General features: G+C 39.2%; 2 protein-coding genes across 5 annotated transcripts in view; both read right to left on the bottom strand.

Annotated features, from left to right (window-relative positions):
• Positions 1-9,889: 9,889 nt before the first annotated feature.
• Positions 9,890-74,190, bottom strand: LOC105932114 (NMDA receptor synaptonuclear signaling and neuronal migration factor). Of its 4 annotated transcripts, none has more exons than XM_012871110.3 (15): positions 73,772-74,190; positions 51,186-51,247; positions 50,009-50,887; positions 47,537-47,603; positions 46,601-46,606; positions 36,621-36,673; positions 31,512-31,601; positions 24,805-24,935; positions 22,335-22,418; positions 22,157-22,190; positions 18,954-19,024; positions 18,768-18,847; positions 18,443-18,545; positions 14,206-14,281; positions 9,890-13,221 (listed from the first exon to the last, which is right to left on the bottom strand). In XM_012871110.3, the coding sequence occupies exons 1-15, from the start codon at positions 73,840-73,842 to the stop codon at positions 13,124-13,126; spliced, it is 1,905 nt and encodes a 634-aa protein (XP_012726564.2). In that variant the 5' UTR covers positions 73,843-74,190; the 3' UTR covers positions 9,890-13,123. The 4 variants fall into 4 exon arrangements, with proteins under 4 accessions (XP_012726564.2, XP_021176431.2, XP_035995707.1 ...); XM_021320756.2 differs by having other exon boundaries at positions 50,072-50,887; positions 73,772-74,188; XM_036139814.1 differs by lacking the exon at positions 51,186-51,247.
• A 32,888-nt stretch (positions 74,191-107,078) lies between these two features.
• LOC118564004 (patatin-like phospholipase domain-containing protein 7) overlaps positions 107,079-108,149 on the bottom strand; it is a 10,462-nt gene continuing 9,391 nt past the window's right edge. The window contains exon 12 of the mRNA XM_036140686.1: positions 107,079-107,849. Coding sequence (XP_035996579.1) covers positions 107,736-107,849 — 114 coding nt within the window. The 3' untranslated portion in view covers positions 107,079-107,735. The remainder of the gene's footprint in view (positions 107,850-108,149) is intronic.

The raw sequence follows: 108,149 nt of genomic DNA, 5'->3' as shown, positions 1-108,149 counted from the left end.
TCTTTTATGGATGCATTTGAAATGAGCTCTTTTCAGGGTGAAATACTCATACAAACAGGTTTATTAACACTGAATTGTACAAACAGGCTTTTTTGTATAGATGTCCCTCTGGATCTGCACCTCAACCACATGCTTCTTCTGTAGCCATCAACAACCTTCTGGAGTAATCGCATTCAATATTTGATTCATCTGCCTAACAGAAAAAGTTTATTGCAGTTGGTTGGTTTCCTGCCGCTTATTCAGCTTTTAAATATAGTCAACAGATTTTCAGCAGGCTTGAGTTTGAGACCTTTCCAGAAACAAAGTTTTAACTACTTAAATGTAGGGCTGCAGCTATTGAATATTCTAGTGATTTTTTTTTTTTTTTTTTTTTTTTGGGATTAATCTAAAAAGAGTTCATCTTAGTAAGAATCAAGAATCTTGTCACCTTTTATTTATTCATATATATATATATATATATATATATATATATATATATATATATATATATATATATATATATATATATATATATATATATATATATATATATATATTAACCACTTGAAATAGTGGGCAATATAACTGGGGCTGTGACAAACACATATTTTGCTAATCAGTTCATTGATTTTCGATTAATAGATTAATAATCAGTTAGCAAAAGATACTTAGAAGATTTTTTAAATTTATTTATTTTTTTAACACAATTTCAACCAGGGGAAACTGAATTTATGCCACTTGAGGAGTTCTGGATAAAGCAAATTTACAGACAAAGAAGGATTTTTATTTTAAATTTCAATATTTTTGTACGGTTTTGACTGAGTTTTTGCTCTGAGTGGGCCGTTCTTTCAGCAAATGGAATGTTTAGGAGTCTGTATACTCCAGGTTTTGATTTTGCAGTTACTAAATTAGTTGACTATTATTTCAATAATCAATTAATACAATTTGTTGTTTCAGCCCTATCTAGGTGTTGATTTGAGACAGATTTTGAGTTACGTCTAATTTAGCTTGCACAATGCATCAGCACCACTGGCTGCTCAACAAACCCACAGAATGATGCGGCTACTGACCTACTACCACGCTGGTCAGTTAAGATAATTTTCTTTAAAAGCTTCACCCAGACTCTACCAAGCAGGTTCTTGTCAATGTGCCCAAACATCTCTACTGGCCATAAAACGTCTCTCCAGAATCCGGAAGGGTTTGGCTTGTTCACGGGAGCTGCTCCAAACATCCATCTGGCTTTAAGGTGTTGATTTTGGAGCAGGAGGCTCACGGATCTCTTTGTCCGTGGTGATCTTCAAGCTGTCCTCAGTGTGGACAGTGACACCAGTCACCAGTTGTGATGTATTTCCTGCTCTCTCTGAGCTAAAGCTTTGGATGGAGTTGGGTCTTCCAACAGGAAGGTGTTCAAAGCTAGTTTTGAAATAGGCAGAGCAGTCAAACTGAAAGCACATGGAAGAACCTTTCTGGAAAACCTATATTCAAATTTGGCCTGGAGGAGTGGTCAAATATCCATTCAGAATAATTTTACAAGCTTTGTTCGATGGCAACAACAAGCATGTGGTCATAGTGCAATGTGCTGGGGTAATTTTACCCCAAGCTATGGGTGTGTGTGTGTGTTCATTGACCCTTTTATGTTTATTTTTCTTTTAGTGCTAATGAAAAAAAAACACAATAAATTTAAACTTGTGCACCCATTTCTTGTTTCTGTTATGCGTTGTGGTTTTGCTGTATCATCACTATATCCTGGTGGGGAAAACAAAAACAGTTCAAATACATCATTAAAGGCAGGCATTTAAAATTCATGCGTAATACGATTGCAAGTCACCTTCTCACCAGAACAGGATGTTCAGAGTGTTTTTATGTGCTTTGTTGATGACATTTCAGCGATACTTTCGTTATTCTCTCAAAGTTTGGATAACATTAAAGATAAAGTCTCAATTTTAAAATTTCTAAAAAAGAAAAATGAAACACTTTAGAAATGTTCTAGCAACAACTTCATTGAAGTTGATACTTTCTAAAGATTCCATTACTTGTTTTGTGATGTTAAATTGTGGCAGTGTTTTGGTTGTATGATACACCAATGATTGACTGCTGCAGGTTGATGCTAGCTCTGATGAGTGACAATCAACAATCTAATGGTGGGTACAGAGCGGTGAATGGCTTGTACTTGTATAGTGCTCTAACCCCAAAGCGCTTTACACTACAGTCAGTCATTCACACTCTGATGGTGGTGAGCCATGTTAGTGGTGCAGACTGACAGAGGCGAGGCCGCCAAACGTCGGTGCCACCGGACTCTCTGACCAAGGACACAACGACTGAGACGGGGATTGAACCGGCAACCTGCCAATTGCAGGACGAACTCTCTAACTCCTGCACCACTGTTATAACCGAGTAACAGTACTAGCCTAAAAAAAAAATGGAGGATTCATATTTTATAGTTCCAAAATTTAAACTTATAGTTTGTTTCAGGATACTTTGTTGTCAAATTGCCAGTTTTTTTTGTTTTTTTTTATTCCATTGGATGGATTTTTGTAATTTTTGTAAGAGTTGTTGGAGCTCTGTTACATAAAAAAAGAATGCATGCTAATATGTTTAACACACACAACTGTATTTTCATCACACAAGAGCACCTTCACCACAAAAGAACCCAACAAAGACAAAAAAAAAAACTGTACCCTGTTCATGATATAAAATAAACATTGCCTTTCTGTAACATTCTTGGTCATTTGCTTGGTTTGAATAGTCCCACAGTAGGGTTACAGTTCCACTAGTTGGCCACAAGTGTGCGCTGTTTACTGTGATATTTCTGAACCTGGAAGACTTCACTGATGCAAGATTTAAGTCAAGAGAAATCATCTAAGTTTCTCCAAATCCAATGCACACAATTGTCTCCTACTTCTAATATGAGATGTAATTTAAGATGAGATTTTAATCTTTAAAATTTTGTTTACTGTTAACTTGTCAGACAATATTGCATTGCTCAGCTCCTATTAAATCTTCATGTTTGTTTTAAGGCAGCATTTAGGTGTAAATGTTAAAGAGGCATTATTAGTTGCTCTTGTCAAGGGAGTCTGGCATCATGTGGCAGCATGCTAAAAAAAAAAAAAAAAAAAAAAAACGCTCCTGGGAACATTTGGCAGAAACAGACTTCTCATTCCAGGAGATGTTGAACTCTCATCTCCGGCAGAGCTCTCCGCTTGGAGACAGGAGGCGGTGAGGTCATAGAGTCCGAACTGGTCATGTTATCTTGTTGATAACGTGGTGGTTATTGCTACACTTATCAGAGACTCAAAGTAAATTCAGTGTATTTTAACCATTTTAAAGCAGGATACAATAAATAATACATGGTTACACTATTTTCTATTGTTTGGATGATTTTAAAAGACCACAAACATGACAGAGAAATGCAGGTGGTGCTATAAAGTCCTCATAAATGATCATTGACAGATTTGGTATTCATGTGATTTCTTTTTTCAATCCAAAAAATACCATGTGTATAACTTAAAGCAGAGTTAAACAGCATTTCCCAAAGGTGGTCATCAAATCGGATTGTTTAGGAAAACACTGACTTCTTGATGTCCCTGAAAAACGGGCATCAAAAATGATGTATTTGGTGTTAGAGGGCTAAGCTGGTGCAGTTCTTTTTTTAACCTTTATTCTGCTGCATACTGATACATTTGGTTTCTGCAACAAAAGATACAGTACATTCCAACTTTCAAAACAAATTTTTACAGATTTTACATTCATTTATGTTCTCCATGCACCTTGGAAGTCCGAAAGCAGAGAAAGTAAAACATTTTCTTATTATAGTCACATATTCTTATATGCATGTGGGAGCCATTTATGAAGAAATGTTGGTAGAAATTAGAGAAATCACAGCTTCCTAGTCGTAATGGAAACATCTGGACATAAAAACTCCGGGAAGCACCTCCTTTGAAAACACCCAAATTTTAACTTTGAAAAATGAGTTAAGGATTTTATCACATGGATTTCATCAGTAAAATTCACATGGAAAATAATGTGGAAGGTTTTAAAAGGTTGAGTTCAAACAGGAGGAGAGTCCACAGAGTGAAATAAATGGGGGAAAAAATGGAAGTGGAAGAGCCTCTATATACTTTCCTTAATGGAGAAGACTTGTGATCAGACCTACTTCATGCTTATACTTTGTGGTAAATAAGATTGCATAAGCCCCAACGCAAGTTGGGTCACTGAAGTGACTGCGCTAACATTTTGGTATTTGTTTGCTTTTCTTCTATACTCAACAAATTCAGGACCCAAGAAATTGGAACGAAGAATAACACATTTGGTTTAACAGTTAATGCAAATAAAACCATGTGGACTGATTAGGCGAAACATAGTGATGGACTGAATGCTTATATCTTCATCGTGCCGCTCGTTAGTGGAGGCTAATGTGGTAGAAACAGGAAAAATGGGAGGGCATAGGGATTAGTTTCAGCTTAGCAACGACTTGGCCAGAGCATCTTGGAAATGCTCTGCCACAGTCAGGCTGCCCATTCTTAGCCTGGAAACCCCAACAATGGACATGTGAGCTGTCACATTTTTGTGTGCATCACCTACCCAGAGAACACATGGCGCCGAGATGCGTCATAGGAAGAAGTCCAGCCACCAGAGGCAGTACATGGTGGGGCATTGTTCTACTGGAAAACCTTAGCTCTTACCCTTCATGTATATGTTATTGTGACCTATACCACTTACCTAAGCATTGTTGGAGGTCCGAAGTACCCTTTCATGGCAAAAATATTCCCTGGTGGCTCTCAGTTGGGTGATACTCCTTGCCACAAAGCAAAATGGGTTCAGTAATCATTTTGCGAGTACACTTACAAGTCTGCCTGTGGTCTAGGCCTCAGTTCAATCAAAATTGTCAGATATTTGGTTGGAAAAACAAGTCTAAGCAATGGAGGTCCCACTTCACGGCTTAAATGGACTGAAAGGAGCTGCTAACATCTTGGTGCCTAGCAGAGTTCATGCCTTAAGGCTTAATGGATTAGGGCTGTTTTGGCTGCAAAAGAGATACTGACACACCATGAGGTAGGTGGTATTAAATGTACAGATTTCACAGTTTGACATGGAAAAATGTGAACCTATTAAAAGAGTGGGCTGAAGCATAATTAAAAAAAAAAATTTGTCACTGACACCTGTTGTCTATTGCTGACTTCAGCACAATGTGTGCTAATGCTCACCATATAAGGTAAGGCGGTGTTCAAAATCAGTACGGAGGCAGCTTCAGGTCCTGAACTGCACTGTGCGTAGCGCTCCCCCGCTGGGACACGCGAGGAAGCCGGAAACTGCTGCTCATCAGCAACTGAGAAACGCTGATCTTAACAGAATCAGACCTTTTACTCTACTTATTCAGTTAATTGTTTTCCAGTTGGGAAGGAAGAAGAAAAGGAGAAAAATAAATAATTAGGCTGCCAACATAAGCCTTAATCATCCTGTAACAATCCAGGTAGAGCTTCAAACCCTGTTTATGTCTTCTTTTGTTTATTGCGCTGAAATGACCAGTTTTTCTCCAGTTTTTTTTTTTTGCTTTAGCCTTAGTCAGACCACCCTTAGACTCTATTATAAACTTCTGTTTCTAAACACACAACTCCAGTAATGTGCAGGATTATCCCTTTTTATACAATCTAAATTCCTTATGCTGTCCTACAATTGCCGATGCATCTCCTAAACCTACTTCGGGATACTTGAAGAAGTTAAGAGGTAATAATGCGATGCAGAACTGCAGCACATGATACATCTTTTAATTGTAACCTTGTTTTACGTCTGGAATGAGGAAGAGCATTAAGGGTGCAGCATTTTTCCCCTTTTAGCTACCTAGTAGACAATAGTGATGAGACAATGATGGCTGAGTTTCCTTTTTAGATTTTGCAGATTAGATTTTGCTCGTTGCTAATGTTGAAGGGTTAAGAAAAGATTTCCCTTTCATTTTCACGTTTCTACTTTCTGTTTGATATTTTAAATACACTTCCCTCCACACTTGTAGGCTCCTCTGGTAAAGATGTTTAAAACACTTAAAATTACTGTTTTTTTTTAATTGCAGTGGTTATATCACACTGAAATAACTGGAAACAAACATTTAGTTTTCATTTAGATAAATTTATCCTGTGGGGAACTCTCCCACAGTGAGAAAGAAGTGGTTTTACCTAAATCACCAGTGTCAAAATTTCTCCTCTGTGAATACTTTGAACAACCCCCTTTGCCAATTTGACGAGCATTTGTATAGCTATTATTTTATTCAAAAGCTTTTTTTTCTTTTAAATGACCGACCTACATACAGTATAGGCTATATCCTTGACAGCAATCATCTGTCCTCTAAATCAGACATCATGGCTCCATCCGAATACCTAGATTGAGTAAGGACTCTTTAGTCAAAGCAGAAATGCGGCTTGATAAGTGCTGTCCGAAGAGTGCAGTCAGTAAGGAATGAGGTAGGAAAAGGAGCCTGTATGCTTCCTCTCACAGCTAATTTAACATAGGAACCTGGCAATGTCCCTTACTGGCACTAAGGGGCTATGAGGAATCCCATAATCCTTTGCGTGACATGACATATAAGCACCGCCCACCTCATGGAAATGAATGAAAATAGCTGGACAGAAGAGAGCACGCACTTTTTAGTTCATTCTTGGATGGCTGTAGGCCTGGCTTCGACTCACATCATCCATGTGCGTTTCCGTCACGTAATGACGTCAGAGTTAAAGGCTTTCCGAAATCGGCACTGCAGTCCGAAGCTCCTTTCCTCCCCACTAAGAGTTCTGACTGTTGACCTCATGAAGGGTTAAGGAGCGGGAGCTATAATTAAGGGTATTTGGAGGGAACCCATGGATCTCTGGCTATGTTTTATCATTCATGAAAACACATCCACAACTGTAACATTTTCTACATTGGAAAGTTATTTGTGTTGTCTATGCAGCAAGGTACGGTTTCAGTTAGCAATAAAAAGCTCCTCTCCTTGAGGGCAGATGTGCTAAAACTTTTAGATTTGTCTCCGCTCCGACACACCTGACTCCGATATGAGCTCATTAGCAGAGCTTGACTGCGTGCCAGTTAGCCATTATTTCAGTGTGAAGAGCAACGGACACATCTAAAAGTTGCAGGACCCCAGGCCTCAAGGGATTTGCATCTGACATCGCTGTGTTAGACCCTGATGCTTTCTTCCAGGTCCATGGATGGCGTCCAGAACGACACTGAAGAAGAGAGTTGTTACTGAAAGAAGTTCTGTTTGGTAATAAAGGAGGAGGAGGAGGTTGATGATGGTGGTGGTGGTGGTAGCTCTTACCGTTTCAGAGATGGTGGAGTTCCCAGGAGGGAGGTGAGCATAAGCACAGAGGTTGAGGTTGGCAGGTTGCGCTGAGCGGTGCAGGTTGGTTATGATCCTTCGTTCTTTCCTCCAGGGAAATACGGAGGTGAAGTTGGAGCGTTGGATGGTGGACAGGCAGGTCAGAGGAGGCGGACCATAAGAGTCCAAAGAGTGAATTTAGGAGGGCAACCAGAGGAGCGGTGAGGAGCAGAAGGGATCTTGAGGTTAGTTTTAAACGCTGAGGATTTTCCACCTGACAGAGTTCCAGGATAAAGAGAAGCATAAGCATAAACATAACCTGTTTTGTAGGTTCCATTGTATGTTTTTTTAGAACATACTTCTGGACAGAGCTTTTGTGTATGTTTACAATAACAACACCACATAACCAGAAGTACAGTATTGCACATGTGTGCAATGTGCGCATACTAATATAATATCAAGGAGAAGGAACAGAGCCTATAGACACATTTACCACGTTATAATGAAAAGATTCAATCATAATTATACGTTCATTCTTACCCGTGAAAGGTAATGCCAGTAGATCTGGTTTGTACTCTGAAGTGGTTGGTTCAAATCCACGCAGGATGAGGCATCTTTTCCGAATCGGCTCACCATGCTACCTCCAATATGGCGGTGACGACAACGTGCGAGTCAGCGTCTATGTATGTATGTCTGTGATGGAGCTGAGCGAGTCAGCAGCGCCCAGTCGAGGTGCAAAAAGAAAGAGTAACGCTGTAGATCAGGTTGGTCTTCGGCCACGCTGAGCGGTCGCTTTACTGCGAGGCATCACAGGATTCTGGAGTGGCTCTTACAGAAGCTGTAAATTGTCACCATCTCGTTTTCTGATAGTTCCACGGTACCGCCGGCAGATAACTCAACAATGTTTATGTCAGCCGATCACTGCCTCCTCCAAAGTTCTCTTCAGGTTCAAAGAAGACTAAGTAGTAGTAGTGATGGACTCAGACCTGAACCTCCGAAAGCATCTAAAGACAAATACAAGGTCGGCTTTCTATCACCTGAAGAACATTTCCAGGATTAAAGGACTGATGCCTCAGCAGGATCTGGAAAAGCTAATCCATGCGTTTATTTTTAGTCAAACTGATTACTGCAACGGTGTTTTCACATGTCTGCCTAAAAAGTGGATCAGACAGCTGCAGCTGATCCATAACGCTGCTTCCCGCGTCCTCACTAAGACTAAGAAAGTAGAGAACATCACCCCAGTTCTAAAGTCCTTACACTGGCTCCCTGTATCTCAGAGAATAGACTTTAAAATACTTCTGTTAGTCTATAAATCCCTGAATGGCTTAGCACCTAAATACATCACAGACTTGTTATCAGTGTATCAACCATCCAGACCACTCAGGTCTTCTGGCTCCAGCCTGCTCTGCATACCTAGAACCAGAACTAAACAAGGAGAAGCAGCATTTAGTTCCTATGCTCCACTGATCTGGAACAAACTTCCAGAAAACTGTAAAAGTGCGGAAAGCCTGAGTTCCTTTAAATCAACATTAAAGACACATTTGTTTAGGATGGCCTTCGACTGTTCTAGTTAAACTGTTCTACTGAAACATCACTAGTTCATCTTTGTAGTCCAACTGTTTTTAATGTTTGCCTTAAGTTTCTATTTTTCTATTTTTTCAAGTTCTATTTTATTACATTTTATTCCTACTTGCTTTTATTCTGTTTTTTTCCCTGTATTTAAATCATGTAAAGTACTTTGCATTGTCTCTGTACTGAAATGTGCTATACAAATAATTTTGCCTTGCCTTAAGTAAAGACTATCAGGAAGAATGCTTGGTGTGTATGATTTTGTTTGAAGTTGAATATACGTTTTTCTTGTGTTTTCTTTCTGGTCAAAATATGTGACTAGGCCCCATTTAAGATGTTTTATTTATTACTCTGACTGAAGATAAAGGCCGGTTTAGACAACCAGCTATTTTGTAGTCCCTACTATTCTATAGATAGCATAGAATTGCCTTACTTGAATGGCATGTTTTTATGTATGTCCTGTTTTGTAGACTAGCAAATGAAAATGAGCCTCTGTGTACTCATGTTTATGCTTCAGGTGAACAAGAGTTATGGATTAATAATTAGAGGTTCCTTTACAAAAGTATAAAATATGGAAATGCTTCTCTTATGTTTGCCTTATAAGAACTGTTAGAGGTGTCAGTAATTGTGGCACTGGTTAATCAAAAATAAACCCTTTACATGTTACTTTTCCACTCAGTGAATAAGCGTGCTCACATTAAAGGTTGGGGTTGTCTAAAATGTTCAGTGTGAGATTATAAAGGTTTATCTTGAGAGTTTTTACACATCCTCTACCAAGGGTGCCAATAAGTGTGGGTTGCTCTGCTTGACCAATGAAAAAGCAAACAACAGGGAAATTAACTCATTAGAATCTTTAATTAGATTTCCAGTGAATCGCCTTCATTTTTTTTTCTTGATAATGATATAAAAAAAAGAAATCTCTCTGAAGGTCCTGAGTCACGATGCCCCCTCAACCTTATCCCCCGAAATTAGTTTAACAAAATCCTAAATGAGTAAGAGATTTCCCACAGAACAGATAATAGATTATTTTCATCCTGTGCCTTTTTTTTTTTTTTTTGACTAAAATAACCCGTGGCTGCCGTGTTTCTGATGCGGAAAATTATGCTGAGGTGAAAGCTCTGAAAAAAATAATCCCATTAAAACCCAGCAGCTGTTTAGGGCGACTTCTTTGAGAATTTGGCAGCTCGGTGCTTTTGCTGGAATTAAAATGGCTCTGTGAGATGACAGGTTGTGTAACTGCTGAATTTTAAATCTGTAGTGAAAACATATTACGTGACTCAGGCGGTGAGAGAGAGAGAGAGAGAAGAGAGGAGAGGAGAAGAGAGCACTTGGCTGTTCTAGAGAAACAGGCCAGGACTGCAATGTCAGACACAGCAAACACATAGGAAATTATAATAAAAATAATCATTTAGAGAGATTCCAACTCAGAAATGGTTTCAGCACAGTATGAAATTCTAACAAATCCACATATATTGACAAAAGAAAGCATATGAAAAACTTAGACTAAGCTGACATAGACACTTTGTCTCGTGTGTGTTATTCAAAGCTATGACCACTTAAGTCATTTCTCTGCTAACTCTTAACTACACTGATTTAACTTTCGCAGATTTCCGGGACTCGGTGGTCATTGTGCAACTGCTCTGATTGGCTGAGCTCTGCACCGTGGCCTCTTGAAGATCTTGAATTGAACATTACTTTAAACATTTTGACAGCGACTGTTTGCTCTGACGTATAACAAAAAAACAAGACTCCAGAAGCCAGATTTAGCTTTGTCAATATCCAACATCCACTTTTTTAAAAAAAATCAAGGCCGCTGACGGTTATTTTAGGGATTTGATTTGTCTGTTCCTGTCCCCCATATATAACATTTTATTATGTATACATTGCAATCTACTAGAGTTTGAAGAATAACAGGCATATAGGGATTTAGCCCGGTGTCTGTTAATATATACTGATAGCCAAGCTTTCCCACCTGCACAGCAGTTCATTTAAAACTTGCAATGGAAATTATCTATATTTTTCTATCTAACGCTAACATTTACTTAGAAATCAATTATGGCACTTGCCACTGTTATTTGCTCTTGGGATGAAGTTGTATAAAAAGCCTTATGATAAATCCATCTTTCATTACAGCAGCATAATCTCAAAGTTTGAATTCGGAATATGCTCTGTATGCATCGGTATTATGATTTTTTTTTAAAGAGATTACTTACAGCATGAGTACCACTATGTGTAGCACCTAGGATTGTTAAAAAAAATAAAAAATATATTTCTTAAACGGAAAGGTAGGATGTTTCTAAAGATTATGTAACTGCAATAAAAGCTGGATTCATTTTAAGGATTTCTGCCAGAGGTGCCAAGAGCAGTACTGTAAATATATGGCCCTCTCAAAGATAAGAGTTCATTTCTTTACTATTTTCCTTGGTTAAAAAAAAAAAGACAGATTTCTTATCAGCTTCCTTTGGAGACTGTCAGGTGATATATATATATATATATATATATATAAACTTGAGGGCTGTAAAGGTAACAGCATCTACACTTTCACAAAGAGGTGAGGTGTCAAGTGTAACTGGGTTTTAATTGGTTTCACTCTAGCCTAATTAACCAATTACTGATTCTACCTCTATCCTTCACTTTCTGCTTCACATGCCACCACTGTCATCTGTCCTTCTCTGCCTACGGTCGATAAGCTCTCACACATGTCCTCAAAACCAGCGTTGTCACAAATAAATCGGAATGAATATGGAGTCTAAAGCCGGCGCTGAAATGACATCTGCGTTATTTCCTTCAGAAACCCCCCCGAGCCGCAGCGGCTATCAGGACCATGTTTCCACTAGCAGCCGTGCTCATAACAAGCACACCAGCTGAATTATGTATAGGCTGTGGTACCTGTGCCCTTCTAACTTTGTCTCTAAATGTATTTTTGGTCCCAGCCCTAACATGCATGTGTGCGTCTTACGGGCACCAGGCCTTGTTTAGTCTGTCTGAAACAGCTGGAGCTGCTGAATTTGCCAAAGAGTGCATCTGTCTGACGGATGTTACCTCATCGAAAGACCAGGCATGTATCTGCTCACAGCCTCATATTCTGGCAGACGCCTTCGTTGCTAAAAAAACTCTGGTCCTCACTCTAGAATGAAGCCCGGGTAAAGTTAGAGGCGCTGGAGGCTCGTTTGGCTCCTACTCCGAGAAAACCGAGAGTATTTTCAGCAGAAGCAGAGTAGCCGGTACTATTGTTAGGACTGATCCCTCTGCAAAAGAACAGGGTTTGATCATTAGGGAAACTCCTTCTCTGCCGTTGTAGGAGCCCTTGGATGGCTGTTACATCCTTTGACATCATGAATCACACTAGACTGTCATCCTTTTTTTTGGATAGACATGACCAAGGGATATTTATGGCAATGCTGGCGATTATTCTTTTTGCTTAAAGGTGTTTTTAAGAGAAAACGCACACTTTTTTTTTCTTCAATGGAAAACACACTCAACACTTTTTTTTTTTTTATATCCTCACAAAACATTCATATTCCCATAGATCTCCAGAGAGACGATACATTCATTCAAAGCAATGGCGCTGAATATTATAATATCATAGAATAGACGGATTCTTTAAATTCATGGCAAAAAACCTGAGTTATTTCAAAGTATTTTCATATGAAACTGCACAACGATGCACATCAAAAATAAACGATGATCCAATATAGAGTATTATTTGCATGACTAAGGCTATACTAATATATTCATGTGAACTATACACACGTTAACATTACCTATGTATATGTATGTCTCAGGGGTCAGTCTGGGAGTTTTAAAACACAGAACCACATTGGGACAGGATGAGTTACAGCAATTTATCTGAAGCACGAGGCCCCCAGAAAGTATGTCATTGCAACAACAGTGGGACAAAAAGTGTATATGTATATACTTTTAATCGTCAGTTTATATTTTTGAAACTCAAAAGGTAAAGAAAACGAAAACTTTGACAACTTTGATATGGAGAGTTCAGCTTTGTTGGGGTTTATCTTTTTTTTTGTATAGAAAGTTTTTTTCCCCACATTTCCTTCATTGTTCTACAACTCATCATCGTCATTGTCCTGCTGCTGCTCTTCCTCCTCTTCCAGCCCTCTCCAGCATGAAAGCAGGTAATTTTTTTCATTTTATTTTTTTTAAGCTGACAGCCCAAACTTGATAGTTAGGATATGTTTAGTCACTGGATCAGTTTTAGCAGTGTCCTCTTGGCACTGTTGGGCTACCGCTGCGCTCTTTGTCTGCGTGTCTTTGTCACAAAAGGTCCTCGTAGTCCAAGAGTTTAGAGTGTTGGCGTGTCTTCCAAAGGCGGTAGAGGCGAAAATCGAAGTACATCTCGATCATCTCTTTGCCTTAATTGGTGATTGGGAAACAGAAAAAAAGGTTTACATAAAGTAAACTACTTTAATAGGCCAAAAACATTACAAAACACAAAGATTACATAACGCTGGATCCTGGATTAGACTAAAACAGCAAAATTGGTGTTTTGTCTGTGTGTATGCATTTTAAAACTGTTCTATGCTGATAATTGATGCACAAAGATTAGTAAAATCGCCAATTAAACTGCACCTTTTTTTTGAGGATGGTAAAAATGGAACAGAAAGTAGTTCTTGGAAACTTACATCAAACACATTTTGACTTTCGGGCAGAGGCTAAATTTCTGGGTGTGTTTTAGCTTTTACCAGCTATTAAATACTTGCCAAGGTATTTAAATTATCTTTAGACAATGCAACTTAGAGAATTATTCAGGTTAAGCTTCCAACGTGCATTACTCTTTATTCACTATGAAAACAGAGAGCAGAAATTCAGCAGTCCTACAGGGTTAGAAGATGTTCTTTTAAAAAGCGCAATATTATTGTACTGAGCTGGACAGAAACTTCTTCTGTTAGAACTATGGTAAGTACTGCATTAAAAGTTTTTAATAGGTCTTTATGGACTGGCATTAGACTGAGATTCAGTTAATGTTTTTTGTAAAAACATTTATTTACTTTAGAATAGAGGGTGACTATAATATTAAAGCTGCTGTCTGCATCATAGCAAGGAGAAATCAAACCTTTCTAGAAACTATACCAAAAGAAAAACCTGAGCCCCACTAAGAAAAACATGGACAGTCCACAATAAATAGATATTCATTAAGAAAATGAGGGGTTATGAAATGAAATCTGACAATGTGAATAGAAGAGGTAACATCTGTTTTGTACATTCCTCCTCCTTATCTGCCAGTGCTGGACAGATGGCATGTGTGTGCATGTTACTGTAAGTATTGGATGTAGCATGTGAATGTGTATAAAATCATGTGTTGTAGTCGCCTCGTCTAAGAGTGCTCCGGGGCCTACCCTGTGCAGACAGCTCCAGCGGTGACTCAAACTCAACAGAATATGGCCTCATCAGATTCTTCAGTTTCTGGAACAGCTGTTGGGCAGAGATAAGAAAGCATGCAGCAATTAATCCTGCTTCTCTTTTAACGAGGGAGCTAGCGTGTTCAGCGGCACGCGCCAAACATTAACTCATAAATTCAGCTTGTTACTGTCTAACAGGCAAAACTGTTCCTGTGCAGGTCATAAGAGAGATGGAAAGTACAGGGGCGTTGGTCTGTACTCCTGGCTTTCATATTGCCACCTCTTATAAGGACTGTTATATACTGTAAAAGGCATTACACAATAATAAAAAACAATAAGGAAACCCTTATTTTTTGTGGGGAACCTCTGGGCGACATTGAGATCAACGTTCATCATGACAAATAATACTAGTATACTTCTGTTTCTAACAAGAACACGTTGCTTCTTTAGCCTTTCTTAGTCTTGCCATACTCTAAGTGTGGCAACATAAAGTTGTTAGAAACCCAAAATTTAGAAAACTAAGAAGCTGAAAATGCAAAATAACCTGGCAAGTTTGTCCAAGTGGTCTATAACATAAATTCACAGTATGTTCAAACGACCAGGTCACAATGCAAAGCAAACTGAAAAATGAAAACCGTATTTAAAAAGTATTTTTTTTTCATTGGCTACAATGAGAATCAATATCTTTTTGAACAGTTGATTTTTAATTATTAACTAGCCATCACAGTGGGTGCTGGACTACCAAGATTGTGGTGAAAAAAAATTTCTGCCTATCAAGTTGGCAAACAAATGGACAAATGGCGATATGATGTCAAATCCTGAATTAGTGTCTCAGTTAACAACGGCAACAACAAAAACTTTGACTTTGCTGCTGTTTAGCAACCCTTCTAAGTCTCACATGTCCGTTAAAGTACCATTAATACAAATATTAATGTGTGTATAAGTACTAGCGGTGAGCTAAAGCCAATTGCAGTTTAACGGAGCAATCTGTGTAGTAAACACAGTAGTAACTAATGGTTACTGCTGTCTTAGCATTAGCAGAGCTTTAGCCTTAGCGTTGGGAGCTGGAAAAATGGCGACATCATTTATTATGTTCAAAGAGAGTCCGCAGACACATCTTATGCAGCTTACTGAGAAGAGAGTAAGGGAAAGCACAGATAAAAAGGAACAAGCTCACGTTACAGGAGTATCAGCTCTTAAACCAGTTATTTAGGTGAAATTTGTATCAGTGGGCGTCTGGTCGGACTGATCTACTTGTCATGTGCAAAGCTGTGGTTTCAAATGTTGTCTTATTCAGATCTGTGCTAGGAAAAATACTTCTTAATTAGACAAAATCTGTCTCTTCTTGCAGTATCTTTGGCTCAGATTATTTTTCTGTAGATGCTGAGACAGCCAGATCTAGGAGGATAGCAGACCAAACATTATTTTAGGTCCAAGGTTTTATTAAAAAATGCAGCCTTTTAGTTGGCCAGAGAGATCAGGACATTCATGTGTGCGTCTTCCCAAATGCAGTGTGTGGAGAACTGCTTGTGAGTAGCGAGAACTCTGCTAAAGAGTCTTGCTATTTGCTATATATGACATCACGTGGATTCCAGCTGTGAAACCTCCTACCTGGGAGCTGCCATTACAGTGGGTTAATAGTGTGCATTTTAGGATTCAGTTGTTACCAGTATCCTTTGTTCTCTACGTATGTGCAGATGTTCTCCATCCGTGACTGGGTCTAATATCATATACGTGATGATAGGTCATCATGCAAATGTTTAGTTTGACATATACAGCACACGTTTGAATGAATACAAATTTTTTTGACACATTTGGAACCCCATAGAGAAGTTGGGGGTACTCAGCAATAGTTCAACACAACATTTGTGTTTGTTTAGTTGCAGAATGATACCTTTTCATGTATGTCACAGTGTTCAACTACTCTGAACGGTCTTTAAATGTAATTTCTCAAGCAGTAGATTTTGGGCAGGAGTTTTATCTTTATTAAGGTGATTTTGCACATAGTCTCTACAAAAAAAATAAATAAATAAATCCTGGCCCGACATGTGGTCGATTTCAAAGGGACTAAGCAGATTGCTTGTAACCTGGTACAAATGATGAAACATATGTCACACAGGTGAAACGGCAAGTGAACTATGAGTCATGGGACTGAACTCCGAATCATTTTAAAACCAGCACAGTATTTGAGACACAGTGATTTTCAGTCAATCCTCAGAAGTAAATTTCAATTCTCTGGAGAAAGTGTAAAAGTAAAAATCACTTTTGAGGCTCAACCTTTGGCTTTTAAAGAAACTACAGTGCACCTATACAGGTGGTTCAGCCAAAATGGTTGACTGAATAAAATCGAGTTCCTGAAAAAAAGAAAAAAAAAATCCAACACCTGCTTTGTTGTTTTTTTTTTTTCATTCTGGCTTCATACAGTTCTAAAACAAAAGTATGCAGCTGTGTTTGTCTGTCTAGGTGCAGAGAAGCACTTTATGTAACAAAGCATTGTTTGGCAGACATGACGGGAACAGACAGATGGGTCAGACAAACACCGCTGGCGATGGTCTGGGACTGATTATGTGCTTGCCAGCTTGTGTGTTCATGTGCTTTGTTTATCCTTATTTTTGGCATGTTTGTGTGTTACTGTGTGTGTCTGACTACTTGTGCAGAGAGGTGTAGCATTTTTTTTTTTTTTTTTGGTGTATGTGCTACTCGAATATGCTCAGTATCATCCCTCCGAAATTCGAGAGAACACTTATACAGGTGGAGATGGACACATCTCATTGAAGGGCATGCTAATTATCAGACATAGGGTGACCAAAAAACACACGTACTACAAACATAGAACAATGCAGAAACAAGAAGCAAGACAGAGAAGACTTCTAGAGGCAAAATTTTATGAATGGATTATTAGGTAAGCAATATTAGCGACAGCAAAATCATGCTTAATCAAATACTGCCTCATTGGCAAGATTTAACCTGTATTATGTAACGCCCGAAATTCAGCCAAACACAGAGTTACGTTAAAAAGGGTTTATTAAAAATGTTCTATGCTGACAGACCAGAACCAGACTTAACCAGATGCAGATAATAAAATAATAATAAACTGAAAACACCACGCCGGTAGTGAGTGGGTGAGTATATGTGAGTCAGGTATATGAAGGCTGGGGAACAGGTGAGCCGAGTAGGAACTGATTAGTGGCAGCAGGTGGAACTGATGACTGGTTACTGAGCTAATTGGAGGGATTCGGTGGCTGAGAGGTGACAGAACTGATTATGGACAAGTCAGGAAAAGTCCAAAACAAACAAACAAAAATCCTAAATCATGACATATTAGGCACCTTTAACACGTTGTTAAAGAGCGTTAGTGTAGTTGGGTCCTTGTGTAGGGATTTCTTTAGCTAATAAACACCTAAAAAGTATTAAATAGTGATAATCCAAGAAGTAAAGATCACTATTTTACCTACAATCTTATTTTTATTTAAATATGATTTTGGAAAAGCAGTCAGATTTGAAATAGACCCGATAGTGATTTTTAAATGATCAATCCATATTTGAAATAATGTGCTGATGATAATGGTGCTGTTAATCAGTTTCAAAATGTAGCATCTACTGAAAGGCAAAAACACAATTACGGCAAACCTTTTTGTATACAATGTTAAATACATTTGTAAACTGTGCTCATTAACAACTCTGACCATGATCCTACATCTGTGTAAATAATAATAATCTGTCAAGAACATTTTCTGTGCTCATGAAAAACAATTTTACTAAAGCAAAAATCTTTTTCATGATCTTTTTGTCACAACTGAACCTCACCACTGACAATGTTGATCATAATTAGATCGGAATAAATGTTAATTTTAACGTACTTTTCTTTGTTAGGATCTGGTGTTGAGTACTGCTGAAATATAATTTTTATTTCTGTATGATTAAATAAGGCACCTATTTGCAGACTGAGGCAAAGACTTTAAATACAACTCAGTTAAATTATCAACCATAAAATGTATATGTATAATCTGATTGAATTTGACTTTGGCAAGTGCCATGAGATGACATGTTTTATGAATCGGCGCTATATAAATAAAATTTAATTGAATTGTTTGAGATGTATTGATATTTTCATTTTAACTGTGTGGTTCTTGTGTAATCTGTCTGAAACTCCTCCCAGTTTAATAAAAACTGCTTTAAAAAAGTGAAACATTATGTAAAATTTCTTTTGAGCGCCTTTGATGTGTCTGAATACCTTTTCTCCATTGGGGTTTCCCAGAACATAGCATCCCATGATGTGGATCACGTTTGGCTCCGGGTTGATTTTACTCATGAAGCGACTCAATCGCCTCCAGAATCTGAACAAACACAGAAAGCAAAAGCTACCTGAGTTTTTTTTCTTCAACCTGCAGATTGTGAAAATCTCCAGGACAATAAATGGAAAATAGACTAAAGTTAAGACTAAACACAAGACATGCGAAGACAAATCACTAAAAAGACGTTGGGCATTAAACATGAATGCAAATTGTCACATGTGACAACAGGAACAAATAGAAGTGAAGGGAAAAAAAGCAGCTTACTGGCTCATGTCTTCTTCTTTTTCCACCTTAGCAAAGGTTGCCACTTTGTTCTTGAGCAGATAAAGATGACCAGGGCCTCCCTGTTGAACAAATACAACATCAAAATTCAAAAAAAGGAGCATAAAACCCACAACAGATCAAAGGATTTGAGGTAAAAATCCAAGATGAAATTGTGATTTTACTCACTTGACAGAAGATAAGCATCCTCCAGAATTTGCTTCCTCTCCTATATGCTGTAAGCTTCTTGTCTATTTCCTCTGCATGCCAGAAATAAAGTGGGATGAATGTCAGTGGCCAAGGACCATGAACAAGTAAAAACATTAAAAGACCACGCTCAGAGACAGGGTCAGACATCAAAGAGGTGGACGGTGCGTTGATGTAAATGTGCAAGAACAGCAGGAGATTTAGATTTCCTTGATCCCTGGAAGAGATTCAGGTGTAATTCTGTAATATGTATGTTTAAGTATAGATTTAAAATGATCTTTTAAACTGCTCTCTGTGAGTTTTGTTTCACGTAGAGGTGCTGATGCTCCGGGGAACTTTTAGTTTAAATGCTCCCATTATAAGCAACGCTTTGCGAATGCAGACAGTGATTTCAAATAATAGTAGGTAAGTCTATTTGGAAGGATTAAACATGATTTAAACCCACGTTATGAGCCAAACCTAAGCCATTTTTTGGAGATTTAATTGCTTGTCAGGTTTATCCCTGAACCGTTTCCTTGATTTTTATTGTCGCTCTGCAACAGGAGTCAGAGTTCAGATTTTATTCCTCTGGCAAACATCTGCACAGCTGAGACTTAAGACTAGAGGGAGTTTGTCCATTTTTGGAGGAATGGAGATATTTTTTTTTTATTCTCTTGCACTGCTTTGATTTCATGTCTATCCCAGCTGTAATTGGAGGAGTGGCCATGAAATAATCCATTGCAGGAAAAACACAATGACTCGCTTGATTTAATTTTCTTGCAATCACACATCTGTTTGATTTAGTTCTGGATTTGTCTCAACCAGGGGTGCCCAAATCTGGTCCTCGGAGCACACGGTCCTGCATGTTTTACATGTCAAGTGATTGCATAAGCTCCTCAGCATGCCATCCAGTGCTGCAGAAGCCTGTTCAGTCATTTAAGTCTGCTGGTCAGCAGCAGGGAAGCACCTAAAACATGCAGGACAGTGGGCCCTGAGGGCCAAGGTTGGGAACTGTTGGTCCAGGCCATTTGAAAACGTAACTTTTTGAGGTGACTACAAGTAGACTTGGACTCACAGTGATGCTTTAGCTTAGATCTTATACAACTCGAAAGCCTGTTTATCTCTGCTAAAATTCTGCCACATTTGTAAGGAAAATGCATTTGCGTGTTGAGCAGCAGAGTTGAGTGTGTATAGTAGTATAGAACTTGCTAGATCCTCTCTGCCAATGCTGTTGTTTATTCTGCTGTTGAGCCTTGTTTGGTGTCATTAATTGGATTGCAACGTACAAAAGAGAAGATATATAATAATTCATTGATTAACAAACAGGGGCTTCAGTAGTGCTTGTGAGAACAAACCTGGCACCTTTTGTTTGGTCACACACTGCTGTGGGAGATAGGTCAACCAGCATTTGTCCCAGGTCAGCCATAGTGGTTGTGTGGGTCAGTCTGGCATGAACAACACTAACTAGCAGATCCAGGACTGCAGGCAGGCACCTGAACCCTTTCCACTCCCAAATTCTGTGAGTGTGTATTATTTTCGAGCGGGACAGATGCCACCCCATACCATTACACTGCTACCACAAAAGCGATTTTGGCATCAGAGGACTCTGCAAGTTTTTCATGGGCACATCCCCCAGACTGTGTTCTGCAGCTTAAACCACAAATGCTCTTAAAAAAGAGACCATTTAAGAAAAATTAAACAGACCTGCAGAGAAGCACTGCTATACACAAAGAAATGCTCAACTAAATACACGTGTCCTTGCTTTTTGTGCTTAGTTTATATATAAAAGGCTTTTGTTTTTTTGTCTGCTTTTCCTGACTGATACCTTTGGCTTCATCCTAATTATTTAAGCATCCAAATGTCAAGAACATCTTATTTGGCCTGCAAATCTTTATTTCAGTTGAATCAGCCTCCATATGCCTCTAATGCCAGATGTGTACCCAAGAAGACTTAATGCTGACAATGAATCAAGAGATGGTTAAACAAAGTTTTAGTTATCCAATAAGGGTGTTTTTTGCTGTATTACCTCTAATTTTTCTTCGATTGAATAAAAATAAATCCTAAGTAATACTTTTTGGACCAATAGAGGAGCAATCAAGTGTTAGCACACAGTTTAGTTGCTTCAACTAGAAATCACTGATCAGGCTCAAAATCTGGGTGTAGTGATGGACTCAGACCTGAACCTCCAAAATCATCTAAACACAATCAGCCTTCTGTCACCTGAAGAACATTTCCAGGATTAAAGAACAAATTTCTCAGCAGGATCTGAACACCCCCCCGAAGCCATGTGTTTATCTTTTGTCAAATTGATTACTGCTACGGTGTTTTCACAGGTCTGCCTAAAAGTGGATCAGACAGCTTCAGCTGATCCAGAATGCTGCTGCCTGCGTCCTCACTAAGACTAAGAAAGTAGAGAACATAACCCCAGTTCTAAAGTCCTTACACTGGCTCCCTGTATCTCAGAGAACAGACTTTAAAATACTTCTGTTAGTCTATAAATCCCTGAATGGCTTAGCACCTAAATACATCACAGACTTGTTATCAGTGTATCAACTTTCCAGACCACTGAGGTCTTCTGGCTCCAGCCTGCTCTGCAGAACCAGAACCAGAACCAAACACAGTGAAGCAGCATTTAGTTCCTATGCTCCACCTATCTGGAATAAACTTCCAGAAAACTGTAAAAGTGCAAAAAAAAAAAAAAAACACACACACATTTGTTTACGATTGCCTTCGACTGTTCTAGTTAAGCTGTTTTACTGAAACATCATTAGTTCACATTCAAGAGAAAAAAAAGTTCGGAAATTATTTATCATATCTAAGTTTTTTACACTGCAAAAAGTTTAATTTTAACAGGCCTGTGTAGACTTTGTATACTCACTGGTTAGGAAAATGCAGTTTAGTAATCTTAGTTTACACAAAAATACAGTTTTCGATAGCAATGTCATTCTTGCATTTAAGACCAATTGCATTAAAATAATTTTGTCTCTTTTAATGTTATTTAACAGACTTGATGGGATTTTAAAATTATTACTTACTCTATAAGCAAATAAGTAAATTAATAACTGTGACATAAAGTGTCCCTGTATGTTTACTGCTAATATTAAATAAACATGATTAGAAATATTATTTCTGCTTTAGAAGAAATGCAACAAAGTGTTTAAAAGAGGCAAGAAACACAATTTAGCAACAAAAAAAAAAAAACTCACCCAAAATGTCATCAAAAGTTGCATGTTCGTGATCCTATGAGAAGAGACACAATTAAGCACTGATTACCAAGCAAAAAACATTGAATTCATTGAAATAAAAACCCTTTTAAATGTCAATTACAAGCTGTAAGTGTCCTTGTTTTCTGCAGCGTACACAGCATATCAATGTTGGACTCACATAGAGGATGGGGATGATCGACGGATCATCCCGGCGGATTATGGTGGGAATGTACTCTGCTTTAGGGACCTTAGAGGAGATCAGCTGGAGATGAAGGAGGAAGAAAGGATGGAGAGGATAGATTTTATTTATTAAATGAGATTCACAATTCATTACCTTATTTTATCCTAGCTGTCATAATAAGGTACAGAATTTGGTAACCCTCCATATTAGCCCATTTTAATTCATAACTATTTGCTCGTTAAAAATTGCAGTTTCACATAACAAAAGGAATGTATAGGGATTCAAAGCAGCTAAAACACGTACAATGAACCCAATGAGAATGAGGAGCTTAAACATAGATCATGAACACATTAGCCAGTCCAGACATGAACTATTTGTCCTTTTCTATCAGGTTTCTGTGAGCCTTCATAAATTAAATATCAGTTTAATTCTGTCAGAGACACGGGAGTTATTCTTGACAGCACTTTAAACTTTAGCATACAGATTAATGCTGTCCACGGTGCTAGTTTCTTTTCTTTCTTTTTTTTTGAAGTTAAGAGTGATTGTAGACGTGACGCCAATTCTTTAGTGCTCTTAAAGAGGTCGTCCATTATTTCATTTTGTCCCAACTGGAATATTGCAATAATCTTTATGATGGTGCTGAAGAGGCACAGATCAGGTCAGGTGTAGAGGGTACAAAAGGCTGCAGCTTAACTTTTAACAGGCACACCCAAGTGAGACCATATTACTCCCATATTTGCTACTTTGCACTGACAGACTGTGCTTTTTAGAACTGATTTGAAGATTTTGTTTGTTTTCAAATGTTTAAGTAGGTTGCTAACTTGTAAAGTCTGTAAAAACAGTTATAGGAAGCTGACGGAAATCTTATTTGTTGTCAAAATACCTATTTCTATTGTGATTTATTCATCATTTGTCGTTTGTCTTGATCCAATATATTTTGCATATGTAAATTACCTTTTTTTTTTTTTTTTTAAAGTACTTTATGACAAATTGCAAAAACAGGCATTTCATAATAGGAAAGTTGTTAATGAACTCCTAATAATGAAACTTCACTTTGAGTTGGAAAAAGATATATATTTCCTGACTGGCTGAGCTGTATCATCTTTTTCTAGTTACTGTGTAATAATTGCTTATATTATTTTGTTGTCAAACCATCTTTAGCCCCAACATTCAGCTATATTTATTAAAGATGAACCTCATAGCTTACCATCAGCTGCTTTGTTTAATGTGATAATTTATTCAATCTTACATTAAACCGAATGTTATGTCAAAATTCTTTGGGAAATTGTGTTTGTTTTAGTTGACATTTCTAATGCAGTTCAGAATGAGATTGAGATGTCAGATGTTTCTCCAGGTATCTGTTGGTGCCACTTATCCAGAGTGGGGGTTACTGCCCCGAGTGCTCCGATGATAACGGACACTACTTCCAGGATCTTTCTAGTTCTTCCCTGAGCCCTTGGTATTTCTCCAGTTTCTCGTGCTCTTTATTCCTGATGTTCCCATCACTCGGGATGGCCCCAACCCTCTCTGGCCCTTGGTAGGATTTGATCATATCGGCCACTTCAGTGATCTGTCGGTGGTACATCCCATGCAGTTTTTTTTTGAAGGGTTCCTTCAGTTCCTCCTCTTCCAGGTTCCATTGACTGAGACATTCACTGAGTGCTTCATCCCCTGGGGGATATTTTATATAAAAATTTTATATAAAAAAAATTTAAAATATATTTCTTAAACGGAAGGGTTGGATGTTTCTAAAGATTATGTAACTGCAATAAAACTGGATTCATTTTAAGGATTTCTGCCAGAGATGCCAAGAGCAGTACTGTAAATATATGGCCCTCTCAAAGATAAGAGTTCATTTCTTTACTATTTTCCTTGGTTAAAAAAAAAAAGAGATTTCTTATCAGCTTCCTTTGGAGACTGTCAAGTGATATATATATATATATATATATATATATATATATATATATATATATATATATATATATATAGATGTTATTGTCATTTTTTTTATGTACTCTGCATCTGTCTTACATAAATCTCCCTGCAGAATTGAGGGATTTGCTCTCAAACTGGATATAAATATTTATCTTCATTTTCATTTTGCCAACTTAAAGATTGTAGCATAAATTGAGGATTGCGGTTTAGTTTTGTAAGTTTGAGTTGGTCATTTTGTTGGTTTGTGGCCTGTTTGGTGTTTAGTTTGGATTTCATGGGTCATGTATCCCTTCTGTGTTGTCTTTCCCTCCAATTTCAGGAAAGTCTGTCAGCCAATGACCGCTAATGTTGGAGGAATAAAAACAAGACAAAGGAAGGACAATATTTTCTGAAGAATATCCTTTTGTTTCATCTTCAGTTTGGTACTGTTTACTAATGAGTTCATAATCATCTCAGTGCAGCTCCATTTTTGTATTAACGACACATTACTAACTTTTCTTCCAGACAAATCTGTCCAACACTGTAATCTTACCATGATTTTGGGAGGAACAAAGTCATCCCCTTCACAGGCCAGCCTCTCCATCTCTTTCTCCTCCTCCCAGTCTAGGGCATCTTCAAGGGCCCCGTCCTCCAGGGCGTTAGTGGAGGTCTGCAGGTCTCCACCTGGAAGACAATACAGCACAGCGCTGAGCATCAAGATCTGAGGTAACAGGATGCATGTGGAGATGCTGCCGAAGCGGTGGGAGGCAGGCAAGGTGGCAGGGAAATAATTAGGGAGTAGAGTTCAGATCAGAGAAGGTGAATGAGAGGGGACAGGATGGAGCAGGTAATGGTGAAAAAAGCGAAGAAGTTAGCTGACTATATTTTAGGATCCTATTTATGTCATTTGTAGGACTTAGAACATGAGGTGAGAATATAACTCAGGGAGAGGTGAGACCTTTTGTTAAATATTACTTAGATGACTTAAAGAAAAAAAATCTATGTCAAAATGAACTATAAAGCAGTGACATGTACTGTCAATTTAAATCCTAATGTTTTCAATATCTTTGCTCTCGTTTACAGTCAAACAAGGGCCTATCATTAGTGAGTAAGGGGTCTCAAAACATACAAACTTTTAAAAGTTACATAGTTTCTTCGCCTTTTTAATGCCTTTAAATTAATGTTAGAAAAACTACCAGAGTTTTCTCAGGCTGTTTGGAGCATAACTTGTCTTTTCCTCCAGGTGTTGCTGCACACTGCCAGTCTGCAGGCTGAAATAACCTTCCAACATATCCCCTGCTTACAAGGGAGGCAAATTTGTTTGCTTGGAAATATTTCCAAGTGCTAAAACAGTCCAACTAAGGGAGCAACATCTATCACTCTTATTTAAGTAAATTTGCCAACATGTCTTTTAAGCAGCAAACTACAGACTACAAGAGCAGACAGCCTGACTAATTACCTGGCTATAATAATGCAATGTTGTACTTGTGAAACTACTTAAAAAGCAGAACTATGAATGCCGTTATAATCTAAACAAATCGCACTGAAATGTTTATACTGTATTTAAGCTTTAGTTGATGCATAAAAGTTAAAATAATCAAGAGTATGTGGTTTTAATGCATAGTTATTCTAACTGTAATAAGGGACATAACAACTACCATGATTCTGTGATGTGTGATGTTTCGACAAAAGGCTACATCAGATGCAGTCATTTGTTAGGTTCATTACTGCATCTAACCGGACTGGAGCATTTTTTATTAAAAGGTTTCGCTGCATGACTTATGATGCAATCAGAGCTGCAGACTTCCTTCAAGGGCTTCTGAGAGTAATTTGTGATCCGTACAATGGTCTTGAGAGACTTGTTTTTTTGGAAGTAAGTGGAGGGGTGGCGTGATGAAAGCCTCCTTAAACAGGTTGCTCTGTGAGGGTCTTTTCAGTGTGTGGATTACTGCATAAAATAGATAATAGGCCTATTTTTCACAAATGGAAAGCTGCAGTGTTGTCAGCATCTGTGTCATACTAAACCAAATGTTTCAGTGGCCCTGCTAGTCAGAAGCAGAAGATAAAATGTTGACGGCGAGCTATGATCCAAAGATCGTTCTTGGATTTCTGACAGTGGTCAATGTTTCCACTTTGGTTATTTTTTTTTTTACACCCTGCGGAGTAGCTTAAAAGTTTAATACCAAAAATCCCTGTTGCAGTGGATCATGCAATACAAATTATGAATTATGATTTCACAGTTGAGCACAAATACCTGGTTTTAAAACCTCAAAAAGAAGAATACTTTGTTTTTGTCACTCTTGTATATTTTGTGAGAGGATGGTACAGATAAAGCCTCTCATCCGGTGGCACCAGAGCCGGCCAAGGCCATAAACCAACCAGGCAGCTGCTTTTGGCCTCCAGGCCAGCAGGGGGCCCCTAATACCAATTAAATTAAAACAGATCAGTGATATATAAACACATGATTCATAGTTATGTTTGTCTATAAGGAGCCTGTTTTACTTCTTTTTTTTTAAATGTACAATTATTTTAGTTCCATTTCCAAAAAACAAACACTTTGATTCATTTTGGATATACAATAATTCCCCCAAACACCAGGTGCAGTTATGCAGAGGAAAATCTTCATCACATTGATGCAAATGGTTTAATTTTCTCTGCTGCTGGTGGTTCTGTTAGAGTTTTGTTTTATGCACTTCAACTACTAATGAATCTCCATAAGTGACAGTTTTCTGTGGTTTCCCGACACTTTATTTATTGCCAACTCTACCGGGTCTGTGTTACAAAGCCAAACATGACTGCTAGTCTAAACGAGTCAGAGAAACCACTTTGGCTCCACAAATATGCTGCTATTTATTTATTCAACAAACCTAAGTGAGTAATGTGAGGTTGTTTGATGTTGTTTGAAATGACTGGTGTTAAAGGCCTAATAAAACTACTTTAATGGCGCTTCAATGACGGGTTGCTAATGCTCTTAAATGGAAGTAGACCATCAAATTCTGCCTAGGAAACCATACAATCTTGGGCTCACTTGTCATGGCCTTGCAGGTTTTACAGGTTTCAGCATCTTAAGGGTTATATTTACATACTGCTTGGAGTTGGGCTCTGGATTTTCCTTCATTGAACTACATAAAATCTGACATGACTCTTGGAAAAATCAAGACCTCTCTATCTGGAAATGATTTCTTGATTAACGGCTCAAACTTAAAGCAAGAGCTTTCAAACAAATTATTGTAATTAGCTTGTGGAAGGATACCAAACATGTCTGACCCAAGTCATGCAGTTTAAAAGGCAGTCCTGCTGAATAACAGATAATTGTATTGAGACTTTAGATTTTTTTCATTATTCCTAATTAGTAAAATGTTTTCAGAGGCAAAAGCTTACAAGGCATCTAAGCTGTGTGGACAGATTTTTTTGGCCCCTGTTAATTAAATACATCAAAACAAAGAACTCAAGCTATTTTCTGTCAGTAAATACATTAACTAATATCTTGCTCTTTGATGCCCTTTATAAGTTCAATAAAAATCCAATATAGGTTAGAGACATGTACTCATCGCTGGAAATAGTCTATTTCCTTGATTTTCTGCTGGATTCAAAGCTGCTATCTTTATGAAACAACCTGCAGCACATTTTCTTTAAAGCTTTAAAAAAATTGGATTGGCAGGTCAGATCTTAAAGCAAATCGGGTATTGGTATCGTCCGGGAAAACCCTAATCAGCACGGCTCCACTAAATGCACATTTTTGTACACTCCTTGGTTTTAGTACTTGTTGTTTTCTTTGGTTTTGAATTTACATTTGTGTGCCTGTCTTTCCCATTGTATTCAGATCATCTTACCTTAGCCCTGGTTCCAATTTTCTAGTCATCACATTGATTTTCTATCATTTAATTTACTCCATAAGGGTTTTTATGGGTTATCTCAAATCCCCGCTGTCATCAGTTGTGCTCTAGCTTTCACTATTATTTTGTTTGCCCACTTGGGTTTTTGATATTTTATTTTCAATCTCCTCACTGCAGTGGTCCTTAAGATTATTTTTGTATTTTGGAGGGGGTTGATTTTGAACAACATTTATTACATTCATTGTCAAACACATAATGATGACACATTAATTTACATCTTAAGATACAAACTGCAGCGCAGATGAAGAAAAAGAGCACATAGGGAGAAAGAAATGACAAAATGGGATCAGATCTAATGCCAACAAATATATATCGGAGGTTAATACATAAACATCGACCGCCACGTTAGTCTGTCATCAATTCATTGATTTTATTACGTTTTCCACTGGAACACTGATGGAGGTGGGTAAAAAAATAAATAAAAACACAAACTCGGACGTTAGTGCACACAAAGGACATGCAAACACTTTGAGCTGACACACACCCGGAGCCCTGCAAAGGCACAACAGACACACAAGTCCATACGGTAACATTTCTACTGGCCAAAACACTCGGACTTGGACACACACTCCGTTGTTTGGAGGACATACTCACAGAACGAGAGAGCACCACAAATTTGAAGAAAGACCCACGATCAGAGAGGAGACAGATGGACGGGGTCAGAATCAACAGCAGAGACAGTCAGTTTGTACGTGTGACAGTGTCGTGAATGCGTGACTCTGATTTTTTTTTCTTCGTCTTCTTTTTTTGTGTGTGCAGTGTTAGTTGGTCTTAGTCAGGATCTGAGTTGCAATGCCAAATGCTGCTTCATTATAAAGAGGATCTACAGAACAGACTGTGTTCCATGCAGTCGCTATAACACGGCCAGCTTGTAATGAGCTTGTTGAATATGTAGGCAGAATAGTGAGCGCCCTCTGAGCGCTAAAGTCCTTTAACAGATAAATGAGAAGGGGCTGACCGGAGCCCGCTCTAGCTGTTAGAAATCGCACAGCCCAAATGCAGGTTCAAACAAATGTGTTAGTTTTTAATTTTGGAAATATAATTTGCAAAACAAACACAACTTTATTTGACTTTAACTTTCTAATTTAAAATAATGTAGTTGTGAGTCAGAACTTGAAAATATTTCTGATGTAATGATTAGGGTTAAAAAAAAATAATAGAGGGGGTAAAAAGGGTTTGTCCCATTTTAAATTATTAGGGTTCTATTTAAATTTTATAAATCTATACACATGCATATTTTATTCAAATATGTTGTTTCAGTCGAACATTTAGAGCCATTTGAAGCATTTTACAGTATTTAAAGTGCTGTGATAATAGCTAGACATATAATGTAAAATGTGATAATGTTGGCACAGGATTAGTTTTTGTAGATTTTTACAATTTTGTCTTTACCTTTATTTATTAATATGCAATGTGATTACATAATATATCATAGAACCATTATAACTATGATGGAAAATTTGATGAGTACTTGGTTTTACACACTTTTGTTTATATTTAAATAATTGCATAACTTTTTAAAAGCCAGATCATGTGTATGTTAATACATTAGAAAGGACGGAGGGTGCACTTTCTTTGTACATTGGTTGTATATGATTAATCAAATAAGCATGTTTTCAACTGAGACAGACTGTGACATTATGAAAAATCGAACTATATAAAATTCTGTTATAAAGGTTTGCATGACGCCCTATTGTAAATACAAATTTATTGACTAAGCACAGCTGATTTAAAAAACATAGGCACCATGTATGTTAAGGTCATCTGAATAAGTGAGCATTCTTAAATTGTACTAGTGCAATGAAATATAGATTCAACTTAAAGCTTGTAAACATATTTACAATAGGTGCCAATGTTTATTGGCAACAATAAATATTTTAAAAAATTGTCTTTATAGGTATTTTATGTGACAGACTCACACAAAGTAGTATGAGGGTATAGCACCTTTCACAGATAAGAGTATAAACATTAAAACACAATTAAATTAAAACATAGTTAAAAAGACAAAGAGCTCATTTTAAAGATACAAGTAATTAAAAATTAATACAATATATATTTTTAAAAAGATCTTAAGGAAATAGAAGTCTGAGTGGGAATGTCTTCAGCATGTGGTGCACAATTTTCAAGTAGGGGAAAAAGGTATTTGGTTTTCAAAATCGGAAAAGTTTGACACTGGCCTGTATTTATACCCCATTTTCCCTGCAGTTAACACGTCTTTTCAGGTATATTTTTTAAACCTGTTTCACACATATATACACACAGACATTTCTGACCAGAGCTCAAGCTCAGTCAGACTGTCTGGAGAGCATCTGTTAACTTTAATTTTCCAACTCTTGCCTCTTGATTGTTTAATTTATGGACTTTGGTTCATTCCAGTACATTAGATCCTTTGATGTAAACCATCCCATTCTGGCTCTGGCTGTGTGTTTACTGTTATCCTGCTGGTTGATGCATTTTCACCACCATATTTGTGACATCTAAGATGATTATTTTCAGTGTTGCCGTATCTTGAGCTCTACCCATTTTCACATTAACTCTGACTTTTTTCAGTATACCTGCTGAAGAAAAGCATTCCCACAGCAGGATACCACCATCACTCTTTCATCATAGGGAGAAAGTGAATTCAGGAATATTAACAATCCTGGTTTTGTACTAGAAATAGCATTTTGCATGTAGAATTTTTTTTCTCTTGTGTATGTCCCACTTGGTCTGTGGCAACCTTGGACTTATGGCTTGTTTTAAACAATTTCTTTCTTGAGTGAGCTCCATAAAACACATTTTAAGTGCACACAATTGGAAGAGCTGCTGACCAATTCTCCCACCAGAGTTGTGGATTTATAGTGAAAGTAAATTGCACATAAGGACACACTTATTGTTTCCTTTTTGTTTTGACTTCACTTTGTATCATGTACAATCCCAATGAAAAACACTGAAGTTTTGTGGTCTTTATGTGACAAAATGTAAAAGGGTTCAGGAAGAATAAACTCTTCTGTAACACACTAACCCTTACTGCTCAAAGTCATATCAGTATCAAACCTAAAGACATTTAGAGACATTTAGACATTTAAATAGACCCAATAAGGCAGTTTTAAAACTCTAAAAGTTAAAGTGAGTTTTTACTCAAAGGGAATTTGCTAACAGGACTCCTTACCATGCAAACTGTGACGTTTGGGTATTCACACAAGCACAAATATGCGTCTTAAAATCCATATTTGTAAGCAGGCCTTAATTATCTCACAGTTATTTCCACATTTTTCACCATGTCGTCTATCCCCCTGTTGCTTTTAGAAACCGTGTTAGCATGTCAAGCTCTGCTTTGGTGTGTCACATGAGCGTGGGTGTGTGTTAGTCCTTGTTAACTCACTGTCTTTTGCCTCATGAGGAGAGTCAGTCTTGACTGGGGTGGGGTCACTCCAGGACCGGCTGAAACTCTTCGATCTACGTTCAGCGAATGCTAGTGCAGGCGAGGAGAGAGAGTCACACACGCACGTTCGCTCTCACACTGTGTCGCACGCATACATACATACACATACGCACGCCGGGGAGCCTGCAGAATGGCTTTTTCCTCAACACACACGCCACCAAGAACAAACGAGAGTGCAAAGACTGCTGCAGCTACCAGGGGACAGATATAGAAAGCACACAGAGCAATAAGTCTTCTCCACGAACACAAAAAAACTGCTTACAGACAAAACCAACAAACAAATGTGCACGCAAACAGCCCGCCGTCAACCTGTTGCTTATTACGGTTTATATGTTCATCAATGTGCATTTAAAGACACAGACAAGGGAAAGTTGGCAAAGCGACTCGGAGATTCTATTTGTGTGCAAACCTGAGTATTGATCATCCTTCTAATTTTATAAGCTGCCGGGCAAAAATAGTCTCCGTGCTGTCTTTTACGATCTGCACTGACGCATTAAAACAGCCACTGCATTTATTTATACTGAAACACTATTTTTAAACGTGATTCCTCACCGATACAGTTTCGATGCTGCTCATCAGACCTGGAGCTTTCTGTGGGAAAATACGGTTCTCTCGCTTTCGTCATTTTCACGCCACGCGCTTGTAAAGTATACTAAAATTATTATTTGCCTGGAATGGCTTGAGGTCATTTTGATTTTTCATTAAAAAAAACCCTGTCCCTTACGTTCTGCGCCCACAGATAACGTGTCTGTCAAGAAACCGTCATTTCAACTGAGGCTTTGCTGGTATATGAAGGAAAATAAACATTTAAAAGTAATTTTAGCTTTAGTCAGGGATAGAGGTCTTCTTTAATTTTAGGCTGTAGTATAATTTGAGACTATAGATAAATAAAAATAAGAACATATTAGCATCAGATGGAAATAAATAAATAACAAAAATGGAGCAACAATGAACAAATCAGGTGCAACCACAAGCAACCACTGGAACATGGGGGTGTGTTCATATTAGCAGTGGTCTAAGATTGGCTAAAAAAATCATGGTATAAATGGTATAAATAATATTCCTACTTGGTAAATAATCTACTTGGAGCTGAAGTACAGTAATGGAAACCAATAGATACAACAGGCATGGCATGCATGCTGCTGGATCTGTGTAGCAGAATCTGTAATTGAATGGGTCCACAACATTAACAGTATTGAGCTCAATCAATTTTTTAAGGATGGAGGCAGCAGATGTTGTACGTGCTGGTTACAGTGCATTTATAATAACTATTATTCCAGACAGTTGACTCGGCCATAGATCACTGGGTGACCAGTGAAGGCCTAATGTTAACTGTGAGCGCTCTAATAGTCAGAAAATACCTAATGTGGAGCCAAGCTATCGACAAGAAGCTCCCAAAAATGTTAATATCTGAAAGCAAAAGAAAGAAGAGTATGTGGTGAAGAGGTTACAATTTTCCAAAGAAAATACTACCTGCTCTAAAAAGGAATGGATAACATTCTATGAATTCACAAAAACAACTTTTTTCTAATTGGGTTTAGGAGCCGCAGACCTCAAATGCTGAATTCAAAGCCACAGAGCACCGTGAAGCCTGTTTCTCAAATGATGGTAATGGATCTGTTTGAATACAGTGTATTAATAGCACAGAGGAAATATCCTTGAAATGGGTGTTTCAACAAGATGTCTCCAAACTCATCATATCGTCCAGCTCAGTCCTCAGACCTTAATGAATTAAAAACCTGTGGGGGGAAATGAAACCTGCAGTTTCAGGTGTGAAAAAATGAAGAACTGTGTTGTGTAGACCAATGGTCCAGGGCTGGAATACCAGAAGCTGGTCGACTCCATGCAACACAGATGTGATACAGTTTTCAGAAATGGTAGTTATACAAATAAATATCTGTTCAACAATTAACAGGAAAGCTAACTCCTCAGGCAGTTTTTGTTTTATGCAACAAAGGTTTGAGTTCATAAAGAAAAAGGCTGACAGTGACAGCTATTTTTTTCTGTGGACTGATTTTAAACAGGGCTGCGGCTTTAACGCATAGATTTTTATTAACTACAGAAAAAAGAACGCGTTAAAACTATTAACACATTTAATTGCACTTTGGAAAGTAAACCCATATGCCATGTGAACTAGTGTTCACATCTGTAACTGTCAGATGTCCCAGTGTAAGTGAATGCAGCACATAATAATCTGCGAGCTACTTAGCATTCTCTCTGCTCAGCACAGCGCAAAGCTGCTGTTGCGTGGCGCAGGCAACACAAAAGAAAAACACAAAATTTGGATTTCAGAGCGCAGCGGAGATGGTGCTACATTAGGCGTGCAAGCGCCATGACAATCAACGGCCGGGGTCTCATTTATAAAACGTTGTATAGAATCCACACTAATGGTGTATGTACAGTAAAAAAAATTAAAAAATTAAAAATAAGATTTAGAAAATCATGCGCACTCACACAAGCACACAATTTTCCTTCATAGATCCCATCTGTACCTGAACGTTTGCGTACCAGGTTCCGCCTCGTGTTCTGCCCTCTACACGCCCAGATTCAACCAAAAGGACCTCATATGTGCTCTGGGGTTCTGGTTAGGCCCAGAATTTGGGGTGAGGGGTTTTAGCCACCGTCCGCTGTAAATTATAGAAGCATGCGATGCTCGGAGTCTAAAACGGTATCTTGGCCAGTCATCATTGGCCAAGAAATCTTTGATCAACCATATTCCCTTCTAGTTCCCCCATCTGCAAGGTCTTCCAGCTGTGCTAATGCATCCACCGCACAGCAATATGCAAGAGTGTATTTGACTGTTTACGTTAATTAAAGTAATTGCCGCACATGTTGTCACAGTTTATCTATTAATCTGTGGGAGAGGAATGTGATGGTAGAAATCCCTCACAAAGTTTTTTGCTGACTTTCATTTAAGATTTAAGCTTGCTTATGGGTTTTTCTTTTATTTATTGAGAAATCCTTATGTGTAGTTATGTGTCACCAGTGCAAGCATGAATAACGCTGCGGTTTTGAATGCTTATGATAAAGTCGCTCTATGATTAAAGTCTGATGTGGAGTTAAATTGAACATCTGAGAGGAATCATTGTGTAGTTTGGCTTTGATTCATCACTTTACCATCTGCATCGCCAGTTTCCCCTGTCTCCAAAATGAGTGTACACATGGGTCAGAGTTACCGTGAGTACGACACATTTTCCCGTCAAGTTTTTCTTAATAGATTCCAACTTTTGCATGGAAAGTGAAGGATGCAAAATTCACGCCGTTTTGTGCATAAGCAAGCTTTATGAAAGAGGCCTCACAGGGTATTTCATTAAACAGAGCTGTATAACAACAATAGAGGTTCTTTGCACAGCTTTTGAGAGTAAACTTTGGGGGGGGGGGGGGGGGGATTGCTACTGCGGAGGCCCAACATTTAAGATCTAAAGCTAGAAAAAAAGCTGTGGTGGAATAGGACATCCCTGTGAAGTAAGACGGAAAATTTAATGACAATATTTTTTATTTCTGCTATGCCATCATGCTTTAAATCCAGAATGATTATCTGCTTTTACATTAATGTCTTTTTGACTGAAGAGTGAGGTGTTGAGAAAAATACTCTACGTTAAAATAATTTTAAAAAATCAAGTTTCCATGAAAATGCTGTGATTGTAAAGAGTAACACAGAGAGGGGTTGAACACTTCTGAAAAGAAATGGCAGAAACCCTGTTATAACGTAGAAGCATTGAACTTATGTTTCAACAGCTGCGTGATTTAGAGGACTATAAAATATGGCACTGATGGTTTTCTTGCGTTAAGCCATCTTGGAGCTGTATGGTTGGATGAACCACTGCATGAAAGCAAGACCACAACCTGTGGCACTTCTAGACCAAATTTACCCGGGGAGTCAGGGTGGGCAAAGTTTTTTTCGTAGGGACACAGAACAAAAGAAAGAAACAAAACAAAATAAATGAATAAATAACAGGGCAATATTTCATTGTGTAATATATTAAATGAGCCAAAGAGCTTCTGGTGGCTCTGGAACTGCAGGCCCTGATCTAGCAGATGAAAAATGGGATCTTATCTAAAACAGCTGAAGCTAAAAGGGCAACACCTTCATTTTTAAATCATTGTTAAAGTAAAACTGTAAAGGTAAAAAAATGAAATTGGTCCAAGGAAGCAATAAGTTATGGTTTCGGTGCCAACGCATATCAACATAAGACATTTATTTTGTATTCTGTCTTCAGTACCGGAGCCAGGACCAGTTTTACAAAACGCACTGGTCCCTGTTGGCCCCTGTCTAGAACCGCCCAGGGCACAACATTACAGTTTCCAATAATCTGGGGTAGAAAGTGTATAATCTGATCCAATTTATTTATTTATTTATTTATTCATTCATTAACTCACATTTATTGGAATAATAAAAAGCTTTGCCTATTTTGTCAAATAATTAAGCATCTAACTGATTTGAATATTTAATTGTTCCACCATTAATAATACGTTTTGACGCAAAAACCTCCACATCTTTTGCTTTGTGATAGAATGTGCTATGTTCACAGAGCGCAGTCTGTATAATTGTATGGAAAAAAAGCAATTATAAGATTTTTTTTAATTTATATTCTTTTTTAACCACACTAGGATTTCTTTGAATGCACCTGGCACAAAGAAAAAACCCAAACAATGCAACAGATGTTAACAAGTGTAATTCTATTTTTCACCACTAATGAACAGCTGTTTTTCTCAGACCTATACAAGAACTCCAACCTTGTCTTTTCTGAATTCTCCAAGTTTGTTCAACACATTTACTTTGCAGTTTGCCACCAACCGAGGAAAAGACATTCATCGAACACACATAACATGCACACAAGTCCAACCATGCAGAGTCTTGCCTCGTCTAATATATACGCCGTTTGGATACATAACCTCGGAAAAGTAGAGCAAACGAGCAACGATTTGGTGCCACACACATGCAAAATAACAGTTGAGAAAAAGAAATGATGATGATGGTGGGGTGAGTAACATCGCAGTCAACGTGACCAAACCTCTCAACCGTTTACATACACACGTATGACTCACTCTGCGCTTTAAGCCTTCTGCTGCCCACCATCCGAAGATGCTTCCGGAAGTTCCTGTGGGTAGCCAGATCATGGTGGAGGAGGGACGTCGGAAGAGAAGGGGATGGAGGACCACGACGTGAAGAGGAGAAGCAGGAAGGGGTAGGCGGGTGGGAGAGCCGGGCAAATCAGAAAGAGAGGAGTTTACTGTCGAGACTTTCTCAAAGGCTGAAAAGGGATTATTAGGTAAATAAAGCGTGCACATTTTGTTGTCAGCGTGAGGAGAAAATAGGATTCACAGGCAGAACGTTGGTTTAACATAACTCTCTTATTACTCTGTCGGGTAAAATGCGCCGTATAGATAATTTTGACAGTAACATCTATTCTTGTGTACACATCTGAAAGCTAGGAGTGTCTTCATGCATCAGCCAGGAGGAAAACCCACAAAAGCACACTCCAACATCAGATATGTTTTTATTTCTCAGACACAGACGCAGAGCAAATAAAGAAATTACATAATGAAATGTGTTTCATTCCCCTTAAGTAACAGTCAACATGTTAAAGCAACCAATGGGCTCGCAAACCAAATATCTAGTTTGCGTATCTCGTGCAATGAAAGTTCAAGTGACAAGTGGTTTTATTCTGTACTTCTGCTCCTTTACATACATCTGAATAATGCCGTGTTGTTGGAGATGCCACACAAATAAATAAAAGAAGCTTTTGTGGTGTAAATATTTCATTATTTCTATCAGACCTTGAGTCTCTAAATATAACCGATCATTTGATCATATTTCTCTTTGAATATGTATTGATGACCAATGCTGTGCAACAATTTATGACAATGTACTTATAGTGTGCTTCAGTTGACCATGAGTAGACTATTACTGTAGTGAGACAAATTAAGTGACTAATGAAACACAGAGATGATGTGTTGGTGTGATGGAGAATCGGTAGAAAGTAACTACATCCTATGCTTCCACTTGTAATTCACAATTAGTGCAGCATTGCAAGACAGTACTCTTTTTACCTTTATTTAACAAGTTAATATCCTACTGAGACTTAAATTTATTTTTCTAGTGAGAGCTGGCCTAGACAGGCAGTATAACATCACCTCACAATTAACAAGAGTGCATAATTAAGACAGAAGATTCAGCCAATTACAGTCAAACAAACACATTTACAAATCGGTTACTAAAAACAGGTACATGAAATTGAATAAGAGTTAAGCACTTAATCTGGATTCAAGAGTTCTGGTGGTTACCTGGTGGTTAGAGAGATATGTTTCAATTTCATTTAAAGGGGACATATCATGCTTTTCAGTTCTTGCTTTTCACATTTACTGCCTTCCGTTGAGGTCTATATAAAGTGGAACTGCAATGCTTTGATCTGAATTCCTTGTTGCTGTTGCCTCACAGCACTTCTTTTACCCCTGTTCTGAGGTGCAGCTCTGAACAGCTCGTTTTGGTGCTGTCTCTTTAAATCTAAAGGAGCGGTCCCCTCCTCCCTGTTAGGACGGTGTAATGAATTGCCTTGGTTAATACCCCCGACAACCGAACATTTTGACGTATCCACTTATAGCTTCAGCATCCCCCAGGTTAGACTACAAAACTGCAGCTAAAAATAAAAACTGTGGATTTGTGGAATTAATAAGCCAGGAGTCCATGACTTTGTTTAGCAGGTCTGCAGCAAATATTGTGACACAATTGTTCAAAAAGCGTAATGTAGAACATAGAAAAACTGAACGTAATGAAAAACATGATCCAAACGGAATATAAAGATATCTACGCAGCACCTGAAAAGAGTACATTAAACTTTTCTGCATTCCTAGAGTGCACAACAACATGTATTTAAGGGCTAAAAAAGTGGGTTTTGCACAATATGTCCCCTTTAAAAGTGTAAAATGGTAATGGTAAGGGATACATTATATACAACACACACTATCCCTAAATATGGCTGTAACACCTGATTTGAGAATTATTGTAGAAGAGCAACACAATGTATCAAACCGAAGTCGTCGTTGCAATATTAGTCCTTGCACGATTGTGTTCATCCTGAAGACCAGCAACAGCCTTGAACAGAAAACTACCACTGAAAACCCTCCAAATATACAGCTAATGTGGTCCCAGTGATTTAAAAGCACATCAAATGCAAGATCCAAAAGAAACTGAATAAGATTTGAAGTCAACTGTCTTGCAGCTACTTGTGATTGCTAGGCATGGAGGGCTGTACTTTAACAGAAGCCCAGAAGGTTTGCTTATAATATTTTACATTTACATTTCAAATTATGTCTTAGTGTTTATGGTATTATTGTGACAATTGCACAATAAATGTTTTCTGTTGCAGCTCAGTTCTCAGTCTGTAAGTTTTACAAGTGGTAAGAACGACACATTCAGTAATAATTGCACTTGGCTGAGCCATACAATGGTGATATAATAATTACAGCAATCATTTCTTGCGGTTTAAACTGTATTTTAGTCAACAGCGGCCCAAAAATGACAGTGGGTTACTGTTATTTTAACAATAAGCAATATAAAATGTATGACGTTACTGGTTGCTGCATTGTCTTATATAGTTACGCCATTTAATTAGATTCAGGTTACAACGTTTCTTTGCTAAGTTTCTAAAACCAAATTCCTTTATAACTTTTATGATAGGATTATGGTTATTTTATAAAGCTGAAACCTAAAACTCCAGGCCTTGCTTTTTTTTTAATCGCCACAAAACATCAACTGAGTCAAGTAAAAAAAAATGGAGTCAAAACATTTCATCAATACAGAGAAATACAATTAAAATTACTTTGATTATAATCTTTTTTTTGCTTTTTTTCTAACTTTATTTTATTCTACTTCTTTGCTAACTGAAACAGCTGGCAGCAAACTAAACTCTAGTCTTGGAAAGGACTATGTATTCAGCTTGATAAATAAGAAGCTTCATGTCTGTCTCCTGAGGACAGAACAGAAATGCTGACCTTAAAAGCAAACTACATGCACTGTTATTCATTATCCATCATAACATTGTCTCTGTAACAATGTTACAAATCTATAGTTATTCACACATGCTCATCTCTTATCAGCATCCACGGTTTTCCTTGTATCAGTCAGATGCCTGCAAGTTTGTTTTTTTCGGACAAAACTGTTATATTTACAGAGTTTTGCGTTAGTATTTGCCACTTGAGGTGACTATTAGTACCTTTAAAATCAACAAAGGTATTCGTTGTTTTTCGCCCTATGACTTGCTGTCAGTTTTTGACATGATGTTCTATGCAAAAGCTCCAGATAAACACCCTTTCATCTTTCTGAGCCCCTCCCATGTCGCCTCGACACGCAGTATCCGTGCTCCAAGCAACCAGCCAACACTCATTATTAATGGCCTCCGCATGTGGCTGTGTGAGAGTGGGGAGTGTGTTTATCTGATGGTGGGGAAGCACATAAACCTGGAGGGTGTGGGGTGAGGGGGGGGGGGGGGCGTGTTGAAGAGGAGAGGACATTTTTATTCAGTTTCTTTGTCGTCAGTTTGCCTCCAGTGATCTGAAACCTTAACCTTCAGCGAATGTTCATCATGACTGAACTAAAAGGATACAAATACACTGAAGCTACCTGCTGTGTATCCTTGTTAAAACATTCTTAATTTATTTATGAACCAATAAAAGGGTTAGGAGAGATAAAGAGACTTCAAATACAACGACAATAAAATCCTGCAATAAACGAAGGCTGATCGAGATTCTTCTGAGATCGTTGTTGCGACTCTGTTGCACAAAATAAAATGTATTATTTACTATAACTAAATTGGATAAAACAATATTAGCTGTAATATCTTCACCTTTAGTTTAAAGGAAGAGGTGAGACTGTGCCTGCAGGGCTGGGTTTACAGCAGCAGGTCTGGCTGCTGTGTCGAATATTAAGTGTGACTATCTGTCCCAAACAGGCAGTCTGCTTTTGGCTTCTTGTTAGCCATTTTTTTGAGGCCCCGACGGATAAGTGTATTTTTTTTTCTTCTTCTTCTTCCTAAAGGTGCAAGATTTAGTTAAATTATGTAATGTGTGAACAAACATGTCTGCTTTAGGTATGGGCATCCTAGGTATGTTTTGTTAAGTTAGAAATACTTTACTTTAACCCCTTAAGACCTGAGACCTTTAGTCCAAACGTGTTGTTAGACACTTGAAAAAAGGCTGAAATAGATCAGTTTGATTAATTGCCAACATCATTAACAGATAGATGTTCATCAAAAAGCCTCTGTTAAGACCACAAATATCAGGTCTTGCAAAAGGATTGCAATTCCTCTCTGTCTGTGGGAAAAACCTTGTACCTCCATTTTTATTTCCCTGCCTTCCTTTGATCAATAAGTAAGAACATTTAGAAGCAATGTTTTTCTTTTATTTCCTAAAAAGTCCCTTGTCTTCTGCTGAAATTCCTGCGACTCTTTTAATAATGTCCCATTTTGCCATCTAGAATACATATAATGCCACATTCCTTCAGTGCTGGCAGAGGAGCATGGCAGCATCTCAGAGAAAGACGCAAAGGAACTCACACTGGAAAACAAGTTGTTCTGTAATTTATTCACTTGGAACTGTTATCGTTGTTTGATCTGGTTTTTGGGTGCTCTGAAATTCAGCTCAGCGTGGATAAGTATTTCCTGCAGGGCAGAAATGAACGAGCTTTTTGAATTACGAGTGCCTAAATAAGACAATGGAGAATTATAGTTGCTAAATATTTTTCAGGACTTTGTGCATGCAGATGAACCGTCCATAATCCTTTAAATCAGTGAGAATGTGGCAGGTTTTTGCAAGGTAATGGCAAGGCCTTCTGGGGGCGCACATGATTCGCCACTGAGCCTGCCAGCTCCCCGACTGTTTTTCCAGGGGGAGGTTGGAGTGGTTTATTAGCATGTTGGTAGCATATCGAGGTCCTGGGTTGAAGGGGGCTGCACATCTAATCCCGTGCACACATGCATGGCTAGTTTATCAGGTGGAGTTTACCTGCAACATATGCCCACACCTGAGATAGATTACAGTGGCCAAGATGCTAAAGATCACAAAGAGAGCTGGACATAGGGATGAGGCACGCATGCAAAATGTGGATTTATCTCGAGCAATGTCCAATATTCATCAGTAACATCCCAATCACATGACTTCATAATGTCATGGAGCCTTTAGGCTTCATACAAACTATTTGGATCTAAGTTACTCACACATGAGCCTCCTTTTAAGATTGAGAAAATATTAAACACAATTCCTTCCCATAATTTTCCAGCAGAAGGAAACATGGTGAATAATTTGGCAACATTTACCTCTGACGGTTACTAATATTTGCAATCTGCGCAAGACATTGCTGAATTCGACGAAGCGACTTGCAGGATTTCTGACTGTGACGCCGCAGATGGATGACACCGAGATGTCAAAGGAACCGCGATGTACCGCCTGGTGTCACACGGTGTCACCATCTGGCCCTTTTGTGACAGAGCATCTGGGTCTGAGTGGGATGGTTTCTGAACTTGCTAGCGAAGTAACCACCCTTCCGAGCGCTACAGAATAATCTCACGCCGTTTATCCAAAGGCTTTAACGTTGTCATTTCTTGCCTTTTGAATTGTAACAGAACTTCACGGAAAGAAGGAAATCCAAAGATTTTGGATCGATGAACCCCCTTCACCGACATCCTCACACCTTCATGTCGCAGATTTTGATCCCAAAGTTTACTCAGAGGTTAGACACCAACCATAACCAGTGTGACAAGAAACTTTCATTTAAAGATAGCGTCGCCTTTCAGGGGGGACGCGTCGTACCTCAGAATGACTTCTGCCGTATCCTGCTCCCTCTCTCTTCTTTTTCTTTGCACAAATCCCCGGAAAGCCCTGCCAGGACGTGGCAGAGTATTAAAGGGATAAGAGAGGGAGACTGCTGGCATAGGGAGGGGAAGGGCCGTGCAGGGAGGCTGATGCCATGGCTTCTAGCTGCAAGGTTTGTTAGGCTATGAATGAGACTCAGTAGTGGGGATAGCAGCGGATACGTTTGACCACAAAAAAACAAAAAAAAAAAAACAGCTTAAACCAGCTCAAAACAAAACTGCAGTCTATCTTTGTAGCACACAGTCAAGCCAGGATGGGGTATAAAGTTAATATTAATTAGAAAAGCTGAATCAATGACCTATTGCGATATGTTAGTTTGACATGTTCAAAATGAGAAGAATAACAGCATGGGGTAGTTTGTGGCAGTTTTCAACTTTTTCTACTTTACCAGAGTCATGGATGCTTTTATCCAGCGCATTCTCTCTCTCTTCTGAACTCTCTTCAATAAAGCAGTTCACTCTCTGCTGCATGTTTAATATCTCTGGCATTCATTATTTATTTATTTTTACAGAGCAAATCCTTCTCGTTGCAGATTTAAAACCCTGAAAATGATCTGATCCAAAGGCAGAAAAGTTTTTCTTTAAAGCCCCATGTTCTGACGCTTAGACTGTGTTTGGTCTGCTGGACGTCGAGAACAAGCTTGGTGTGAAAATCGTCGCTTTCAAAGTGTGTCTTGATCGGCGTTAATAGTTGTCGGCGATCCTGTGAAGTTGTCCAACATTTGCTCAAACTGGATCCAACACTGTTCTCGGCTAAAGATAATAGATCATGTGTTCACTAAGAGCTAATTGTGGGTGTGTGCATTCTGTGCAGAAAACGCTATAATTTTTAGAACAAAAAATAAAAAGTGCTCAAAACTCTCACCATAGTTTAATGCATACGACTGATAGGTCACATTGGACTCAATTTATCTGCAGATTTAGCATTTTTTCCTAACGCTGGAAGCTTTTACATCAACACAAATTACAATGCATTGCAAAAGTATTCATCTCCATTGAAGTATATCACTTTTTGTCGCATTACAATCTAACACATAACTTAAATGTGCTTTATTGGAGTTTTAATGAGACTCATAGTTGGACATAATTTTTAAATGGACGAAAAAAGATGCATAAACATCAAAACCCTTTACAAATAAAAAATTTAAAAGTGTGGTGTGCATTTGCATCCAGCCCCTTTTCCTCTGATAATCCTAAATAAAATCAAACACAACTAACTGAGGCCAATTGTAACTGTGGAGGAGCTTCATATATCCAGGTGCTCAAGTGGGAAAATCTGCCGACACAACAATTACAACTTGTGCACTTCTCAAAGATGGCCTTTATGGAAGAGTGGCAAGAAGAAACACGTAATATGTAGGTGGTCCTAGCACACATGTTGCCAAAATATTTTACTTTTTGGCTCACATATAAAGTGCAGAGAAATAGGCAGAGCTAGGCAGAGCTACAATGGACCTTTTAACATAAAAGCAGGGTTGGAATGGCCCAGTCAAAGACCAGGCCTAAATCCCAATGTAAAATTATGCCAACACCCAAAAGCGACATTCACCAGTGCTATTTTGTAAATAATTACTGGACGGTATTTTTGGTCTCTAAATGTACAAGGCTAGAAGTAAAATGTTCCAAAGGGCTTGCAGGTGTAGCTGTAGTTAGCTACAGCTACAAAGTGTTGATTCGAGAAGGCTGAACACAAACGCATGCATCTCTGTGTATACTATAAGCTATTTCAATATGACAAGACGTTAATAGGAATGAATGCTCTAAAATGTGTCCATTTACTGTAATAAAATTACACATCAAGAAAAAAGAGACTAGTTTATTTTATGTTTGAAAACTGACGTCTGTAGCAACAGATTTTCTAACGCAGTGCTTCGGATCTTGTAACAAACTTGACAACAATTGTCAGAGCAAACCCCAGATTTCTACTTGAAACTAGTGTCGTGACATGAAACAACTCACATGAAAATGTGCAACCACCATTGTCCACAGTTCAAAGCATGTTTATTTCACCTCAACAGCTCTCCGAGGCCTGTGTATTGTTCTCCCGAGAGCTCGTTTCTTAACACCTGCACCATTAGTCCCCATCAGATGAATCCCAAGTCGTTTTTCCTCTTTGTAGTTGGAACAAAACGGGAATCAAACACAATGATGGCGCAGCACAGTGCATGCACTAGCAGCCAGCTGTCTTTTTCTCCTTTTTGTGTGGATGCAAAATGTGACTCTCCCGCAGAGATTTTGGAAAGCATCATAGGAAAAAAAAAAAGTATTTATCAGTTTTACTATAGCAGTGGAAAAAGTCTGCATCAAAAGGCTTGAAAGTGCCATTGTTCAAGAATATGAATTTAAATATATATATTTTTTGTTTTTGTTTCCTATTCAAATGACTGGTTGTTTTATTTTAGAAAACTAAACGGTTTGGTCTAAAAAATGGAAATAAAAAAAAACAACATTCAAAACTGCTACATAGCTTATATAAAGCCAGACTGAAAAAGTGAACAAAGGTCAAAATGATCACTTCTATAGGACTGAATTTTATAACTGTCTCACAGTTTAAGAAAGACTTAAGGCAGCACTGGTTTAAGACAGACTTTACTTTAATAAATCCCATCCTAAATATATGCTCAACAAAATAATTTGTATTCATCCCCTAATCGCACGACCAGACGAATAGGTTTTGTGCTGTGGACCACAGTAGCAATTACACATTTTTATGTTTGATAGCAGCAAATGTTAGCTGGGTTAGTGAGGTACGTTGTGCTGTTGCAGAGAGCCGGAGAAATGGGAGGTTAAAGTTTTATCTTGAAGAAACCATCAGCGTTAATCATAGTAGCAGTTACCACAGGAACCAGTTGATCCATGTTAGTGATACACTAAAGCATGACAGCATGCAGCGATGACTCGTCTCTGCAGAAACCTCATTTATGGCAGCCATTTATTGACGTTTTAAGGTTTTTCAATGCTGAAAACTACTGAACGCACTTATTACTGTAACAATCTGTATATATGGTTGCCACAGGACAAGAAACTTCATTTCTCATGGTGGTTGTAAGCTGCTTTCTTAACTTCCTGTTAGCTATGCTGCAGTAGTAATGCTGGTCTTTGTTGCAGGTTGTAGGAAGGTAGTTCTGGCTTAGATAACCCCATTGCTAAGGGATGGACCACTTTCGGTTTAATTTGCATGTTATCTAAGCCATAACAAGGCATTTCTGGGCAATGATATAAAGCTTGGTACTTCACACTACTCTAGACATTTGAAATGAGAAAGCTTTCTGGATGTAAAGCGAAACATCTACAAACTTTGGCAAAAAGTCCAATTGTTTTGTTTTTTAACTTTTTTTGGAATGATCATGACCTGGATGACTGAGAATCCTCACCAGTACGTAGGAAGGTCGTGTTGCGTTTAGGTGCTTTATCTTACCATGATCGAATTTGTTTGATTGTTTGAGGATTTATTGAACTTCTTAGCTCCTAAACTATTTAAAATGACAGCTAACCTTCTGTTGAAGTGTAACTAAAAGACTTAACAAAAAAACAAATAAGGATTTGAACTATGTCTCCCAATCTGACAAAGTCAGTTTCCACGCTCATTTTCAAATTCAGCTGAAGTCAGCCTGCTCAGATTCAGTGATAATTAGGACAGCTCCGAAGCGGGATTACTGCACTATTTCGTGACTACCACAGAGATATTGAATGGCTTGAGTAAAGCTATCTGTCTGTGTGTGTTTGTGCCCAGTTTGCAGAGCTTAGGTCATCCAGCAGAGTCGTTTTCTCGACTTCAGCCTGGCACATCAACTCGGATGCAGTGGATTATGCTGGACTTTATCCCTTCTATTGCATGAAAATCCTGTAACTTTCTGCTTTTTTGGCTCTTTTTGTAACAGCTCTTATTAGTGCTGATGGTGCTCATAGCTGACACGCTTTAACTGACAAACAGAAGCTTCAAAAACGGTTTTATGTAAATTTGGTCAAAAGAAAGCGACTGCAACAGTAGCCTTCAACCACACTGTCTGATTGTTTAGTTTTCCTGGGCAATCACTTGTTTTCTTCGATTTAACATATGGATGAAGGTTAATTGCACACACTAGTTGTTAAGGAGCAGGAGGTAAGGTCAAGATGTCAGTGATTAACAATAAAGAAAACACGAGACGGAGGAATACTTACGATATCCTGTTTGACGTTCCCAAAATACATCCGAAAGCATAAACAGAGGGAAGCGAAACAGAGAATTGTGTCAGTGTTTGGCCACCATGAATAAATCATTACAGTAGCTAATAACTCCATATGATAACCATCCTTTAGTCAACATTTAAATATTGCTATGTTGACAACAGTGGTTCCACATTACACATTACATTAAGAGTGACCTGCAAGAATCTGTATTGGGATGCCCCTTATATAATAATTTCAATATAATTTTACTTATTTACATAAACTCTGGTTATGTGTGCTCCAGTCGCTGATCATCAATCACAACTATTCTTCTTATAATTAGCTAAGGTTAACACATTATATAGAATAATTACTCACAGACTGTTTTAAAGCCCCTATTTCTGTTAATAAAGATAGTTTTTGCTGAAATCTAATGAAAACGCCACATTTAAGATCAAAATATAACATCAAACTGATAAAAAATACTTCTGAACCCCTTTTGGAACCCCTCTTCTAATTTACGAATATGACATTAGTTCAGTTTTTTTTTATGTGGGGCTCATTAGTGGGCAATATTAAAGCTAAAGCTGTATTTTATCAATAGCTATACTGGCAAACTTAATCTGAAAAATACATTTTGAATATTTGTGTAAATCTCCTTTGTACTTACATATCAACTGTCTATTTGCACCAAATTCTGCCTGTCAAAAGTACAGTGTTATTACTAAAAACCAACTAACAATTAACAAGATATTCAATGTTAAATAGGTTTGGAAGAAGCTTTTTCCAAGTCAATCACATAGAAATCATTTTGAGACCACTCTTATTTAGTCCATTCTGTTGATCCTAAGTCCAATTTTTGTGTATTTACTTCAAACATCTAGTCAGTAGACATGTTCTGGTCTTGACAAAGTTTACATTTGCATGCCTAAAGTGTGGGAAACTTACGCCTGTATTGTTGTTGTGGCTGTTTGGAAGGAGAACATGTTTTCTTTGGGGAACCAGTTGGTCTCCTCTGCAATTTGAGAGAAAAGTGGGAATTCCAAATTAAGTGGACAAAAAAAAAAAACAGGTTAGTGCACTGTACTGATCAGGTATTGCAATGAATGTAGAATAAAAGCACAAAACCAGCGACAGCACCAGCACCTCACAGTGCACCACTCCACAAATGGAGAGAGGGAGAAGCAAGGGGAAGAGACAGCAGAGGAGGGACGGTTAGACGAAGAGTCAGGAAATACAGACCACCACTTCACATCTAACACCAACCCTTTAAAACCCAACAGACCAGAAAAAAAATGTATTTGAAATTATGTGTGTGTGTTTGTCTGTTTTAGCAACACTGATCAAACATCAGGGAGTAAAACATCTAGGGGTGTAACAATACATCCTGCCTATGACACCAGGCAATGCACAATATTGGGTTTGCAAAAATGAGAGAGTTTAGCACTGTTTTGGGGACAACAAAAGTTTGGCTTTTTTTTTTTTTTTGTTAGAAAAAATATCAGCAGTCGTTTTAGAAAGCACAAACTACTGTATGTTTGAAATAAAACCTGTCCAGGTTTAACTAGTCTCTATAGTCAGTTTTTGTGGGTAGTCCAACTGCCAAAACAGCACTGAAAATGCTACCTTTTTGAGATTTTACAAATTTAAAGAGGTTTCATTAACCATAAATGTAGTTTTAAACAATTGCTGCTCAGAACAGAGTTCACCATTTGTTATATGATCAGTCTAAAGTACAACTGTTGGCATAAAATTCGTCAAAAATACCCACTTATTGTATCTATTCTTCAACCCTTAACACCACTTGTATTTTGGTCATTCTGACTACAATTTACAAACCTGATATTCCTAACCTATGATTTGAAACGAAGACACCTTTTGGATAACAGGCGAAATGTCTTCAAGAAACAAGAGGCATCATGTTAGTTTCTGTTAACGCATATTACTACACCCAAACTAGATGTGTATTCGCTTTGGTTTCAAACTGTTTGTATCTCGTCTGTTGGTGTTTCTTTTTTCTCACGAGTAACCTAAAGCTTAAAAGCAGTGGACACTTTTCCTGCTTCCTTTTTTGCTTCAAAATAAGAGTCTCAGTCCTAGATTCAGGGAGTCAAGCTTAATGAAGGTTCAAATACTGTATTATAAGGCACATTAAATATGCTTCTTAAGTGTGTAATATCACTCCGCCTCTCCGCGTACACAGCTCTCTCCTGAGAGGGAGAGCTATGCATCTCTGTCGAGAGGACAGAGTACCGTAGTTGGACTACATTGCCCTGTTTCTAACATAAGGCCAAAATAAACATAGCTTTTATATTTAATTAACTTGGTTTATTATTGCTAGTGCGTACTCCAGGCGTGGGATGCCTTACATGAATGCACTTCTAGTTTCAACATTACAGTCGGGCAGTCTTGTAGACAGCTCAGGGGTCCCATCAGGTAGTGACAAAGTGTACCGTAATGCTCCGAATATCCATGGAGTGGAGCAGGTTTGTTGCTAACCAAAGGCGTACTTACACATTTTAACACATTTTTGAGCGCATTTTACCGCATAAATAGCACATTTACATTACGAACGCATTGTGGTTAGAAGGATTTTGTTTAAAAAAAAAAAACATTGGATAAATGGTTGACCATTATATTTGGGGAAAGTGCAATTCAGACACAAGTTATCTCAAAGGTTTAGGAGAGTGGAATACAGTTTATTCCTTTCCCAAAATCTAAAAGGAGTCTAGAAAACTGTAAAAGATGGATAAAGGTATGTGGCCGACCTCAGGAGCAGCTGAACACAACAGTGATTGACGGAAACGTCTGCATGCTCGTCTGTTTGAAGGTAATTCAAATTTTGTTCATTGCATGCTTAATGATTAAACTAAAGGGTAATGTTTAATGCTAGGCGTGCTGTGTTTTTTTGTGTGTGTTAGATATATGTCTTTGCAACTTCTGTTTGGATAAGCAGAATCTTTGTCAGCTGTGATTAGCTAACAGGACTCTGATTTTGCACAATGTGTTTAAAAGGTACTGTAGTGTAATGTAAGATTTGCACTCCTAATACAGAATTTCATTGTAAATTAATACCATTGAATCGGATAGCTTGATGACAGCATAAAAAATATTGACTGCAATACTCATTTTAAGTTATTAACCTTGAAATAACTTCACTGATTGATGTACTCCTCTATTAACTCTGTGAGCTTCACTATCGCCGCCACTACAACTTCTTTGTATATTGCTGTTCAAAACACCACACTTTGATGAAAATATCCTAGGACCTTGTTACACCCCTAGAAACAACATAAATAAAAGAAATATCTATTCTCTGGTCCAATACTCGTGAGCCATGTAACAGGGCCACCCACCCCAACCCCTTCCCTTTTTGGATTTCAGCGCCTCTCGCTACCTCTGTCTCCTCCGCCCTCTCACCTCTCTCCAGCCCAGTCACCCGGTCCACACTCCACATCCGCTCTAGTCGTCGGTGCTGCTTGCCTGCCTCTCGGGACGTGCTCTCCAGGTCCAGCGACCCCTGGCTACGCGAAGGGGCACCGCTGCACGAGTCGCAAGCCAGCCCGCTGCACTCCGCTTCCCCTTTCCCACCATCGGCAAGGGTGCGGATATTCTGGGCACTGACCGAGGTCTGCAGCGGTGGTTGGGATAGGTGATGGTGATGATGGGGGTGGTGGTGGGACCCGTGATGGGAGTGAGACCCTGCAACCGCTTGCTGCTGTTGGTAGCTACTGCTGCATGCGCTTGCCCCGCTGATCCCACCGCTGCTGGAGGAGGCGTTCGTTCCGGAGACGGCGGCGTGGTGGTGGTGGTGATTGCCGTGGTGGGCGTGGCTACAGCTGCTGATGCCACGACTGCCGCTCGAGCGGATGTACTGTGTCGGAGATGAGCAGGCGGAGGATGGGGAAGTGGAGGGCTGGATTGGGCCACCTTTAGACCCTACCCCTCCACTCCTCGACTTTTCCTTCAGGATGTCCAGTTCTAGGCTCTCTTTGCTGCCTCGGCCACTGCTCATCAGCATACCGTGCTGGGAGGTGATGGTGTACACACGGGTGAACTCGGACGTCTTCTGGTCTTCCTCTGCTGCGAGCGACAGGCAAGTTGGCTTGGTAGAAATGGTAATGGATGGGAGAGGAGGCTGGATTAGGCCTAGCTTCTCCTTTGCCAGGATAGGGTCGGGTTTGTTCGAGCAGCTTTTAGAAGAAGAGCAGGGAGGGAGGTGAACGTTATTGTTGACTCCAATCGTGTCACTTGGCAACTCAGGATCTGGACCCACCGAGGTTTCGCACAGAAGGTGAGCTATAATGTGAAAGAGGGAGACGAACATAGAGATATATGAGTATAAACTGATTGCAACAACCACTCAAGCTGAAGAGGAAGAAGTAGAGAAAGAAAAAGGCTTAGGATGGCACAGGAGATACAGCAACGTCATCATCTCCCTGCGGTTGTCAGCAGTTGTACTGACACACCAGTGAGCACAGCCTGGCATTTCAATAGAGGATGAGGTAAAGCAGACGGAGGAAGGATTAAAACCTCAAAGGAAAACACAGCAGAGGATAGGGGGATGGACAAATGGCAGGACGACAGAGACGCTGACCTGATCCGTTTCGGTTTTCAGGGTGTGTGTGGGACAGGTACTCTCCAAATGCTCGCGCTGCTCTGTGGGGATACACAAACAATGACATACACACACAAAGGAATTAATTCATGGGTTGGAGGGGAAGGATGAGCGGGAAACAAGACAAAAGGGGAGAGGAGAACGGAGAAAAAGGGCAAGGGAGCTATAAATTATAATCCTAATTGCCTTCTTTGTAGGCTTGTGCCACCCGCAGATTAAGATATGGCGGTTTTATCTTTCCTCTTCAGCCAATCTTAGTCTGAGGCGGAGACAATGAGACAGCAGGACACGGAGTAAAGGACAGTTTTAACTTGACGTAATTTCACAGCGTGGCCTCAGTTTGCGTTGCTGGATCCACCGCAAACAGGCAAATGCGTTTTTATTGTCTGACTGTCCCCTGTGTCCACGTGTCAGGGAAAATACTAAAACTTGACAAGCAAAGTAAAGACATTTGCTCAGAGATGTGCTGGAAACAGATGGGGGGGGGAGCACTCCATAAGCACTCTGCTGCATCGAGTGCTTAACCTGCTGAAACCTGTCTAACAAAATACATTTAAAAACCAAACATTACAGTGCTTTTCATCTTTTAATATAACCAGTTCAGTCTGGCACCTAGATGGCACCAAGCTCCGTAGTGACTGTGGAAAATAGGAATAAGAATTAAAAAGGTTCTGCTTTAAAAGGACACCATAACATGGAGGGGGAAAGCATAACTTCCCATGGGCTGCTTACCCATGCAAACATACAAAGTTATAGTCATACAGCTCCTGCGGTTTAAAGTCCATTTAATAAGTTGCCATGGAAAATATGGGAATGACAGGAGTTTTCTTCAGCTGCTTGGCGAGGAGGCTTTCCAACCTCAAACACTTAGGGCTTTTTACCGAAGATAAATCATCAAACACCGGTGGAAAATTTCAGAAAGCTGGTGAGTAATTACACTAAGAAGGATTTGCTTGATGTAATGCCAGTGAAGATTTTTTCATTGTTTTTTGGAGAGGGGCATAATTAAAATCTGACAGGCAATTTTTCAAAAATGAAAGATAAATACATTCAGAATAAATTTCTATCGGTATTCCTTTCACATATTTGTGTTATCTCATTTCCAGTCAGAAACAAACTTCTTGGTTGAGTGAAAATTTTAATCATAGTCTACAAGGGGTGTACAAAATAATGTATGGAAATCGAAAACAAAAGCATAGCCTTTCCCATGCTGATAAAACAATAGGACATGTTGAAGATTTTTTAGAGTTTATCTGATTATTCTAATTTTGGTGCGCAGAAAAGTCGGAGTAGTTGTGCGTTTGCCTTGTGTTTCTGTTTAAAGTCAAAGGATTTGTTTTCAAGCAGGTCTATAATGTGGTCAAGCAAACATCAAAACTGTCAAAACGGGCTATAGATCAGTAAAAAAATAATAATACTAAACCCAAGTTTTAATTACTCCAAAGTAGTAGGGCTATATGGTGGCTGCAAAATCAGCTGTTGTTCCTTGTCTGTTAACTCCATGCAGCTTTAATTGTCAACCAAATAAAAAGTAATATGGCTGCTTATGGGCTCTGCTGAATTTGTTTGTTGACTTCACACAACTGGCCTTTCTGTTATTCTCACATTAACATTGTTCATATAAATCACGTAACAAAATTGTAAAGGCACATTTTATTCATAGTTAAAGAGAATCAGCTCTTTCTGACTATCTTCTTTTTTTGTTTACCAATCATTTTATATTCCTGGTTACAAAAAAATGACATAGCTAGTCTTGCTACTTCTACAACATCCATTGAATAAACAAGTTGGTCTGAGTTAAAAGTGTTCAGCCCATTTCCTTCATTCCATTTGTTAGAAATATGACAGACTTTCTCCCTTCAATAAAGTCAAGCATAGATCAGTGACTTGTTTTACTCCCCTAACCTCACTTTAAGTGCTGAAAAATCAACACTGCTTAATTGGTGTCTCCAAAAACTGAAGGTTTTCTTAACGAACAATTTTTTTTTTTTTTTACTGCGCTTCAAAATCTCTGTGGCATGAGAGAGCCTAGCACTTGTCAAAATACCAGATGTAAAAAAACAATTTTCCTTAAAAAAAAATGTAATTTATTTAAAAAGATTGTTAGAACCTGCTAACGCCTTTCTTTCCGCCAACAAGCAAGGCTTCCACAGCCACTGAGTCATGCGTTTAAATGTCTCTGCAGTAGTTTGCGGCGTTGAGTCACTCAGATTTCCACAGATTTCTGCTGTGCATGTGCTGGTGTTGTCTTTTATTAACTCACAAATATTCCCCATAGAGTTTCACATGGAGGCTCTGAAACAATCAATAGTAGCATTAGGCTTCCCTACCAAAGGCTGAGTGTGTGTTGCTGTGTAAGGCAGGCTCCTTCATGTCAAATAATAATAAAAAAATTAACAATTTTGTTTAGGAAATCACTAGAAAATCATAAGATAATTTAGTCGTCCACAACCTGCAGAATTCAGAGTACCTTCATTGGTTTCGCTTTTCTTGGCCCATAGGCTGATCTCATGGAAGGAAAATGTAGTTAATGTGCCTCTGACACATTGAGGGCAAAGGCGAACACATGCTGGATGCAGGTGCATGTTCTTTATTTTTAAAATGCTCCATTTAAAAACTTTCTAAATGCTAAATTTGGTTTAAAGCTGAGACGATTTAACATTTTCATACTGTAACCTTTAACCACAACGTATATCAATAGACAAGCAGAACTGAAACAGCATAACATCGGCTTCACTAATGTTTTACTCTTGGTCTGCTTCTTACTGCCCGGTCTTTCTCTGTTAAGATACAGGTGCAATACCTGTTTTGTTGAGGGAATTGAATAACAAAGCATTCATCATTCATTTATACTCCTTGTCCAGTTTTGATAACCTGATACGTTCAACATGCCAGTTGAACTTTCAAGGCCTAATTTAAAATTCCCGTAAGGGTATCCATTTTTCAATATCTGAACAGCCATTGAAGCATACACATCTGAAGACTGTATACAGGTTAACACCTAGTCTTGTTTTCACACAAATAGCAACACTACACAAAGTAGAGATAGACACTTTTACACCCAACACTAATATGATTTTCTTAGCTAGTTCCTTTTGTGACACAACATCTATAGAACAAGAGGACCAACTCTAACTGGTCCTGCATTTTATTGGGAATTTACTTCAAAGAATATATCACTTAGCCTGCATATTCAATTGTAGCAACTGTAGAAAAAAATTTGCAAATGCTAGTTCCTCACTAGTTCAAAGTTGGTAAACCAGCTGTATTTGTGTCAATTATTGGGTCAGTGACAATATGTTAAATACTATCAGTAATACAAGCAGATAACAACACAATCTATATTTCCAAAAGTATTTTCGGCCTTTAACTTTTTGCTCTCTGTCATTTTTTTCTTCATAGTAGGTACACCTGATCTGGCATTCTGTTAGCTGTCACACCATCCAGGGAAGACAGATCACCCGCTATTACCATATAACGTAGAACATTTTCCTGGATCAATGTGTGTTTCTGAGCTTTTTTGTCTCTCTTATTGTGTCTCTGCTCTGTCTTCTCTAACTCCCAGTCGGTCCAGGCAGATGACCGTTCATACTGAGCCTGGTTCTGCTGGAGGTTTTTCCTTCCCGTTAAACAGGTGTTTTCCTCTCCACTGTCGCTTCATGCATTCTCAGTATGAGGGATTGCTGCAAAGCGATCGACAATGTACTGTAGACGACTGTCCACTGTGGCTTTACACTCTTTCAGGAGGAGTCAATGCTGCTTGTCAAGACTTAATGCAGTCTACTGGGTTTCCTTAGATAGAAAATGTTTTGACCAATCTGTATAATCTGATTGAATTTGACTTTGGAAAGTGCCTTGAGATGACATGTTTCATGAATTGGCGCTATATGAATAAAATTGAATTGAATTGAATTTGCTTGAGTGACATCCCATTCATAATACACACTGAGAAAGGGTTCCACAAAGACAAGGAGTGTGTGTTTATGGTCACTTTCGTTCTTTTAGATGTACATTTGTTAGGTCCGACACTAGTGTTGGACGAGAAGGCGTGGCTTTGCTTTAATTCATCCCAAAGTTCTTCAGTTGTGTTGACGTTTGGACACAATTGACATTTCAGGGCAGTCATGTTCTTCCACATAAAACTAATTCATGCCTTTCTAGATCCTTGCTTTGTTCATTGATGGATAGTTATTATATCGAAAGAGGAAGGGGCCACCCCCAAACTGCTCTTACACAGGTGGGAGCATGAAATTGTCCAACATGTCTCGGCATGCTGAAGGATTTTGTCATGATCTGTCGGGTGACTGTGTTTTGATTTTGTTGTAACTCCTGGATTATGCTTTCATATATTATTTATCCTTTAGTGTTTATTTTTACCTTGTAGGTTTTCGTTAGTGGATCCTATTAGTTAATTCTATATTATGCTCCGTTAGATTTCGCTCTCTCCGCCTCTGCTGTTATTCCCTCTCCGTTCCCTCAGCCTTCATTGTTCCCAACTACTGCCCATTGTAATCATTTGCTTTTTTCACCTGCTCTTCATGCTTGTATCTCTTCATTTGTCAGATCCCCCGTGATGCTTACTCTTTCACGTTCCTCGGACATTTGTCGTCCTCTGTGCCCCGCCCTCCGTTAGCCCTGTACGTTGTTTTTGTGCCATCTTATTAAAGTCTTCAAAATTCACCACTCGGCTCCCAAGTTCCTTTCTGCACTTCGGTCCAGCTCCTTCCTCCCAATTCATGACAGATTTGGAGTTTCTTTCACTGGAACTAAGAGGCTGAGCCTACTCAAGAACAGCTCCACACCAGTATCCCCTCTGCGCCAAACTTTACACTTGACATACTGCAGTCAGGCAACAGCAGTTCTGTCAATTGCCAAGCCCCAGACTTGTCCATTGGATTGCAAGGAAGAAAAATTATTCATCACTCCAGAAAAAAATTCTCCACTGCACTAGAGTGCAGTGGCAGCATGATTTACACTTTAACACTTTTCATTTTGCTTGGCAAAGCAAGGCTTGAATGCAGCTGCTTGGACATGGAAACCCATTCCCCAAGATCTGGTTCTGTCTATGTTTTGATTTAAGCATTAAAAGCAAAAAAAAAAAAAAAAAAAAAAAACCTGCTAGCCGCTGCAACGTTCACTAACTTGTTGTGCACAGCGGCTATGTTTGAAGTTGAGCTTTCAGTTTGTCAGAGCTTCTAAGTCATCATTCTAACTATAGGGGACGCTGTAATTATTTTTTGCATCATGATACTGAAAAAAGTTCAAAGATTAAACAGAATGCACCATTCAACCTGATCATGAGGAAGAATGTGAGGAAGAGCGCAGTAGTAATACTATTACTATTACAAGAAGTTGGGCAATTTGGCGATATTAGATTATGAGTAACTGGAGAGCGTTGATGATATGCCAAATCAGTGAGCTTGTCTGTACTGCACATTCTGTCCATAGGTGTTTTCAGACTTGAGACAAGTCCTATTAATTCTCCTTTTCCATCAACTTCATGTTGAAGGTAAATTTAAAGGTACATTTTACAGTTTACTCTGTTCTACCAGTCTTTGCCTTCCCAGTCACCAGTTTAATATGATGACTTCCAGTAAGTGCACCTTATGGGAATTGATCTTGGAACAATAAATCCCCAGGCAATCCTCTTATGACTCGACTGTCAAACCGCCTGTCCTTAATTTCAACTATGATGCGGAAACCAACAAGTCATTATGGTTTGATTTGCAATCAGGCAATTGTTCCCTGCAAGGAAAATAAGAATGAAGACAAAACAACACAGAGACTCAGGCTTCTACGGAAGATCTCCCCTGAAGGATAATCTATAACCGTTCCCCTACTGCCTTCCAGCTGCTTCAATTATTGAAGCTTGTCCAGCACAGCGAGCACACGGGTCACACATGCACACCGAATCACAGAAAGAGCAAGGCTGCTGTAAAAACAGACCATATTTAGGTTTGACGGGCCAGTTTCCAAGGGTTTCAGAGCTTCTCTTACAAACTCAGTTAAACTTAGTTTTCAAGGTCACACTTGTCTCAAACACAATAACAAGAAGTCTCATTAAAAGAATTATAGAGTTTGGGGCAGGTTGAGAAACAGCCGTATGTCTGTGTAAAGGCCTTTTTAATACTTTCTATTATTCATTTAATGTCATATGATGTTTTTTTAGGATGGGGGTCGTCACAACACAAAGAAACATAACATGGAAAGAGAATACTTGATTATGTTGTTCTCCAGTCTCTTGTTTACATAGCCGGGCTGGGCTGTGTTTTTATCCTTTACAAATATGCGCATATAGGAGGCGATGCGTGAGAAGGGAAAGGAGGGGCCGGGTGGCAGCTGGAGTGGAGGTAAAGAGAGGCACAGCTTGTCACACATTTTGTTTTGGTTTACAGACTGTGCTGAAGCACCACCTAGTGGTGAAAAATAGCTTATTGCTCCTTTAAATAAAAGATTTTTAAATAAAAATCTGTGACCTGACTCTATATTTAGCCGCCTTTACACTGACACCCACCAAAAAAAATTAAAAATCCAATTCCTTTTTAGAGTGACACATTTGGTTATAAGAGTTCACCTGCGTGTTATTTAATGTCAGTAATCCATACAATCCATTTAAAGTTAAAAGTACACTGAACGCTTACAGCATTTTTGCACCATTATTTTGCCCTGCCAACATTGAACTTTTCAAATGAATGCCTTTTTTGCACCACTATTTTTGCACTATAACACGACGGAACATTCTTCTGCACACTTTTTAAAAACTGTTTTCCTCCTGCACTGTTAACATTCTTATCACCGCTGCGCTTTATAATGTAATGTCATTTTATTTCAATTGCAATCTCATTACATTGTCGGAAACTGTATGCAACGAAATGTCATTTTGTATGCACTCTGTACATACAAAATGACAATAAAATATGTCTAAGTCTAAATATCTAGCTCTCATGTGAAGAGTTCATAGGTTTGTTAGAGAACATAAACACCATCCTGAAGACCAAAGTGACGCAGTATGCAGGTCAAGGAGAGGTTGAGGAGAAGGTTAAAGCAGTTAGGGTTGTGTTGGGTTGAATTATAATGCAACACATACATCTTTCAACATATTACTAAGCACTAATAAATCCATCATCCATGAATGAAACGCTCCAATCTACTTTTGTTTCCTGCAAACCTACCAAGACTCAGCTATCCACATAAACTGATATGCGGTACAAGGAGAGCATTAATCAGAGAAACAGCCAAGAGGCTCAAGGTAACACTGGAGAATTTGTTGCTAAAATAACCATTAGTCATGCAGCATGGCGAGACTGACAACAAGCAAGCGCTTGCTGAAAGGACACCACGAGAAATCCCGTATGCGGTTTGTAAAGCTATGTAGCAGACACTGCAAACGTGGAAGAAAATGCTTTGGTCAGATGGAAACAAAAACACTATGTGAAGCAGAAAACACTGCGCATCACCCTGAATTTATATTCCCATTGGTGAAATATGGTGGTGGTAGCATCATGCCGTGAGGAACTCTGTTCTTCAGTAGGAAGAAGGACGATGGACAGAATTGATGGGAAGACAGATGGGGCAATATACCGGGCAAGTTCATTTTGCTATGGGACAATGAGCCCCAACATATAGCAAGAGCTACAATGGCTTCAAAATGATGCATTGGTTTGTGCTGGTCTAACACATAAAATCCCAGTGAAATGCATTAAAGTTTGTGTTTGTAATGTGACAAAATATAGAAGTCATCAAAGGGTGCACATACTTTTGCAAGCCACTGTGTTATTGTGGCTGGCATTCAGTAAAAAGCCAATACTTTCACTAAATTCATTCACTAAAAGTCAAAACTCATTCAGTAAAACTAAACGGTTGCAGCATCAAATGATTTCGCTGGATGTTTTTCATCCATCTAGTTTCCGTTTTTTTTTTATTTTCTATGGCACCACCGGCATGAATTAAAAAGTTTTTCTAAGCTTGCATAATTATTCCGTCTCCTCCCTTTGCTAACGGGGACGACAAAAGCGAATAAGACTTCGATAGAGTTTAGCGGCGATCTGATGGGGACTGAGAGGCTTTGCACGTGCTGCGACACTCTCCAGATTCCTTCACTACCGCTCTAAAAATAGACCTCCATGCAGCTGCAAGGCTGCTATGCTGCGTCTCCTTCTCCCAAATATACAACCTCCAGTGTTGTATAACGGTGTTCTGTGTGAGACTGCTCTCGCAGGTTGAGTGTATGCACATAATATTATGGACGGCAAAGATATAACCGATTATATCTATATACACGGCAATGATTGCTGAACAGGGTTGCAATAAATGTGGTGGCAACTCTAATCATTAGGTCTCCCTTAGAAGGTCTTTGCCCTCCCATTTCTTCATTCAGCATGCTGGACTCTGATTTAAATTCCCAAACAATAGTGGTAGAGACTCACAGCATCCATTATACATGAGAGCAATTGGAAACCTCTCCGTCAAACTATTAAAGACGACCTCCGTCTGCGTTGTGGTGTCTGACGTTTCTGTTGTGCTTCATGTATGTTTTGGGAGCCCAGTATACCAGGGGCGTAGGTGTGTGTCAAAGCTGCAGGGAGACACACACACACACACACACACACACACACACACACACACACACACACACACACACACACACACACACACACACACACACTGAAGTGAAAAATGCAAAAGGCTGGGCGGGCAGATTCAAGATTCGCCCCGTATGATCTCAGACATGTGATAGGGGTTTTAGGGAGAGACACACGGAGAGGAGGGGGGGGGGATTTCTGAGCAGAAAGAGGAGGGCGCATAGATAAATTGGGGACATATTAACAATGAAAGCTTGAGTGAACTTGGGGAAACTGAATCAGATGGAGAGCTCAGTCAGCACAACGGAGATGCAAGAGATAAACAAGAAACCGGGGTCTGCCTTCTTACGATGGGATAAAAGAGCCAACGGGAGACGTAAAACTAAAATCCTTAGTTTGAATTCACATTAGCATATACTGTAGGTTTCCATGCGATCTGACATCCAGTTTATGATCTACAAATATTTTAAAAGATTAAAATCCTATAAACCTAATAGAGATAGAGGACAGAAAAGGAAGGGGAAATTAGATGATGGGACAGATTAAGTTTTAGTGTCCTGGATTTGGATCAAATTAGATTTTCCAATACTGATGGAATGCCCAGAAACATTTAACCATGATATTTACTGTGCAGATGAAACCAGATATCTGCATACATTGTTTTAGAAGATACATGAGAGTAAGCTTTTTCTGTTTTAGGTCAGTTAGGATTAATAAAATTATTTAGTAATCTAAATCCCAGAATAATGAGCAAGAGGATCTTTTAGATATATTTTTACTTTCTTAAAATTTAGAGGTTCACATACATTTCCTTAATACTTTGTGGAATTGCCTTTTGAACTGTATGACTTGGTTCAAATGTTTTTGGATATCCTTTCCACAAGCTGCTTTCAACAGTTTGCAGGAAATTAGGCCAATTCCCCCCTGACAGGACTGTTGTAACAGGTCTGCACGCTGCTTTGCTCGCTCTCTCATTCACTCTGAGAGAGCGATTTTCTATTGGATTAAGATCAAGGCTTTGGGACAGCCATTCCAAAACATTGACTCTGTTGTCCACAAACCACTAACTCATTTGACAGATGACCAAATTTGGGTCCAATTTTAGGTCTGCCTTAAGTTGTTGCTTTAATGTTTCCTCATGAAGTTCTTTCCTCATGAAGCCAGCTATTTATAAGTGCACCAGTCCTTCCTGCAGTAAAATACTACCGCAACATAATGCTGCCACTCTCGTACTTTACAATTGGGATGGTGGCCTCAAGCACGCTGGCTTCCCTCAGGTGAAACAATGGTCATTATGGACAAATACGTTTCACCAGATCACAGAAAATGTCTCCAAACATTAATGTATTTGTCTCAAATCCATTTGCAGAATAATCTAGCTTTTTTTAGTTTTCGAGTATTGGCTTCTTCCTTGTTTCTACAAAGATGGTGCCACGGATGGCTGTCAATCTGATGAACACTTAATCCAAGTGCATAAAATCTTCCTCTTTGTAAAATATATTTATATATTTCTATGTTTTTATTTTGAACGCTGGAAATAGGCACCAGCATCCCCGTGACCCCATGAGGGATTATGAGGGTCAGAAAATGGATGGAAACTGTTTCTATTTTTTATATACTTATACTTAAAATACCTTCATAGACAGAAAATTTGAACTGAAATCAAAATTAAAGCTGATTCTGAATTTGAATCCAATTTCATATAGTAAGAAATAAGAAGTTCTGTCTTTGATGCGGTGTATGTTAATATCTGGTTTGAACTGTATTTTTGGGAAGTGTTAGACTAGACATTTGACAAGTCCAAGGGATTTTACACAACTAACAGTATAAAAGATACAACATTTAAAACCTCCTAAATTGCCAACTATCAACCAAAAGCCAGTTAACGGTAGTCAAGGAACAGACAATAATGCAAAAATTTCTTCTCACAATTGAATCAAGCTTTTATTTGCTCAAGAGTCTTATTCCAATGTATTAAATAATACAGTTTGATGTCCATTCAGAAGCTGCTCAAAGTCAGGTGTTGGAGCCTTTTAGAACAAAACCTGCATAATTCCTGTCATTGAAGCAAGTCTTTAGGTTGAATGGCTTCTCGATGACTCATGCAGGCATTTTCATATCCGCAGCGGCTAGCAGCAGGAAGCTGCCAATCAATAATCATGTTTTCTTATGTGAGCATTATATAGTTAGGGTACCGTGTGAACAGAACTTTTAACTGCTGAAACACCCTGTTATTGGTTAAAATAGTCCCTATAGCAACATTTTAATTGACTTTTCTTTGTGGTTCTGATAATATGCATGTGTCTGGATTGTTACGAATTATGACCTTAGTTATTTAAAAAACATAGGAGACAAAGGGTAGATTGTCTGCCATTATCCTATCTAACATAGAAAGGATTCCTGGATCAATGTGTACCTCTGTGTTCTTGTTGTGTCTCTGCTCTGTCTTCTCTAACCTCCTGCCGGTCGAGGCAGATGATCGTTCACACTGAGCCTGGCTCTACTGAAGGTTTTCCTCCCTGTTAAAGCGGAGTTTTCCTCTCCACTGTTGCTTCATGCATGCTCAGTATGAGGGATTGCTGCAAAGCCATCAACAATGCAGACGACTGTCCACTGTGGCTCTACACTCTTTCAGGAGGAGTGAATGCTGCTTGTCATCCTTAGACAGGAAACTTTTTGACGAATCTGTCCGGATGATTTGATTGAATTATCTTTTTAAAGTGCCTTGAGATGACATGTGTTGTGAATTGATGCGTTAGAAATAAAATTTAATTGAACTGAATTTTTATTGAATTTAATTGGATTGAGCGTGACCACCTCCCATAAAACCAGACAGCCTTTGTTGGTCTTACGCAATACTTGTGTGTTTTAACACAATGTCCAAGAGGACAGAAGGCTTCTAAGGTTATTTCAAATTAAAGTCCAATGTCTTAATGTTACCAGTCACATGAGTTCACATCGCAGCAAAAATCCCCCCAAGGTAAGATCATCCAATGCTCAGAAAAATGTCAAAAGGTCTATCTCAGACTTTACAGGCATGTTCAATGGTAAAAGGTATGACAGAACAAATGGAGAAGGAATAACTTGTTTGAAATGAGTCTCAGGAAAAAAAAACAGCTAACCTCTAAACCACGTATGGTAGCATAATTTCAAGACTATTTTCTCCACATCTTTTTATGTTTTTTCTTGTTTAGCTCATTATTTTTTGTTTATTTGTTTGTGTTGTTCTTTGTTTTTAACTGCCTATTGTTTTAATATTGTTTCAGACCATTTCTGTTCACCTTGCTGTGTATCACAAGGGCTCTAAATACAGTATAATGGTTGCTTGACCATAACGCACAGATTCACGTCTAGTGGTGAATCAACTGTAGCCTTTCAGCAAAAATATTCGTCAAGTAAAGCGGTGTAGGGATGATGGTTGGTGATGATTTGGGTTTGTTTTGCAGTCACGGGACTCCTGTGTCATCCAGTCCTCTGTAAGCACCTCTGTATAACAGCAAACATGCTTAAATCGGATGCAACCGGACTTTCGCTCAGTACTTTCTGAAAACATTTCGACACCTATCCGGGAGTCTTTGTCTCAATCTCAGTTCTGGTGGCTTGCACTTGAGCAACCTGCAGTTGGTGCACTGCTCTGTAAACCGAGAAACTCTGGAGTCAAATTTAAGACCATAAAGCAGGTCATTCAACATGCCAGTGATCTCAGACAGCGAATCTACAGCGCACTGGCTGTGTAGTGATGTTGCAATGGCCCAGTCAAAGTCTGGATCTCAACTAAAGACCTGCTGCAGTTGGACCCTGTAAGGAACTATCCAAAAAGGAACGTCTCCGACATCAAGGTACCTTAGGAGTAGCTTCCTACAAAAACACAATCTCTGCAATATTGTGAGAAACATCAAAAGCGGGACAAATTATGCCTTTGTTCTTTAAGTGAAATGACTCAGACACACTTAAAGACACTTGACCTCTCAAGAACTCTCATTTTAGAGAGTTATTAAAACAGACCTCAGTATGATTTTTAAAATATTTGGACAAAACTATTCCATTAACATGATAATAGCAGAACCATTTCAAACTATGAGCATTTTTTTAACCAAATTTGCTTTTTGTTTACAAACAGAAGAAGCAAGTAAAATTGTATTCCCATGCCACTTTATCTGTTGTTTGTTTGGCTTTTGTCTGATCGTTTTTAGCATAGCTCTTCAACTATTTCCGCTGCTGTTCTCTCCTTCTTTATCTGCGTTTTCTTTCATGTGTCATGTGCAAACAACCTAATTGCATCCTCATCCCAGTTCAATACACTTCAAGCAACAACTCCATGCAAGAAAAAAGAAGGAGAGACTCTTCTTGGTCTGAATATCATCAGAAGTGATACCTCCCTTGGGTGTTTCTCCACCATAAACAACAGGCTGCTAAAAAAAGAAGTTCCTCATTCTTAACGCTCCTTAATCGAATCTTCCTCTCTCTAATTGAATCGGGCCTCCTACAAACACACACATGCAGAGGACCATCTGTGCACTAATGTGCACAGTAAGGGTGTTGAGGACCTGTTGAGAGGCTTGTCGCATAACTGAGAGGGTCGATGGAACTTAATGGGTCTCCTGAAAGTGCATAGCATTATGGGATATCTGATCAGGGAGCTGGTGGAAATGTCAGCACGCTTGTGGCCGAAAGCAACCACTCTATCATATGAACAACCAGTGATTCAGTCAGTTCATACATATATTAATATTATAGTGATCAGGGTTGTCAAAGTAATCTATATCTTGATATAAACGAGGCTAAAAAAATTAATTATTCAAAGTTTTTTTTTTTGTTCTTAACCAGCTAAACTAAGAGCCTTCAATAAATGTTCCCACAATATGTAAAGTATTTCGATATTTATATTCTCTAAATTGCAACTGAAGGATCAAACCATGTGGATCTGTTTGCTGCACTGATACGGAAGGGTTGCTGCATAAAAAACTGAATATATTAGGTAATTGTGGCCTTCGTTAATTATCTGAATTAAAAAAAATTCATATTAACTTGATGTACTGTCGTTGTTTTCCCTAATCAGAGAAAATACCCCTGATTCAGTGTTTTTGTGACTACACTACTGCTGCCATTTATTTTGTATATTATGTTAGATTTTCTTCATCACAGAAGTAATTTACTGAGTAATTGCCACAATAAACTATGTATACTAGGGCCAGATGATAATTCAATAACAATATATATATCGATTGATAGACATGTGGTGTAATAGAAAAAAATGGGTCACGAAAAAGTTTAATAGAAGAACAGTCTTCCTTCCTTTTGCATTCCACCCCATCATGTAGGTTAATACTACAATCATTACATCCTCCCAACCAATCACAAATGCAGACCCAGCAACGCTCCGTCACCAATCTCCACCCCATTCAAAGAGTTCAAGGTAAGGTGAGTTTATTTATAAAGCGCTTTTCAGTAACGAGACGAATCAAAGTGCTGTTCTGAGAGAAAGCGCTGTTTTTTTCTTTTTTTAAAACTTGCAGTTTTGGTAAAAAGTTGGGTTGAGTTTGAATTCAGTGTTTGTGCATTCTTTATCTAAAAATAGGTCATTAAGCAACAACACAAAATAGCCATGGGTGCACTTAAAATATATGTTTTGAATTTTTTGATAATTATCAATATTGATCTATATAATTTCTATTTTATCAATATGCTTTTCTTTCTATATCTTCCAGCATTAATGTGTGCTGCCCTTGCTTTTTCCTCTATTAAAAGTCATCCTGGCTAAGTGCTTTTGTGTTTAGCTGTATCTCTTTCCATGACTTAGATGTTCAATTAGCTATTGCCATCTTTCATTGTCTTATTTATTTATTTTGCAATCATAGAAGTTACATCTGGCACAATGTTTCAGTGTTTGGGCATGTGTCTTTCTTGCCAGGAGACAATGACAGAACTGCTGAAAGTAAGTGTACTGTCTTTGTTTTTCTTCCCCATTGAAACAACTGCTGGCTCAGGTGCTTTAGGGACTGGTTCCTCTCCACTGTCACCACATGCTTGCCGTGGATGAGGGATTGCTGGGAAACCAAAGCTTCAAAGCAACCAGCTAGGTTTCCTTAGATAGATAACTTTTTTTACCAGCTGGCCAGAAATGATGAGCTGATTTCAACTGTATTTAGTTTGGATTGAACTGGAGTGTGTGTAATTGAATCTGAACGAGACAAAAGGATTGGATTTCACTGGAATAAACTGAATTGGTTTCAACTGAATTCAGATTGAACTGGATTACATTTATTTGGATTTGAACTGGACATGCTGTTATTGTAAAGTGCCTTAAGACCAGAACTGCTATGAATGCGTGCTACATAAATAAACTCAACTTAGTTGAATTAATTAGGAGCAATAAGACAAAAACCCTCCAAACAAAGTATGAACACTTGCTTCCTCTGTTTTCAGCTACATATTTGATTTTGTTTCAAGATTTATTTATATTAAAAAACTGCTTTTCTCTAAATGGTTGCTTTTGAATATTCCCAGGGCTTTGACCGATTTTGACAAAACATTTTCCTACCATGCAACATGGTCTTGGAATAACTTACAAGAAGTTGCTGAACACATCCAATTACAATTTCAAGAGTATTATGAAAAATGTGGAGAAAAGATTACTGTGTTTGATTAGTCATGTCATTCTGTTTTATTGTTTATTGTGTATTGTATATTTGTTTTGTATAAACAAACACAAAGCTTTCAGATTTATGTGGATGTTTTTTGGGCAGGTCTTCATTGTTAAGGATATTTCTGATCTCCACAGACTCCCTGGTTAAATAATGGTATATAATAAAAGGGTAAATCAATTTCATCAATGCGCTCTTTCAATTTGTCTATTAGAACCCTAATTATCAAAGCTAACAGAAATAAAGTACTTGTAATATATACATTATACCTGCCGTACCTAGTCAAATGTCCTTAACAAGCATATAAAATAATGCATCTTTTACTCTTTTAACTGCACACAATTGAACACACTTGTGTTTTTGCTATATTACATGGTCTTTGAGTAAAATTTGCCATTTAGAATGACAGCAATTTCAAAGTGAATAGGCTTAATAACAGAGAGTAAGAAAAACAAAAAACAAAGCTCAGCTGGCGTGCTCATTTTCTCAGGCTGCAATCATCCAAATGCAACCTCATTCAGCAGATTAAAGCAATAATTACTGCTTAATTGAAGCAGGGAGGGGTGAAAGAAACAGAAAGTAAGATAAATGTCTTAGACTGATTTTCTGCAAATGTGTATAGAGATCACTCATATATATAGAAAAAGTGTTTATATAAATGTATCTTTACATAAAAAGAAAAAAGACACTCATTGTTTGGTAAAAATGATGAGAGCAAAGCAGAACAAAAAAAGTTATGTAATGCTCTTGGATTTGTGACTGTAGACCAACAACAAAATTAGCCAGGTGGCTGACCTGCATAAACTAACACACAATATTTCATTTGCATTAGCCAGCCCTTTCATCTCTCATGCCATTTTTCACACGCTTTGCCAACCCCGTTGTCCTCCACCATTCACCCGAACCACGACACAGCTCTCCTCTGAGGCAGATCAAAGCACTTGTTTTCTCACTCGGAAAAGCTGAATTTAGGTTTGTAAATAAGATGTAACCTCTCTCTTGTCTAGGCTGATCTGTTCCATAATCTCACATACATAAATGTGCATAAGATTACTCACATTAAGCCAGGTCCTCTCGAGTGTTTTCATTATATGGCTGAAAATTTTGTAATTCACATTAGTTTGTTTCCTCAAATGAGCCTCCATATGAAAACAAGCGCTTTGTAATTGCTTGCTCTAATAATCCTGATTAGTGCTTTTTAATGCTGACATAACACCACTTTGTTGCTCCAGGGCTGAGAAATAAAGCCAACATATATGTGACAAAATCTTTAAATAATGAAGAGAGCCATTCCCGACATACTCCAATGTAGGAATGGCCTATTTACAAGATGAAATTTACATGTGGAATACCAGGTTCAACTTAAAAGATTAAAATAGAATTGGCTTTAGGCTTTACTGCCTAAACCAAGGGCGACGTAAGACAGAACAAGCTTTAAGCTTTTTTTGTTTTATTCCGTAATGCAGTTATTCTTTCCTTTTGCAAAAACAGTCAAAATATTCTGAAGACACCCCAGTCCATGTCCATATTCTAAGGTAGGGGTTCCCAAAGTGGAGGAGGGGACCCCCCAGGGGGTTGGCAGATACTATGTGGGCGTTGCGAGATAATCCAAACGATGATTCAAGATTTCTGACTTTACAATGTCAGATATATACTTGTTTTAATAAAGCAAACGACATCAGAAAACATCCACCGTTATGTGAAATTAATCTCTAAATTTCTAAGCCTTTTGTTGAATTTTACTTCCCTGTGGCCAATAATTTATTTTCTTTAATATTATTGGGTATGGATACCATCCTATTCAGTCGGCATACGTTTAGCATGTTGCATTTGTACGTCCCAAGGAAGAGAGCCGGACCAACTCACTAACGACTTTTTAGTCTGTTAGCAAACCAGTTCCATCTTTGCAGCGCTAACCTCGGAATAACTGACTGACGTCCCTGATTGCAGGTATCCTACTTTCTTGGCACACTAATGAATTTACTGTGCTAGGGCTGAATGAAGCGCTGAGATGGTGGTTGCTACAAAAAGGCCGGTTTATCATAAAATTAACGTTGACACAAAAATGGGAACAAAATGTTTCGATGGATTTTTTTTGTCAATGTCAACCACTTTTACCCTTTGGAGATAGATCCCTTGGCCTATCTCTAGGGCTGAGCCCTGCCACTGCACAGAGGAAGATGATTTCATCCACCCACATGATTAATAGACACCATTCAACTATAGACTATTTTTTAAGTCCGGAACCTTATCTTTTGCGCTTCACTTTTCCACATTTTTAGGTGCACACATCACAATATGCTGTTGGGGTTAATTACTAACCAATAAAAGAAACACCTGGTAAAGTCCAAATTCAAATATATACGATTTATAAAATCTGGTAACATTGGTACAAGATCACTTTAAAAATAGGAATGCAATCTGGGTCGTTTAAATCAAAAAATTAATTTATTGTTTAAATCTTTGGTATTGTTGGTACCAAAGATTGCAGTACTTAATCCTTCTCTACTTATCTTTACTCCCATAGGTTGTTGTAAAGGATAGGTTAGTGTAATGTGATTTGAAATACTGGAGTCATTATTTTGTTTTTATTTAAGAAGCTCATATAGCCTATCATTTTAACTCACAGCATCTTGGGTCATAAAAGGGTGACATATGTGCAACAAAGACCTCCTGAAGCACTTTGTAATTAATCTAACGTAATGAAACACAATGTTGGGTTCTAGTGCAAATAATTACCAACGGATAGGAATTTACAGCCTCGCTAAATTATGAGGACTGAGGAATTATTCCTCTGGCCATTAATCAGAGGAAAGTACTGATTCTCAGCAAACAGACCATCCAGCAGATAACACAAATTCACCCAGATTCTGTCATGTGTTGACTTCAACATGTTGTACATACACACCCATATATATATATATATATATATATATATATATATATATATATATATATATATATATATATATATATATATATATATATACATAAATACAGTTATTAAAGAAGCACTTGACACATGGTTAATAATTTTTTTTTTTTTTTAGTTGGTGAAAAATAACCACACGTCTTCCTTGGGAAAACACCACCTCCCTGTCTTCAGGGATTTCTCCTGTCAACTTTTCCAACCTGAAACCTGGAGATTTACACTTCTGAGTAAAACATACAATGAACAACTAAACTGCAGCTTTCAACTAAACAAACAGTGCTGGTGGATATACATATTACTTTTCTCTCTCTTTTTAGTTATTAGGAAAAAAACACAAGCTCTCTCATTAATCCTTGTGACACCTTTAGAATAAAGTTAAGCCTATGCCCAGTGTAATTAAAATGTTACATTTGGATACATTGTTTTCCCAAGTTAAACACATTCTCAGCTGTTTTAAACCATAACACAGATATATATCTATATATCTGTGTGTTTTATATATATATATATATATATATATATATATATATATATATATATATATATACACAGTGACTATAGTGAACAGGTAGGCTGTGGCATTGACACACTGCTCAATTGGTACTAAGGAGTCCAAAGTGTGCCAAGAAAATATCCCCCACAACATCACACCACCACCACCAGCCTGAACCGTTGATACAAGGCAGGATGGATGCGTGCTTTCATGTTGTTGACGCCGAATTCTGACCCTGCCATCCGAATGTCGCGGCAGAAATCGAGACTCATCAGACCAGGCAACGTTTTTCCAATCTTCTATTGTCCAATTTTGGTTAGCCTGTGTAAATTGTAGCCTCAGTTTCCTGTTCTTAGCAGACAGGAGAGGCACCCAGTGTGGTCTTCTGCTGCTGTGGCCTTTCTATCAGCTCGAACCAGTCTGGTCATTCTCCTCTGACCTCTGGCATCATGACATTTTCGCTCACGGAACTGCCGCTCACTACTTATTCGGATCATTCTCTGTAAACCCTAGAGATGGCTGTGCGTGAAATTCCCAGTACATCAGCAGTTTCTGAAATACTCATACCAGCCTGTCTGGCACAAACAACTATGTCATGTTCAAAGTCACTTAGATCATCTTTCTTCCCCATTCTGATGCTCAATTTGAACTGCAGCAGATCGCCTTGGCCATGTCTAGATGCCTAAATGCATTGGGTTGCTGCCATGTGATTAGCTAATTAGAAATTTGCGTTAATTTAATTTGGACAGGTGTACCTAATAAAGTGGCCGATGAGTGTATGTGGAAAATGTCAGAGTCAATAGGTGAAATAAAAAGTGTGCATATATGCAAATCTGGAATTCGATACACCTAGCAATAGAGAGTATTTCTTAATTATAAAAATAGGAATAAAAAAGAAATCCAAATCAAATTTTATAATATGAACATTTAAAATGACCAAGATATTGAGAATTAAAGAAGTAGGATAAGGGTAATGGGTAATTAACATTTTTGTTTAGGTCTATGTACCAAAACTTAAAATAGCAATAAATAAATAAATAATTTTGATAACAGCAACTGTAATAATCAACACATTATATTGTTTTAGCAGCAGTAGAAGTATTGGTAGTTTTGTTTGTTCATGAACAAAACAAGTAACATGTTTGTTTTACATTTCTTGATAATATCATAATACATGACTTAAACCAGTCAATGCCTTGTTAATACGGCAGTACCAAGAAACCTCAGTATCGTTGGTAGTTCTTGTGTGAAAAAAAAAAAACCCATGACAGCCATTGGTTTACAGCATACACCCCTCAGGCAGAAAAAACAAAGACACCTATATTAGGTGCATAAACCACAGTGGTGCTGATGTGGCTGTTTTGTTTGGGGTGGACAGACGAAGGCAAATAGCTTTTGAGTTTTTGCGTATTCAAGCAGCATTTCCTCCCATTCTTTCAGAATCAGGTTCTTTCGAAAAGAACCTGATTCTGAAATATAGCAACTTGCCTGTGAAATAAATAAAGAAGGAAAGAATTAAGTGCAAGTATATTTCTGCATATTAAGTTCAGATTCCCTGAGAGATAATCAGATTTTAGAGAGCATCTCTGAGTGGGGTGCCTTGCTATATTAATAACCCTTGTGCTTTTTCAAACTTTGTCACGTATTTTGTTGCAAACTTGTGTGATAGACTAGCAAAAAGTTTTGCATATTTGAAAAGTGGAAGGGGAAAAAAAATTCTAATGTGCAAAATGTGACATGCAAGCATATTCAATCCCCTTGAATAAACACTTTGTATAACCCCTTTCCACTACAGCTGCAAGTCTGTTGGATATTTCTCTACCAGCTTTGCACATCTAGAGAGTGAAATCTTTGTCCGTTCTTTGTTGCAAAACAACCCAAGCTCAGATGAATTTGACGGAATGCATCAGTGCATCAACCTTTTAAAGGGGACATACCATGCAAAATGCACTTTTTTAACCTTAAATACATTTGATTGTGTACTTGGTACTTGGAGTCTGTATTGCATAAAAGTTGATATCTTTATACTCTGTTATGGGTTATATTTTTCAAGCCCTTCAGTTTCCTCTATTCCATCATGTTTTTTTTTTTTAACAATAGCTTTAAGGCATTTTCGGCAGAACTGCTAAGCAAGGTCATGGACTTCCGGCTTACTAATAGTGTCTCCTTTGCATTTAAAGAGACCACACCAAAACGAGTTGCTCTCAGGCACACCTGCAGAGCTAGAAGAGGACCTGTGGCGCAACAACAACGAGGAATTCAGACCAAAGCGTTGCAGTTCCACTTTATATAGATCACAACTGAATTTAAAAGTGAAAAGGAAGGACTTAAAAGCACGACATGTTCCTTTCAAGTCACAGATTCCCACATCTCATTTCTAAAGCTTGGGTTACTGTTGTATAACCTAATCGTGGTTTAAATCTCTCCAAAACTGCATCCGTTTGTGTGTTCTTTGGTCTTTATGATGCTGTTTGTTCACCACTGCTGCTCAGCAAACCTCTGTGGCCTTCAAAGAACAGTCGTATTTAAAGACACATGGACTTTATTAGATGACTTCTGAAGGCAATTTGTGTTGCTGGGTTTAGGGAAGGGGGCAATGAATACAAATGCAGGCCACACTTTTCAGATTATTATTTAGAAAACCTTTTTTCTTTTCTTTTCTTTTCTTTTCTTTTCTTCATAGTTACACATCACGTTGTGCTGCTCTAGCACACGAAGTCTGAATAAATAACTCAAACCCATTGAAGTAGTGCAAAACCTTCAATGGGTTTTGGGCAGGTACGTGCCTTTAGTTGAGCACCTGCTCAATGAGAGCAACTTCTCAGCCGCAGGCACCAAAGTGGCGCACAGACCAGACACGCTGCACCCAGGGCGCATAGATAAAAACCAAATCTGGGGGTTTGCTACGTGACACGCACACACAGACACCGAGGGAATGACGTAATATCACATCAGCCCACATCCATGGATGTTGCACCCCGCACAAACTGAAGGTCATTCATTCATCGACCGAATGGCAATCGCGTCGATCCGGTTATGAACTCCCCCCCACCTCTGGTGCACGCATGCTTGATGTTATTGACAGCATCGAGGCTATCCCGTCCGTCTTACATGAACACACAGCCACACGTGCTTTGCAGCTCCAAACTCACAGCAGCACCGAATGGAGCACAGGAACGGATACAGCCTGTAGAGATGTGGCTCCTCGGTGTTGGACCTACTTCCTAAAACGCGAAACCAAATATCATTGTCTCTCATTAAAGAAGGGGGTGTTAACGCATGTATGCGCCTTGGAGTCATTCATCCTCGCTGCTTTTGTAAATTTACAACCTCCGCAGTCCCTTTTATGTGCCTGACTCAGGTAACTGATAGAGAAAGGTGATCAGCGCACGACGGCAGCGTCGAACGGGGATTGATTGATAGGACAGGTGATTGGATTGGAGAATGTGAAAGGCAGCCTCCTTTTTTCTGAGTGGGGAATGCATGCGAGTCTCTGCTTTGCCTCTGCATGACTTTGGTTATACAATGATGCCTCGTTCAGAACAACGTAGAAAGGCGATCATTCTCCTCCTTCCCACTGAGACCGGTTAAATGCACGGCTTCGGCACAGTATAGGCATGCATCTACGCGTCCTTATTGCGAATGCGTTGTGGGGACAGCGCTGGGGGATTCGAAGCACTTGTCCGATCAGCCGCACGCCCCGGGGCTGCAGACGGGACAAAGCGCAGCGCACGGAGCCACTCTGCGCATTGCAAGGCGGGCTTGGCTGTACCCCCGGATAGCGCAGTGGTCATTCATCAATTCACCCAACTGTCATACCTGCACGCATGGCCACACACACACTCAAAATAAATAAATAAATAAAAAGCTTCCAAAAATCAATTAAAAGGTGGACACCCCCGACGGCCACTCACCTAACTTTTGCTGCCACGGAAGATATCGCATCGTTTCTCAGATTCTTCCTTTTGGACACGGCAGTTCCCATGCTGACATGGAAACGACGCAGGCGGGAAAAGTGGTCATTCCAAACGCTCGAGGGACTGCGACTAGGAAGAGACTGGCTTGCGGGGGAAAAAAATAAAATAATAATAAAAAAAAAATCAAACAAAAAAATAAATAAAAGTTGGAGTCAAATCCGGGAGCCGATGGGTTTTACACACGCCTCTGCAGAGCGAAGAGACGGACGGTCTGCTCCTTTGCTTTCTGCGAGCCTCTCCAGGTTTGAGCACGTACGTGGGGTAGCTCAACAGCTGTGGCTGAAAATACACACGCAGACACCCCTCTCTGCTCTCTCTCCCTCTCTCTTTCATTGATCAAGAATCCACTTCAGAGGGTTGTAGGTTTGGCGATATCAGCATCATTCCCACAAAGGGAAGAGGGGATTGGGGGATACTGGTGCCGTTCATCCAGACACTGCCGGGGGAATTATCTCCCTTATCTGTTTTTATATCTGAATTTATTTAGGGGTGTTATGTAATCTGCCAGTTGGGTTAAAGCCCACCACAACTTCCCTCCATCCCCGTTTTACACATGTAATGGACTCTTTATGAACAGAGACATAGAACAGAGGGAGCAATGCAGTGCTCTTTGAGCATCATGACTCTACATGCCATCATGCTGTGGTGATATGAAAATTACAATAAAATCTATTTCCCATGGAGATTTTCAATTCACTGTATTTATATTGTACCCCTGTGATTTCAAGGCACTTTACGAGTCAATTCATATCCAGATTTAGAGACATATACGATGAAATCAAAGCAATACACTAAAATACATTCACTTATACAATCCAGTTCAGGGCTAGTTATCGAAAACGTCACATTGTATCTGGTATTGTTTGTTTGTATTTTGTGGACAAACATGCGGGTAAGACCTCGGGAGTTGCATGATGAGGTGAAAAGGGTGATTTAATAAGTGGATAAGACAACAACACTTATGGGCAGGCAAACAGGAATCGGAAGCACGACAAGAGGACTGACCAGAACTGAGGGCAGCATAATGAACGACCTGACAATGAGTGTGACTGAAACTGGAAACTAAAATAATCAAAGACCAGGGGATCCTGCCACATTTAGCCTCCTTTACAAATATATAAAAAGTTATATGTTATATGTTACGATGCACAGAAAAATGATTAATTACTTGACTTTCTAACACATCGGCAAGCATGCAAGCAATAATAATAATTATTATTATTATATAAATATATAGTTTCAGTCAGGCTTCAGAGCTCATAATAACACTGAAACAGCTCTGGTGAAGGTCACTAATGATATTCTCATAGCCTCAGATAATGTGTCTATACTTGTCTTGTTAGACCTCAGTGCTGCATTTGATACAGTTGATCACAATACTCTCCTAGAAAGACTTGAACGTACTGTAGGGATTAAGGCAGAAGCATTAGGCTGGTTTAAATCTCATCTGTCTGACAGATTCCAGTTTGATAATGTTAATGATAAACATTCTTCAAACTCCAGGGTTACTTGTGGAGTACCACAGGGTTCAGTCTTTGGGCCAACTCTCTTTACTATATAAATGCTTCCAATTGGTAAAATTATCAGACAGCATGGAATTAATTTTCACTGTTATGCTGATGATACTCAGCTTTAATTATCCATAAATGCATATTAATCCAATCAAATTTGGATGACTTTAAAATTTCTGATTTTATATTAAGTAATAAAAGTATTAAGAAGAACATACTGTACACCAGACAAATTCTGACAAGACAGAAGTTGTCCTCTTTGGACCGGAGTCTTTAAAGGAGCAATAAGCAAAATGTCATTATTTTAGAAAGAACTAAAAAATAGTTTTGTAAAGAACTAAAAGTATCTTTTTAGATGGTATGACGTCACACACCATCTCTCTGCATTGTTCTCCAGTCTCTTGTTTACATAGTCTGGCCGGCCGGCTGCGCGTGCGTGTTCATGAACAGCTGCCACTCAGGACTTAGCCCCTTCCTGCCAATAAAATGCACTGTCAGAGCAGCATTATGTAGGCACAAGATGTAGGAGTGCATGCTCAGTGGATTGAAACTTTCTATTGCTAACCACACTACAAAGTTATGAGTTACTTACTTCTTCACGAAACAAGTTTCTCCAACGGATGATGCTGCTTAGCTGTGCAAAATTCTTTGCATTTATGAGGCGACAGGTGAGAAGGGAAGGGGAAATGGGTGTTGAGTTGCAGCTGGACTATAGGTAGAGGGAGGCATAGCTTGATACACATCTTGTTTTAGTCTACAACCATCTTTGGGTACCTTTCTTCAGCTGTATTGGGCGAGAGGTGGGGTACACACTGGAAAGGCCACTAGTCCATCCCATGGCAAGACAGAGACACACAGGACAAACAACCATGCACACACAAAATGAGCACCAAAGGGCAGTTTAGAGAGATAATTAAGCCAAGAAGTCATATTTTTGTGGGACAGATGGAGGAAGCTGGGATATCCAGACAAAATCCATGCATGCACAGGGAGACCATGCAAACTCCCTGCAGAAAGACTTGAATTTGAACCCAGGACCTTCTTGCTGCAAGGCAATAGTGCTACTGTGGCACTGTGCAACCCCAACACAAACAAAATCAAATTGATGGGAGAAAATAACTGACAAAAAATATTGGCTTTATATTTGTGTTGACTGTGCAACATATTTTGATAAATGTTCATGGGTACCTGTATTTGTATAACCTACCACATGTACTATTCTGTTATGATTGAAGCTGACAACCGAATAAGCAAATTAAATTAGCAATTCAACAAGTGTAATAGTAATGGAACATTAACATTTGCATTTGCCAGCATACACGGGTGTAATTGCATTATTTAAAAAAGGTTAAGTTTAATAATTATAACAGGAAGGTTGAGGCTAAACCCCATATTAGTATGAACGTTGAATACTTAAGTGTGGCTATACACTGAGGGATCAATTACAAATTGTTTATTCTAAATATATTTTTAATGGTATTTCTCAAGATGTTTTGGCACCTGCATGTATTTCACTTGCAGATCTAAAGTCCCTTCTGGGGTCATAATCCAAAATAAATACGCAATCAGGCAACAACAGAAGGTCAAATGATCATCTGTTAACCGAAAACAGGCATAATATAGATAACAGACTTGACATATATTATCTAATTAAACATAAATACTGTTTTGTAGTAATATAATTGCAACTTCTAAAGCAAGTACGAGTCCATGTAGAAAAATGCATTTAATGGAATTTTGGGGAAAGGTAACATCTAGTCATCTATCCACCAGGTTATGCTCATCTGAGAGTGCATTGGGAAGGTAATTGGTTGTTGCTCATGACACCAAGTGTTTATAACCCAGAAGGGAAAGGGTCTGCATTAGGGGGTCTTCGCCAAGCTGGAAAAGATCCAAACAGATATAAGCCAGGAAGCATTCAAATTAGTTGCTGGGACCACCTCTGCCAACGCCTCTCTCTGCAGAAGAGCAGCAGCTCTATACTATGCTCCTCCTGTTCACTTAAGTCAGCTGAGTCGTTCTTAGTAAGAGGTCCATATTACAAATTTTATGCTTTCATCCATGACCCATATTTCAAGAGCATAGGTAAGGTTCTGAGTGTAGAAAGACCTGGAAATAGAACATCTGTTCTTTCCTCCCCACACCAGACCACAGCAAAGCTTGCATTACTTTAGACGAGGCCCCAAAAAGTCTCCCCATCGCTGGCTGCATCCTTAAATCTGGTTTATGACAGCAAGACACTTGAACTCCTTTGTTTTGTCCGCTTCAGAACCATGAACTCGGCCTGAGAGCAGAGAAGTCGGTGTTCTGCGTCAAAGAATATTGCTCGATGTTATATTTTCCTTTTTTAGCTTCACCAAGAAAAAAAAAAAACTTTTCAATGTTTATGGTCCAAAAAAAAAAATAATGACATCTGAGCAATAAAAATACAAAATAGTTGCACAAATCAATACTGCTGTAAATTGTTTATTATACTCTAAAATCTGTACAGCAGTATCTAATTTTGTGAAAGCTAAAATCCCACCAGCAGTACAGACTTCAAAGCCATTAAATGCCTCCTTTTAACTGGGGATTTGTCACTTTGCACACCCTCACACATATAACACATGTGTATATGTCATGTATACAGATGAAAGCGCATGGCGCTGTGGAATTGGCCGTTAGCCTTCAAGCAACAGATCAATCAATCGCGCAATCCACAGGTCATTTCTACAGCAACTCAAAGGTGCAGAGCATCCTTGTTGTTGTTGTTGTTGTTTGGTGGAGATTTTTTCCCCCCCGTCCTAGCGGTGCGTCCTTGTCCTGCACGCACAGGCAGACGGTCACAGTCACACACTCGCACACAATAAGACAAAGGGAATGAAAATCAATAAATAAAGCAAAGCACCGCTGTGCTGGTGTGAGCTGCTGTAGGCCATTAGGCAGTAAATAATTCCAGGCAGCTCTGACGAGACCGAGGAAGAGCATGCGTGCAGACTATAGATGAGCACAACCGGAGGAGGCGTAAGTGTCTGGGAAATGGTTTGCTGAGACGAATTCCTGCTTCGAGAAAAGTGATCAGAACAAACATGAAGATCAGATGAGGATGATTCCGAACATTAAATGTGCAGCATGGCTTTTCTGAAACAAGAACATATACGCTGTTCTTTGCGATATGAATAGAGCCGGTGGGATTTAAGAGTGCAAGAATAGGGAAGAAAAATGTGCTAAAAACAAATAAAAAAGGCAATATACTGTGCTGGATAAGAAAAAAAAAAACTTGCAGCTATAAATCCACATCTGACCCGGGTATTAGTGTCTCTGCTGACCCTGGAACACACTCTCCATTTGATTGATTGCAAAGCAGATCGATACTTTGAGCGGTTACAGCAGCAGTCTGCCAAGTGGTCCGGCGGTTTGAAGGGGCTACATTCGGACTTCTGTCTCAAATCTGATTTGTCACATCTGCACAAAAAAAGTCTGCTTAATATTACAGTGTTAACGTAAAAAAAAAGAGTGAGAGATAATCCAATCTATTTGCTCTAGTTTTCAGTAAAACACTTGAGCCTTGCAGCGGATGACTCATGCCAGGATTGGTCATTCTAACCGGCATCCCCAAAGGGCCGAGTTTTATGGTCTACAGAGGAATTGGTTTCAAAATACTTCAGATATATGAGGTTCACAGAAATGGGACTTTTTGTACATTTCACTGCCCTGGTAAGGACCTTTGTAGGAAGTTATCACCATTTACTTTGATCCAAAATCTTTTTTATTCCACAGACGATCAATTAATCAAGAGTCTTTATTGTCATAATCTAACCATAATGTGTGCTTATTGTCAGAATATCTGCTGATCATGATCAGAAACAGATTATGTAGATGCTGGTCAAGTATTTTTCAAACCAAATTTTCCTATCCTGGTTGTTTAGACAACTTTAAGATTTTAAAATAAACACATTCTTTTCTGATTAGAAGTCTAAAACGTTTAAGTAAAGGGTTGCTTCCTGGTTCCAACATGTGCTACGTAGTGTTTTGGACTACTGTGACACATAGAAAATTAAGTATTTTGAAGGAAATAGTAGAACCTATTTTTTTTCCCTAATAGCTACCTAATTTTTTCTGGTGGACTGATCAAGGTCTGATTTCATAATCGCTACATGGAGAACAAATTTGTGAGCCCTTATCTAACGTAGAGTTAGAGAGTAATGGCTTCGCACCACCGAGAAACAGTCAGCAACATCAAATATCCTCTGGGCTTAATCAACCTTCAGATCCAGTTACAGTGTTTTGTTGCATGCACTCTTTTTCCCAACAAATGATCTTAAAAGGTTCAGCAAGCTTCTTTTTGCTCTATTCTCCTTTACCTGTGGTAGAGATGAGACTCAGCTTACCCAGCAAGATTAACAGTTTGATTCAGGAACAGTAAGGAATCCTTTTATTAGTTTTAATGTGACGGGTAAATGGTTGCTAAGCTAAGCTTTTTTTCCTACCCGATAATTGTTATCTTGCAAAATCCACTTTTTTTTTTAGCTTTTATACGTTTTGTTGTGTTCTCTAGTGGTCTCTGGGAGTGCAGACAGTTTTCTGTTACGTTTTTTGAACTACTCCATCACAGTATTTATAGAGGAACTGCTAAACAAGTTTGTAGACTTCCGGGTTACCAATTTTGCGAATGCGGCATTTTTATTTCTTGGGGCAATTTTGTAATCCAAGCTCTACAATCCCGAAGCTACCAGTGTCAAAGTCAAGTAAAAATGTTCGGTTGTTCGTTGCACCGTCCCTCGGCATACTACAAAAATGGCTGAACAGGGTTGGGTGGAAGTGCCTCCTGTGCATTTAAAGATACAGGATTAAAATGAGTCGGCCTCAGACACATCCCAAAACAAGAATAAAACAGGGGCGACAATAATGAGGAATTTAGACCCAAGTTCAGACCAGTTCCACTTTATATAGACCACAACAGAATGATTTCAATATGGAAAAGAAGTATTGAAAAGCACGATATGTCTCCTTTAAACTATTCTTTTAATTTTACCTACACGTTTCTTCTGCCTTCAGACATTTTGAAGTTAACCAGCTAAAGTCCCGATTTGAATGTAATAGATGATCTGAGGAAAGAGCTAACGACCCAGCCACTTGGAGTTCATTACCAAATAAAAATCATCACTATACCAGTAATAATGTGAAAAAATTTGAAAAAAGCAGATCAGTACAGAACACACAAAAAAAAGTTTTCAACTGATTATTGAGTAGACTACAAATCATTTTTGGTGTGCCTTTTTTTTTTAAGAAATCGTAATTAAAGAGAAATACATTTTTTCCTAAACATTGCTTCTTTTATACTGTGTTATAATCTCTTGAGAGGTGAATGCCTCATTTTCTATCAGAAACAAATTTCTAAGCGGAATATAAATAATTTTAAATCTAAATCTTTCTAGGGTATGAATAGCATAGGCTCTTACTCTTGCTGAGGTATTTCAAACTCTAAATTATGCATGAAACCTTGTATTTAAACTTCAAAAAAGAAGACACTGATATAGTAGTGACCTTCAAACAGCTGAACCATCTTCAGTTTTTGTCAGAAGTGAAACTTTCTGCATGTCTGCACGCTGCTTACGTGTTCTCCCTGTGCGCATGTGGGTTCTCCCCAGGTACTCTGACTTCCTCCCTCATTTCAAAAACATGACATGTTAGGTTAACAGGTCTGTCTAACTTGTCCTTAGGGATGAGTAAGTGTGTGTGCATGATTCCTTGTCCTGATCTGTGTGCTGCCCTGTGATGGACTGGTGATCTGTCCGGCGTATACCCCGTCCCTCTCCCAATGATTGCTGGAGACTGCTTGGATGAGTGGATGTTTGTCTGATCTTCTCAGACCGAGCAAGCAACACTTCTCTTTTCTTCCCATCAACTATTCAGATCACTCTGTGAGTTTACGGTAACAAGAACTAAAGTGGACATTCTGTTTCAACTGAGCCTTTTTTCCCCATCTGACACTTTGTGCACAGAGACCACATCAGATCAGAAATCGTGCAGCGCATAAGATACTAAGTGGGGAATTTTTGAACGCACCATAGGGACATTTGTAAATGTTTGGGGAATAGGGATGATTTATGCATGTATCGATGGGATATAGTGGGATGCTGTAATCTTAAAAGTGGATTAGGACTAAACGCTGGAAAGGCTTTAATTAAGACATTTATGAATTCTGATAACCACCCAAGGCAATATTAATAACACTTAACTCTTAAAAATTCCAGTGCCTCTAAGTATTCTGATTCAATTTAATGAGAATTATGCAGAGAGTCAACGGATTAAGCTGCCCAGTGTTAATTAACTTTGATAGTGCATTATAGGCTCATTTGCTGTATTTGACTGTTTAATTAACACAGTCATGACCGGTGGAGAGAATTGCTGCCTAAAGCTTTAAAGCAAAAAAGTTCACTTCTTTAAAAAAACAAAACTTTTTATCATAAACATCTGTTACATGATGCATTATGATTTATTTTTATGCTGAAATGTCCAAAAAACATATGACACATAGTTTCCAGCGAGTAAAGACGTTAGCAGTGGAAAATGATGAAGTGAGTCACAATCTTAGTCACAGAGCTGCTATTTCACTTTTAAGTTAATGCTGTTTTTTTTGGCTCTTAGATATTAAAGAAATAAAATGTTTATTACAAACAAAAGCCTTATACAGAAAATGTCCTATTGAAAAAATATGCCTGTGTATTTTTGTTTGTTTATTTAAATTGAAACTATTTTTCAGCAAATTATTCTGCTTTTAGATGTCATTGCTGGGACCAATTACTATGTAAAATACAGTGCCTCACAAAAGGTACAGGGCTTTGAAAAAAAACTTTTATGCTTATCGATTTCTTCTGTTTCTGCTTTTTTGTCACAAGTTCATGTTTCAGATGATGAAACAAATTTTAATATCAGATCAAGATGATCTCATAAATACAAAATGGACTTTTCAAATAATATTTTCATTTTAAACTGACCAAAACTACCCAAGCTGATCCATGTGAGAAGGCAATTGGCTCACTGAGCCAAACAATCACCACTGCCACACCTTGTTGCAACTAATGCCAGACAATGAGACTTTCACACCCCTATGAAGGATTTGTGGTCCACTCTTCTTTGCAGATTCTCTGCAATTTTGTGGTTTAGCATGAAAGAGCTGCTTGTGGTGCTGTTACATCTCAATTGGATCTAAATCAGGACTTTGACAAGGCCACTCCAGATTAGTAAAGCAAAGCAGCCCCAGACCAACACACTCCCACCATGTTTGATTGTTGGTACAATGTTCTAAATCTGAAATGCTATGTTCAGACAGGAAACTAATTTTGTCCCCATACCAACACCATAAATACTTCAAGTCTGCACTAAGTTTTATCTTTCAGCTGGATAACAAACTCGAACCTGCAACTGGCTTCAGTGGCTTACATCAAAGCCATGTGATATAATGAAGTCAAAGTTCAGACCTAAATGCTATTGATAATCTTTGATAAATCTTTAAAATTGATCTTCACCAACACTATCATTTCCTGACAAAACATGTATTTCAGCTGCTCTGTCTGGTAGAGACATATGTCAAAGAAGCTTGCAGCTGAAACAGAAGCAAAAAAAAAAACGAACAATAAAAAAACCGTTTGGACGGGACAAAATACTTTTCATTTGAAAGAGATACAAATTCCATTTTCATTAAATTCCACTTCTTAAATAAAATAAAATTGGAACATTACTAAATGTAAAAAGGTTAAAAAGATATGCATAATTTTGCAAGGCACTGAAACAAAAACAGTGACCAAATGGAAGCAAGTCATTGTAGAAAAAAAACTATGGCTTTGGTTCAGGCATTCATGTGTCTCCTCCAGAAAGACCTTTTAAAGTCCCTTCATTAAACTAAAAGTATAATTTGCCCAAGCCGGAACTAATGGAGTTCCCATCAGCCTGAGCTATACTCAGGCTTCAGTTCATAAATTTTATTTAAAATCTGGATTTACTCATCCGATGTCAAAGATGTTGTCAGCGTAGAAGCAGTTCAAAACACAAAACCGCTGATGGACATTCTCACTCAGGCCAAAATATCTGCATGTCTGGGAAACAGGCAGGCTGACAGGCACAGAGGACATATCCAGGGAGGACTATAGGTTAATCCAGCTCTAATGTTCTATAAATACTTACGTAGCGTGACTATCTCATTACTTTAAAACACATAGTGTCTGGAGTTGCTGGAAGAACTTTTATAACAGTGGGTACAATCCCAATATTGAAGCTACCCCCCTCCTAATGAGCACAACTATGGAAAGCTTGGCAGCTTGGGAAAAATTAATCAATAGTTCATAAACAACTGCTTCTATTCTAACTTCCTGCAAAAGACGGCTGTCCTGCAGTGCTAAACTTAGCTAAACTTGAAAACAGAAACTGTCATGCTTTTCAAGCCTTCCAAAGTCAACTATAGGTGTGTATATGATGAAATATTACCTTTGGCACTATAGCATATTCGTTTTATTGTAAAATATTAGCTGTTTTCTTGTGCCTTCACTGTGAGACTGTTTCTCCTCATGTGGGGGTCGCCCTAGAGTCGCTGCAGCATGGTATCAAAAAAGAACAGTTGTGGTCGCTGTGCAGAATAGGTGCTGAAAGTGTAACGCGAAAGGCAGAGGACCCAGAAATTCAGTCGAACACAAGGAGTGTTTCAAAACGTGTATTAAAAGAAATCTTCTGGTGGGAAACAGGAAACTGGCAGAAGCGCTATCAGGAACCACTATGAGGGACAGAAAGGTTAGACGCTGCTGAGAATTCAATAAAAAAACTGACAATCTCAGAAGTAAAGCCACTCTCAGGATCCAGGTGGAGTCAATGGGTCTGATTCGAGGTTCCTTGGGCTGCGTTGGGATTTCAGAAGGTGACGATGATGATATCACAACCAGGCTCGGACCAAGCAGGCAGCTTTGATCTCAGCACTAGGGAAAACACCTTGCAAGGGTTCTGTTAGACATTCAAGGGTCATACACATCTAAGACAAATCTACGAGCTGGGCAAGAGGCATGAGGCATGGGGCATATAGTTGGTCTTGGTCCAGAAATATGAATCCGATGAAGTGTCAGACAAGGGGAAGGCAAGGGAATCCAGAAGACGAGAACTTGATCATAAATGGGCGAGGCAGGGGAAAAAAAACACTGGACATCTGCTCACACAATGGCTTTCAAATAATCCGGTGCCCGCTGACTGAAAATCTTCAATATATAAAGGCATTGGAGCAGGTGAGGAGCTGATTGCATTGCTGCAGGAGGAGAGTCAGGACCTTCTCAGTCAGCCAGGCCAGAACCATAACAGAAAGAGCCTCTTCGTCTCAACTTTGAGCAGAAATGATTGCGCTCTACCTCACATCACCGCTCGTTGGACATGTTTACTGGGCAGGGGAGGCATCGTCAAGGTAGGTACGTCCTGCAGAGGTGTAGGTAATGACCGCTCTACGTAGACCGGTACTGAACCACTTGTTTTCCAGGACAGGGAGGAGCTGCTAACCTGACTCTCGCCAGATATATGTAGTTCTGCTGAGCTCCACACGCCTCTACACATGTGAGGAGCTCGGTGGAACAAAATCCATCTGACGAGAATCAGGTTAGGGGCTGCTGCTCAGCGAGCAGATATGCATAAAGCAAACAAAACTGTATCTAACTGATTCTACTTACCTACTTTGGTACCTTCTTCTGACTTTTGACTATTGAGCCGATGGGACAAGTGAATTTCTCCATTGTGAGATCAATAAAGCTTATCTTATCTTATCTTAAATACCACTTTGGGCATGATTGTGATGAAGGAATAGCATCATAACAAAGTGTAAAAAAGTGGATTTTGCATGATGTATGTAGGGTCTGTAAAAATTTAAGTCCAGAGCAGGCAATAATTCTGGACACAGATCTATTGAACACGAAAAGCCGGAGCATAATTCTTTTGCGTTCTTTCCGAGATTCAGGAGGAACACGTGGCAGCGGTGGGGGAAGGTCCACAGAGACTTGGTGTGGGGGGTTGAGGAGAGCAACGGTTTGAAGATACCAGCTCTTTGTTTATTTCTTTTCTGACCTGGGCGTAATGCAGACTTCATGGTGGACAGGCCAGAGAAACTGCGAGCAGATCAACAGAGGCGATCTAGAGGGGATTTCTCCAATATTCGAGGGAATGGGGAAGCAGAGCACTGGTGCATAGGATTACAGTCTAGGACTAAACTCAAAACAAACGGCAAACACTCCAGCATCTAGCTTGTGTCTGTTCCTCTTTTATGCTCCTCCTGATTGGCCCTAACAAGCTGCAGCTGCGGAGCCACACCCACCAGCCACACTTCCACACACCGACCTGCACACAGCACCGTGGATCCGACTGCACCCCAAAATGTTGTAAATAACATGCTGACAACATGCACAATTAAACTTTGCAAATTTATGAAAAGCTTGTAGTGTCTCCCACTGTTTATATAGAGGATGTCTCCAATTACTAAATTATTAATATGATGAAAGGGGTGTGTGTGTGTAGGAATCTTAATACCACTCTTACCACTGCCCTCAATTGTAGCATTACATAAAACTGTATTTGCAGGTATATGAGATTTTTATGAAATTATACTTTCGCACCGGCAATTAAAGACAAAACTCTTGATTGCCTGAATTTGCTGACACTGATAAAGAGGACATTCAATTTGAACCCCTTCCAAAAATAATGCGAGCGTACAAAATGTTAAAAGACATTTTCTCTGTGTAAGGGAGTTTTCTGAAATATTTTTCTGTCTGCTCGAGGCAGGACAGTCAGAAGCTGCATGTCTCCATGTACCTGAGGAAAGCGCCAACCTGACACAGCAGGGTGTGAGAGGAGATGGATGTCAGCGGTAAAATGCCAGACAGCAAGGCGCAGAAATGAAGCACACTGCTGGAAGAGGAGGAATTTCCATGGGTGTATGATGGATTGTGTGTCAGGAATCGAGAACATGCGAGTGTGTCGGTATATGTTTGTGCATCAAGTTTAACCAGGGAGCGATCGTGCGAGCTGATACACTTCTGATCTCATGCATGAACTCGGTGGCAGAACAGATCACAATAATAAATGCTGCTTAATTAACTCAACAGAAACAACTTTGACAGCAGTTGCAATTTCCTACTGAAATTCTGAGTTTTCTGCCAATTTTCTGCTGTTCAGCCTGTGCCAGTGACAAATAAAGTAGCAAACAGTTTCAGCCAGGAAACATTTATCCCCTCTTATTAGATGCACTCGCGGCCTCACAACAATATGTGTTTAAACATTAAAAAGACACACATTGTCAGCTCATACATAAACATTGGGCACTTCTAAAGGCAAGGCCGGCTTTGCACAAGCTGGCAAATGAGCAGATTCCCATCAAAGGGCTGTGGTCAACACCCAGATTTTGTCTTTATGTCTACACCTCCACGATCTGAGCTAAAAAGAACAGACACGCTACCAGCAGCAGGTTAAATGAGCTGTTTGCTCTGTCCAAATCGGTAATAAGGAATTATGTTAATGTGGCCGCTGACAAATTGTTCATATTGAAATGACAGTTGCTGAACATGAGAAAGTTGAGGTAGATGGTGTTCGGTTAGTTTGTAGCCTTTGCAAGTGATTGTTACTGACATCAGTGCTCATTAGTAGATGAAATGAGGCCACGTAGAGCTACTGAGCGTCGTTTATTTTACCTGCCCTGGCTTTGCATCATTAACCTTACTTTGCGCTCAGGTTTAGATTCCTTGTTCTAGTGAATCAGAAATTGTATTTGTTGAATAAATGATTACATCACTGCATGGGGATATAAAAAAACTGAAGGATGATCCTTTGGCAATGAAAATGCATGTTTCAAAAAACAAAAACGCTACACGATATTTACTGTGTATTACTGAAAAAACAAAAACAAATGACTTGTGGTGAATTTCTCAAGGTCTCGGGGTTCAGCAAGATGGGAAAATGTAAGATGTGTTCCTTTTTTGACCAGCAGAGCGTTGGAACGCTTACATGGATGTCTTTTTTTCCCAGTCTTTTCCTCAGTGCTGAATCATGAACACTGACCTTACCGAAGGCAAGCGAGGCGTGCAGTGCTCGAGATGTTTATTTTTTATGGGTTCTTCTCTAACCTCCTGAATGAGTCATTTGTCGTTGGACACTATTAGGGGGATTGTTGCATGCCAGCCACTCCTACTTTTCCATGTTTTCCCTCTGTGTGAATAATGCCTCTCTCAGTTGTTTGCTGGAGTCCCAAAGCCTTAGAAATGGGTTTGAAACCCTTGGAAGACAGAGAGATGTCAAACATTTGTTTTTCATTGGTTCTAATCTGTAAAAGTATTTAAAGTGTTGAGAGCTGGGTTTAGTGACACACTGAAATGCTGACTTGGTGGATGTAAGAATTACTTTTTTTTACCTTTTAAATCTTTGAGGTTGTTCAGTTGGAGGTATTGCTTCTCAGCCTCAACTTTAGAGTTAATTGTTAAAAAAAACACACACAGAAAGCAGTTCACACATTAATCTGCCAGACTTTGGGTCCTTCTAATTTTTCACTTTACCGCAGCTAAGATTACAGCTTGAAAAGTGTGGATTTTGGAATAACTGTTTTAGAATTGACTATATTTTCAAAAAGGTTTCAAGGGTGGAAACTGTGCCGCCTCAGTGGAGTTGTCAGGATCTTGTGTTTTAAGTAACAGAGGAGGTCCAGTTCATCCAGTCTGTCACTGAACTGTTCCAGAAGGACCTGCCACCAGTAAGGGGAAAAAATAAGGTCACGTAAAACTTCTCAATGCAGAGAATGATTTCTCTGTTCATGGATTTCAAAGTGCGGCTTTTTATGGCTCCGAAACCAGACACTCTCCACAATGAGGACGGAGAACTGCTCAGCAAAACGACTGCTGTGAATACTAATGTCGGGGATGACCTAGACAGAGCGTTTGGCACAGCCTCAGAAAAAGATGGCTGACCCGAAATGAGTCCGAGAAGAAAACAAAAACGAAGGGAACACAGAGTTTAAAACAGAGGACAGTAAGTGAGCAGATGGAGGACAAGATCTTCATTGATGGATAGTGGAGGTGATTAAACCGATGACTAAAGTAGGACATAAAGGAAACAAAAGCAGACAAAGTATCTGGATGACGGAGGGAGTCGACTCCTGGTGTAAAAGGCAAACCTGCGTCACACATTGAACCCTCCTCTCTTTCCTCAGGGCAGCCCTTGTTATTTATCACCAGTGGACGGATGCTTCATTAGAGCGAAGCCAAGCTGGGCTCGCTGTTCAAGTGAGTCATCCGCCGGTACTCTGTTTCACATCCGTTCTCTGCTTGGCAAAGGCAGCAGGATGGTAATTGTCACTTTCCTCTCGGTTAACGGGAGTCCCATGATCACGTCCACTGCCCACGCCCCTGTGACATTCAGCCGCCTGCGACAAATGAGCTGCGAAATCCCGGAGATGATGTGGAGGATTAAACCTCTTAATTCACTCGCATGACGAGGAATGCTGCAACAAAAGGGGTTGACAAAATTCAAGCAACACCCTGCAGATTAGCTCAACCCAGCTGTTATGTAACTTCTTTCTCTCTCTCTTTTTTTTTTATAAAGCTGAAATCGTTTTTCTCTGACCTCTACAGCAGGCATTGTGAACCATCTAATAGTTATTCAGCAGATGCAATCAGGAACTCAGATTTCTTTAAAATTAGGATTTTGCATTACAGGATCAAACCCTAATTTATGGAGTCTTTACCCAATTAAAAAACACTTTGGTTGCCTTTACTGACTGTGTAACGGGCTATATAAATGATTTATCTTCCCATTTATATTTGGCTGTAGAGCTGGTCTTAAGCAAATAACCCAAATAAGCAGGTCTTTGCAAATGACAGTTAATGGGGTAAGATTTTACCCCATTAGCTGAACCCCCTTCAGCAACACAGTGGAAAGATGGTTTCTTATGCACCCTAAACCTTTTTTTCAGTGTAGCAAACTCAGTCAACTTGCAAAGCTTTTGTTTTTTATCTTGTCTTGTGTCCATTGTGACCTATGAGATTTATGGCACATTTGCCATTGAAACACAAATGCCAGCTTTGCAAACGTTGTACTTATCCAGCCGTTTGGGACGTTTCTTTAGCAGTTTCTTTGTTAAAGGTGTATTGGGCTTTGGCATCCTGTAAGCAGCACAGCTACCAGCTCTGACCCGCTCTTCCATCTGTGAGCGGAGATGAACCACCACCCCCCCAGCCAACAGCTCGGGTAAGTTGCACCAGTCACCTCGGACACAATGTGAAAAGAGGACATGTCCTGGTAAAAGAAGACCAGAACCATATTCACCCTACTTTACATTGAGAGGTCCCAGTGGGTTATAAGCTTTGGCATATGCAGACTCCCCATGTGGCCTAGTGGCCTGTCCACAGTTACCACAAAATGCAGGCTATGTGGAGAAACAAGTGACCCTGATGCATGGGTCCAAGGACAGGCTCAGCTAGGGGGGCAAATGTGAGACTTGCATGCTAGAGTTTAATTGGGATCTTGGTGGGAAATCCACACCTCTGGGGCAAAATAGAGCCCAGTATCCATGAGATCTAGAACACATGTGGACCTTACTGCAGATACAGTGGGCAGTCCACATCTGTGGGTTCAAGTAACCCACCCAGTATGAAATAGGCAGCATGTATAGGTGCAATAAAGTGGGGGCCAGGCAGGACAAGAGTGGGTAGCTAGTTTCTGTGAGCCTGAATAACAGTGTCTGAATGAACCCCATAATATAGGGTCCAAGAGGGACTAGAAAGCTACAAAGTGCTGGTGCATATTATGAGCTGAGCTCATGTCAAAGTGTAGGCATATCCTGCTGTGTAACTGCTGACCCTGCATGGCTTAGTGTGAGCAAACCAAAAATCAGCCCAGCCATTGGAGGAACTACAGAGAGATGTTTGTGGGGCAAATGAAAACCTGGTAAACATTTACCAACCTTGTGGGCCGAGGGTTCTTCTTGCTCTGTGGATAGGTTCCTTTTAGATTGTTTCATTAAATCCTGTTTCTCTGTCTTAAGATCCAGAGCGTGTCTCAGGAAACACCCGGGGCTGCTCAGGTCTTACAGTACTCAAACGTAGCTATCTGTCCTCCTTGATTTGTCACGTCAAAATGTTCCATGGCTCCATTCATAGTGTCAGATTTCAATTCCCTCCTGTCTGTGTACAGTGAGCTGCTTCAGCAAGTCTCCCTTAGAGCAGCTCCGGATGGTCTCGACAGTGATGAGGACGGCCTTTTGCTCTACAAAGCCAGCTATTACTGTCAGCTCTGTCATCTGCTCGGCCCTGAACAAAAGCCGGCTCTCTTACTGACGGCAGCGCAGAGAGGAGCCGGAGACAAGCTCTTCCAGCTATAAGGTCAAACAGTCACATCCCTCTGTGCAGCGCTCACTGACAGGAAACGCATTTAACACAAGCGTACTTTGATTGAGTCGGTACGGATTTATGCCCACTGCTCATTTTAGATCAACAAGAAGCAATTTTCTAATAAATAAACAGGATGTTTCAGATATAAACGTCTCTTAGTCATTTTTGCTGTTCCAGGCAGATGCCTTAGATTTGCATGCGCTGTTTGTAAAAGATTTGTCATCTCTAATCAGTTTACCCCTTTTTACAGAACGTAAATATTAAGGGATCAAATGCTTCAGAGATTTATTTACAAAAATAATATTCAGTTCTATCGCCGCACCCCACTGGTTTCAATTGCATTTCAGGAAATTCTCAGAGCAGTTTGCAAAGGCTTGTTGTAATACACAACAAAGGCGACCTAATATTAAATAGGAAGTGGAGTATTGCAATTAGAATAGAGGGAAATCTTTTTTGGAAGCAAAACACTTCTGACTTAAAAGGAGCAGCATTAATGATATCGTTTAGCTTGGTGCATGCTCCTTAGTTGAGAAGACACATCATTTATTGTGTCTCTACTAACTCTTCCTTCTTGGTCACTCCATTGGTCACACTTTTTTTCTTATTATAATACTGGATCGTACTTGATCTTTATGTTATACAGGTCTCTCCAAGTTTAATTGTGCTACAGCAAGGAGTGAAAATCTTTGTTCTTCAAGTCTCCTCAACAGCCATTAGATGTTATCTCCTTATTTTGTATTCTCCTGAAAAACATGTGAAAACACTACTGGGACTTTAAAGGAACTATGCCTGAATACATTTTTTTTATTAAGAAAAAAGCTTTTTTCGCTGAGCTAAAAGACATAATTTGCTAATAAAAATTGAGGTCGAGCAACTCCAGGCTTTCTTTTGGTAGGAAGCAGGGAACTGTGGACAACCAGGGATGACTTTTCTCTGCCAATGGCAAAACGAGGTGCGGAGCCATTGCTAAGTAGCAGGTCCTCCAGCGCATGCATGACAGCGTATGTAAACAAATCAGCACGGTAGGCATGTAAGCGCTGACCATCCACGTAAGAAAATATAATTTACCCGAGACATAGCCATTTATGTCAAATAAAAGTCCCCCAATGAGGCCATGTTTCCTCCAGAGGATTGTGCATGAGCTTCAGGCGTGTGTTTGGTCTGATGCATGTTGAGGGTTTCTCATTGAGGGGGAAAATTAGCATTATCATTAGCGGGGCTTACAGTTTGAACAAAATTGTTCTCCTCACTCGCCGTTCGAATTTGTGCAAGATCAGCTATAGTTCCTTTAACTGGAACTGGGAGCTTTGGTCAAATAAGATTTTCAGCAAATCACACTCCAGTTGGGTCTGCCATGAAACAAAGGCTGAATATGTGGGAAAACAAAACTAATGTCTCCTGCTAAATATGGTGGAGGATCTATGATGCTGTGGGCCTGTTTGTCTTCCAAATGCTATGGGAACCTTGACAGAGTGTGTGGCTTCATGAGGTTTTTGAAAATATAAAAAGCTGAATTGCACAACAGTCGTGGCTTCTGCTAGATAGCTAGAAATGGGAAAAAATTCACTGAGTCTTTTAGAACATATGGCCAAATCAACAGAAAGGGTACGCCAGACACAAAAATAACCGTACTTCATGGCAACCTAAAGAAGGAAATACACCGGATGCGTTGCGGCGCGTAAGCGCAGCATGCACCCGTCCTACGCTTAGGTTAGCTTTTCATTTTAATCAGTCAATATATGTACAATATATGTACAATAAAAGCATAATACCCATGTACAACAGACATATTTAGGCTACGTGACAGCTAAATTAGATTGAAGTTCTAATTTCAAACGCGTATGCCCTACTGTTTGACAGAGGATGTTATTCTCATTTATTCCCTGCCAAAGGTCACTTCCGAAAGCCTCCCAAAAGTCGAGACTCAGTTTGGCCACAAGGTAGTAGAAGTCACCTTGTCGACGCTGCTGATTGATGAGATACTGAGCTTTCCACCTTTCCTCACGCAACAGTTCGTCAACTAGAGAAAGGAAGGCCAAGGCACGCCTTCTACTTGGTGATCTTTCCATGTGCCGATATTTCTTTCAGAGCAGAAACACGCAGCTATGGAGCGTACTTTGGAGCATCTGTTATAAATTTACACTTTTAAAAACATGGCTGTGAGCCGCCCTGCATTTTTACTGGTTTAACAAAAAAACCCGATATGCTGTCTGTTACAGTTTGTAACATGTTATTTTTTTATTGACAAAATACATAAATGCACTCCGACAGATGGTAGCCTTTCACTAATTTTTAGCCAAAAATTATAATAGTAAACAGAAATGAATTAACTTTAAAACTTTTCACACATTTTATCAGTTATGCTGTAAGTGGGCTGCCTCTGCATGGTAGAGTTTACGCCGGGCTCACACTGAATACGGTGGATATACGGTTCCGGCGCAGCAAGGAACTCAAATAATTAAAAATCAATGTGTACACTCCAGTTACCGAGGCCGCGCAGCACTGCCAAAAAATACGCAAAAAGGAAGTTTGACCTGATGCCACAGCAGTGCCGGATCAAGTACCCGAAGGAAAATGTTGGGCGCTAGACAGGATAAAGTTCCAGTAAATTTCAGAATAAAATCACCCCCAACTTATGCTAACTTGACTTGTGGAAACACAAGAAATAGGAGGAAACAGAGGGGACTTTGGAAGGTGTGCCCACGGATAATGAGTTTTGCTCTAGAAAACGTAAATCATAGCTGTTTTTCTTTTTTTTTCTTTTTTTATGAGGGATAGCAACAGGAAGGACCACATGAACTTCTGCTCTCACAGCGCCCTTTCTGCAGCCGGAGCCGCAGCTGTTTCCCTAAGGGCAGTGTGACCATAACCTGCACTGTAGTCAGTGTGAGCCCTGGGTTATTGCTGAAACTTCACAAAGCACTTTTTCTGTTTCAATTAAATTAAATCTTATTTATAGTGCACCAACTAACAACACATGAAATCATACAAACAGGTTGGTTAAAAAGTTTTTTCTGTTCTATCCAAGGAAACCCAGCAGATTGCATCGAGTCGTTGACTTGTAGTATTCACTCCTCCTCAGAGAGCGCCTAGCCAAAGTGGACAGTCGGCTGCATTGTGTTGTCAACTTTGCAACAATCCTTTATACCGAGCAAGCGTGTAGAGACCTTAGAAATGAAAACGCCTAGAAAAATATGAAAACGCCTCACAAAAAAGCTGTGACGCAAAAACATTTTAGTGAGTCTTATTTAAAACACTGAAATGTGAACCAAAATCTTATTCGCTTGCACAAAATAATGTGTTTTTCTGGGCAAACGAGAGAGAAAGAATGAAATTTAAAAAAATGGCTAAAATAAAAACGTACAGGAAAAAGCGAGCTGCTGTTTTGCAGACATGGCAGGAGATGAGTTTTCATGTTCGCGTGCCCTCTATCGTGTAAACAGGTGGATTTATGGTGTTATAAAGGATGAGCTAACAGGGCAGTCCTCCAATCTCATTACTGCTTCAGAATCACCGCTGAGACTAATGGTATTTGTGTCTTATGATTCAGCCACAGTTTATGGGTGTGTGTATTTGTGAGGCGGAAAAGGCTTCTCCGTACGTGACCATCATGTCTATCCCCACCTTGATTCACCTTCGTTCGGCAGCTCTCCCCCCCCCATTTCTCCTCTTTTCCAACCTTCTCGGCTTTCTGCATCGGTTTTAAGATCGTTTCCCCGATGACATATTTCAACTACTTTGTCTAATAGCTGACAGTGCTCTCTGGTTGGCTGAGAAACGGTGGTCTGACTCTTTAAGAGTCACCAGGAGGAGAGAGGGAGAACTGATGGCAGGAGGAGGAGGTCTGAAGACATGAAAGAGATGAGAGGAAACTGAGATAAAAGGGGGATAAAAGGTGTAATGGAAAAAGCACAGGAGGGTGTAACGTCTGTGGCACTGCAGGTATTCATGTACGGAGAGACGGTGATTTAAACCATGTGCTGCTAGGTAAATTAGAACCTGACTGAATGAAAAGACAGTTGATCCCTGAAATCTTTAATTGGCTGTCACCACAGAAGAAATGAGTGTTAGTAGTCACTGAACAGCAGTCCACTCAGCAGGAGCAGAGCTATTCCCAGTTGCAATGGTTCTCTTATTGGGTCCAAGGCGATGCATCTCTTTTAGCACCAGAGAGAAGCTCAGACAAGCAACACCATCGTTTCGATTCATCCGGTTGTACTAGACACATTAGTATTCCAATAATGTCTCTAACATTTATTCTAGTGTACGGTTCAACTGAGCAAACAGCTGAAAAACTGCTTAAAACATAATATAGAACAGACAGGATATAAAGATATCTATGCAGCTCCTGGATAGACTTCGTTCAACCTCTTAGTACTCTTAGAGACTCCAAATGCACAACAATGTACATGAAAATATTTAAGACTAAAACAACACGCGCGTACTATGCTAAATATTCAGTTAAAACTGACAAGATCTCTTTTAATACCTAATGAGTGCTGTTTACAGACCTATTGAATCAAATTTCTTATATATGCTAATGTGTTTTTCATCTAATTTTATCAGTTTCTGTAAGTCCCGACCTTCGGCAGACACTGGAGAAATCACCAACCAAATGTGAGGTACACAGGCTTAGTCTTCTCCTCTAAGCCTGCGGTCCTCAACCAGCAAGGTTGGAGGTCTGGCTCTGCCTCAAGTAGTGTTTAACTTCTTCTTCTTTTTTTCAGGAATGACGGAGATGAGATATATGGATTAGGGCCTCGTCTGCAGTAAAGTAGATTCTGCTCCAGACTGAGCCAAAAATGAAGGCCCTTCATTAATTGGTCTGTCTGTATTTCACCCTCCACCTATGGTCATGGAGAATAGATTATGATGGAAAACCCAAGACCACGGATACAAGCATCTTAAATAAGCTTCCTTCACAGGGTTCAAATCCTGGGGTCTTTCTGCATCGAATTTGCATGTTCTCCCTGCATGCATATAGACGATGGATGGATGGGTGGGTGAATATTCATTTAACATGGGGGAGGGGGAGTTGTTGGTCCTGGCTCCACCTCCTATAAAGCTGTCAGAATACAAAGTCCTTTGCCATTTGTTGCTTCTGGGGCTGTTTAGATGCTGACTGGTCGGGTTGGAAGCAATGTTCTGTCATGGCTAAGATCTTTTTAAGTAAGAAAATGAACTCTGTCACAACAAAAAATGGTTCAGGGATGGTTTGAGGAGCACAACAGTGAGTTTGAGGTGTTGATGTAGCCTCCAAATCCCCCAGATCTTGGTTCAATTGAACATCTTTGGGATGTGTTAGATCCAAGGAAATGCTGCTCACATCTTTGTGTCATATACTTTAGCATGTCTTCGGGTGGCAGGGGGGTCTATTCGCCAATTAAAAACCTTTCCCCTGAAATCTCAGGCCAAGTCAAAGTTTTTCAAATGAACTGTTTTTCCTTTTTTCTTTTCCTGTGCGTCAGGACCAGGTGTCCATGGGGCCTCCTCTGTTCAGTGACTTAGATCAGACAAACAAGCGGTGCTTATATTTCCTCCTTTATAACTCACTGCCCTGTCGCCGCTGCAGACTTAGCAGAATTGTGTTCTGGTTGAGTGGTTCCACTGGAGTTCACTGGTGTCATTTGAGCTTCTCCCAGAACGAATAAAGCTTTGCAGCAGGAGCATTAAAATGCATGTGAATGAGAAGGTGCAGGCAGCAGTGGTTATCCTCCCAGAGGCTAAATGATGAATTATTGAGGCTCACTCATCTCTGTTTACTTAGACAAATGTGCCCTTTATATATATATATATATATATATATATATATATATATATATATATATATATATATATATATATATATATATATATATATAGCATATAGGATATTTAAATGAGAGACGCAGAGGTTTTTTAAAGCAATAGGGTTGAAATTTTTTGACATGCCCAGGTGTCAGCTTCAGCTTTATTTCTCATGCTCATCGTCACAATGCTCTTTGCAGTGTAAACTTTGTTTGTGGGCATAACAACTATTAGAAACCATGTGTCCTTTTCAAGGAGGCCAGTTTTGGCTCAGTGAATAACACGATGAGGCCTAACCTCCAGACAGGATCTGTTTGTCCTGGGCAGCAGCTTTTTTTTTCAGTCAGCGCATCAGCAGTTATCAGCAGTTATCGGTAAAAAAAAAAAAAAAGACACACTGGAATAAATGCATCTTTTACCGAACCATACCATCCTTATTTATAAAGCGCTTAAAAACAGCCAACAGCTGAAACAAAATGCTGTACATTGCTACAAGCTAAAACACATCTATTAAAAAAGTGCATGAAAACGCTTAAAAGAAACAATGAAACCAATTTAAAATGAAAGCTAAGTCTCGCTAGTGGTGAAAGCCAAAGATTAATTGTGGGTTTTAAGGCGAGTTTTAAAAGTGGACATTAAAGGAGCCCCTCCTATGTGCATGGGCAGGTTATTCCACAATTGAGGAAAAAGGCCCCGCCCCCTCTGAGCTTGCTCTTAGACCTCGGTTCCTCCAGGAGATGCAGTTCAGCTGACCTGAGGGGCCGAGAAGGCGAGTAGGGATGAAGAAGCTCAGCAAAGTATGGCGGGGTAAGGTCATTCAAACGCTTACTGGGAGCGTGTACTGGGAGCCAATGGAGTTGCATCTTTATCAGAAAGAAGGATCCAGTGTTTCTTTGAGAAACTTGTTAAGAAGCTTATTAAGAAATAGATCTAATTTCTTTAGGACCTTTATAGAAAGTCACCAGCTCTTATCATGGCTGCCATTTAGATAATTTTAGTCATTTGGAAGCCTTCCTAAGCACAGAGAGGACTATTAGACTTGTCTGCACACCTCAGTCAAACGATTGTTCTCAGCATCCTTGAGTGTTCTGATTAGTGTAAGTGGTGATTATAACAGCTCCTACCATCTCAGAAACAATAGCACATCAGAATGAGTAGACCCTGAAAATGGCAAAAACAACAGACTGGTCTTTTTTGGTCCAGACGAGTTTTATTACTTTATAATACTACCACTACAACTAATAATAATAATTATAATAATTATTATTATTATTACTATTATATAATTATTATTATATAATAATTATTATTATTATTAAAAGGAGGGACATGATTCAGATTCAGTGTTTTAAAGCTTTTAGACACCAATCTAAGTTTTCCAAGAGTTCAAAGAGCACTCGCCCAAAGTCTCTGCAGGTGTTTCGATGTCCCTGTGAGAAACTGCATCAGTCATAACATCTATTTCAAATCTTTTCTTAACCTAAAGTGCTGCCTGGTGTAAAAAAAAAAACTTTGATTTACGTCATAACACTGAGATCCAGCAACAAAGTGGGAGTGCTTTTCTTGTGCTGAGATAATTCAGCTTGAACATGTTTCTATCTGGGGAGAAGATATTCTCCTTTTTAGAAGCTGTGAACCTCTGTGACGTGCTTGGACACTGAGGTGTTCTCACCTCGTGCTTTAGATCAGCCGCTTCTGTGCGATATTTCCATGAGCCTTGGCAGAGAGCTGAGAGAAACAGCATCTCACCACAACCGTATGTCGGATCCGGCAGCAGCTGTGGCTCCATCTTTGTTTTCATACTTACCTCTGATTCTGCAAAGCCCCATTAAAGTATCGCACAGTACACACCAGGACACGCAGAGGGCCTCCCACACGCTAATCCGCAGTCGCATCTCCAAGCCTTTCTGAGTTTGACCAAGTCAGCAGCGCTCCAGCCCACATAAATCTAACAACCGGCAGAAATCATGTTATTTTCTATAAACACCAGTACTTCATTCCTTCTTGTTTGCATTTTATCAAAATGTAGAATTGATGTTGATATTTATTTAATATTGAACCTCTATTGTTTGTCTAAGTGATAAGTATCATGTACAGTTCCAGGTCTTTTAAAGATGTATTTCAACCGTTTGTATTTCTGTGAGCATCAAGTGTATACAGTAAAAAAACTTCAATGGTTTTTAAAAAACAAGAATTTGCAGCGAAAGTTTGCATTTATTGTGGATTATCTCTAAACCACACATGACACACACGCATACACAGTACTGTGTAAAAAGTTTAATATATTAAGTGTAAATTTAAATAATTGTTTATTTTTCTCACTTTGAAAAATGCAAAGTGAGCAAGCAAGAAAAATCTAAATCGCATCAATGTTTGATGTTACTACTCTTAGCCTACCAAAGAGTGGATGATGAGTGGATAATAAACTTCTGAACTGAAATCTTTTGACTTTGACGCAGTCATTCAAGGTGGAGGTTGCTTGCATGCTTAAGGCTGCATTTCAACCAATAGAGTTGAAGATTTGGTCAAGATGTCCTTAATGTTGAGAAATACTGGCAGATACTTACTCCTCATCCAATACCATCAGGGAGGTGTTTGGCCCTGAACTGATTCTGCAGCAGGACAACAATCCCAACAACAGCATAAAGAAGGACAAAAAGATCCACGCAAGATCTGTGGTTTGTTCTCCTTGATGTTTGGAACAACCTACCAGCTGAGTTTGTCTTGATTCATAGCCTTCAATGATGTCTTGGCATGATTCTGGCAGGGTCTGGGAATGACCCACTCCCAAGGGTGGGGGAAAGCCAACCTAATGGAAAATAAAACCATGATACAGGAAGAAGTAAGGAACCTAGAGGAAGAGCAGATAAAGGCAAAAGTTGTAGAACTAGGAGGCATGGACAAAATGGGAACTTCTCAAGAGGAGGCTTACATGGGCTGAATTATGGAGACTTCAGCCTTCCTGCTGAGGCCTGTTTATAATATCCTTCCAACGCCTGCATAGATGGGGCATGAGAGACAATCCAACATGTAAGCTCTGTGGGCAAAACAGAAACATGACCCACATCTTGACAGGATGTAAGACTAGGTATAGTCTTACATCCCAGCTTGATGACTGCTCGCTGATGTCTTGGACCAAGTAAGAAGAAAGAAATTATCTTAAAACTCCACAAATAATATCATTACAGAGGGAGCAAAGCTTCAAGCATCCCCAAAAAACATGATAAGCCTCCTGCAGACAGCCCCACTCATTGGAGCTTAGGGTTGATTTAAAGAAAAGTCTTCAATTCCCGGATGCCGTTCAGACCACTTTCAGACCCAATGCAGTATTGTTTTCTACTGAGGCAAGGAAAAGCATTCTGATTGAGTTAATGGTGCCATGGGAAGAGGGAAACGACGAGACATTTATAGGGAGGTCAGACCGTTACAATGAGCTGGCGCAAGACTGCAGGGACAAGGGTTGACAGACACGGTTGTACCCAGCGGAGATTGGGTATGGATGTTTCCCAGCTCAGTCAGTTTGGAAAGTGTTGACAGCAGTGGGGTTGAGTGAGAGAAAACGAGCGGTGCGAAGATCGGGAGAAGGCTGCAGAGAGAGCCTCATGTTGGCTATGGAACAGGAGGGAGGAGGTGAGTTTGCAGCTGGGAGGATGGCCACCACAGTGGTCTTACCTCATAACCACTGCTGACCCGCCACAGGGAGTGTTATGGCTAAGAGTCGAATCAGTCGATGATTGTTGGTAACCATCTGATGGCACACTTCCTGGCTGATGGCTCTGGTCATGGCAGATGACCGAAGGAGAGGCATCCTATGATGTAAACAATTACTGGATATTTGGCCACTTCTTATGGCAGAAGGAAATAGCTTAAAGATCATTCCAAAACCCTTATGTTAAAAAGCTTCATCCATTAAAGATGTGGGTCTGAGATCAAGGTTCTGGTGGAACACCCAGCTATGTCCAAGTTTCAATTACCTGACCCAAACTGTCTGCTTCTGACAACAGGAGTCGCCAATCCTTAAGCCTTTGAACTGGATGATGCTGGAACACCAGTTTCACTGTCCACAGTGAAGTGGGTTTAACATTAGTGTGGACAGATAGTGAACCGACCAAGCTGAAGTTCTAGGTCTAAATATGTCACTTTCAAATTTGACTGGTATATTTCACGTGACAAAAATCAATTAATTAACCAATGAGGAAAAACATCTAAATTAGATGTCCTGCTTTGAACACAAACCAGTGACAAAATACAAACTAAACTTTGGGAAAGCTGAATATTTCAGTGTATGTTGTCATTATAAATTAAGAGGAACACTTTTATTTGAGCTGAAGAGAAAGTGGTGGGGGCTCGAGACATCTAGAAGAAGGGACGGTTTGGTTATCAAGTGTTCCAGATGTTCACTTGGTGCTGATCATGGTGAACACTATTTTTTCCCAGTTTTCTATAAACTTTGGAGACTTTTGATTAGAAAATTCACCAAAGCAACAGCATGGGAATGATCTTTTTACTTTTTTATCTACCAATTGTGTGAAACAAAGATAAGCATTTTAATAAAGTGAGATTTGGTACATTTGTACAGTTTAGGTCCAGAAGTGTGCACTCGAAGTCTAAAGTGAGACAATAAGGTCAATAAAATGAAAAGTAGTCTACTCTCCTATAAAGCTGCAGACAATATCAAACACAACACATGACCATTTAATTTTGCAAGATTAAGTAAGAGAAAAGGCCTTCAGAACATTCTTCTTCTTGCACTGATGTTATAATGTGAAGCTTTCACAACAGAACAAGAGTCAAACCATCTCTTATCCTTAAAAAAGTCACAACCAGCTGTCTTGCCATCTGACCTGTGAGTTATTTGCTGGATCGAGGAACGTGGCAACATGGCTCAGATGGAGCAAGGCATGCAAACATTTTGTAAACCAAACATCAGCCCAACCAAGCCTTACAGGAAAGATTAAAAAAAAGAAAGTCTCTGCTGTATGAGATCGCTTTTGTCTTGCTGTATTGACTCCAGAGCAGGTTGCACAAAGGATGTCAGATTTAGTTAGCTTTAGCGTTCCTTTTTATTTCTTTATTTTGTGCTACAGCGATTCAGTCTGTGTTTTCAGGGTTGTCTCTCTCTGTCTTTGATCGGAACATTAAGGCTGGAGATACCCTAGTGAAAAAACACCTCAGTTGTCCCAGATGTTTATTCAGTTATTGTGAGCTGACTCACCTGCAGAGTGATCAACATGCAGCATATTTCGTGGCAAGACATCCAAGTTTGGCTTTTGTTTCCCATTATGTGTGACGTCACTGGGTCTGAACAAAGGGCATTGAACGCACATTTCCACTCCAGCACCCATTCAGTCACAATGTAAAAAAAGAAAGCATGGTTCCTGGTGAAGGCTTCAAAATATCCACCCAGAATCCATCTCTTTGCAGTTTCATGGCTGGTAATGAGATTTGGCACAGGCAGACAACTTTTATGGGAGCCCCCAGATCTTAGACCATTATTGTAATTGAGGTTTCCACAGAGATGTATTGTTAATGTTTTTTACTGCTGGGCACATAGCTGGTTCTGTAGGGGACCGCTTTCTCACCACTATTTAAATATGCAGGCCCAGTTGCAACACAGAAGACAACGGGTTTCTAATATTGTTTACTGAATGAGATCAGGAGCACAAAGCTTAAAATTTAATTATTGCTGTCAAAATTTCTAAGACGGGTAACAATCTTGCGATGGTAATTTCTGGCTCTCATGTCTCCTAAATTTTACATGCTTTTTCAAAAAAAGAAATCGACTTTTTATCAGATCTATGACCTCTTGTATTTGTAAATTTATTATTTTAGGGCTATAGACGCGGTGGCAAAGTTGAACTTTCAGTGGCTACAATCATTGACACCCCTAGCAAAGATTGTCTGAACTCGTTCAATCAGGGCCTTTGTAAGTAAAAATTGGATCACATCACAGATTCTCCACCATACTTTGCAGTCGACATGGTTTTCCACATATTTAACATTTGTTTCACACCCTTCTCATTGCAGTTGTGTGACAGTTTGGCAGCAGGCTTATTCATATTCTACTAGTGATTATACTGATGTTGCTGCCTAGTTTGTACCTTGGGGATTTAATTTAGTGACATGCAAAGCGCTTTTTGGTGACGTAGCGGCACCATTGCAGCAAAAGCTGCTGGATAGTTGTGCTGAGGACTAGGAGACAATATAACTATTAGTTTATTAACCTTGCTCTGTACTACGGTCTTCTAGCGACTGGAGAAAGACCCCCATTGTGACACCTGTCATGCAGCCATTCTGAAACCTTAATGTTTGCTTGTCTTTCCAGTTTTGAAGACTGGTCTCTGTGACATGTCATGTTTATTCTCCAGAAAAACAGAATATATGGATTACTTAAGAAAGAAATTATGATCAACGTAAAGATGAAAGGCATTAATTAAACATTACTTTTATTGGGTTTTGAGGGAATATGTGAATTGTGGCATTACTAAAAAAATAAAAAAAATAAAGCCAGAATAAAAACTTCTACTAAACTATTAAAGACAAGGGTTTAACTGCAATGCCATTTCTGCAGATACATAACTTTCAGCGGCTAATTTGAGTGAGTGGTGGATATAGTTTGGCTCTGTCCTTCATGGTCGGACTTTAACGCTTTATGTAAAATCGCTAATTTAATTCAGACTGTACTGGTGCCCTTCAGATGGTTTGTTTTGTGCAGAGAACTCCCCTTTAAGGACACTCTTTTTGTACCTCGCAGAGACACTTTTATCACACTAACAAACCATGACCCACTTACCTGTTAAATTCCTTTTTGTCCCCATTTACCCAATAAACTACAGACAGCAAAGGAGAGATAAAAGTAACCCAAAGGGAGGGGGGGGGGGGAGTAGAGGAGCTTTATGCATGATATAATGCTTTGTGTGTGGACCTCTCATCAACTATAAATAAAAGTTTCCATCTGCTGAAGGTCAGAAACTTCTAGTTTTTTGTTTTTTTCTCCCCCATAAATGCTTCTCCTAATGTGTTGTGGCTTGTCACACTTAATTTCATCCGAATGGGGGTCATTGTCTGCCAGCTCTGTGGCTCCTCTTGTTCACTGTCAACCTTGACTTTTCTGTCAGGACTCTTAATTTCCATGAAGCCCGTACTCTTTCACCCCGTTTTCTGCCCTCCACTTTCCTTCCCAGTGATATATCGATCCAGACGAGCGCCACTTACTCTGCTCTCCTCTTCCAGGCCCTATTGTGACCTAAATTCCTCCCTTTCCAGACATTAATTAGCTGTTGCAAGTCTGCCTTCCAGAGGGAGAGTAGGAGTATGAAAGAGCTCGTTAAAGGACCCGTCAATAAGGAGGGATTAATCCAACGTTGCAATGTGGGATCCATTTTTCTTTGTACAATGCAGTAAACAGTCCAGTTTATAACAAAGCTTGTATTTCCACCTACAACATGTCCTCAGGGTGTTTCACCAAGACTTAGAGATACAACTCACTATCATTATTAATTTAGAGACAAGCATTTTCTCCCTGGATATCTGTTTGCTTATGGTAAAATTCACCAAATGTGTCAGGAAGCCCTTCAGCCTCTGACAAATTCCTCAGCGGGCTGGAAAAGGAAGGAATTTAAGTCTTTCCCAGGCATTGGAAAGTATGAAAAAAAGAAATTACAATTGTCGAAAAATTATAGGGATTTCCACTCATTTTCCAATCCCATTGTGTAAATTTTTTTCTATCGATCCCTTTGTGCATTTGTCTATGCAATTATTCTTCCGTCATCCATTTTTCTATCAATACCCCATTCATCTATCCATTATTTCCATCATTTTCAATCAATCTATATTTACTCACTCATCCCTCTATCCATCTACTCATTTCTGAGCCCAACCATTACATCCATTTTTCAGTGCAGTCATCTATCCACCCTTGCATCTAACAATCTTTTCACCCCTACCTCTGTCCATTTATGTTTATGTATCCATCCAGTGATCCATTCTTGAATCCATCCATCCCTCTGTCCACCCAATCATGTGTCAGTCCATCCATCCAACAGTTTCTCCATGTACCTATCAGTTTTCTTAGGGCAAAAATAGCCATGTTTTATATTTAAAGCTTAATCACTGTAGAAAAATCCATAAATTAATAGTGACCTTTTGGATTTAAACTGTGAAACGAGATAAAAATAAATAAGTTTGTGGCGGAACCCTGCCTTGCATTTTGGCTTATTTGTACTGTTCTGGTGCTGCCATTCATATGGGGTCCATTTGACATTCATCAGAGCAGCCACTGAGAAACACTTATTTTGTGCAACGGTTAAGAAATAATCTTACGTAGAAAATAACCAATCCGTTTCCCCAGACGACTTTTAGCTAAAAGTTGCCCGATTTAGACCTCTGATGAGCAGCCTGGAGCCCTGGTACAATTGCGCTATCTGGATCTTCCAACAACGTTAAAGACTAAATGATTAATTAAAAGAGGTCCTTTCAGCAAACTACAGATAACGAGGTTCAGCTGAAGCAGTGAAAGCACAATTCTGTCACATTAAATGGAGAAAAAAAAAAAAAAGAAAACAGACATGAAAGAGAAAAAGAGAAACCGGTTTATTAGCAACAACTGATCAAAACAAAAAACAATATATAGACACTATGCTGTAGGCTTGTTAGTAAACATTTTTTCATACAATCTAATCATTAACATGAGAGTAAAACAAAGTGCATGATAAATAACTTTATTCATATTGGTCATCTAAGGCGTTTCATATCAACTTGGCAGGCCTCCGTACCTTACCTCAGCACTTGATTCATCACAACGACCCATTTAATAAAGAAGCGAAACGTCTATCCTGCACAACTACGGGGAGTCAATGCGTGAGGCTTCAGAGGAGAAAAAAAAAAGAAAAAAGAAGGTGCAAACCCCATCATTATCGTCATCTCATTGGTAAACGGCAACACCATTTTGTTTTTGTCTGCCAATTTATGGTGCGTTCACATATTCACAACACATCCATAGTGTTTGTAACAGGTTTTCTCCCACTGTCCACGCGCGTAAGGCTGTAGGCACACGTAGCACCATGTTTTAAGGATCACACGTCCAGAGCGTGTTACAGGGTGGTGTACAGCATCAGGTGGAAAAACTGAACCACAATACTTGGAATGCGCACGTCTCAGAGGTGTATCAGTTGTCAGGTATTAGCTTAGTGCTGGAATATTGGGATTGTGGTTCATGCATGGCCCACGGCCGGAGCAGTTAAACACATATTTAAACATTTCCAAAGTATTGTGGAGAAGGAGCCTACCAAATATGACAAGCCGAATGAGTGGTCTAAATAGTGATCAGTAGAACAGCCTGTCAGCAGACAAAAGATGAGCTTCAAAGTCACATTGTCTGCTGCTCAGTCTGCGTCTGAGAGATTCAAGCCAGAAAACAAACAGGGGGGGAGGTTGTCTCAGCAGCCAACAGGGAAACTTGTGCTTTGAAGTGGACAACAATCATTAATTCCCTGCATGTCCCTGGTACGCCGGGTACAACAAAAATATAGCCGCCAACAAACAGTCTGCTGCTTGTTCTGTGCTGCATTTTTTTAAGTTAGTGCTTTCTTGCCAAGCAGTGTGCATCACCTTCATTACGTCAGGAAAGAAACAAAAAAATAAAAAACGTTAAGGCAAAGGTTCTTGATTTTCTAAACATTTTGAACCACCAGCTTGTGTCTACAGATCTGTTTGGAGTGCATATTGCCAACAATTTTGCAACTTCTCATATTTACAGGATGAGCAGCCTTTTCTGAATTAATTGAATAATATCCATAAAAAAAAAGATTAAAATCGCATCTGTTAAGGGACTTTTGGTAATTTGCCTCTAGTAAGAGGTTTGTGCTCTGTTAGTTGTTTAGATGACCCAAATGAGATTTATATTATCTGAATGTTATCTGTACATCAATGTTCATATCAATGATCAATCTGTAGATCAAGATGACAGATCTCTGCTCTGCCATCTATATTTTTGCAGTTTTTCCTTAATGGTGAAGGGACAGAGATAGAGAGAAAAAAAGGGGCGGGGGGACGCAACTCAGAACAAAGCAACTTAAATTTAAGCAGCGGTTATCTTCTCTTCTGAACTACAGCAACTCTGTCCTAAAAAAAAGAAACAATTTAAAGTGTATTTCAAGTCCTTAACATCTGTCCGGAGTCAAGCTTTAAAGTAGGAATGATCATTATAGATAATAACTTAACAGACATAGCGGCAGTGAATAAAATAAATAGTTATCTGGTAAAGTAGCCTGCATTGCAGTGTTATATTATCTCAAAATGTCTTGCCGTACATTTGTTGGTCAACTCTAATTTGATCCATTTATGCGAAGAGTTTGATGCAATTTTGTTCCAGTTTGAAAATATATGCTACAATAAATTGTGCCTGCCAAAATATACCTGACGAAAAACAACAAAACCTACAGAGTACATAGAGACCTATGGTAACATCACTTTCATTAGGTTTCATTAAGCACTGTTTTTTTTATGTTTTAGACCCCTTAAAAAGCAGGAAAAAAAACAACAAACAGAAAAAAAAACATGTGCCCCATCATATTCTGGACAGTCGGTTAGATGTTTTATTTTGAAATTCTTGCTGGGCTGGAAAGATTTCTACTTCACAAAGTTTCAAGGCAACATTAGATTGTCCTTCTTCATTTAAGACATATCTTCTATGAGGTTTAGGTTACTGGGCATAAACACAGAGAGGCGCACTTTCAGTAAATAATCATTGTAAACTGCAGTAATGGAGAGAGGATAAAAAAGAAAAGAAAAAAAACACATGACAGTGACTAATCTCTGATTACTTCAAATCTCGTCAATTGTGCTAAATCCATAGAGTCAATTGTGACAGGATCAACATTATTCATTTTATTTTTTATATCAACTTGGCCTTAGTGATAAGTATTTCATGGAAATAGAGTCTCTTCACTTTCCCTGAACTGCTGTGATTCACATAAAGCTTTAAGAAGTTCAGATCAACTATCTCAATATGAGAGATTAGGTTTGGAGCTGCCCGGTGAACCAGAAAAACACGGTGAGTCCCAGGCACACATCTAACGAGGCCAGGTTGGAGAGGTCCGAGCAGTAATTGCACCCAAGAACCGGTTTACACACTGGAGTCATGACAGACAGATTGGAGAGTTAAATGTGGCAAAGAAAGGCAGGATTAATTGTGATGACCTGTTTGGGTATTGTTCACCGTTTTTGTACTTAATGGCTTGTTTGGAACGGATTTGCAGTTTCCTTTTCCGGCTCCTCCTGTGAACTGGAGGAGACATTTCGAGGCTTCCCGCTGGTGAATCTTCTCTCCTCCTGTTCCTCATCCTGAAAAATCAGAGACGAGGTAAAAAGCAGGGTTAAAACGGTACAGAACAAAACGAGTTGTTTAAATAACCTGATGAGTTTCTCCGCCTGGGTTCTTCTCAAGACATTTTTTCCCCCTTTATGTACCCTAAAGTGTTTTCCAAATAATTTTAAACTTCAAAATCTTCAGGTTTTTGTACAGTTGCTAGTTTTAAAAACTTGAAAGAGTAATATTTGGAGCAAAAACAACAGCAAATATTGAATGGCATAACAAATTACCAAAGCACAATTAAACCTTTATGAGTAATTGACCGGAGTAGA

This window comes from Fundulus heteroclitus, chromosome 8 (assembly GCF_011125445.2).
Source record: "Fundulus heteroclitus isolate FHET01 chromosome 8, MU-UCD_Fhet_4.1, whole genome shotgun sequence".
NCBI lineage: Eukaryota > Metazoa > Chordata > Actinopteri > Cyprinodontiformes > Fundulidae > Fundulus > Fundulus heteroclitus.
The sequence above is the reverse complement of the archived record's forward strand: the minus strand, read 5'-3'. Positions and strand labels throughout refer to the sequence as shown.

What these genes read in the sequence shown, in the direction of transcription:
- LOC105932114 (XM_012871110.3), bottom strand. Translation starts at nt 73,842, where the DNA reads ATGGGAACTGCCGTGTCCAAAAGGAAGAATCTGAGAAACGATGCGATA. An exon ending in GGTGACTGGGCTGGAGAGAG is followed by an intron (nt 47,604 to 50,008) that starts GTGAGAGGGCGG and finishes CTCAAATTGCAG; the next exon opens with AGGAGACCAACTGGTTCCCC. An exon ending in GCTGGAGCTGTCTGCACAGG is followed by an intron (nt 13,222 to 14,205) that starts GTAGGCCCCGGA and finishes TCACCAATTAAG; the next exon opens with GCAAAGAGATGATCGAGATG.